We start from the raw sequence: 114884 nt of genomic DNA, 5'->3' as shown, positions 1-114884 counted from the left end.
ACTTGAATAAATCAAATCATTGCTGCTGACTGACTCCATTTGAGTGGAATTAGCCTGATATTTCACACACAGTCTGGATTTCCGGGAAAAGCAGAACAGAGGGTTTGAATGTTCTCCAGCAGTCTTCACATCATAAACAGAAATGATGAGCTGTCCAGCCGATGCTGGGGCCGGGACGCTGCAGGCAGCGGACATACCCACTGGCCCTGCAGCTTCTTCTTTATGACTCTGTTCATATTCTGCATTAGTCACAGTAAACATTTGAGATAATATTAAACAGTTACAAAAACATGACAACTGGGCCAAAAAGCTCCAGAGCAGCCACTAAATGGGCCTTTTGTAGAGTCTTACATGTTAATGATCAAGAATGAACCTTTATCTCAAATCTTTACACATAACTCTGGTTCCTTTAAGTTCAAATCCAGCAGAACAGGAAATAAACACGAACTTCACACTGAGTCATTAAAGTAATCCTGATTAGGTTATTGCTGCTGGTGATACATGGACAGACAGAAAATATGAGTTTGAAAACAATATAAAATGTGCATATTGTCAAATGCAGCTCCCCGTGGGGCCTGAATACAAACATAGTACAACATGCTTTGTTTCTCACAAATGCATGAAACTAAATTAAACAGAGAAGACCTGTCTGGTTTCAGGACTTGTGGATTTAGGCTTTCTTCAAGCACCACTGTGGACCCATGTGAACAGATGTAGAAATGTTGATCATTATTATTATTAAAGGTAAGGCTTGTGTTTTAAAGGTAAACCACAAGGTGAGTTCCAACAAAGCTGACACCACATCACAAACAGGAACCTACAGCTGGTGTGTGTCTCAAGAGAAGAGACTCTTTAAACCTGGTCACGTGTGGATGTGTCTCTTGTCCCTTATCATTTCTATGTCAACACCACACACTGGAACACACACACCCTTCAGGGATCAGACGCTGGCTGGGTTTTCTTAGCTGCCTCCTGTATCAGTAAACAGAAAGGCCGTGCAGCCACCGGAGGGTTCTGACCCGAACACAACAGCAGCAGTTCTGTCATTTCATGTCACGCAGCATGGACGGAGGGACGGACATCTGTAGAGCTCGTTGTTAGTGAGTGGTGGTTCAACCAACTCGACTAGGAACACACCCGTTGTCTGCACAGCTCCTATAGGATCCATTAGAGTCCCCTGAATGTCAGATGATGAAATAATAATCGCATTATCTCACATATGACGTCAGAGAAATTCACAACAATTGATAGTTTCCAAAACAGAGGCAGGATCATCCCACTGGTGATGTAACAGCTACATCAAAGTGACTGCAGTGATGCCTGAGACCTTCAACAGAGACAATAGCACACATGAGAAACGTTCATTGAATGATGGTGGTTTTAGTTTTAAAATGACACAAACCCAAAGTGTGAGCTTGTTCAAAACCCCAATCAGAGCTTTAAAAAATCCTTTAAAAACCAGTAAAATGTATAAATTTGACATAGAACGTGTGGAACCGTCAGAGCGGAGACTGAACTCTTCGGTCACTGCACCGAATCCATTCTCTCTCTGGAAAAATCAAATGTTCAACGTGCAGAGACTGGACGTCAGTGGGAACATGCAGCCAGCAGCTGTGAGGAGAACATGATTACAAAACACATGAGACTGGAGGTTACTTTGTCCTACAGCGTGCAAACAAACACGTTCTCCAACTTTTCAGTGTCTCAAGGGGAAATTTAACAGACAAAAGCAGGACTAAGGGAATTCACTCAGCCCAGGGTGAAAACCAAAGTGAGGCTCGTGCAGCATTGTGGTCTGCTCTGAATTCAGTTCAGCTCTTTGACGTTTTAACACTTAAGGTGGAAAAAGTCATTTCAGTAACCACTGAAACTTTAAGATTACATTGATGTTATTGGCTTAAAGGTGTGAATTAGTGTAAGCAGCATCTTTATATGACACAGGCTGATCTATAGACATTATATATGTGGATCATAGGGTTTGGAAACAGCTGTCGCATTGAAATGAAGAGTAGGACCATAAAGGAGCAACTGAAACTGAAATACTGCAGTGAAAGTACCTTAAAAGTACATGCAGATACGGGTTTTGAGTAATTGTAGAGTTAATTTTCTGCACGACGTTCCTCACATGCACACACCTCCACCATCCCACCATCCCCTCCTTCTCCCTGACACACGTCACACACGCCCACCAATCGCCTCCTGTGTTTGTCCTGCAGCTTTTATAAACCGGGTCAACTCCAGAACGCACCAGTTTGTCCCGTCGGTTAAGGTGCAGTGACCTGCTCATCACTCACTTCAACATTTCTAAACTAGTTTCATATTAAACTCCCTCTCCCAGTGCCTTTTAGACTGTCCCACCATGCGTCTCCGGTTAGTCCTGTGCGTAATGGTCCTGCTGGCCTCCTCTTCTTTGGTCACCGAGGCGCGGATAGCTAAACGATCCGCCATCGGTTGCCCGGAGAAGTGCGACAAGTCGCAGTGCGCCCCGATCCCTGCAGACTGTCTGGCCGGGGATGTGCTGGACCGCTGCGACTGCTGCCCGGTGTGCGCGTCCGGGGAAGGCGAGCAGTGCGGCGGCACCGGGGACCACGAGTGCGCCGAGGGCATGGAGTGTGTGGTGACTGACGGCGTGGAGGTGTCCACCACTGTCAAGCGGAGGGGCAAGACTGGCGTGTGCGCATGCACCAGCTCCGAGTCGGTGTGCGGCAGCGACGGCGTCTCGTACCGGAACATCTGCGAGCTAAAGCGCGTCAGCAACCGGGCGACCAAGCTACAGAATCCCCCGGTGATTTTCATCCAGAGAGGAGTCTGCGGTAAAGGTGAGCTGTGTGTGTGTGTGTGTGTGTGTGTGTGTGTGTGTGAGAACTGGGATGACCTCAGCATCAGTCAGTGCACAAAATAAACCTCCTCCCCATCTGTCAGTGTCATCCCACCTAAGAATGTGTAGACTCTGCCTGTTCCATTGAGGTAAATCACCTTCACCTTTACTTTAATGGTTTGCTCATCACAATCTCAGTGTATTAGTCGCAGCCAGGCTGTTGGAGTGAGAGTGGAATGGATTGGAAACAAGGTTTGCAGCTTTACTTCGTCTGGTCTGTGCATAGTGTTTGCAAACTATGTGCATTTATCACCATTTAACTGACTAAGTTCTTTGGCTGCACCAGAAACATGGAGGTGAGCTCAGACATGCTGCAGCTTCAAATCTGGCACTTTAACATGTTTCATCTCAAATTAAACTCATGCATCAATGTCCAGTATCTGACATTTAATATGTTATTTGGAGCCGTTTGCTTCCCTTCCTCATACTCTCTCTGTCTGACTGGCACCTTTCCATCTGCTGAGCAGTCAGATTTACATCACTGCACCAAACTCTCTCTCACACACACACACACACACACACACATTGAAATTAGGCCAGGATGTCCTGAGTGCCTGCCCTGTACTGTAAAAACAGTCTTCCTCTATGTGTGTGTGTGTGTGTGTGAGAGTGTGAGAGTGAGAGAGCGACTGAGTCAGAGAGTATTTTAATGAAAGTGTATTAACGAGAAAACACAAACACACATGTGGTGAAGCTGCAGCTGCAAACACACAGTTTGATTCTTAGAGTTCAGCAGGGTCAGTCTGTCGCCACCCTTCTCCATCCTGATTAGCATCTTCTTTCAGTCCTTTTCAGTCCTCTTTCTTCTCCTCCTACCTCTGTGCCTCCTCCATCTTTCCACTCCTCCTGCCTCTTTCCATCTTTTCTCTCTGCATCATTTGTTTCTCCTTCCCATGTGAAATCTCTCCATCTCTCCAAAACAGGCACGAGGAAGGAAGCAGTTTCCCCTCTGTTCTTATCTTTCCTTATTTTAAATGCCTCTTTCCATTTTTGGAATTGAGCTTCTTGTTTTTCTCTCCTTTCCCATGTTCTTGCCGTTCTCCTTCGCTCTTCTCCTTCTCCTTCCTCCCAACATTGTATTCCCATCTTTGCAAATGTTCTTTTTCTCCTCCTCCTCACCTCATTTTGCTCCCATGTGTTAATGAGAACCATGAAATAATGTCATTTTCCTCCATATTTCCTCTGCTCCTCTTGTCCTCCCTTGTCCTCCTGTCTCCTCCCTTCTATTTGTCCTTCCTCTCCTCCTTTCTATTTTTTCCACTTTCTCTGTGTCCTATTTATCTTTTTTCTGTCCTTCCCTCACCCCTAACTTTTTCTTCTCTGGTCTTTGTTCTTGGCCAAAAATAAGGTTTGTGCTTCACTTGTCTCAGTGAATGTGAACTTATTCTCTTGCACACACACACACACACACACACACACACACACACACACACACACACACACAGACATATGCTCCATGTTAAGTTTTCTGTAATGATTCATCTCTTGGAGCTAATTGGTCCGTTGTGTAACTTCCTAAACAGACACAGATCTAGGTCAAATACTTATTTAACCCAGAACCGAAGGAATGAAAATGTTTTTTTCCTTTCCTGCTTCCTGTGCAGACCTGCAAGCTGTTTGTCAGATTGACAGGCCTGGAGACTGCACAACAAAACATGGTTGCATGGTGACTCAACTCTTTCAGGAACCGGAGAAATTTTGCCCAGTTTGGATTCGTCTGGCTCTTAATGATTTTTTTGTGTGTTAAAAACAAACAAACCAATTAACTGCTGAGCCAAGTACGAAGTGTGGGAGGGATGAAACAGCCAACTATGTGCAGCCACAAGTTTCGTCACTGAACTTTTCCAAAGCCAAACTATCACATTTTGTATTGATTTGTGTTTCCCAATCATTCGTTGATTTTCTTCACTCCCAGAGTCAGAGCGAGCTTTTTTTACTTCAGTATATCCAGCGTGTCCTAAGACACCTGCAGTGAGTTTGAGGTGGGGATGTTTCTTCCTTGGCCTGACTGGCTCCTTTCAGCTCACTTCAAAGCTGCAGCAGCTGGCACATCACTAATCCTGCAGCCCAACACCCAGTGAGCTAAACACACACGCAGATATAAACGCTTCAGTGTCTTCCAGGGAGGATGAGGTGAACATTCCCAGCAAACAGCTGCTCAGTCTGCACTGCTGGAGGCTCATCATTAACAGTCCTCAGTTTGGAGCTGCAGAGTCATGTGAGCTGGACACGAGTCATGTGACTTGAAGTCCAGTCAGACTCAACTTGAGTCTTAATTTGCCAAAAAAGTTTTATCAGCTCTACTGCTGTGACTTTTCCAAGTGTTGTGAATCCGGGTGAGGAATGAGCTCAGGGCCTCGACTGCGATGAGATACGAAGGCAGCTGAATGGAACATGGAATCAGCGGAGATGAGGTACAATCCTGCAGATCTCTGACCTGAGGACATGCAGAGACGTGCCTACTGTCACTCTGCTCTCTGTGCCATGTAGAAAACATGAATCTTCCCCACCAGTGACTGAGTATGCTTGATAATTATGTTTACAGCCTTGTTTTTAATGTTAAAATTATGGGAAGAGGGTGAAGTGTTTTTGTTGTAGTTGAATACTGTTTTAGTCCAGGGTGAATCAGGCCTGGATGCTTTCAGTTAGTCAGTTTTCATCGTAAACAAATATGGCTTTGTCTCGTCCCATGTGCAGCCTTTACGTCACTCCACTTTGAGAAAATATGTTTTCGACACCAGCGTGCCCAGATGGGGAGGTGTCTCCTTACTGGTCCCAGCAGGTGGGAGTGAGAGGGGACGTCTTATGAGCAAGAAGAGAAATGAGAGGATCTTCAGTAGTGACAGATGTTCCAGCACCACTGGAGTGGAACCAAGAGGGGTTATGTAAAATGACAGGCTGCACATGAACTGTTTGAGTATTGTCAAAAGACATCCCAGCATCCATCCCTGCTACCTCTGTATCTGTTGAGGCTCGGAGTTAGGGAGGAAATACTGAAGAGGAACAGTGAAGATAAAGCAGCAGTGTGGGAGTGTGTCATTACACACACTATGCAGGCCCAAGCCTTCAAATGACACCAGGGAGCTGTAGTCCTAAAGCTGCCTGACTTATTTTTGAGAGTCCAGCTTTAAGCCTTAGGGTTTGGTGTTTGCAGCAGTTGTGAAGGTGAACGTCCTCACAAAGATAGTTGTATAAATGTGTGCTACAGTTTGCTGATGGTGTGTTCTCCCTTCAGGTCAGGAGAACCCTGACAGCCTTCGGTACAAGTACAACTTTATTGCTGATGTGGTGGAGAAGATCGCACCTGCTGTGGTTCATATTGATGTGTACCGCAAGTAAGAAAAACTACCGTCAACAACACAGATGATTCCTGATAATATCCTGAATTAGCCATCTGAATCATGTTTTACATCATTTCCAGTCTGACTACAGGTTAAGTCAGTCCCTAAATTGTCACAAGCACCTGCAGTTAAACTTGTTAAGTTACACCTGTAGTTTAGTGAAAGAGGAGAAAGCGTAGATTGAACGTGTGATTAGTTTTCAGTTGACATTAATGTGGCTGATGTGTCGTCTTTCTGCTCAGGACTTTGTTTACAAAGCGGGAGATTGGCATATCCAGTGGCTCTGGGTTTATGGTGTCAGAGGACGGACTCATCGTCACCAACGCTCATGTGGTGGCCAACAAGCACCGAGTGAAGGTACGAGACGCAGGCTGTTTTCTAATAAACTCTATTTTCTTACTGGTTCTTGTTATGTTTTGTTTAACTTTTTGCTTTTGTTTCTTGGTATGAAATGGTTGATGTTAATATGACACTGGAGGCTGGTGAATTTCAGATCAGGATTACATTGTGGTTTCCTGCAGGTGGAGCTGAAGAGTGGAGCCACGTTTGACGCCAAGATTCAAGACGTGGATGAGAAGGCTGATATCGCTCTGATAAAGATCGATGCACCGGTGAGCGGCATGGGGGGGGTAGTCTTTGTCTGCAGTCTTCTGTTTTTCTGTTTTTCTGTTTATTTGTTGTTCAGCTTTCCTCCACATCTCCTTAGATAACTTGTTTTTCTCTTTAACCTCTGTCTTTAATTACTTAATTCTAATTCCAGTTCAGTTCATCAATATTCCCTGAGCAGAAAGCCTGTTGTTAAATTTTGTCCAGTGGAATTTTTGAGGCAAGTCCAATAATGTCCTGACTGGTGAAAGTGGATCAGTGTGGAGCAGATCTGCAGACAGAGAGAAAGCTTTCATGTGGCGTCCTCTGGGTTTTCACCTTCTCACAGCACTTTGTTTTGGTCTGGGTATGACTGGATGATTGGGATCAGCTCAGGAAATGTGGTTTTCCACAGAATTTATGTAACGGAAAAAGCATTTTTAGAAAGAGGGTCAGTGCATCTTATTTTTGCACAGGCACTGGGCAGGCCTGTCCAAGCTGCAACAGTTAAAGGGGGAATACCACACATTGTCACAGAAAAAGCTAATTGGCAAAATGTGTATTCACATCTGTTCTGAGGAGTTTGAGACCTTGTGCCAGGGTGAAAAACAACTAAAACTAAGAACTAAAGCAGCTTGTTTGGGACTGAAAGTGGATTATTGAAGATGTTGGTCTATAAACGGGCAGAATTAGAGCAAACAATGAATTAATGGGAAGGAATTACAGCAGACAGGATGAATTATGCAACTCAAATTTGGATTCTGTTTTCACAAAAACACAACATTCAGGAAACTTTATCTTGTTTAAAATGTAATATTTCCATCCTCATAAACAAAATACGGTTTTATTAAAAATATCACGACTTATAAGAAATGCAGGATACAGAAGAGTCAGAAAGATATACAAGAAATACAGACCAGTTTTAAGAATGTAGAAGACTGAGCTGCGTCTTTGGCTCTGTCAGGAGGTCAATGACAAACAAAATCAAAATCAAAATCAGAGTGGAGCAGCTCCCAGTGCATTAGTCCATAATCTGGTTACCCAGTGCAGGCTCTAACTCAGACAGCTGTGTCACATTTAGCTGCACGTATGATGTTTGATGGACAGAACCAACACACTGATGCTGCAGGACGTGAGTTGTTGGTCAGGCATAGACGGTCATGGTTTTCCTCTGGGTGTCTGGGTGGGGCAGCAGGGTGTAGAAATCCCCGAAATGCTCAGCACTAGTGGTTTACATGCACACAAAAACCAAGAGGCAATTGTACTTACACGGAGATGACCTGCCCACACATCCATTCCAATACAAACACACTGTTATGGCATATTACTCAAGAGAAACAGAGAGAAGGCTTACAGTGAAGCTGAAGGGTCATGGTGGTGAAAAGCAAACATTAGAGCACCTAAAGTGTCTTTTTAACTCCAGTGCACAATATTGTTGCTGTTGCAGAACTGTGGCGACTGCCAAAGGTCAAAGTTGAACCATAAGTTCAGGTCAGTGTTAAACAGCATTCAGGTGTAAATGCAGCAGGAAGGTTTCTGCAGACAAAACAGACATGTAGCTGCACGCTCAGGTCTGATAAGTGTCTTCACAGAGCTTTATTAAAAGCAAAGCACAGACAGAGGTTTTGTTCAATAGTCTTCACTTTCATTTCTGGCTGTCTGCTCTGTTTTCCCTCTCACCACTAGGACCTCAACAGAGTTTATTGCCTAGGAAGAATGATTGTGGTCTCGATGTAACACAGACTAGCTCCTTGTGATTTTTAGATAAGTGTCTGCCAGACAGCGGACAGTGCTGTAAATATATATATCTCTGATCTGCCAATGTCCATTAGACAGCTGGCTGTGATTAGTGTCTGTTTAATTTTCATTGTTCATGCAGCTCTCACTGCTCTGCCTTTGGTTTCAACAAATAAGCCACAGTGCACTACCTGCCAGCAGCAGCACAGACACAGTCACAGACAAGCTGGTGAACATTATCGAGACCAAAACCAGAGCTAATAGAAGGCTGTTGCTGACAAATAGGCCAATTGGCACCTAAAAGATGATTATATATTAGTGTTGTTTTCAAAACTTGTTTCTGCCTCCCTCAAACTGTGAAAAAGGTGGTTATTGCATGTTTTACGTCTTTACACGCACCAGTGCTGTCAAGCTGTCTGACTCGATCTGTCCTGAGGACTGTGTGGTATTGACATCGCCCTCATTCTCCTGTTAGTGTGGTTTCATCTCTGAGGGTGGGGCAGTTTCATGTCCCATCATTACCGGCATAGCTCTGCACGCATCAGTACAAGTCTAATGAGGGAAGGTGATTAAAAACACCTGTGTTGGCCGAGGTGAGTCGGTGTTTAATGAAACAGCTCAGCTCAGAGGATTGGACTGCATCTTATTACTAATGACAGTGTGAACTAAAAGATATCACTGTGTGAAATGAGAAAACAGAATTGTATGTGATGTATTTTGATTAATGCAGCTCACTTAAATCAAATTCTTCAGTGGTTCTTCAGCCAGTCTGTGTCTGTTCAGTTCTTTCAGTCCCCAGTCAGTGTTGCTCCTGAGGCAGGCAGGCGTCCTCTGAGCATGTGCAGACAGGAGCTGTCAGGTGTTTTGAATCTCACTTCATCCAGTGAAGCCTTACAGCGATCTTCCACCTTAATCCAGCATTGATCATTTTCCATGACACGTGTCTGTGAGCAGTTTATGGAAACTCTGAGCTGATGTGCTCAGAGGATTTATCAGGGCAGGACAAAGCCAGAATCTGATCCATAAGTGCTGCTGTCGGTGGAATTCAGTCGTCATTCGTCAGATTAATACTCGTACCTTTCCTACTGTGACATGTCAGAGTCCTCTGTTAAAACAGGCCCATCACTACTCAGGTTTGACTGAATTATGTGGACTTTGGCTTTAGAGAGCTTGTTTGCTGAAACACCTGCTGGAAACCAGGTCAGAGTTAGCAGTGACGGCAAAGTTACAGGACAAAAACCAAAACAATGAGGTAAAAGACACTAAAACACTCAGTGGAGCTGAAGGTCCATCTGTTCATTCATTGTACAGGGATTGGAACGGAAGTAAATCTGCATGACTAGATGTATGTGAGGAGTTTTGTGTGACTGATTTTAGTTATTGGAGCCTGATCCATGTTTACTGTGCTTGTTTCATTACGTTAAGAAATGACAGAAGGAAAATGGAGCTGATGAGAAGGAAGGAAAGATAAGAAACAGGAGGGATGGACAAACCACAGCCTTGTTCTTTCTTGTAGTTGCTTTGTTGAGCTCTTGCGTTGGCGTCTCTGAAATTACCACTGAACACAGCCCCTCTTCTTTGTAATCTCACCGAGGACGCAGCGCTGTCATCCTGAAAACACAGAGCAGGAAACGTGGTCATTTTCCTGGTGGGTGGGGCTCAGCAGGCGGTGTGTCGAGAGGAGGCTTCAGATGGTTTGGGGTTCTGGTTGTGGCTCAGTTCAGGAGAACAGAGGAGCTTTATGTTGAGCTGATGGAGAGAAGCTCTGATTAGAACAGCTGAATGAATCCATTCAGAGCCACGGCTCACGCTGTTTGTCTGTATAGGTTTGATGGGGATTTACAGTAGGAAGGAACTAGTCCATGAGCATGAATGTGGTGGATTGACCTCATTAGAACAGCTTCCACTGGGATTCATTACATAAGAAATATATCAATGAATTAAGTTCAAAGTGTCAGAAAACCTTTTTATTACCATTGACCCATATAAGGAAACTGAATGAAAGATTATTGACTTTGTTTAAGATGCTTTGGTGAATACAGATATTTTAGTAAATGGTAATTCTTTATGTCTTATGGGTCTAAATTTGTTGGAAAGAAGATTGTAACTCATCACACATGGTTCAGTTTCCTTTAGTAAGTTTGCTGAAGACAAAAATGGGAAACTAAGCACAATGTTTACCTGTGTATAATAAATTTTATTAAGCAGTTTATGAACACCAGAATTTTCTAGTCACCTCCTGCAAAGGCCTAATTTGGGAATTTTAAACATAATTTCATTTCACTAGTTTGATTAGATTAGACTTAGCACAGTGAGGCTGCAGTGAAGGCACACTTTAATCTCAGACTTTAGCTTCTGCTTCAGGTTCCACATTTTATTTTAGTTTGTCATCTGCTGTGATTCATCCAGGCCTCAGGACACACACTCTGTGTATCTCACACACACACACACACACAGGCCAGGCTGCCGGTCATGTGCAGATGTGTTGAACATACCTGTGGTTTCAGATAATGCTCTTAGTGCATGTCAGTCAAACTCTGAAACACAGAGAGAGATTTTCAGTTTGAGTTTCTGGAAATGTCTTCAAGTCTCTCCAGCTGCACTGAGACATGAAACACATTCACATCTGTCAAATGTGTCTGCATGTTTTAATGTTGTCATCTCTTTCTCTGTCTCATTTATTTCATTCATTCCTCCTTGCTCTCCTTCTAAACTCTTCTTCTCCCAGGATGCATTTGTTTCTGCCTCTCTTGCTCTTCTAAGCTTCACCAGAAGTGGGTCAGAGTCTCCAGGGTTGTTACTTAACAGAGGAAATAGGCAACACATGTGTCATCATCAGCAGGGAAACAAGATGCACACACACACACACGTCTTGTCATGCCTGGTGGAAGGTGGTGTTGATGAAAGCTAAATCCTCACACCACAACTGCTTTATGTCTCAGTTTTTCTCTTCCACGCCACATCTGGGGCTGAAGTAGGTTAGTAGGACGACATGCAGTAGCCCAGCACACAGTTCACTGAGGGTCGGCCATTGTGCAAACACAGCAGTTCAGGGCTGCAGCCAAAACCAGAACGCCTTAAGATCATAGATGAAATGACAGAGCTGAATATGGCACATTGCATCCAGCTTTGGTGCTGCCAGACAAAATTCCCTCTGGAGCAAAAACTGTACCCCTTTTCCCGTTAAGCTACCACTATAAAAACAGAAGTCTGTAACTCTGGTGACCGGACTCGTGGAATTGCACACAGTGGCCTGAACATAGAGCAGTTGCTTTCACTGCTCTGTCTGTTAGCACAGAGTCCTTAAATGGTGTCGTGACATGCATTTTGAGACGTCTGCCAGTCAAACAGTGATGTGTATTTTCAGAGTGTACAAAAACCGGCATTTTTGTGTATGAAGGGAAGAGGAAGGACCCCATGAATGAGCCCTGTGGAACACCGGTGGGCAGTTTGGGACAGACACATGCTTTTCCATGTCACAGTTAGGAATGACTCCTCAGGTAGGATGTAAACAAAGAGAAAAAAGAGAGAAAAAAATGAATACGCTTAAAAAGAGTCAATGTAGGCCGACTGTGTCTGTGCCAAACTGCAGTGTGCTCACCTGTCACCTGTATTTATCTTGTGAAAACAGGGTAAACAAACAATAAAAAATTAAATTTCTAAATGTTTTAGCACATTTGGTCTGTGTTTACTGGTTTGGGTAAGATCGCCCTGGCAGAACAAACTTTGAAAACAGAAAGCGATAAAATTCAATCCCAGCGATACCTGAAGTACTCCTTACTTTAATTGGGTTGTTTAGTGGAACATAAACTTTGTATGTGGAGCAGTCATGCACACTTAGCTTTTATGTGACAGAACTGGAAACTTCAGAGATGGAAACAATAATATTTACAAGCAGGCTCATCAGAGAGACAGCCTGCAGCCACACACACACACACACACACACACACACACACACACACACACACACACACACACACACACACACACACACACACACACACACACACACACACAGTGCAAATAAAAGACCCAGACGTTCACAAATTCATCCACCGAGACTCGTTCTGGACTTTATTTTACTTCTGTTTCCATCCTTATGATTTGTTCAAATCACAGAATCATGTTGTCTTCCTTTATTTTGTTTGCATTTTACATGAGCTGGCGATAAAGGAGCAGGGGGGCAGCATTAAACTAACGTGACTGGGCGATATGAAGGCACAGAAATCACATAAGTACACCTGGGAATATTCAAAGTATTTTGGGGGGAATTTTATGTGTTTTCCTCTATGATTGACAGAAAACAAGAGAGAAGAGAGAGAATGATAATGAATGACAGCAACAGTCCTCAGCTGGATGCAGTTTCAGGGAGACAATGTCAGGTGTCGTTGTTGGCTCAATTTAAAAGAGGTGCAGTTAGAAATCCACAGCCCAGTGAGTCTGCCTGGCAGGTCATTCAGTCCTGACGGAAATTAGGCCTGCAGGACTGAAATGAGCTGTCATCTCTAAGGATTTACAATTTTGGGTTGTGGGTGAAGAGAAGCCTCGTCCAGACTGAGAGCTGACTCAGTTCTCCACAGGAAATCCACGTCTGTCTCCAGCAGCTGAGAGAATAACCTGCTATTTTTCTCTGTGTGTTTGATTGCGTCCAACAGTTCACGCCTTAAATCGTGCTGTAATCCTGTCTAAAACCCTCTGATGGGTTTATTTTATTTCTAGCTGAGATGAAACCTGCAGGTGTTTGGGCGTTAAAGGTCACAGCACTGTCTCAGCAGACCGGAGCTATAATGTGAATGTTTTTAATTTTGCAGCTGTAATAAAACACAGAGCTATATTAGCTTACCACTTCTCTCTTTCTGTCCTCTCCCTGTGTTTGGTGGAGCAGATGAAGCTGCCGGTGCTGCTGCTTGGCCAGTCGGCGGACCTGCGGCCCGGTGAGTTTGTGGTCGCCATCGGCAGCCCGTTCTCCCTGCAGAACACTGTCACCACTGGCATTGTCAGCACCACCCAGAGGGATGGGAAGGAGCTGGGCCTCCGCAACTCCGACATGGACTACATTCAAACCGACGCTATCATCAACGTGAGTGGAGACACAGAGACACACAGGGACCTGAGGTGGAGAGGTCAGGGTGAACACTGGGGGGAGAACAATCTGGGCTTTTATGAAGTCCAGCAATTTTCTGTCGAAATTCTGCAAAACTGAACATGACAACGCCCAAATTGTTCTTGATGCTCACTGTAATGATAACCATGTGTGTATATGACTCAGTATAAGTTGATATTTGATACAGTCTGAGGTTATTCAGTGTTGACCCCACTGTTCCCTGATCAGTTAAAGTCCTCTGCACTGATCTGGTGGTTGGCTGGATTTTGAAAAAGACAGAGAAGGAACCTAAATCTCAGTAATGGCTCTTTTTAGTATTTTCCAATATAGAAAATCATCTTTAATACACTAATGTTACGGTAGTTTGTTTGTTTGTTGAATTAAACTAATTGTGATGTTTAATTCAACGATATTTTTCTTTGCTTCAATTTTTACTTTTTTGGTTTCTCACAGTTCGGCAACTCAGGAGGACCACTAGTCAACCTGGTGAGTGAAGGAAACCTGCATATTTCATGTTGTTATAGAGTCAGACTTCTCTGCTACGTAAAATAAAATAATAAAACGATGTTTTAATATATTGTCACCTCTTGTTTGGGAGCTGTTTTGGGAGAAATATATATTCACCTCCATCTGTGACCAGGACCACATCCATATGTTGCAAAACAGAGATATACGTAATCTCATACAAACAAACACCAGGGCCCATAAATCCTTATTAGGAAAGGTAAATAGAGTTTAGGTAAGGCTTGGCCAACAGCCCACACCCACAGCTGACTCTGATTTAGAGGTTTGTTTTCAACCACATTTGGAGTCAGAAACACTGTTTAACAAACGTCTTGTGGAAATTGGACTGAGCTGAATGTGTGTGTGTGTGTGTCCTGCAGGATGGTGAGGTGATTGGCGTCAACACTCTGAAAGTCACAGCAGGAATCTCCTTCGCCATCCCCTCAGACAAGATTAGGCAGTTTCTGGCAGAGTCACATGACAGACAGACCAAAGGTTTGCAGCAGTTTCACTTGATTTCCTTCCATTATATCACAGAGATGATACCATGATTCCCCTTGGTCACTTTTAATCTGACAATAAGTGGTTTAGTAGGATAAAAACAGAAACACACATATGGAACATTTAAATTACCTGGAGAAAGTCTGATTTCATGTGTTTTTATATTTCTGATGTGTCAAATCAAACATTTTATTTTGTTCTCCAGATAAAACATCCTCAAAGAAGAAATACATTGGGATCAGAATGATGACCCTCACTTCGTTGTAAGTTCCTGATTTCACATAAGTCTTTGCTAAGCTCCCACATTCACACAAACACTGTGATAAAACACCAACCACATCCACGCATTGTTAATACACAGAGAAATTGGCATTCATCTCTGAGATCAGACTGTTCTGCTGTGTAACAATAAGTACCACCAGTCTCATTAAACTCCCCAGATCCCTGAAAATTCCCGTTACTCAATCTTGACATTCATACATAACAAGGGTGGTGATCATATCAGAAGCGTGACCTCAGCTTTAGACACCTGCTGCCAAATGACCAGTTGGAATAGGAATGTAAGTCAGCCCAGGCCGAGCCCACAGCCTACAGGTCAGAGTGGGAAACGCCCCAATGTAAAAACAGGATTATGAAAACACTAAATTTATAACCATGTTAGTGGATTCTAGCCCATCAGCTGCAGATACACTAAACTCGAAACTAATGTAATTATTGTGCTTATACTTTTGCTTAGGATTGTTTCAGTCCTGGCATATAATTAAATAAGATTAGAGGTTAGGGTTAGTTCATGTCTGAATTTGTTGTGTTTTTCTTCCTGTGTATATCTGTCAAACTCAATTCTCATGGCGACTAATGCAGGTGTCCTGTGGACCAATCAGCAGCCAGATGCTTAATCTAACTCAGATCTGTTGAAGTTTTAAATTTGCACTTTTACGGTGTCACAGTTAATTAAAGCAATGCCTTCCATGTTGGGTTTCTGAATGAGTCACACTGTATCATGTCCTCAAATTTAATCAGAGCCAGCCCGGTCTGCTCAAAACAGTAGAAAAGTTCATGCTTGACTGTTTTTCCTTTCCTGTCATTTTTTTTTAAAAACTTCTTCTTTCTTTCTTCGTTTGTAATGCCAGGGTGGCTGAGGAGCTGAAGGAGATGCGCTCTGACTTCCCAGATGTCACCTCTGGGGCGTACGTCATTGAGGTCATCAGCCGGACTCCAGCTGAGGCGTGAGTGTCCTTTCTGTAGCTTCTTATTCCCACATTATCTGGTGTTCACTGCCCAATATGTCAAACCAAGGAATGTTCATGAATGTTCCCAGTCATAGTTGAGCAGATTCTGCTTTGTGTTTGGCGTCGTTGCCATCAGCTGAGGAAGAGAAACCTCTAGGTTAAATGAAGAGAGACCACATTGGGTTCGCTTCAGCCACCTGAACACAGCCACTGATGTTCGTTGCATGTGTTATTCATTAACCTTCACGTCTTCACGTGACAGAGCTGGCCTGAAGGAGGGTGATGTCATCATCAACATCAATGGCGTACAAGTCACCTCAGGCAACCATGTCAGCGAATTCATAAAACGAGACGACAAACTGCGGACGGTGGTGAGGCGAGGCAACGAGGACGTGATCCTCACCATCATCCCCGAGGAGCTCAACCCTTGACCTCACACCTGACTGACAAACCAGTCAACCAATCCCGAGCTGGCTCTCAGTGTTTTTCAACCAATCATGAACTCTTTGAAAAACCAAGCAACCAATAGGGACGAGTGTGTCTGGGGCCACACCTACTGTGTCTAAGAGTTTTTAATTGTTAGTACTGCTACTACTCTCCCTTGCTATTCTCTCAGACACCTTCACAAGCCCAAGCTCATTACGCTGGGACTTGAAGCTTCAACCCTGTCATTGTACTTCACATATTAGTTTCAACTTTTCTTCTAATGTTTACTTTCCATCATCAGAGCCTTTTATATTCTACTAACACCGTCTGTCGCCACAAAGTGGGTTTCTGTAGTTTTGTTGTGTATGTTCTTGATGGAATATTTTTTTATTAGTATTTTTGACTGTGTGTTTTGTGATTGTTTTTCAAAAAAAGGGAATAAAATTATTTTTAAAAGTGTTGTCTTTATTAATGGTGTTGATCCTGTTTGAAGTGACAAAGGTTCCTCAGTCAGTCAATATTCTACACAAATGTTCCCTTAAAAATTAAGTCCATAAGTTAGAGGTTTCTAAATTCACCGTACAAACTCCAATTACACCAACACTGGAGATGTCAGAGAAGAACTGAACTCCAGCGTGACCCTGGCAGCCGAGCTCCGTTCACAAGGAAACAAGTCCAGAACAAACTCCATCATCTCTCAAACATCTTGTTCTCTGCTCCGTGGCTCCGGCGTGTCCTCCCTCTGTGCCATATACACTGGAACTCTGGGTCTGACCAGCATGACACAATCTGTTGGCCACAGTGTGTGATTGTGTGTGTGTGTGTGTCAAGGCCCAGTGGAGGGAAAGTGTTATGTAACACTTGACACACAGCGAGGTTATGGTGTGTTTTCTGTGCAGGTTCATGCAGGAGGTCAGCTGATGGAAGCCAGTATCATGGGCTTTCACACACACATCTGCTCTTGTACTTTAGTAATGTGTAAAGATGAACACTGAATTTGTTCCATAAAATCAATTTCTGTTTTACTTTGAGATTGTGTTTAAATCTTAACTTTTACACCAACATTGATGAAATGTTCTTGAAGTGGAGCTATAGATAAGAACAGCTGAGTGTGACTCCACATCGAGAACAGCTGCATCTACAGAGGAAGACTGTTACGATTGAGAGCGTGGGCTCGACTCTCTCTCTAATTAATAACTTGTGCTGTCAAATCACACATCATTCCCAGAGTTTTGATAATCAGTATCATCAGTTTCTCTGCAAACATGTTTACGAGAAGATAGAATCACTGGAATGGGAAAACAAACTGTCTTTGCAAATGTTTTATTGTGTTCAGGCACCATCTTGCAGCTTATTTTGCTTGGCCGTGCTAAGGAATTTTGTTCTCCAGCTGAAATGTGGAACTGGCTCAGGCATTGTGCACACACACCTGGAGGAACTAGGTTGAGGGACAGATATTAATTACAACTTCTCATCATTAAATAGCTCCTGGAATGCAGATGGAGGTGCATACCAGCAGAAGACGATGTGCAGGGAGTTTCCCCAGTGGAATGAGATGTGAATGGAACCACTGACCCAGTTTGTCCTGATTGACCGAGCAGATTTTCTCCCTGAATTCTCCACTGCTGACTAGTGCCCTCTTTATGCAGTGTTTGACCCACGTCAAGTCTGATAACTCAGTTTTAGCTTCAATCATCAACCATCTACTCTGTGTATTTTTATATTTTGGGAACTGGGTCTTCCTCCTCAGATGTCTCCTGTCCTGGACTACCTGCTGTGGTTCTTCACATTAAGACTGACCTTGATGGTTCGTTTCTGACCCATTTATGAGTCAGTGTTACTGGAAGTCCTGTCAGGAGGCATCAGCCATGTTGATTTTGGTTAAAGCTTGAGCAACACTTTCCTCCAGCTGGTATCGTGTTAAAAAAATCTATAAATCAGCCGTGTCAGTACAACGTACAAGTATTTTCTGAGTCATGTGTTTTGGTTAGTAAGTGCAGCGCTGCAGCCCAAAGATACCAAACACACAGCCAAAAGGTTCTGCTTCTTACTTACTGCTGACTCTGCTCTATGATTTTGGTTTTTTTTCTTCACAACCCCAGATCATGTACTGATCTGCCCCGTTTCCTCTGATGTGCCTCACTGTCCTACAGATTTCTGATCTGGGAAATTTTCTTCTTTGTCTGATTTAGAAGAACAACAGGATAAAGTAGAACATTTCTCTGTATAAATATATTTTATTTGCTATTTACATCAGTACAGTTATTAAAAACAGCCACATCACAGGTCAAACAGTTATTTTGAGAGTTTACATTGGTAGATAAGCTTCATGTTACGGATGTAAACTATTTCAAATATTACAGTGTCATGTTAAAATACATTTTAATCTGTCACACGTTCTATAAACACAGAGGTTAATGTCTGACCTTCCATCAGATCAGTGCTGTTACAGAACATGTTGTCAATAACTGTTATTCAGGATATAATGATGACTGGACAATCAGATGGATCACAAAACCAGAGGACACACTGGAGCTTTTTCATGCACATTGTGATGTCAGTGCTCTGCTGGTGTTGCATTTAAACCTTGATGTTTTTTCTTCATGATTCTCTGCCCCAGGGCTGTAGCAGCGCTGGTTATTTTCTGTTCAGGGTGATATGAAAACTGGTTTAGACTGAATTTTTTACCCATTCCTGGGGACTTTAGCTGGATATAAAAGATGAACAGAAACCGAAGGCTGGATAAGTCAGTGTTGGTTACAGTTTGTCATCTACTGAGACACTTGTGGTTTGACATTATTTTAGCTGATTATTGCAATTATTGTTCATGTTGTACGTATTTCCTATCCCAGCCTTTTTTCTATTGCTGTGTGTCTGTTAGTGTCTGCATCCTGCTGTGTCTCCTCTTTGACTCTAGGGTCAGGTCTGAGGAGGACCAGGGGCAGTAAGGCCTCCGGGTTACATTACGTTAGTCTTTTAGTGCATGGCTGGTGTTTGGGCGGTCTGCTCTGGCAGTCCGGAGGGTGCTGCTCCTACTGCTGAGCTGCTCATTGCTCCCTGGTTCAGGGCAGCCAGTGGGAGGGCACTCAGCAGGGCCTTCTCCAGTTTCTGCTCCAGAGCGTCCAGGCGCCGGTCCACATGCTCCTTCAACCTCTTCTCCATCTCCTCCAGACGGCGTTCCATGGCTGAGTCCAACTCCCTGCAGAACGGAGGGGACAACAACATAAACCCGACCCGAAGGACTATTCTAAACTTTCTTCCCTCCTTGGCAGAGGAGAGCAGAACAACAGACATCACAGCTGGTGCTGTCTAATGGCTACTTCAGTAAACACTGGCCACTTCCCATTGTGCCTATATAATAATGTTTAATCATGTTGTGGTTCCTTTTCGCACCAGCAGCTGTCACTTTTCCTCTTCACATATCACCACCTGTAAAAAAAGTGACCTGATCGAGCTGAACCACGCCCTCACCCTCTTCATGATTAATAGTAATAAATACTGACTGCTCAATCCAGCTGCTCACAGAGAGCCTTGTCCAGACAGGAACATCAGCTGCTGCTGCATTCTTCTACCAGGGCCTGTTAACACTAGTTACCACTCATGCTCAGTGTGATCAGACTAACTGTGTTTATCTGGCACTGAAACGAGAAGAAAAACATGGATTTCAGTGAGACTCATGAACATGAAGCCACATCAGCAACTTAAACACAAACACAGCCAATTAAACTAAGCCACCCACAGAGTCACTGCGGAGCATCACTTTCCCATAACCTCTTAATCCTGCTTCATTTATTGCACACAGTCACATTTCTTTGTGTGCGAACCTCAGACAGCTGACTCAGGGTTTGAGTCATCCTAACCATCTTGAGGGAAAATCCAAAACCAAGACACTTTACAAAATATCTCCTCTACATTTTCATTTGTGGTTTCTAAACAGATTCCAACAACATGACTTTTTTACCCGCAAGGATCTTCAACAATCTTCAAAGCACCTTCAGTTCTGTCTCAGGCCACTGCTCCAGAAAAAAACCCTGACTGCTGCTGAGTCTTGGCCACTGTGGTTGTTCTCCACCAGCGTTCACCTCTGAACCTTCCTGCCTGTCTGCTCAGCAACATTTATTTTATTCTGGAGTTAAAGGAGAAGTCCCAGGGTGTTATGAAACAGCAGTTAGTGATTTATCCTCAATGCCTGGTTCAGTTTTGTGAGTTGGTATATTTTTCTGTGAGTGTGATGCTGGTAAATGTCAGTTTGGTGAGAAATGCATTGTAGAAGTAAAGAACAGGCCAATTGCAGCACAAAAGCAGGAGGACATACAATTAAACAGAACACAGAATGAAAAAACTCATATCACTAGTATTAGCAGCTCCTCCACATACATTTGATCTGGGTTGAAAGGTCAAGTAAAGAAGGGAAACAAATGAAGTAATAAAAAGTACAACATTCGTTAACATTTAACTGGTGCTAACTGTTATTAGCATCTTTGAAAAAACCAAACACTTATGTTACACCATCTCCTTTAAAGACTAAAACTATATTTGAGTTTTGTGACGTCAGTTTTCTCAAAGCAGAGTGTGTTTCCCTTTTGTCTGGAATCTAATTCTGACCACTGAACTCTTGAAATAGCCTGTGGTAACTACAGTGTTGTGGTGAAGACGTACCGCTGAGCTGCCGTCCTCTCCTCGATGTGGAGTCACACTCAGCTGACGTCCTGGCTCAACCCACAGGTTGCTGCTGTGCTCTCACAAAGAGCCTCATTTAACTGAACTGCTGCTTTGTGGCACCACTTGATCAAAATATGTCATATTTAAAACTAATATCAGTTGTAATAATAAATGAGCTGTATCAGCCTCCTGCCTGCACTAACAATCCCCAGGTCCTTCCAGATAGTTGTGTCTGTCAACTGTTACGTGATGTGTGTCAACAGGCTGCGTCCACATCTGAGAATATGAGGCAGTGGGAAACGTTTGGGCGTCAGCTGAGGTTTAGCAGATCGCCACTTTCAGCAAACACTGTGACACCAGACAACCACAACGACTGTCCCAGGAATGAATGGGTCTTTGTTTCTGTGCGTGACTTTAGAACAATGATTGTATTGACAATGATGACAGTGATCAAAACTGCTTACACTTTCTCCCGTAGCCCTGTATGTAGGAAAACAAAATCTGTACACAGTAACTAAATGATTCCATGTCTATGGAACAAAATGTTTGTTTTAATCTCACATGGCATTTCTGATTGATTCCAGGTGATGCACTAGAGATGATGCACGCCAGCATTCTGCCATTTGTCCCAGGTTGTTTTCATTGGGAAAATTAAGTGGTGGAAAGAATAGGTTTACCTTTGGTTAGCTGAGTGTTTGTCTGCAGAAACTAGTAGAAGAAAGTAGTAATGACTTCCTGACACAAGGTGGAGCTACTGATTAGAGCAAAGGGGTCAGATGATAAATACATATAAAATCAGTCAGGACTCACTTAACTCCACTCACCATGTTCCATTTCTCATCATTGTCTCCTTCTCTGCTGCTGCTGCAGCGTCATCCAGCCTCAGCTGCGTCACCTGACCACAGATGCTCTGGAGCATGGGCAGCAGGTCAGGGGCGGAGCTTAACGCCTGTCTACCTTCCTGTCCTTTCAGGAAGTGTGACATCATCTCCGTCAGCTGAGGTGAGACTGTTTTAATCCACATTGCAAAGAATTAACTGCAACATTTATACATGTTAGAACCAAAAAAACTTCTTGGTCAGATTATTAAAGGTTTCAGTCAAACAATCTTCAGTGGGCAGGAATGAAGAACATGCTTCTCAAAATCCCTTTTGTCCCAGGTCTTTTAGAGTCATTTTCTTTTTTGATCCAGGTAATACAGTTTAATCTGAGTCTGTCTGGTTTTCAAATGAAAGTAAGAAGTAGGTCATGAGTGCCTCAGACAGGACCAAGCATATTTATTTAAACTATTTTAAACCCATGCATATTTCAAATTCCCACTTAAGAGAAATTCTCTAATTTCTTAATTTTAGACAAAGGCAAGTGTTTCAACCCTGAGGGGGAAGCCAGTTTTGATTCCTTCTTGACTTCATTGTTCACACCTGTTAGACCCTGAGGGAAATGATCCTCACCTGTGTTCTGCAGGTCTGGGGACGAGGAGCTAGAACCATCTGACACTCCGTTCTGAGGTGGTGGTACTACATCCGCAGGACTGACGGAGCCGACTGGAAGCTAAACAAAAAACAAGACAATCACTTTGGTACAAATGTGAGCTGCTTCCCTCTAAGGTAAATTATGGAGAAATCTGTTGGTGGTGTGTGAAAATGAATCTTAATGTCGTATAAAGAGCAACAGGACAATAACTAGATGTGGAGCTTTTGCAGTTGTACTCAGGATGGTTCAACTCTACACTCCGATAAACACCAAGTAGACTAATTTAAATTTCCACTTGCTAATCAGTTTGTTTGATGAGTTCTTTGACTTTACTCTTCAGTTATACTTTCTTAACATTTGTTAGAGTAAAGTATTAATGCCATTCAGTATCATCATCTCATATTGTTAACTGCTGTTAAAATGCAACTTCTCATTCATGTTTGATCACATGATCTTCTTTGGGGTGCAAGAAACAGCACAGATGACAGATACCCTGGAGTGTGGAGGCTGAGGCTGGGTGCTGACGCCTTCCCGAGCCAGGGCAGATAGAGCACCACTGCCCATCAAGAGAGGAAAGAAACTGCCCAGAGAGCTGGTCTGGTTCTGGAGAGAAACAAATACCGACACATGATGTTTTTTTCTGCTGCTACACTGAGGAAAGATGACAGATCCTGTCAACATTGTTTTCAACCAGCATTTTACTGGAACTTTCATGGATACACTGAAGATTCAATATCACCAGTGAAGTGAAGTGCAGGTTCATGAGATAAAATGTGCTCATCCTTCTGTAACCCCCTCCCCCCAATGATTGCGCCTTTACAACCACCTTCTGCTGGAAGTGGACCATGTCCATGAGGTTCTGGGCTCCTGCTGAGAGGCTCGTCCCCATCTCCTCAACCAGACACTGCACCTGCTCCATGTCGATGCCAGGTCCACGAGCCTGGCAGGGCTGCTGCGGCTGAAGACCCACAACAACTCGACACACCAAAACAGTGCTTCTACCACCGAGGGAGAGCAGCTAGAAGACAGGACCAGATGATTAAACTGTACTCAACACTAACTGGAAGCAAAACGCTGTCCATTAAAAGACATCTTAAAATATTTATAGATGTGGAAACTGAAACCGGACACTTTGGCTTATGATGATTGGACTGATCTTTGATGCTGAATGTGGCTCACCTTCACTTCACAGGCTGAGGATGGATGCTCCAGGATTAGCTGTTTCCTGTAGAAAGGTCCTCTGTCTTCACTGCGAGCAGAAAACAGATACAACGGGAGATACAACTTTAACAATCCTGGATGTTGTCAGAGGTTCATTTATTGAACCCAGTCTAAATTTAAATACAGTAACTGACTGGATTGACTTTTGTACCCTGATTACTTCTGCTCTAATATTTTTGTGATAATAAATCATAGATCCCTAACCTAACAGAGGTTTCAGCAAAAAACAAAAAACAAAACATAAAGTAATTTAATATATTAAGAAAGAATGCAGCTCCAGTGTGGAAAACTGTGTATACTGTTCTGGCTGGATGCTGTTGTCCCTCGTCCCCCGTACTGTTCCGCAGTATTCTCCTGTCTGGTCGTACACCTCTATGGTTCGAGCTTCGCTGATGACCAGCAAGCGACTGATGATGGCAGGGGAGCTGGGGCTGCACTGGAGCGTCAGGACACAAGGAGACCCTTCCTCCACCTGCTCCAGCAGTGCTGGGCTGTGAGGAACACATTAGTGTAGGATGGACCAGCCATTCAAAATGGAAAACTCATTCATAACTCATCTTTGACCCTTTTGTGGCAGAACACACATCGTTGTGTCCTCACAAGTAGTGACGTCTGTTTCCTCATGTCCAGCTAACTTGAACTCATTTAACATGCATGCACCAATCCACTTATTTCTGTGTTCACACTCATGACTCCCTGACTGCTTCCACATTCAGTTGCAGGATAAAAGGTACTTACTGATTTGCCTTGTCTTCCTCTAACTGGCTAAACTCCTCTCCATCAGTGTCTGCGTTACTGATGTGAACAGGAACCAGGACATGGGCCAGGTCATGTCCTTGAGCATGACAGACCCAAGCAGATCCAGTTTTCACTGCAATGTCCACCATGGTGCTGCTGAGACCACACTGACTGTAACCTGCGCATGGTAGGAAAAACAAACAGGCTGAATGTGGCAGCAGACACGTTAAAAGACAGAAGTTTATTTAGGAGAAGTATAACTCTCTGCAGTTAGCCTGTTTATACTAAGGAAGCTAAAGACCTAGCATTGCCTTATCTTTACAGTACATGGGAGAAATAACTGGACAGCTGTGTAGTGCTGGGACGCTTTGATTTTCAATTTAAGATGCTGAGTGTCTGTAGATGTAAGTTAAATCTTTACTACAGCGACAGTGACTAAATACCATGCTAGCATTGAGCCTTACTGTTTAACCGTCGATTATCTTGTTTTCCTCAAGTTTCTGATTTTTCGTCTTCGCATTTCTTCAGGCGTGTTTTTTTAAGCAGTTATAAATGATGACACCGTATAAAACGCTAAATTTATAACACGTTTAAGCTAACTACTGCTAAATCCAGCGCATCGGACTACAACCTGTCGCAGCTCATGACGGCATGTTATGGCGTGACGTCATTAAACAGCGACTCAGTTGATGGCGGCAATGCGCCGTTGCAATGAAGAAGAGATGAAGAAACAGGAGGCATAAACGCGAGAAAATGTTCCGAAACAGTATAAAAGATGTTAGGTACAAAGATATTGTTTTGATTTGAGAAATGATCGGATTTAGCAAGATCATTTAGCAGCATAAGTTTAATGTTATATTGATATTATGCGACACACTCCAGTCCAGAAGGTGGCGGTAATGCGCCTAAAACTGTAGAAGAAGAGTTTGTTGTTAGTAAAGTCCTTGATTGACAATTTAATTACAGTTAAAAACCAATAAACTCTCGTGACATAATCAATTAAAACGATATGTAGTGATGCTTGAAGGTATATTATGTGTTGTCAGTATTACGAATATTGACTAGCCTACCGTAGTTAACTCGTAAGTTAGCAGCTGTTTAGCTTGGCGGTTTGACTGTATCCGCTGGTCAAATGCTAATTGTTTGACAGTTAATTGTTTCGGAGCAGAGGATGGATTTCACTCAGTGCTACCCGGACACCGTGTCCAGTGTCGCCGCTGCAGCTCGGTCGGGCTGCAGGAGGCGGCTGAGGAGGCTGATAAAGAAGGGCCGCAGTGTGGACTGTCGGGACAACCGCGGCTGGAAAGCCCTGCACGAAGCCGCAGCAGCTGGAAATGAAGAGTGTTTACAGGAGATTCTGTCCGCTGTCGACGGTAAGAAAAGGGTTTTATACAGCTCAGGGTTGTACTTGTGTTTACTTCCTCTTGGTAAACGATGTATTATATGTAGTATGTAGTAAATGTAAATGTAGATGTAGTAAAACTCTGTATTGTATATCTGATGACATATCACTCATTTCACATTGTTCAGTTTCCAGGAGTTGCTGACATCAGTGTCTTAAAATGAATAATGGGTATTTTAGTTATCACTTAATATATTAGATGTTTTTCACTTTAGGTTATAAAATAGTGATAAGGCTTTGAGAATCTAATGTTTATTGTAATAACTGTTTTACCTTTTACCTACAATTTTCAGTGCATTTCAGGCACAAATGTGCAACATGCCTTTCAGGGAATCACAGTTTTTCTACTTTTCTTTCTGACTGCCAGCTGCAGGCTCCTCCCAGGGCAGTCGGGCCTATGTGAACTCTTTGACACATGAGGGTGAATCGGCCTGTTACCTGGCAGCACAACGTGGACACCTGTCAGTGGTCCAGCTACTCCTGAAAAGACATGCCAACATCAACCAGTTAACTAATGACTTGTCCTGTCCTCTGTATGCAGGTACTTGTGATCAGACTGTGGTTTGTCGTGTTACCTCTTTGTGCTCTTATCACTCTTGTACCAAACCTCTGACCAAAAGAATTTCATCTTCTGGAAAGTAAATTGAAATGTCCTTTGATTAATTGTGTCTGCAGAATTTATCAGGTCTGTTTTCCAACAGCTGTGGATGGCGGGCACAAAGATGTTGTGGAACTGCTGGTCAGTAAAGGTGCAGAGGTCAACAGAACACACACAGCATCCTGCTGGACCTGCCTTCATCAAGCTGTATATAAGGTAATGACAAAGCTCTCAAACACACACAACTCCCTGAGGTGTATGTAAACTAGAAATGAACTTACTTTTTTTGCTTCTAAAGGGTCACCATGAAATTGTGCGCATACTTGTTAATGTGTGCAACCTGGAGGCACGAGATGACCACAGGATCACACCTCTTTTTGTGGCTGCACAGTATGGACAACAGGAATGTCTAGAAATCCTTGTTAATGCAGGTAGAGAGCAGTTTCCCTTAATGTATTTTTGTGTGTGTGCATTTGCTCATGGCTTACCCATGTTTCTTATGTCCCATCTACTCTCTGTCTCTTCTTTTCCATTCTCTCTTGAACACTGATCAAGTACAGTAACACAAATAATGACTTGTTGGATTTGATTTTTACTTTAGGCGCTAATGTGAACACCCAGGCAGCTGATCTGGCCACACCACTGCTGATTGCCTCCCAGGAGGGACACTTGGCATGTGTGGATTTCCTGTTGGACCATGGGGCAGATCCTAACAAAGCCTGCAGTCATGACTGGCCTCAGCTTCCAATTCATGCTGCTGCTGAATTTGGCCACATCAGGTAATGACTCATCGCCTTGATTAAACTGTAATTTTTTTTTAAACTAACCAGTTCAGGTTTTAGTGTAAAAATATCAGTGTTGAGTAAAAGAAGCAAATTGTTATTTTCCCGATTAAGAAATGTTTGGAATTTTTGCATATTAAATGGGTGAAGTCAGTTATTACAACTGAAATAGTCTCAGCTCTGGTCGTCACACCCTGATTCCAGCTATACAGCTATGCAATTGTATACATATTTTAAACTTAACCCTTTCTAATTCCGTCAACCCAGTATCCTCAGGAGGCTAATAGCTGTTACGGATCGTGTGTGTGACCAGTACTATGGTATGGTGAGCCCACTGTACACAGCCGTCCACAGAAATGAGTCTATTGAGTTGCTCTTAAGCGAAGGTTATAGCCCCGATGCCCAGGACTGCACACACATCCTGGGCTATTGCTCACCACTCTCCTATGCCTTATCTTGTACAAGCAAAAATCCATACAGGTTTGTAATAAAGCTGAACACCTCATATACAGATTATACACAAGAAAGCAAATGGATTTTCCCCTGATTTGGATTAAATCTGTTTCAGTGAATCGGTGAGGTTGCTGATTGCTGCAGGAGCAAGTTTGAGTGAGACAGACTGGATTTGTGTCTTCCTAAGTGGTGAAAAAGACCTGCTGCAACTAATACTTGAGCACAGATGGATTGCTCCACCTGAGACTTTGGCCATGAACTCTTCTGTACCAAACCGCCATGGAAAAACTGTGTTAAAGCTGCAGGAACTAAGAGGGCTGCTTTGCGTGATACTAAACCAAGTACATTTTGCAGCCTACTGGCTTCCTCTGCTTATGAAGGCAGGATTGGAGCCGTCTTTACTGCTGCAGCCCCACATGTAAGCTGTCCATTGACTTCACTCTTCCCACACCTGTTCACACTTCTTTGGTCAGTTATCAGCAGGTTGTACTTGATCATTTTCTCTATGTCCTCCATGCTTTCTAGGTTGGAACATGCAGATGGTGCAGTGTTAAATTACCTGCTAGAGTTTGTAAACTGGTCGACTTTGTCTGTCCCTTTAAAACGCATCTTGGATCAAAGACGGGTGGAAAAGACTTGGAAACCATGTTTACCTTTTGGTACAGTGACAAAATATACACTTCAGATTTGCTTCTACTGAAGTATCTTATTTTGAATGAGGACATTTGTTATTGTCTTTTTCTTTTCTCCCCCACTCCCTCTAGATTCCATTCCCTCTCTTTCTCACATATGCCGGCTTCAAGTTAGGTCAGTGTTGGGACCAGATCTACTGATGAGGACCAGTGTAGTCCAGCAGCTCCCAGTACCGTCCCCAATGCATGGCTTTCTTAAGTTCAGTGACATCCCAGAACCTTCCTATACAGAATCACCACAACTTTTACATGGAGGAGCAAGAAATGGCAATACACAACACATACATGTTCTCTAACCCTGTTTTCATGCTGAGTTTGGAGATGATCATATGGCTACAATTCTAAGCATCAAAAATACCTAAAATGTTTGAAAAGTACTGTTTAGTATATTATGTATCGCCTTGTTTCAGCTCTTTCTGGAAGTTTTGTTTGCAGAGATCATTATTCGACCCAAGAATGCACATTTTTATGACTGCACCATTTTATGGAAAATTTGATTTTTTTGGGGGGGCAGAGATGCTGCTGTGTTTTCTTCCCATAAAAATCAGACTACGCAAGTTGGCCAGGAAAGGTGACCTTATAATACTGCACCTATTACTTTTCCAACATTTTACTTGTTTGCGTATTGTAAATATACCAGTTCTGTTTGTATTCACATTATAACGTCGTTTTTTAATCAATAAAAGTGAATTATAAGTAAAGTCTTTTTTAAAACAAGTGTTTGTTCCGTTTAAATATTTACACACTCGAGTTTGCTGAGCCAGTACGTCATTCACCGATTGGCGCAGACAGTCGTCAATCATCCCTATCTGGGATCTGATTGGTCAGCGTTTTATTATCTGGCCATTGCGTTTGACAGCAGGAAGTCACGTAAAAAAAAAAACAAGGAGCTCCTTTCTGGAGGTTGAGCTGACATAAAATTTAACGTAAGGCTGTTAAAGCACAAGTTGGGGAAAGAAATGCCTTAATGTATTTTATACGTGAGTATATTAAATGTTTGGTTTTCTCACTACATATGTGTTTTGCGACTGTGTTGCTGTGGCTTGCTAGCTTGGTTGTTAGGCGCACACTGCTGTTAGCTCTGAACGGACAAACATGCAAAGTCTGTCGGTAAATTATTTTTTTAAATTTTGGCCTCAGCCTCCCATTTATTGTTAAAAACACATTTTCTTATTCCCAGTCTGCAACTGAACAACGCGACGTTTGCAAAGCGAGCACGCCGATAGCGACCCGCCACCTGCTAACGTTTGCAGGCTAACGTCAAAGAGCTATCGATAACGGTGATTAGACAGGTGACAGGTTTCTTCTGGTCATTTCTAGTTAAAAGCTACTAGAAGGACAGGGACAGGGCAGCTGTGACCACTGAGACTGAGAGGAGCAGCTACATGAGGTACTTTCAACCAGGGGCGATTCTAGGATCAGACTTTTAGGGGGGTCTCAGGGACCCCCAAAGGACAGTGTGCATTTATGCTGGGCCTTATGCTCATGGGTCCATCTGTCTCTATCAGTGTCCTTCTCTGTGCTGATAACCAAATAGCAAGTTTAACATCCAAGCACAGAATCTATGATTTAATGAGTGGTGTAAATTGATCCATTGATTTTCTGCTGATCGTCCTTTAAATTTGTTGTCAGATCTTTGAAGCTCTTACTGTACATGCTTGATAACGTCCACTTGGCAATTTGTTCCTTTTTCCCTGGCGTTTGTTCAACTTGCAGCTGAGGCCAGCATTAGGGAGACGACTTCTGGTCCATACGTAATCCGGATGAGGCATGCTGGAAGTATGCAGCCCATGTATAGAAGAGATGCTGGTGTCTGGCACCAAACAAGAAGTCTTCTCTACAAGAACCTGCTCATCAAATGGAGGACTAAGCAGCAAAGTCTTCAGGTGCTTAGTGCTCAGCAGATCGATATGAATTTGTTCAGGGTGTAAGTTTGTTCCGCTGTGTTCGGTTTCATTTCGTCTGTTTTGTTTCTGGGTTAGACAGTTTTCTCTTTATCCCACAGCTTGTCATGCGGAAAAAGTCAGTCGCTGGATAATTAAGCAATGATGTACTTTGTGCGAGTTAAGTGTAGGAGGAAGGCAGCTTGAATGGCACATATTAAACACCAACTTACATTTGATGGCTTTTACCTATCATCCTTTTCAATTTCTATGATTGCATTTTTAATGTATCTGTGTATCAACCTTCCTTTTGAGGGATAGTACTGATTTGATGCACATGATTTCCTGCAGTTCCTTTAACAGGAGTTAGGAAAGTCCAGGGTTTTCTTTTAATTACTTATCCTCATATAATAGAAACCTTTCATAGAGTGTGGAAAACACAGGCTCAGCTTTGTGGTTTCTTAGGGAACCCTAGTTCTCTCCAAGGTTGAATGTGGAAAACCATTTGCGATTTCTCATCAGCTCTTCCTGTTTCATGCTTGTGTACAGGAACTGATCCTACCTCTGCTCCTGCTGGGTCTCTTGATACTCATCAGTACCCTGAATCCTCATGTTTATTATGGAGACATTAGCACTATGGAGCTGGAGCGGGATGAACACTTCTTTAAGGGCCTGGGCTACACACCGATCACTAATATCACCAACCATATCATGGAAGAAGTGGCCCAGGAGATGCGTAAGTGCCTGAAAACCATCTCGTGCCTTAAAGTCACACCAACAGTACATTGCATTCCTGTGATGTTCTTGACTGTTGAGTTGTATCAGGAGGCAGCAAAGGTTTAAGGCACCTTTATTCTCCTCTTTGGGTTTTCAGACATGCAGGATCGTCTGGAGATGTTTACCAGTGAGGAGGACCTGGAGAACGCCAGCCTGTACGAGCCATCCAGCTATGTTGGTGTGGTGTTCATGGACAGCTCTGCCATGTCGTACAGACTACGCTTCCCGTACAACCAGCTGCCGCTCCCCAGCGATTACACAGAGTCCATTGGTAAAATCATGACACTTGTTTTACTGTATTTTTTTGTTTTTCTGTCTAAATGTAATCTATGTTTAAAATTTCTTTTGGAAGGTTTTAAAATCTCTCTTCATATTTTAACACAACAAAATATGGAAAACTCAATTTTGCCAAATAAACTGAAATAAATGCACTTAAATGCAAGCATGATCAGTGCTTGTCACCTATATCTAATACAGAGTTTATGTTGTTTATTCTCCTCCAGCCAACTGTTTTACCAGCTCAGCGAACTGCAGAGCAGCTAATTACTGGTACTCTGGTTTCATCCGCCTCCAGTCTCTGATCGACGCCGCCATCATCCAGGTGAGGCACGCAAGAAATGAGCACTGTGCTCTGTACAATTTACCCAGGGGAATGAAGATGCACAGTGTGTTGTCACACAACAGATAATATCTCTGGTGGATGATGGGCATTCTTCACATTTTTAATATTTTCTAGACTAAATAATTATGAGTAAAAAAAAAAAGAAGTTCAGTCCATTGAGCATTATCATTAGTTGCGGTTGTGGAGCTGGTGATCTTTGGTTTTTGTACAGATGCAGACAAAGCGGTCAGTGTGGAGTGAGATGGACCTGAAGGTGGTAATGATGGGTCAGCCTGGTTCTGTGGAGGTGCAGAAGTTTCCCCATGCCCTCATCTCCATCTACCTGGTCCTGGCCTTCACACCTTTTGTCACTTTCCTCATTGTCAATGTGGCAGCTGAGAAGGAGCACCGCCTCAAAGACACCATGACCATGATGGGCCTCTATGACACAGCCTTCTGGTAAAGAAGACCAGGGGGTCAAACTCTGTAGTTTCAGTCATTTGGAAATGTTTTATTTTATGGTAATAATTTGTTAGAACCTGCGTCTGTGTTCATTGGATCGTGTACCTGCTTCATTTATTATGTTGTACCACAGGTTGTCTTGGGGTCTCCTGTACGCTGCTCTGGTGACCACGATGTCCATCCTGATGGCCATTATTGCTACCTACACGGCTCTCTTCCCTAACAGTGACTTCTTTGTCATCTTCGCCCTCATCTTCCTCTATGGAATATCATCTGTGAGTGGAATTTTGTTTATAGAGGCAAAATCAATCTACACAGATTTGTTTCTTTATTAAAATGTCACATCACCCAAATTACAAACATTTGTCTTCTTGTTTACCTCGATCTTAGTAGAGTTTAATTAATAGAGTATGATTTGTGGTGCTCACAGCTTGGAAAGTTGTGTTTGAAAATGTCAGCATCACTATGTCATAACAGAAACAATGTTCCTGGACAATTTACAGACTGTTTTGCTTTTCCCTCTTAACAGCTTGTTGTTGAAGAAATAATTCCTGGTGACTGTGTGTTTTTACAGGTGTAAAGTAGCAAACAGCAGGATGACTGAGTCCATTGTTTTGTTAAATCTGTGCTAATAAAATCTCAGTAAAATGACAATTTATTCTTTTTTTTTTTTTAATGGAAATGGAAAGCAAAAAATCTCTGTTGCTAGTAATTGTGCAGCTCTGCATGCATGATGTTTTCTAAAGGTCTTGGGATTTCTTCCCAGTCTTTAAACAGTGTTTAAAAAAAGAAAAGAAAAAATATATATGTAAACGTATTACTCTCTTCTTGGTTCTTCTCTCTCTCTCGCTCGCTCTCTTCCACAGATCTTTTTCTCGTTCATGCTGACTCCGTTATTTAAGAAACCCAAGTTTGCCAGTACAGTGGGCTCCATGCTGACGGTGGTGTTTGGCTGCCTGTCGCTGTTCACTGTGCTGATGAAAGATTTCCCACAGCCGCTGGTCTGGCTCCTCTGCCTGTTGTCCCCCAGTGCCTTCTCAATTGGGATTGCACAGGTAACATGCTGTTCTTAAACGCATCATGTAAAGAATAACCCAGTGGGAACCATGCACTTGTCAGTGTGATTCACTGTGTGCAGAATGATAATGGTGGCAATAGGGAATTGAGCTTTGTGCATGTGTGTGTAAATACACATTAGGTGGTTTACCTGGAGGCCCAGGGAGATGGTGCTGTGTTTTCTTCCTTGGCCAATGGCCCCCATCCTCTTTATGTGCCCCTTATCATGCTGGTTCTGGACTGCATCCTCTACCTTCTGTTGGCTGTCTACTTGGACCAGGTACTGCCTGGTAAGTACACATACACAGGATACCTCCTTATAATTTATAGTTAATTAACTCTACATTAATACTGTTGGCCTGGATCAGTTTTGAAGCAGCAGCCAAGGTTCCCCCTGAGATCTCTTTAGGTTAATTAAGATGATTTGTACTGAATGTTCCATTTTGTCTGATATGCAGGTGAGTTTGGAATGAGGAGGTCCTTGTTGTACTTTCTAAAGCCGTCCTACTGGTCCAAACGCAGAAAGCGTTACGTTGAAGTGAGTTCAATGTACGACACGGAGGCGAATGGTGCTCTGGGTGGAGACGAGTCTGTGGAACCTGTTTCACCTGAGTTCAGAGGGAAAGAAGCCATTCGGTAAAAGCTGAACTTGTTTTTCTATTGCATGTTTGCAGTGTGTCACAATAAGTAGAACCTTCAGGGTTTTCTTCATTTTAATGTATAATATCTGTATCTGTTCTGATAATGAAGCACGAGGAAAGAAGTTTCCAGTCAATTTATGTGCAAGAATGAATTAAAAATGCTCCTTGTGTTGTTGGTTTAGTGCTGAACACATTGTTCCACTGGCTGAGGAGAACCTGTGCCACCAGTTCACTCTGACACTGCTTCTGTTTACACTTCTCTGCTTCTGGTTTTATTTTTTCTTCATTGCTGACTGCTGTCTCTGGCAGGATCAACAACATCTGCAAAGTGTACAAAGAGAAGGACAATGTGGTGGAGGCTCTGAGAGGTGGGTCCTGAAAATAATCGATCTTGTGATGTGCTCAGGTTCACTGGATTTTTTTTTTAATTAAGCAGAAAATGGTTTTGGAACATCCATGCAGAACAAATTATTGTTCTGGCCCATGTGTATTTTCTTACTTTAATCTGGCATCCTCTACCCAGGTTTGACATTCGACATCTACGAGGGCCAGATCACAGCTCTGCTGGGACACAGCGGGGCAGGAAAGTCCACTCTGATGAACATCCTTTGTGGGATCTGCCCACCCACTAATGGCTTGGCCACCATTTACGGCTGTCCTGTCGCAGAGATCGCAGATGGCTCAGAAATGAAGCAGCTGGTGGGAATCTGCCCCCAGTTCAACATCATCTTTGATGTGCTCACTGTGGAGGAGCACCTGAGGATATTTGCTGCCATTAAAGGGATCCCAGCGGCAGATGTTGACAGAGAGGTAATGTGGTGACAGGCAGTAAACAGCAAAAATAGTTTTGCATTCACCTTCCGTTCATAAGAAAATGGCCGATATGTCTGACATCTTGGGAAATAATCTCCTCCCTATTCTTACTTCAGAGGTACAGTGTGAGATGGACTGTAATGTGACAAGCTGTTTGTCTGTCCCTGATAGGTTACCAAAGTACTGAAGGACCTGGACCTGGAGAAGATCATGACTGCTCAGGCCAAGAATCTGAGTGGAGGCCAGAAGAGGAAGCTTTCTGTGGGCATCGCTATTCTAGGAGATCCCAAGGTACCAATAGCTTAAAATGGACAGATGCTTTTAGGATTACTGGTATGCTTTTATTAGCACGTGTGTTTGAATCCTGGCCCGAAGAATCAACAGTTTGGGCCCATTGTGAGCAGTTTGCATCATGGTTGTCTGTGTCAGATCCTGCTCTTGGACGAGCCCACGGCAGGTATGGACCCCTGCTCCAGACACCAGGTTTGGTCGCTACTGAAGAGCCGCAGAGCCGGCAGGGTCACCGTCCTCAGCACTCACTACATGGATGAGGCCGACATTCTTGCTGGTATGAACTATATCTGTTGCTCAGTAAACACAGACTGATGGGCACCACGCTCATTAGGCAGGTGGCATCCCAGTTTGGAAGATGAGAGGGTCTAATTTAACCTGCCAAAATTGAAAAATATAACAAATAATTTTGTGCGTTAGACACAACTGATAATTTTGATGTTTGTAATAAATTCTGCTATTAGCAGGTCAGTGACTTGAAGGTGTTAGTTTTTGCTTTAGTGCCAACTTTGCTGCATTTTGTATCTGGTAAAGAACTTGTTAGATTTGGTGTTTTTCATGCCAGCATCTGAAGAAACCTTCGTTTGAGCTTTGACTACATGTAGTACTTTAAAGTGTCATGAAATTGTTTCTCACCCACCATATTTCTGAGTCACACAGTCTGCACTTGATCTGCTGTGATGGTTAAACACAGATGTTATTTTCTGTTTTTTTCCTTCAGATCGCAAAGCTGTGATTTCACAAGGACATCTGAAATGTGTTGGCTCTTCCCTGTATCTCAAGATCAAGTGTGGTGTTGGATATCATCTCAGGCAAGAACAGTCTGCTTCCCTGATGCAGTTTATTGTTGCAGCTTTTCAATAAGGAACAGAGCAGTGATGTATTAAACTGTAGTGGCCTGATTTTTATTTTTTATTTTTTTTAAGATCCACTTTTATTATTTTTATTGATGATTTCTAATGTCTGCATGTTACAAGCTGTGTGTTAATTAGATCTTTTCTTCACATAGTTTTAGATTGTCTTTTGCTCCCTTGCAGAATGTCTATCAGTGAGGGATGTGACGCTGATAAAATCACAGCACTGGTCAAGCAGCACGTTTCCAAAGCGAAGTTGTCTCGACAGCACGAAGCAGAGTTGACGTTCACTTTGCCTTTTGAGAGCATGGACACATTTGCAGGTGAGATCACAATAGACAGATGAATAAAAATAGCAGTAGCTGTGCCCAGAGTAAATCATTTCCAGCCTTCTTACTGTCGCACTTCCAGGCAAATGCTGAAATAATTACTGCAGCTCATTTGTGACTCAGTGTTGACTGTAAGAGCAGTGAACCAGCAGCAGGTAGTGATTAATTTGTCTTTTATAGGCTTGTTCTTGGAGCTCGACTCTCAGACCGATCTGGGAATTATCAATTACGGGGTTTCCATGACAACTCTGGAGGATGTTTTTCTTCGTTTGGAGGCGGAGGCTGAAGTGGACCAAGCTGGTGAGCGCAATCCCAAAACAGTGAGGAGTGTTTTTATTTCCGAGTGACCTCTGATTGAGTCCGTCTCTGTGTGCTCCCTGCAGACTACAGTGTGTTCAATCAGGAGCAGGCAGAGGATGAAGGTGACGGCACCTCTCTGGACGACACAGACCAAAGGCTGCTGACGTTCTCAGACAACAAGGCGGACGTCGTGTCGGGTCACGCTCTGTGGCGGCAGCAGTTCAGCACTGTGGCCTGGCTGCACATGCTCAACATGTTCAGGGAGAGGAAGGCCTTTGTTTACACGTGAGAAATGATTTGAAAACACACAACAAGCCTTGAATTTACACACAGTGACCTGATATTAACATATATGGAGCCAGTTGATCCAATATCTAAAGGTCCATATTCTTCTGTGTTATTGCAAACAATCGGCACTTGTGTGTTTCTGTGAGGCTTCATCTCGTCTTTCTTCCTCTTGCAGCTTGGCCTTGTTCCTGGTGTTTGTTGCTGCAGTGCTCGTTCTGTCTCTGGCCACAGGAAACATCCAGATTCACTCTCCAGACCGTCAGTTTTTGCCCATTTACCTCCTCAAAAAGAACCAGGCACCTCAGAGGTACACCACCAGCCTCCTGGTTCAGAACTCCTCAGGTGAGTTCACTGGAGATGTAGCCCTCAGGTTTACTTATAACACGTCCTCTCTAAAGAGCTTTCTGTCAGACAGCACTTCCTGCTGTAAATATTGTTATGAAGTACTGGTTCCTGTACTGTTCAATGTCCCTTAATGCTGAACTCCTGCACGTTTTTTCACCAACAGGCTCTGATATTTCTGACTTCATCCACAACCTGGAGTCTCAGGATATCAAAGTGGAAATGATGAAACACAGCGACTACATGGCCGCAGCTCCTCACAGTGCCGCCCTCAACGTCACAGGATCCAACAAGGTCATTGAAATGTTGAATTTATCTTTTCCTACCGGACATTTGATGAGATTTTAGACAAAGTGTTAGATGCAAGCACGCTTCTCCTACAGCACCTCCACCTACGGCTGGTAGTATTTCAGATAAAGGGCTCTTTGTCTGAGAGTCCTCTCACGGAGAGCTTTGAATGTAGATGGCGTGGAGTTCACTTCCTAACGTGTCGCTCATTAACCCTTCATTCTCTGTTAACAGGGTTTCAGGTACAGCGTTGCATTCAACAGCACCACGGTCCACTCCCTGCCTATGGCGGTCAATATACTGAGCAACGCTCTTCTGCGGGGTCTGAATGGTACTGGACAGATCCGAACCTGGACCAAACCGTTTGATTATGTGAGTGTTTAGGAATCAGATGTGGCTAATTTCATCTGCTCTGTTGCCCTGTGTTATTGAAAGATATTAAACTTTTATCGTGACGTCTTCCAGCAAATCCCAGATGCTACTTCCTACGCACTGGTCTACATAGAGGCCATCATACTGGGAATGCTGGCAGCTGGAATGCCTGCATATTTTGCAATGGATCACACTCGAGATCGAGAGGTAACGGCTTTCTCCCAGTAATTCTGATTATTTCTATTGTGTCCAACAGGTGACGATGTATTGAAGTGAAGGATTCACTTTAGGCACAAAGATTTATCTTAATCTTTAATTAACTGTTTTTCTGCTCTTCAGATCAAGTGTCGCTCTACACTGCGTATCTCTGGCTTGGTACCATCAGCGTACTGGTGTGGCCAGGCAGCAGTGGACATCCCCTTCTATTACCTCATCCTGTCCTCCATGACCATTATCCTCTTCTCCTTCCACACTGGAAACCTGCTGACCTCCAGCAACCTCACCGCTGTGGTTCGTACCACTGCTTTTTATGCAGCGTGGCTCTCGCACATCCACTACACCAGATTATTATATGCACTCCTCCTGTCCCGGTGTCTGCAAAAAGGGTCTCAATCAATATTATTACTCTTGTTTCATGTTTCTCCACCGCCTTAGGTTCTGTGTACTGTCGGCTTCGCTCCAGCCATGATCCTCTTCACCTACGTGGCTTCTTTTGGCTTTGCCCGAGTCCAGAGCAACAGGGATTTCTTCTCTGTCATCTCCATGATGGTGAGAGTTGATGCCTTTTGTACACATTTTGAAATACAGGTAGAAATGTTTGGCTGTGATCACACATCTGTATTGTAAAAGTGTTACTGCAACCAACTGATTTATGCCTCAGGTGTGTGTGGTGTCAGCCTCACTGGTTCAGTTGTCATTTGTGAACGACAACCCTGCCCTGACCCGAAACCTGCACAACGCCTTGTGTTTCTTCAACCCTGTGTACCCTCTGATGGGCTGCCTCAACTGCATCACCAAGGTAGGTCAGCCAGGACAAGCAGCTGTTTCAGGCAGACAGACAGACACAGTGTTGGCAGCGAGCTGGGAAAACATCAAACATGCAGCAGCAAGTCACCTGACTGATGTCTTCCTGTCCCACCCACAGGCGACCTTCCTGCCGTCTCTTTATGAGGAGAACTTCTTGTGGAAGAACCTGCTCATTGCGGTTGTAGCTGTATGTATCTCGTTAAACAGAACACTGATACACACAGAACATGGTGTCTGACAGAAGTGTGTGTTTAGCCACGATAACTGTGTGTGTCTGTTTCTGTGTTCAGCCCTATCTGCAGTGCATCCTGCTGCTCTTCCTGCTCCGTTGGCTGGAGCTCCATTACGGAGGGAGGACCATGAAAAATGATCAGTTCTGCAGGTGAGGATCAAATTTCAGCTCACAGCTCAGATAACAAAAAGCCTCAGTACACACTGTGTATTTTACATGTCGAGGTTTGTTTCTTTATATTTCAGATGAGCTGGGCACATTTCTGACATTAATGTTATAAATGCTGGAAGGTTGTTTTGTAGTTCCAGACATTTTACATGAACCATGTTGGTGTTTTTGTGTGAACCATCGCAGGATCTCGTCCAAGTCAAAGCCCAAAGTGGAGAGAAACCCAGAGGAAGTGCTGAACGAGGATGAGGATGTTCAGATGGAGAAGGCCAGGGTGAAGGAGGCTCTCACCTGCCAGTCCTGTGACGAGGTCTGGGATCTTTGACTGAAAACCTAAAGTTATGCTGGAGAACTTGACTGAATACCTGCTCATTTTGGTCCTTCCTGCCATGTCCTGTTCTTTTAGAAACCTGTGGTGGTCGTGAATAACCTTAAGAAACAGTACAAAGGCCGAAGGGAAGGTTTTTCCCTGAACAAGAGAAGGAAATTAGCCACAAACAACGTCTCTTTCTGTGTTCGCAAAGGTACGTGCAGTCTCGGAATATACATCTGTAGACTGCATGTCTGCAAAATCAGGGTCTGTGTGAAGGAAACTTGTGATGAAGTTTCAGCAGCACAAATATCCCAACTTCCCTGCTGTTTCCTCAGGTGAGGTTCTGGGACTGCTGGGCCCCAACGGAGCAGGAAAGAGCACCATCATGCACATGTTGTCAGGTGACACTGACCCCACAGCAGGACAGGTACAGATTAGACTGAGGCTGCTCTTCTTGCGTTTTATTAAGAATTTGACAATAATATCCATGTTTTGTGTTGCCCAGGTGCTGATGGGGGACTACAGTACAGAGTATCATCCAGTGGACAGTCCTCTGGAACATGTGGGCTACTGTCCACAGGTGAACCCTCTGTGGCCCAGGATAACTCTGCAGGAACATCTGGAGGTCTACGCTGCCATCAAGGGTCTGAGAGGACAGGACGTGCCAGGGATCATCAAACGGTACGTCTCATCCAGACAAACCATCGTCTAACAGCTTTTTCTGATGTGGTCGATCTTTGCAACACTAATGTGGTACAGGTGACATCCTGTAACTGCTTTTCTGATGACTGAGGTAGAAAATGCCTTATTATGACTCTTATTATGGTTTTATTACGAAAATGAATGAGGTAAGATCCATATGAAGGTTCCTGACAGTCGGTTCTTTTGTCAGCGTGGTGAATGCTCTGGAGCTGAAGGATCATCTGAACAAACAGGCCAAGAGTCTTTCAGCAGGTCTCAAGAGGAAGGTGAGAAAATCATCATCATCATGTTTAAATACAGTATTTAGAGAAAACCTGTCGTATTAAATGTTCTTCTCTCATGTAGTTGTGTGAGTGCTGTCATGGTGTAAATGTTTTAAGTCTTACTCTCAGTCGCTTGTGTTTGTTTCAGTTGTGCTTTGCCTTGAGCATGATCGGGAACCCTCAGATCGTTTTACTGGATGAGCCGTCGTCCGGCATGGACCCCAAGTCCAAACAGCGCATGTGGTGAGAGACTCGACGTGGACAATGTTGTGTTTTAATGAGCTGGACACGTGTCCTCAAGCTTGTGTTTAGTTTGTCAGTGGACTGGGTTCAGCTCTGTCGAGGCCTCTGACCTCTCGCTCTGCTCTGTGTAGGAGAGCCATACGTGCTGCGTTCAAGAACCACCAGCGAGGAGCCATCCTCACCACGCACTACATGGAGGAGGCCGAGGCCGTGTGCGACCGCGTGGCCATCATGGTCTCGGGCCAGCTGAGGTTCGTGCTCACATCAGGACACAGCTCAGCAGCACTAATGACGCCTTTTTCAGATTTCAGCATCAGTGGATTCTTGTGCTCTGTCTCCAACAGATGCATCGGCTCCATCCAACACCTGAAAGGGAAGTACGGTCGAGGTTACAGTTTGGAGGTGAAGCTCAGAGAGGAGCTCACGGGGCTGCAGCAGGTGGCGCTGCTGCACAAAGAGATCCTCCGAATCTTCCCTCACGCCGTCCGGCAGGAGAGGTGAGAGCCCAGCAAATGTATGAGTTAATGACATAATTTACAACCACACACACACACACACACACACACACACACACACACACACTGCTGCCTGTGCGTGATGCTGGTGTTTTCTTTCCAGCTTTGCTACTCTGATGGTTTACAAGATCCCCATGGAGGATGTGACATCACTGGCCAAGTCTTTCTCCCAGTTAGAACAGGGTGAGTCACTGGTGTTGTCTCTCTCACACACACACACACACACACACACACACACACACACACACACACACGTGCATTGATTCATCCAGTGTAACTTCTCTCTTTAATCTCTTTGTCTTCAGCCAAACAAACCTACAACTTTGAAGAGTACAACTTCTCCCAGTCGACCTTGGAGCAGGTACAGACAGAAGCCACATGATCTTATTCCTCAAACCATCAGTGATTTGAATTCTGATCATCAATAAATTCTTCAGAAACAAAACTGCTAAACCTCCGTGTGTTGGACAGACAAAGTGGTCCGTGGTTAATGAGTCTGTTTGGCCTCGGATTAACAGCGATGGGTGTGTGTTCAACGACTAACAGGAAAATGAATCTGCAGCAGAAGTTAGATTGAAAATAATAGATCTAGAGTCCACAGAAGCTGCATCTCAGCGTGTCCATATGAGCACAGGTCTCGTGCGCGTTATTCACTTCTGCCTCCCTTCGTCCTCCAGGTGTTTATGGAGTTTGCCAAGGAGCAGGAGGGCGAGGAGGATGAGGTGGGCTCCCTCAGCACAACGTTCCAGTGGCAGCGGCTCCGGCAGGACGGCTCGGCTGCCGCCAACCACACGGACAGCATCGTGCACCAGCTCTGAAGTCCCGGTGACAGGGAGCAGGTGGTGATTGACCTGGACTGTCCGTTCCCGACCTGCCAGGCTTCAGCGCCTCAGGGCTCACGCCAGCACTCGCTCGCTCCACGCAAACCAACACCCCCCCACCCTGAACCGACTGGGACAGACCTGGGTGGGGGCTCGCACACACTGGGAATGGCCGCGCGTGTGTTCGGGCTCGGGGCTGTCACGGCTCCTGTATCTGGGTCTGAGGTGTGCATGTTGTGTAACCCTCGTCCACTGGTGCTCTGTTTTCTGAATCGCACTGACCGAGGGGCCTGCAGTCTTTGTCGACACGCTGATGCGACACCTACTTCTCTTTCTAACGGTGTTTTTTATCCTCACAGGGAGTCAGTACATGGAAACATATATACGATATATAATATTTATGCTTTGTAACTGTCGCTCCTCTTTGGAGACGTAACAGTCGGTGTGTTTGTCTCTTCAACTGTTTCTGTCTGTTGTGTTTGTGAAACTATTTTTAAGCACTACGACGACTGGGATCCATCCGGTCGTACCAAAGCAGCACATCCCTGAACCCACACACTACCACCCTCACGCCGACAGAGGAGGGTTTTTTGTTTTTCAGCGTCAGAGGTTTGTGCATTAATGAGTCTGTTCTTGACGAGGGGCAGTGGAATAAACACTGGAGAAGTGACGCTGCACAGTCTTCACTGACCCCCTCCCCCCCCAGCGTAACAAACAGTCCCTTCTCCTCATTTTACACCAGCATGCACCCCTGTGTCCACTTCCCTGTGTTCTCCAGGCCTGTGTGTTTTCTGTGTTGGACTGTGGCAGACAGATGTTGGCATGAGGGTTTTGGAGAGATGGTCTTTGGCCTCCTCTCCACAGGTTCAGCCATGGTTTGGGAATGTAGTGTAGAATATGCACACCAGTACATGTAGCACGCCGCCCTCGTCATTAGCCAGGGTCGCTAACCTCAGACACACAGAGGTGAAGCTGGAGGCTCACATCCAGATGTTGGGCTTGTCGGCCTGTTGCTCGTCTCTGGACCAGGTGTCTGGTGACAAATGTTGAATGTAGGTTTGGACGGTTGTGACTGAGCTCCTGTCGTCACTGTTGCACTTTGGTGCCACTTTCAACCACGTAGCTGTTCTGTTGACCCGGTCGTGTGTGTGTGTGTGTGTGTGTGTGTGTGTGTGTGTGTTTCTGCATGATCTCCAGTTTGTATAAGCTGGTGTGTTGGTGCAAACCGACAAATTGTAATTTTTTTTCTCTGCGTTCAGGTGAGAGGACGACGAGGTTAAAGGGAGTTTTTGACGCCTTCTTCTTGTTGTTGATGTTTATTTTATTAATGATCATAAGTCCATTATTTACCTGCCCCAGTGCAGCAACAACACAAACTCTGGCTCACAGCTCAACAACTCAGCATCACAGGGTTTTTTGCAGGTGTTTGTTTTCTTCACCTCAGTAAAGCGAACAGTCTTTGGAGAATCACTGTCAGATCAGGTTTGGAGCAGAAGCTGAAAGTTTACATCAAACATAAACACTGTTAGGTTTTTGTACATATTCCAGAAATGTGTTTGAGTAAAGTCATTTTAACTTTAGCTCCGTCACGTCTCCACTCGTAGCACAGACCTTTGTTGTTCTTATGTAACGTATCTGGGAAAACCCAGTCATGTGTTTATTCAGTAGCTTCTGTTTATCCGTTATAGATTTTAGCTGTTTTTATCGATCCTGTCTGATTGACTGAAAACAGACTGTGTCACACACTGAGAACGTCAGAGGGGAAAGTGTCATGATCCGTCCAAACACTGCCAAGGGTGTTCTGCCCTTTTTGAATGTGAAAACTTTATTTAAACCCTGTCAACATTTATTTTTGTGCACATGTAGCCACGTTCCCTCAAACAGGACGAAGTGAAACTGGTTCTTCGTTAAGTTGGACGTGTGTGGGGTGGATGGGTGGGTCTGTGGGCTGTCACATATACTGTATGCATCTTTTATATTTGTTTTCCCAAGTGCAATGTAGAACATGTTTACACAATTCTTTTTTCTGTCAGTCTTCTCTCCCTCACCCCCGATTCCATAACAAAAAGCATCAGATTTTTGTGCTGCGTCACGTTCGGTTGCAAATATTTCATAAACCAAACCAAACTGATCCTTGACTGTAGAAAATGAAGCTTATGGGTGATCAGCAGTGAAAAGTGGAGCAGTTTCATTTTGTTTTCCTGGTGATGGTAAATTTGCACTATATCTGGGAAATTTTATAACCTTTCTTTATATTATGCAATCTTGGTATGAGTGCACTGATTTTATTTTTTAAGGACTGTGGTTTAGTTGTGTGCTGTATTTTCCTCCTGTATCCTCTCGTGTCTGGATGGACATTAATAAACTCTGGTCTCTACACGACCTTTTCATGAATAAATGTTAATCAAATCAAAATGTTTTGTCTTTATTTGATGGACTGACCTGAAATCCAGGTAACGAATAAAGAATAAATATAAACATATTTATATTCTCAGTTTAAAATAAAATATAATTTCTTTTTTACTGCCCTTCATGTTTTGTGTGTAATTCTTTGTCAGAAAATTGAACTTGATATAAAATCACTTCCATCTAGTGGACAGAGCAGGGAACTGCACGTAAAATAAATAACTATATTGACTTTGTAACTAAGATTAGTGCCAACTACCAACCCGAGGCTGCGCATGTGCTGAAATGATCATTTAGTTTGTTGGAACAATGAATAAAGAATCGACTGTGTTTCTATTTACACTCAGTTCAAGAAACGGAGGTAGGTCAAAGTGATATTTCTGTGCTAAACATGTTTAAATGCTCATATTTAACAAGAAAATGTCGCTTTTTGCTGCTGCTCATGTTTTGTCTGTTCGTGATTCTCTTTTTCTGTCTGTTACAAACTTGTTCATCAACTGGACATTGACTCACTGCCCTCTGGTGGACACAGCAGGAACTGCACGGACAGATTAATAAAGGCGGCGTCGATGCAGCAACGACAGTAACTTTTCCGGTCTTTTCAAAATAAAAGAACTGCAAGGAAAGAAATTAGCAAAACTAGCGTCAATGCAGCAAATGCAGTAACCTTTCCGGTCTTTTCAAAATAAAGTAGTTAAAGACACCAGCGTATACTGCCGTCTGGTGGACACAAGGAGGAACTGCAAGGAAAGAAATTAGCAAAATTAGTATTAAAGCAGCTACGACAGCACAGTAACACTTTGGTAAAATCAGTTAGTTAAAAACCTCGAAGTCTTAACTTTCGTTTTTGACATTTTAGCCAAACGTTTCTTGGAGTTACCATAGTTACAGGTGTTGTGACAGATTCTGCAGCCGATTCCTTCACGTTGACATTAAAATCCTGGTGTTTATTGTGAGAAACTGCATCGTTGGTGACACTGATCCAGGTGCAGTGTTTTAGTGAACATGTTGGTGCTGACAGCGAAGTGAACGTGATATTTCTGTGCTAAACATGTTTAAATGCTCATATTTAACAAGAAAATGTCGCTTTTTGCTGCTGCTCATGTTTTGTCTGTCCGTGATTCTCTTTTTCTGTCTGTTACAAACTTGTTCATCAACTGGACATTGACTCACTGCCCTCTGGTGGACACAGTAGGAACTGCAAGGACAGATTAATAAAGGTGGCGTCGATGCAGCAACAATAGCACAGTAACTTTTCCGGTCTTTTCAAAATAAAATAGTTAAGGACACTGTATACACTGCCCTCTGGTGGACACAGTAGGAACTGCAAGAAAATAAGTTGATAAAGGCGGCGTCAATGCAGCAAGGACAGCACAGTAACTTTTCCGGTACTTTCAAAATAAAGTAGTTAAAGACAGTGTACACTGCCGCCTGGTGACACAGTGTGGAACTGCAAGGAAATAAATTAGCAAAATTAGCTCCTGCTGACGGAATATATGAATTACTTTGGATAGCGACATAAACCATGAAACAGTTTAAAATACTTTAAGGCTCCTGATAGCACAATAATTGATTAATATAGAATTGAGAGATGATAACGTTTGCTTTTATAAAAACACACAGGGCATTTTAATTCACCTAATTAGTTTAACATAGCATCAACAATCATTTTATCGTAGCTTTGTCATCACTGTAACTTGAAATAAATCACATTCAACACATTCGTAACGTATCGTGAGGCAGAGTCTTATGTAATGTTCGTTCGTGTTGCTTAGTTTTTGGTATTTTAACATTTAAAAGCAGCACAAAAATCTGGTGTTTTATTTTTCATTTGTTTTTCATTATTTCCGTTTCGCTGCATTATTTTTGCGTTTGCGCTCACCGGAAGTGCATGCTTGTCTGTTTGCGTTGAAGCTAACTTGACAAGGTTGTGTGCGGTATATTTTTTGTTTCATTCTGATGTTTGTTGCGGGTATTTTGATAAACTAATGTCACGTCTTAATAAAATGTATCTTTCATTACTCATTTTAACCAACTCTGTGACTTTTCTGAAATATAATGAAACATAGTTCCTCCTTCCGGCCGTGGGTGTGGATAGATGACTACACAAATAATGGAGGACAATCTGTGACGGGCCGCTGTAAAAGTTAGAGAAATAGTTTAATATCCCCTCATCGTTTTTCCCCGGTGGCACCGTGGAGGCTGGGATGCTGTGTGAAAATGGGAAATCTGTTTGGAAAAAAGAAACAGACCCGAGTGACGGAACAAGACAAGGCGATTTTGGTGAGTGTCCCAGCTAGCTTCCATTAGCTAACGTTGGTCCTGTTACTGAGCGAACTCCGTTGGGAAATGTGCTGATTTAAGAATCTACCTCTTAGTAATTGGACATAAACCCTCATGTGAATCGTAACAGCAACAGTTTTCAATCGTTAGAAACTTTTCTTCAATTCGGCAGGAATTTAGTCGAAAATATCAATTTGAAGATGTTGATGTTATTTATTAACCCCACATGATCTTTAAAAACTGCGATTCAGAAAAGTTGAGATGAATTTAAAAGTTCACTGCTTTGCAGAAGTGTTGCTCAGCTTCTTGTGTGCCGATTTTATCCATGAGGCCAAACGTGAGTCTGGACTTGGTATTGTAGGATAATGTCTAATGTTTTATGGGATGTGGATGTTTGATAGTAAAAAACAGATTTTAAACGCTGCAGTTTGGCCGAGCAGCTGTAGCTAACACACTTGGTTTCCAGCAGCTGGTTTGTGCATGTACCGTTTACACTCATGTCTGTTTTAATCTGCAGCAACTGAAACAGCAAAGAGATAAACTGCGGCAGTATCAGAAGAAGGTCAACCTGCAGCTGGAGAAGGAGAGATTTTTAGCCAAACAGCTGCTGAAAGATGGCAAAAAAGAGTGAGTGTCACAGTGTGAGGAAGCTTCACTATGAAACAGATGTTATTAGAGATGCTAAATTATTTCATCTGACCTGTCCTGTCATTTCGACACATTCATCTTCTCAGCTGTTTCACATTAGTCGCTGTTGTTTAGGGAAACATCATCAAATTGATGAAACTTTGTCGTATCTCAGTTTTAAAGTCGCTGAACTGCTCATTGTTGTGATTCTGACATTGTTCTGGACGTCTGGACCAAAACAGGAAAGCGCTCATCCTGCTGAAAAAGAAGCGATACCAGGACCAGCTTCTGGACAAGACGGAGAACCAGATCAGCAACCTGGAGCGGATGGTGAGTGACGACTGATGCACGATGTGAAGCTGCAGCACTAGAGTGGAACTAAAAGCTGCTCCGTCTCCTGTTTCTTTCAGGTTCAAGACCTGGAGTTTGCCCAGATCGAGAAGAAAGTCATCGATGGGTTGAAAGTTGGAAATGAATGTCTGAAAAAGATGCATGAGGTAGGTGATGGGAGGTGTTTTCAGAACAGAACCAGATCTTCCAGCTATATCACTGGTTGTCGACTGATTCTGGTCCCCTGGTTTTCTCACACTAGGTGATGTCTATTGAAGAGGTGGAACGGATTATGGACGAAACCCAGGACGCAATTGAGTACCAGAGGGTAAGTCCCAGCGCTGACGATAGACACATAGGAAATTGTCATGAGTTCCCCGTCCTCATCAGATGAGCAGATGTTGCCCAGTAACGTTCAGGCTGCAGGTTTTAGTGTTTGTAGTGTTTGAGCTCCGCCCACAGAAAGCTGAGAGCTCTTTGTGTTTCTGCAGCAAATCGACGAGATGCTCGCCGGCTCCTTGACACAAGAAGATGAAGACGCCGTTCTGGCTGAGCTGGAGGCCATAACTCAGGTTCGTCAGTGCACGATTACACCTGCACTGTCCAGGTGTCACGCTGCACTACAGGATATATGATGGATATATACGTGTGTGTATCTGAGAGTGAAGCTAATGTGATAATCTCGTTGGTGTTGACTGATCGTTGTTAAACTCTCAGGGAGACGTCGAGCTTCCTGAGGTTCCTGCCGACGAGCTGCCACATGTCCCAGAGGAGAAACCAGGTTTGTTCTCTTGCTCTTTATGTCAGTTGCCTCTGACCTCTGACCCCAGCACCCTCTTTGTGTCCAGTCCTGATCCTTATTCCAATGAGCAATGTCATGGTAGATGCTGTTGTAGCCTGTGAACCTCTAACCTGTTAAAAATATGATCTAGCTGAGCATGTTCACGTTCATGGTTCACACCATAGAGTTTCCTTGTGTATTTATTAAATAGTTTTGTGTTTTTGATGTTCATCTCATGAAGCTTGGCGTCAGTGTGGAGTTTGAGCAGATAAGTAATTAGAGGAAGTGAAAGCAGCATCAGAAAGTTTGTGACTGAAGTGTGTAACAGTTGACTGACCACAGCAGCTGTCGATCGCTGGTTCACTGTCATCTGTTTCTTTCAGAGAGAGAACGTCCCAGGAAGAAAGCAGAGAGCGAGCTGCTCGCCGTGTAGGAACCGGACCGAGCTCAGCCGACCTGCAGCCTGTGACGTCCTACATGAACCTGCAGCCACACAGACGTTTTGCTGGAGAACTGGCAGCAGCCGCTCTCATATCATCCAGCTGCAGTTTGTCCTGTGGGCTGCAGACGGTGGGACTGGTTCTTTGCAGAGGTGGTGGGAAATGCTGATTTCAACCATGAAGGAGTGTGAGATCAGAAAACTGTGCCTCACCTTTGTTTGTAACCTGTTTTGCTGACACTCAATGCACATGCACCTCCAGGACACTCTTTCCCCTTCAGTGTAATGCATCAGCATCTTACTGTCTGTAAAGGCCCAGTTCATTCAGATTAGTGAGACTGATTAACTGACATTCATCTGCTCTGATCTGTTTTGTTGGCCAGAGATTTTATTTGTGAAAATGACATTAAAATGAAAAACTCAGCAGCAGCATCTTTTCCAGAAAACAGGGCTCAGGTTTCCCAGGATCATCCAGGCAGAGCTGTGAAGACCTGAGACCTGGACTAAACAAACAAACTCCAAACTCTGCTCTGTCTCAACCAAAAGGGAGAATTTTATATTCTGCTGTTTTTGGCCCCGTCTTTGCATTTATTTGTCTGAGTAATGTTAGTTCTCATCTACGAAGATGGATGATGTTCCCAAAAGCCTCTTTATCTCCATTTTAATAATTAAAATCAGTCGATAGATTTGAAAAAGCCTGCTCTGAGTTTTAACCTCAGACAGAAGCAAATACATGTGATTTCAGCTGCAGCATAAAACCAAGTCTCTGACTCAGTGTTTGGATTGAAGAATGAAATGTTCTTGTTATTTGGGTGAACTGAGCCTTTAAGGCAGGAGGATCACTTGTGCTCAGCACAGCCTTTATCTCGTCCCAGTAGCTGCAGGCCGTGTGTTTCCAACACCCCAGAACCTCTGGATAAACCTGTTCCACAGTGTTCCTCAGTGTGCCCAGTTCTCCCCCCGTGGATCCGCTCGGTGTCAGTGCAGCGCGACCTGATTTCATTATCTCACTGTGCATGTTCTGCTCAGGTTTGCTTGTACAGATTTGCATTGATGGCCTGCATTCATAAGCTTGTGTATCGTTTAAGATCTGTCTAATCTGTAAATCAGATAATCTCACACTGATGACTAACACTATCAGGCTGCAGACGTCACTTCATCTGCTCAAACCTGATGCCCCCCCCCCCCCCAGGTCTTATTTTTACTATTAAAGTGTGTTTTTTTACAGTCACAGCCTCTGCTGTCTCACTGCTGTTATTCTGCGATTGAACACTAGGTGGCAGCAGAGAAACACGTCATCCTGTTACAGCAGGTGCACCTGTCCGCACAGTTTGGGTCTGGACTTGGTTCTAATGAACTGGGACTCAGACTGGGAACCAGACTCGATCACCACACTAATGCCTGGTTTCTGTTGCATGTAGCATGTTGGTGCAGCAGGTTTCACATCAGAAAAGCAGCAGCTGTTTTCAGCAGCACTTCAGGGTTTTTTTTTTTTATTTCTCTGCTGGTTTAACTGGGACCTAAGAGTAGACTTGTCCAACTGTTCCCACTGGACCAAAGTACCACCCAGACCTTTGCAAAGTGAAAGGGACAGTGTGTTCCTGTCTATAGCCTTGAAGTGTGTTCACTGAACGACTCTCGTGTGTTGACGTTCTTTTTGTGAGCCAGAAATATCCTGGATTGTCTCTGTCAAGTGGCTGAAATGCACTTCGCAGCTCTGTCCTCTTTTTGAATGGACTGGCATCGTTCCTCAGCCCGGCGGTGCTGTGTGGGAGTGGGCGACGCACAGAGGAGCCTGAGCGCCGCACCGATGAATCACAGGCGTGGATCTGAGGCGGAGAGAAAAAGCCAGAGAGGACGACGGTGAGTGGGACGGACATGAAGGGGAGTTCAAATGCTGCTCAATGGATGTTTAACGTACGGAGGAGTGTGTGGGGGCTTTGCCTACCTCACTGCACCTCCACTGTGGACCCAATATACAGTCTCAGTCTCTAGGGGCAGGTGTCATTTTTAAAGAGTTACAGCTCAGGTGTGGTGATACGTTCAGGTGTCAGGGGTGATGAAGCAGCTCCAATGTAAAGTGAATCAAACAATCAAATGATGTGAAACCGGATCAGGCTCCAGCAGATCACTGTGATCCTGGTTAGGAATAAGCGGGTATAGATGATGGATGGATGGATGGAAACACTCAGTTCATGTGACTGCAGGTGTAACTGGTGCAGTGAACAAATGTACAGCCAGTTATTCACAGAATGTCCCTTTATTCCAGATGAAGCTCAGGTTTGTGACTGAAATCTGACTCGAAGTGTCAAGTCTGCAACTACACAAACTGGAAATGTGTCAGAACATGAGTTTATTCTCAGTCCAATTAAATGCTGAGGTTTCAGTTAGTTGGGTTGGTCTCAGGTCAGGCCCCAGGTCCTTGTCCAAGTCAGGTTACAAGTCTCTCAGGTGCAGATGACAGGTGTTTACTGGAGCCTGACTGAAGACGTCTCCCAGCAGACTCATGTTTACAGGTGTGTGTCCAGGTAAGTTGAAGTTTAGTCTGTAGTAAAAACAAGATGTCTCAGGTCTTTTCAAGTCTCAAATCATTGAAGGAGGAAAGTCCAAGTCAGTTCAAAAATCTTCACACACAAATTTCATCCAGGAAGTTGAAAGTGTTTCAGTCCAGACCAGTGGACAAAACCTGAATGTGTTTGTTTTTAGATAAGTGACTTCAGGTCAGACTGGAGTTTACTCATAGTTAACTATCAGTCCCTTAATTCGCTGACATGTAGTTTTGCTTTGAGCTGGAGCTGCAGTTGACAAACATATTGAACGTCTGTGTTCGTTTGTCTGCAGTTTGGCCTCCTCACCATCAGCTTTAATCACATGTGACAGAGCAAAGTCAGTTTGTTCCCCTTTATTATCCACAGCCCTGAAATATCTCATCTGTTTTAGCTCACTGAGAAAAGGTGGGACTGTCCTCTCTCTCTCTCACTGCTATTTTCTTCTGCTTTGTCTGTTCTTCATCAATCCTCACTGAAAGGCCTTTGCATCGTGATGTGCTGGGATGTGTGGGATTCCCAACCCACCACACTTTGAAACCCAAGACAGAGCAGCTCCAGCCCACTCAGATACAGATCAGGGTAAACAAACACAGCAATCTGTCATCTCCACCTTCCTCCCTGTGGCATCGTCCAGACCCCCCCAGCTGCGCTCTGTTCGGTTAAAGCCGTGGATGCGAGCAGCCTGGCGTTTTCTGAGCTGCAGGAGATGGAGGAAAAGTGCAGACTGCAGACTTTCTGTGTGGAGATGCTGAGGCAGGTCTTCTCAATGGTTGTAGCAGAGGCGGCGTGGGCAGCGTGTGACACAGCGGAGGAGGCGTGGCTTGTTTAAATGCTATGCGGCGTTCACGGACTCCGCGCAGCTTCCCATGATGCGCGTTTCAGACTTTGCAAAGCTTTTAATAGGAACTAGTTGATTGATCGTGTTGATTTAATAACGGTGGTTCCATTAGAGGCAGATAGGAAAAGACTATGAGGCCTGATTGACACTTTTTATGAAATTATCAGGAGAAATATCGAATCATTTGTTTTACTCAGAAAGTCCAAACCACTTGATGCTGGTTCGTCAAGTAGTTTGGACTTTTATTATTGAAACAGTAGCAGAGACTGAATATCTTCGGACTACATGAGGCGTTTTGTTATAGGTATAGTACTCAGATCTGTACTGCAGTAGCAGTACAAATACCACAATGTAAAAGTCCTACATTCAAGTTGTTACTTCGGTATAAGTCCAAAAGTACCAGCATCCAAATGTACTTGAAGCATCCAAAGTAAAAGTACTCATTGTGCAGAATGGCCCATTTCACATGAATGGATCTGATATTATTGGATTCTAATTATTGATGATTATTGTGTTGATCACTTTAATGTTGGAGCTGATGTTAACTACCTTATATACTTCTAATTTGAAGTACTTTATATACCGCTGGGTAGCTGACGTTAACTACCTTATATACTTCTAATTTGAAGTACTTTATATACCGCTGGGTAGCTGACGTTAACTACCTTATATACTTCTAATTTGAAGTACTTTCCATACTGCTGGGTATCTTGGGAATTTCCCCCCAGGGATCAATAATGTTTGATGATCAGTCTGTATTTTGTTGGATCCATCTGATCCTGTAAAGGAACTAAAGTTATCAGATAAATGTAGAGCAGGAAAAAGTCCAAGGTTTGACTCTGACATGTAGTGAAGTCCGAGGATGAAGTAGCACACACATGGAAATACTTAAACAAATACACCAGAACTGTACTAGGTACAGTACTGGATGTAGTGTACTCATTTTATTTATTATTTTCCAATAAAAGTCAGGTTCAGATAAATCAAATCAACATTTTATCTGGCTGTTAATCTGCAGCTCAGCAGTAATCACGTCCTTTCCCAGCGTCCTTGAAGGCAGCAGCGTCCCCGTTGAAGTGCGTCCGCCTCTGCGCTCCAACCGAGAGGCACCGACTGACTGACGGGCTGCGTGGGGAGCCGGTGTGGGCGCAGCGGAGGACTTTCCTATAAAAGCAGGGATCCCAGGGCCAGACGAGCTCGTCTCTCTCAGACACCGGCACACAGGAGCACGATTCCCCGAGAACTGCTGGTCTTGGTTCTCCCGTCACAGTTGGGAAATCACCTAAGCCTCATTCAGAGAAAATCCTGGTCTATGGTTCTGACTGACGCTCCAACAAGGATGTCCCGGACCGACGAGGTGCACCGTATAACGGAGAATGTGTACAAGGTAAGACGGAGTGTTTGCTGGTTTGTAACCGCGCGTCCTGCTGCTGTGGAGGGACACCTGCTGCACCGCTGGACGGCTGATTAGAGGACGGGGATAGATAGTGGAGAACTTTGACTCAGCGGACCTGACTGCTGTCTGAGCCCGGCTCGCCTCTTTGTGCCCATTCAGTTATCTTATAAGGTCATTTGATCATAGACATGATTCCAGTCACCAGGAAAAACGGAAAAACGCATGTTCACGTTTTTTCCTTCAAAGGATCCCGAACAACCTGGACTGGCCTGAAGCTGTTGGCGTGTCTGAGTCGCAGGGACAGGTGTTAGTGCACTAAGGCAGGTGGTTATTTTCACCGTGAAACATGTTTCCGAAGCCACGCACAGGTGATCAGAGCCAAAGGTAATGTCTCCAAATCGCCTTTTCAGTTCGACTCAAAATAAAATTCAGAAATGGAGAAGTCGCGCGTTTAATCTGTTCAGTGGTCCGGTCCAGGACCCCATGTGGCCCTGCTTACATCGCTTTATTTGCCATAATGGTGCGTGCCAGTCATGTCAATTTTCCTGCTGCGACCGAACCTCAGTTTTCCTCAGAGTCGGGTCATTTCAGCGCCAGGCTGGGAACCCTGCTGGGGAGGAGCTGAACTAGACCTCACCTGCCTCAGGGAAAGTAGATCATTCATTCATTAGTCCTCACTGGACCCAGCGCTCTCCATATGTGGTGCTTACTGTGCGGATTTGTGTGCTGAGCTGTGTCTGTGTTATGGGTGGACTGGTACTGGGTGACGGGTTGAATGTAAGAACAGTCACAGTCTCATCCAGTAACTCGGTTTCCTCTGAGGGGAAAATGAAGCTGAACACCAGCAGCTCAGTGGAAATCAGACCAGCCTGCACTTGTAGAGGCAGCAGTGCTGGTGGGGGGCCCAGACATGGTGGGGACCCAGACATGGTGGGGCTGTGCTCAGGGCAGCTCTGCAGGTCAGAAGGTTTTTCTTCATGTGAGGAAACTTGTCATTGCTTCTTCCTCATACAGGATGTCATGATGTGTGCTCACTGAGCTGAAGTTGTGTTTGTGCAGCTCTAGTCAGTGGGAGTTCCTGGTTCCTTGTGTGGTACAGGCCACCATGATAATTTAGCCATTTCAGGCTGCTGACCTGAGGCTTCACAAAACACACACAAAGAAAATAGCCTTTTATTTTGAAAGGGCTCTAATGGTGGTATCAGTTGCACGTAAAGGGCAGGCGCTCTGTGTTGGCAGGTTTCTGTGGGTTGTATTGGTGAGAGGGCTGATGTGTCAGGGAGCTGGTTCTGTGATGATACAGACACAGTTCTTTGTGAGGACTAGTGTGATGGGTTGATCAGTAATCAGGAACAATATAAGGAATATGAAGATGGGATCAGCCTTTTGTTTTTAGTCTTTCCTGGCAGCTTTCATACCAAATGAATTCATGAATAAAAAACATGACCATCAGTTGCAGCTTCAGATGAGATGGAATAGGGTGGACTATGAAAATAGCATCATGCAGAAATGCAGGTTTCCACCTGTTCTCAGCAGCTGCACCAGGATGGACTGATGGGGGGCAGAGCACGGCTGCCAATCTGACCTGCTGCTGGTGTGGCAGCTGGTGCTGCAGTGGTGGAGCCCGGAGTGGTTCTGGGTTGATCCAATGATCCGGCGCTAAGCTCTATGGGGGGCTGTGTTTCGAGAAGCTAACAGGTCTTCATTAATTCATTAAAGGCACGGCAGATGAAGAGGCCTGGAGGTGCCAGCTCCCTTTAGATAACACTCAAGTCTGATTTTCACTGAGACCACAAATGTCAGCGATGAAATCAGGCAGCATGATGATGGGGATCAGGAACATCAGCTCCAGAAACACGTTGCAGTGAAGTGGTCAGGGTGTGTGCTGCTGCCAGCAGATGTTTTTTAATGGACTGAAGTATAAATGTTGAACTGAGGGGTCCCAGATTAAAGTGTGAATATGTCACTGGTCGTCATTTGAGTTAAAAAGTTGAAACCTGAGATTTTAGGTATTTAGTAATAATAAACAGACACAGCTGCTGTGAACAGACTGTTAGAGTGTGGTCGGGTTATTCCCTTGTGTTTTTACTGTAAACATACATCGGCCCGGTCCTGAATGAACAGTCATTTATTTTCTGCTCCATATGCTGTTTGTTTTCTCCCTTTGTTAGACGATTGGCTGCCAGAGCAGAATAACTCCATCTCGACAATGGAAGCCCTAAGCCTTAACCTCCTGCTCTGCTGCTGAGACGAGATGCTGAATGTAATTTTTGGATGACTCACACTGGCGGATGCGAGTGTGTGTGTGTGTGTGTGTGTGTGTGTGGGCAGTGTCTCACGACTGTATGTGTGTGCAGCCTGTTTGTCAGACCCATACTGTACCGTAGAGCGGCTGGTGCTGTATCTGGCTCTGTAATAATATGCAGCTTCACATTAGGGAATGCAGATAACGCAGGGAAACCTCTGGGTCATGAGGATTGAAGTGTTCAGGGGAACGTCCCTCTGGATTGGCTTTGATGGAATTTTAGGTCTGTGTTCATTAGCAGCTGACAATGTGGACAAACTACGTTACCTCAAGTTGTGGCATTTACTGAACAAACCCCATCTGTGTGTTTGTGTTTGTTCAGCAGTGTGTCTAGCCAGCGTTGTAATCCCTCCTTTTGTTGGCCGAAGCTGGTGTGTTGGGCGAGGCCGCTCAGGTTGATGTTTTGGTGGCAGGAGTGGATTCAGGAGTGGAGGTGACTGTTTTTAGAATCTGTCTTTTTGCCGTGTGTGTGTCTGTGCACACACATTCAGCCATTTTGCTGCTTATCCTCGCCCAAGGTTTTTTTTCCATCACATGCACCTGAGGGCAGCAGGTGTGGTTAACATGATCAAATCATCTTCAAGGGTGTAGGTTTATGTTGTGATATCAGGATAAACTCTGTTGTTTCAATGGGAAAAAAAAAACAGATGTTTGTTTTTGGTGTCGCTGGTTCAAAATGAAGTTTGGCAGATTATTCATGAATCAGGATTTTCTGGTTCCAGCTGCTCAGGTGTGAGCGTCTGATGATTTTCTCACTTTTCTGTTGAGTATTTTTTGGTTCTGAACTGCTGGAAGGTGTTACTCAGGGTTTTCATTGTTTTCTGACACTGGTAAAAAAAAAAAAAAAATCAGCAGATTAGCGGTAACAATAATTAACTGCAGCTCTCCAGAAAATGAGTGCAGTCGTTTCCTCATTGTCTGGGTGAAAAGCCTGATCTGGCTGGTGTCACATTTCTTAACATATGTGGTGATGCTCTTAAGTTGTAAATGAAGAAGTGGAGCAGACGGTGTTGGAGTGTAGCTTTTAACTTGAGTGTCTCCTTCAGGCTGAGCTTGTTCTCTGGGTCTGATTCACTTCACGACAGAAACCATGGAAATCACTCAGCCTTATTGTTGTGTAATTCATTATTGACAGAAGCTGTCGATTTAGGCATCTGTCAGTCACTTCTTAAGGTGACAGGAGTGCTGCATGAGTTTGTCTTCACTGTCATCAGGCAGCATCCTCAAGTGATTGGAGCCATAAAGCCCTCAGTAAATATTGTCATATTTTCAAGTCCAACCTCGAGGCGATGGTAGTGCTCAGAAATTCCTCCTTGGAGAGAGAGCACATAGTTTTGGCTCCAAGCTATTTGTTCTCCAGGGAGGAGTTTTTGTCCAATGTGTGGGGGTTTGTGAGTAATGCTACCGAACACTTTATCCCCACAGTCACACGAGCACAATCTGTTCAGTGTTTTCTGTCTAGAGCCTTTTCTTTTCTTAGACCAGTGAACAAAAACACAATTTCAGTCAACAGTAGTAGTTTTGCAGCGGTTTTTTTCAGTTGTGCTGCCACAGAAATGTTTACACCCCAACTGCAGTGAGTCATATGATTTTTATTGGATTGGGATCTAGCCTGCTGTCTTAGTTTCTGCCAGTTTATTGTATGTTCTCCAGCTCACATGCAGCCAGCTGTTGGAGGCAGAGCACTGCAGGTGAGAGGCTGAACATCTGTTGGGGAAAAGATAAATTGCAGCAGTAGATGGACTGAAGAAAAAAGGGGGCTCTTGCAGAAAGCTTCCTCTGCATGCTTCTCTTCTTCCACTTTCTTCTTTCACACTGAAAAGATGCTCTGGGGTCATGTGCAGCCTCAGAACCGATCAGGCAGATTGAGCTGCTACGTTCACATCTGAGGTTGTTTGGGATGAACCCGAGCTTCTAGCCTCTGTGCTCATGTGCAAAGCAACATCCTGAATCCAAATGCTCTTCTAAGGCAGGATTTCTCCAGTGTGATGGTCTCAAACCTCAGATTAGTGACATTGGTTTCACCTCCATTGTCTCTGTTTGGCGACGCATCAACAGCTTTTATGCTTCTGTCCCTGCAGAATACTCTGCCCCCTCCAGCTCCAGGCTTTGTTCAAGCTTTGTGCCTTGTTACTGATCTTTGGGCAGCAGCAGTGTTTGCAAGCGTCACTGTGACGCTGTCTGACTGTTGTGGGGTGTATGGGTATGTTATGTAAGCAGTGAACAGTGCAGGCAGGTACAAGGGGAACCAGTCACGCAATTTAATCTGCACTGAGCAAGCATTACTTCTGATTTGAAGGGAATGATTACCAGCTCTCTTAGCTGGACGTAGCTGTTACTGATCCGTGCAAGGCTTAGTTAGAGTTCGAAGACAACTTTAGAAAGAAATGAGCTCGGACAAGCTGACAGTGGGTCACAGCTGCAGGAAGCAGCAGTGCAACACATTCTACAAGCAGAGTCAGTGAAGAAAGTGGAACATTTAGCAGCTAATGAGCCATATACTTTTCTCAGGAGTTGGTAGAAACCAAGTCAAAGCAATGTGGAGGGTGAATATTGGATTTCATTCATCAGATGGACATACACAACTCCAGTATGATAATATTACATTAGGCTGTTGTTTGCTAACAAGGTAGCCATAACAGCACAAGACAGTCGTGTCTGTAAACAGGACCTGATGCTGTTTGTGAGGCTTAAGGCATGTACAGCTATAACTCTCTTTAAGGCCAGTTAATACGCCTTTTAGGTCATCTCGTCTCTACTGTAGTCAGGGAATGCCTACATTTCCCAGCAACCCCCAGAGAATGTGTTTGTATGTATATAAGCAAGCACTGTAGGTATTCAACAGGTTCAGTTATGTAACTGGCAGTGTGATATGGTTGCATTCTTTTTTTTTTTTTGTTGTGTTGTGATGCTCTGGAGCACAATTCATTGGCGTCCTGTTTTTAATGTTTAAATATTTGTCTTTAAGCACAACTAGCCCCTAAAATCATCACCCAGAAGGGTGAAGGCATCAGACCAGCACATGAGTGAGTGTCTGGAGCTATTCTTCGTTATTTAGAATCCCCCCACTGCTCTGTTATATTTCAGCTTTCATGGCTGTCATACAACATAACTGCTGGCAGCTGCTGTGTGTGTGCAGCACGTCGGCAGCCTTTAACACATCAGTAGGTTATCTAACTTACGCTGGAGGGAGATCGGGGAGGAGAGGTGGAGGCTGTCAGAAAGCAGGAGGTTGGCAGAGGATGAAAGGGAAGTTACTGGGTCGGATCTCTGAAGAGAGACAGAGAATAGGACAAAATAAATGGAAGCACAATGAGGAGACAAGCCTGTGGATCAGCTGCTCTTCCCTCACTCTAATTAGGTTGAAATTAATGGAGAAAAGGCCTGAGAGGCAAGAAAAAGCAGGAATCTTCTGCTGCACTACTTGTATTTGTGTGTCAGTGTGTGTGTGTGTTTAATTGAAGGCTGAGCTCCCGAGTGACCTTTAATCTGGAATCTAAGGTCAGAAGGTGAAAAGGGGAACCGACACGGTGTGCTCAGGGCTTTAAAGATGAAACACGCCATTATCTCGCTGCTGCACTCAGCTTCATCCTTTTAATACCACAACCAACACACACTCCTGCATGATACACAGCAGGTCCTGGCATCATGTCTGCACAGGAAATGTTGCCAAAAATGTCTGGCTGTCGAAGCCTGACCACTCCAGTGATATTTTCAGTCTTCACTTTGCACATGTGAACATACAGTGTGTGTATATGTGAGCATGTGTTGATTCATGTGTGTGTGTGTGTGTGTGTGTGTGTGTGTGTGTGTAAAATGAGAAGCGAGTCGTGTCGACCAATGCGGATGCTTCAGTCTGAGGCGATGACGATGATCATTTGGCTCCCATGGCGGCGATGGAGACTCCCTCCTCTGTCTCACCTCGCCCACCACCCCATCAGCTTTCCTGTGGTATGAGCCGAACGTGAGGTGAATAACGATGGGTTGCCCTGTCATGGGGGAAATACCAGCATTTCCATATGTGGCGCTGGAAGTGCCCCTTCCCTCCTGTCCCCTCCTCCAGCTGCATCTGTAGAATGGTGGGGCTGACTCTGCCTCTGCACGCAGATAAGAGCTCATCTGAAAGGGAAATTGGCTGAGTTCACACACAGTCATACACTCACACACACAGCACTGAATTTCTGCAGGCGTTGAAGCAGTGCTGCTTTAGCGTGGTGATTGTCACACTGACTGAGCAGAAGCAAATAATGGCCACTTCCTGAGAGACAGAATGATGAGGGACAGCAGCAACACCCTAATGGATGTAACGTATGTACATCAGCTTATCACAGCCACTTACAAGCTATAATGCAGTGGGATCTCTGGCGTTTTCCGTACCCTTCTCAACATGAAAACAAAATTCAAATACAGCTTATATCACAAGCTTAAGACATTTTTAAAGAGATCCCTAGATCTTTGCCAGCAGCTAGTCACTTGTTTCATGGCCCTTGGCCTAATGCTCCACCAGCTTTAATTAAAGTCTGTTACTTATTTTTTAGGAGTTGCTGTTCTCTTAATATTGTGATGAATAAACAAGACAAAATAATTAACCTTGTTGCAATAAGGTTGTAAGTAGTTTTTTAGCCAGAGGCCTAGCCCTCCTTCCTCCTACACACCTATAATATATTAAATATTGAATGTACATTGGTAAAAGGCCATGTTATAGTTTCCACTGTTTGATGATCTCACCTCTGGAGAAGATGTGCAAGAAGGTGTGAGGTTCACCAGAGGGGTTTGCAGGATTTATTTCAATTACAAGTGACCAGAGACCCAGGAGGCTCACAGGAAATTTCTGTAATTTCTAACAATAAATTAGACGATTGTTTAAATAACCTTTCCCTGAAATGACTTAGCTCTCAGCTGCTAAAAGCACAACGGATGTTTTCTGGGTGGTGCATGTGCTGTTTGACTGAAAACATCACACGTTGATGTCGGATTGCTTCTGCACCGTCAGTGTGTGTGTGAGTGACGAGTGTTCAAACAGCTGACATGGTGAAAAACAGGCGTGTGGTGGCAGATTATGAAGAGGGGACGACATACGTTCTCACACACATACACACAGTCGACTTGGTGACGAGAGGTCACCTTGATGTGCGAGTGCAAACTCACGCTGCACAAGTCTTACCTGTTTCCAGGGCGACCACCTGGAGTAAACGACCTTTGCTGTGTCGGTTTTTTGTGTATGTTGTGTGTGTGTGTGTGTGTGTGTGTGTGTGTATAATCTGGTTAACCTTCATAACGAGAGTTCATACTTGCAAACAGCAGCCAAACAGAGAGCAAACCTTACTTATCAACACCGAAACTGTTGACTCTTTGTTTATATGTGAGTGACTTCATGTGACATGACGTCACCTCCCTGGTTCCAACATCAGATCCTGGTGAAAAGGAGAAGTGACATGAAATGCAGTGAAATGCAGTGAAATGCATCGAGGTACTTCTGGAACCAGCATTTTGTGACATATAATCTGGAAAAACTCAGCTCATAACCACATTCCTGAATTTCTCTTTGTGCATGAATTAAGTTTATCTCATCTCATTTTATTATTATCTAATATTTTGGAATTTCCCCACAGTGGAACAAACAAATTCATCTTATCTCCTAGTTAGTCACAGTTTTAACTGATGTCTACGAGACCTTTGACTTACAAATCACCAAACCAGTTCTTCTTGGTACCTGACATTAAAAATGCTGTATGCATTGATTTGCATGATGATTAATGGTGTCCCAACCAGCTGATCAATACTCTATTTTACCAGTATACTGTAATACTGATAACAGAAATATGGATCAATTGCCTGAGGTCGGTTGTTTTCACGTAGGTATTTTTACATTATCTCCACCTGGTCCGTCCCTGCCCCTCCCTCCTCGCTGGGGTTGCCAGGTCCCTTCTTACTGGTTAATCTGTTTGGCAGCGAGTGGCACAGCACGGTCTAATGGTGCCACATGGCTGCTTGGGCTTTACAGTAATTTACGCCCCAACATGATATGAACCTGCTGCTGTTTATGAAGGCTCTGACTCAGCCCACATACACTTGTGTCCTGCCGCCAGCTGTCGAGGACAAACACACACACACACACACATATAGAGACATACTGCACCGTCATGGCACAGCCAGCTAGGTCACAGTGTTCTTAATGCTGCTTGTTTTCTGAGCTTTATTCTCTCTGTTTACCTGTGAGTGAGCTTACCTGTGGGTGATACCGTAGTTGAACGTATTCATGTGAAGCGAATCATGTTTTCCCCTCTACATATTGTACTTTTTTTGTTAGTTATAGATATAATTTTAATTCACAGATTCAACTTTTACGTTTAAATTAATTTTGTTCCTGCAGTTTTTCTTTTCTCTTTTCTTTCCTTAGAGAGTTTTAACTGCAGTTTAACAAATTGGGCAGTGTTGTTTGTCACAGTGAGCACCTTAACTTTGGATACTTATACATCTTAGCATGTCAGAAACACTATAGAAATTAGTTTAAACCGTGTATGTAACCCCTCCTTTGTTAATAGCTTGTATAACCTCTGGCTCTGCTCCACATCTGTCATGGGACACTGTGTCCATTCGCTCTGAAGGATCTATTAACCTTGGTGCTGCTACCACTCCTCACATTATCTGTCTGTTACGGCCCCAGTGGCACTAAATCTAAAAACAGCATTGGCTTTCTTTTAGAAAACTGGGAGATATTTGATCTTTCATGACCAAGCAGAAACTGTGCCGACGCTCTGAAACAGAAGATGAGAAGGTGCGACAGTCCACAGGATTGTTTTCTTAGGATAAACATATTTTCAGGCCGTGATCACAGACAGCTTTTCATTTTCAAACGGCACGTTCTTCTGGAAAAACAGCTCTGACTCTGACACTGGAGCCTGTGGTTTGCTCTCAGTACCAGAGCAGTATTTGATGTTGGTTCCTTTTAACCAGGATTTCCTCTCTGTTATTAAGCAGTTTTATTTGCCTGTCTGTAACTGAAGCTCAACCAAAGGCTGGCAGATCATAAAATGATAAACAAGCGCTTTATCATGGTAATGCATGACTTCATCTAGTTACCTTTTCTGTAAAATGACGCACTTTTCCCTCAGTTAGTTGCACTTAGCTCATCTAATTTTTTGTAGTAACTTTTCTATTTTCCCTGTAGGACCTTTGATATCACTTTGTGGTGGATTTGAAAGTATTTAGCTCCACTGTGGCTTTTTGGCTGCTCCTGCCAGAGTCAGGACATTAAAAAATGCTGCATCAGTGACAGTGAAGTTGCATAATGGATTGATTAAAAACAGTGTTTCATCATCTGCGGATGGAATCAGCCTGAGATGAGTAAAAGGAAGTCTCTGAGTATATTTATCGCTGTTTGTATCTAGATGACAGTTTCAACAAAGTAGTTGGTATTCGGCTATTTGGCTTCCTGATAACATTCTTTACTGTTTGTCAGAGATGAAGCCTGCTCATGAAAGCTGCAACGTGATAAGACAATCCCCGTATTGTTCTCGAGCTTTGGCTCTTAATTGGTGAAGGTGATTAGTGAGTCAATTAAAACACGTGACAGAAGCGCACGGGCAAAGTGAGACAAAGCAGCATTTGCTCGGTAATCCTTCTCATTTCCCATGAACCAGTCAAATATGGTCTTTCATTCAGTGGAATGCTAATCGGCCTCAGCTGGACTGATTGTGTTGATTAAACCAGGTCCGGCCAAGCTAGTGATCCTATTAAATTATCCTGCTTAAGTCCATAGTCATGAGGGAAAAACAGAATTTAAAATTAGCATGTGCAGGGCAGCACTGATGGTGACTGACAGGTGCTGATCAGAGGAGGCCCTGCTCCTGGTCACAGCTGTAACCAGGCAGTTAGACCAGACCAGTCCAGTACTGACCAAATGTTGAATTAAACTCCGATGTTTTTAAATGTATTTATTCAAGCTGAAAACAGTCAAAAACAAATCATTTATTACGTCATATATTTCCCTTTTTGCTTGCTGCTCTACTTGCCGATGGTATAAATCTGTGGAAGTAATGTAATAGTTGCACTGACTGCGATACATGAGGCTGGACCTGTCTGACAGTGGTTATATAACACAGCTCATCATTCATTCACTTCCTGATTGGCATGAGAACACACACCTTGTTACAAAGATCTTCCCCAGTCTTCTGTTTATTTAGCCCTGAGAACCGGGCTGCTCTCCATCTTCTATTTTTATTCTTTTGTAGCTCGTCTATTTCTTCTTGCCAAACGGGGAAACAGCCACCGCAATGATTACTGCTGCTGGAGCGTGTCCACTCACTTGGTTTATTCTGCAACCGACACCCTGCGTAACATAAAATACACCCAAAGTTGGGAGAGAGGGGCGAGAGGGAGTCGGGGTATAAATAGGTTTGTCCCCAGAAAAGCACAGAGCAGAGACTCTTTTCCTGCTTGGTAATTACAACATCACTGTGGCACAGTGTCTGAAAATCCTCCCCAGAATCCCCAGCAGGATGGTTTTAATCAGAAATACCAGTCAGGAATTTCCTTAAATCCACTTCAGCCTGACATAGGTGAAAATCTGTCCATCTCCTTGAAGCTGTTCCATCTCCCTGTTCACTGGGCAGTCGGCCCATTTCTCTTGCACCCCTGTGCCGTCCTGTCCTACTTTCTGCTTCCTTTTTTGAAGTCATGGTGAAGTTTGTGCACCAAGGTGACTGTTGTGCATTAGCAGGCATTCCTCACAGTGAAAAGACAGTTGTCCTCCACTCCAGGTGCCTTATGCTCATTCTCCAGTCTCTCGATTCCTTTTGTGTTTTCCTCTTGTATTCCCATTGACCTTGCCCCTTCTAGATGCTTGGTGTCACAGGGAGTACTTCCAGGTTACTGAACTGCTGAGCTAGTGAGCAGCTCAGCTTGGATGGTGCTGGCTCCAGTCCATCACAAAAGCTGCCTAAGCTTCTCCTTTGTCTCTGTAATGTGCTGTTTACTCCCCCTGGCATTTTTGTTGCAGGATTGCACATCATTTCGATAGAGATTTTACTGACAACGAGCTATTGATGTATTGAACGCTGGTGGAGCCGTGCCTGGATTATTAAAAAGATGCTTCTTAATCAGTGCAATGTTGAGTACCTTATAGTTTCTATGTGTCTGAGCCTCCTCTGTCCTCCAACTCTGCCTCGCTCCCTTCACCTTCTCTCTGCTGCCATCACTGTCTGTCTAACAATCCTGCCCTTTCAAAGTTCGAAAAGAAAGCCAGAGAAAATTGCATGTCTTTAAATTGCTGGGTTCTGCTGAAGACGCAGCAGAAATGAAAAGGAAGCTTGGAGGAGGAGGCTGGGTCACTGCACACACAGACAGACAGACAGAAAACTGTTTCTTGTTCTGTTCCTTCACTTGTGAACGAAGGCTCAGGACTTTGTTTGTAGTTTGTTCTGGATGTGGACACGCTCCACTGCCTGTGTGCTGGCTCACACTGGACCATCAGCGATGCACACTGGAGATTTCACTTTATGTGTTGCTTTAAATGCGTGTGCATGTCGAGGAGATTGGTCTGTTACAGAAACATTACTCATCAGTAATTGTAGGTACCCATGCAGATATTTTATGGTTTTATTTTATAAAATTTGAGATATTGGAGTTAGAGGACTAGAAACCTCCAGAGATAAGAGAGAAACTATGTTGTATTTGCAGCTTGGTTGAACTGACCCTTTTAGAAAAGGCAATTAGCAGGAGCAGTGTGCCAGAGTCTGGGAAGTGTTAGGGAGGTGAAGGGAAGCAGGGATGGGTCCAGGTCTGCTGCTGAGTGGAGGGAGTCTGCAGCCAAAACCAGGTTTTATTTTGATGGAGACAGTAGGGGAGGTGAGAGGAAATAGTGACCTGCTACCTAAACACACACACACTCAATTACACCACAGCATTTACACACAAGGACATGTCCTCCTTTTCTCTTTCTCGTTCTTTTCCCCTCTGTTTCATCCCCCTGTCCTCGCTGTGAGTCTGAAATGAGTCCCGGCTGCTCCTCCTGGCTGCCTCGGCTGACTCTGCTGTGTATGGCTGTGCCCTATTAAACTGTGGTGCTCTGTCATCAGAGCTCATATCAGGGTTTGTATCTGGATCTTTCCTGCTTCTTGACTAACTAAACGTGCTGTTTTCTTTTCCTCCTTTCCAGTCCATCATGGAGCAGTTTAATCCCTGCTTGAGGAACTTCATAGCCATGGGAAAAAGCTACGAGAAGGCGCTGACCAGTGAGTACACAAGCCATTTCTAGTTTTCCTTTTTCATTTCTGCTGTCTGTCCCGTAGTCCAGGCAGAGGGCCAACTGACCCGACACTTGGAGCTGCTTTTATATTTTCTCAGATTAATCTCGGGGAGACATGAGCTGTTGTGACAGCTCAGATATTCACTGGTTTCTAGTATCTGATGTCTACATCAAAGTCCCCCTCAAAATCCTCATCCCTGACATCCTGGCTTTAAACTTGTGACAGCAGTAATGTCTCCATCAGTGGAATATTCTCTGTTTCAAATGTTAAAGATTTTGTTTGAGGCGACATTCTGTGGTTTGATGTCCATGTCCTCACGTTGTCCCGCCAGCATCAGTTCATCAGCTGTAAACTGTCCACGTTACTGTTTGTCCTGTCATTGCTTTCTGTGGCTTCACAGGCGTGTTTGCATGGTCGTGTGTGTGAGAGAGAGAAAAAGTGAGCTTGAGGTGTATATGCAGCAGTTGCTCAAGGTTAAAGACAAAAGTGTTGGAAATGTCTTGAGGGGGGGACTAAGTAGAGCATAAGCCAATGGGAAGTGGAACAGGAGGAGTTGTGAGAATACCAGCACTCCCAGTGGGGCAGAAGAAAGGAGAACAGATGGAGCCGGTATCCAGGACAAACCAGGGTAAAGAAATAAAAACAGGAAGAGAGAAAATGAAAAAGGATCGAGAGAAAAATAGAGAATCAGAAACTCAAGGACTTTAAGATGAGTTCTAGGAGGGGAAATGCAGGGAGGACAGAGCAGCCCACAGAACCCAGACAGGAGGCCTCACTCCAGTCTGATAGATAAGGCTAAAAATAGCCCTGCGACTCCCTGAGTGGGGATTACACTTCATCAATGCCAGGCAGAGGCACAGAGGCTGGATTTAGAGTAGAGCAGCGCAGCACAGGGTCGGGCACCCAGCGAGCATCTATTGCCACTGGAAAAATGCCAGTGACTTTTTATTTTTATTTATTTTTAGGGCAGGTGGCACGTTTGCGTCCTCAGGACTGTGAAGATCACTGTGTTGCAGGAAGAAGCTGATTTGGCCTGTTTTGTTTGATTGGCTCTAAAAGCATGTGGGATTTTGTTGGAGTGGATGTGTGGACAGTGGTTTGGGATGTGACGCTCAGCCCAGACACTACACCTTTATTAAAATCCTTACTCTGACGGTCAGTGCAGCTCTGTGGCAGACAGGGGCCATCAACCTGCAGACCCCTGCAAGTCTGAAGAACATGAGCGAGGCTCCACGTGTGAATGAGAGCAGAGACTGGGATTGTAGTTTGACGTCAGACCACATCTAGTCCAGGTTAAAACTGGAGAACATGAGCCTCAAAGAGAAATATACAGTTTCCAATTAGTTTAAACTATTCTATTCATATAAAACACAGAGAATCAATGAACAAAATATAAAACTGAGAAATGCAGCAGACCCTCGCTATTTTAAAGAAGAAAACATCATTAATCAGTGTTGTTTTCTAGAATTATTGATATGTTTAAGAATTTATTACACTGACGGCACTTACACAGAATATAGACACTGTCAGAACAGCAGTTAAACATAATATAAAGATTGAATAACAGACTTTATGGCCAATGTCCAGTTTTAACTGCAGATGTTTTCTGACCTGCCAAAGCTGCAGCATCACATCTGTGTTTCCTGTGATCTGAGGGAGCGTTGGACTGATGTTGTGGAAGACCTGATTTAAAGAAGATGTAATGCACAGACTTCTTTCTTGCTTGTGTTTCATTTGCACCGACACCTTCTGCTCAGTATCCTCCTAACATCACTGATCTAATCCTCTACAAGCAGACCTTCCTCCTCTGTTCTTCCTTTCTTCTTCTACTCTTCGACCTCTCTTTCATTTTTCAGCTGACAGATGAGCAAAACATCTCCTCCAGCTAATCCTGCCTGGCCTGGCCCCTGCTCTCCTTTTGGCTGGGATTTTTCTGGACATCGATTAAATTGGCCATGCTCACCCAGCCATGTTAGCCTCACCCCCATCCCCCTGGTTCTTTCACATCCCCATGTCCCACCTGGGCTTTAACTCATCCCAGGCTTGTCTCTGTCATAGCTCACCAAGGTTGGTTGCACTGCTGTGTAAAGATTTACCAGTTCATGGTTTTGATAAAGAACTGAAGTTATTTCAGAAGTCATCTCAAAACTCCCTTATTAAAGAAATGAAATAGTGTTGTATGTTTACAGACCATCTGGCCAGAGCCATCTTCATTTTCAGAGCAATAACCTGCATAGCAGTGGGCTTCTCTCTCTGTCTCTGTGGGCTTCTCTCAGCCGTCTCACAAAAATAACTAGACGTGAACTTAAACTCAGAACAGACTGTCATTGCTTTCCATGTGGAGGTTCCAGTACTGTGTCCTTTTCCTCTCTCCTGGGACTCTCTGCATGTGCTCGGCAGTTCAAACACCCATCAGCATGATGGCCCTGTAATAAACTCAGCCCTCATTCATATGTATCTCCAGACTGGACACATGTCCACTGTCATCATGGCTGTCAGTCCCAGTGTATCTACCTCCCTGACCTGCTTTAATTCACCATGGCTGCTGCTTGAGGGCATCTTGTCTCTGTTCTTAAGGCCTGAGTCTCTGTTTTGTCTCAGCCAGTGTCCTTGGCGTGTGCGACGGGGCATTCAGAGAGTAATGCTGATATACAGCATCTGAATTGCAGAGTGCTTCACATCACTGCTGTGGAAGGCTTCTTGTCAGAGTTGCTCCCATGGTCCAGTTGAGGGTTTTAAAGATGTACTTCATCAATATTTTGCCAACCCTAGAATTGGATGTAAAATGGAACCAGCTGCCAAAGCCCAGATCTTGTTATCTGTTAGGGACAGTTAGACACATACATGGCTAAATACCATCATGGACAAGTAAAACTGTCTTTCTGTTATTTGGATAAACTCTTTAAATGGTTTATTCCAAAGTAGTTTGTGCTGAAGACAGGTTTTCACCTCTTTAACTCACAATGCTTGAGGTTGGTCTGTAGCTTTCTCTCTGTTCCTTGTAGTTGCTTCCATAGAGCTTTATTCTCTTCCTGCCTGGTCTCCATTTCCGCCTGTCGCTCTTTATTTCCCATGCCCAGCCTTGCCTCTCTGGGGGGCGCTGTAGGGGAGGGTTGCAGAGCTGAAGAAGACATCATTTCAACTCTGCACCCTTGATCTGATGCCCAATGCTTCCATGTTTCCAGGTGTCACATATGCTGCAAAGGGCTACTTCGACGCTCTGGTGCGGATGGGCGAGATGGCCAGCGAAAGTCAAGGCTCTAAGGATCTTGGTGAGTCCTGGTAGTGGCTGTAGTGCCCCTGGTGGGGTGGAGGGGGGTTGCACAAGCAGTTGGTGAATGGGATGATACTTGTAGAGCAGAAGCACCTGATGACCAGCCTGAAACCGGACACACACACACACACACACACATAGCCACACAGCCTCTCTCCTCAGTGTTTAAAGACTATGTGAATCTTAAACAGAAAATTACTCTGCTTTTTACTGCACTTTGCAACTTATTTGATGCATCATCTCTAATTGGTAAATGATGAAGGATAATGTCAAATGTCAGTGTCAGAATGTCAAACACATTATGATTTGGGAAGATTGAACCCTGCATGCCCGTTTGGTTAATCTCTTGTTTTCCTCACACTCAGAGAAGATAAAGGCTCTTCAGTTGTTTTTTATCTTGCACTGCTGTGAGCAAGTAATGAATTCACATAGCAACGTGAATTTGCTTTCTATTCATAATAAGACGAGTTTATTTATACTGAAAATGAAAAATATTCTCATTTGAATGCTGCTTTCGGCAGGATGTGGGGAACAATTGTACAGCTTGCTCAGGTCTCACAGTGTGTTGTCTGGTTTTGGTTGGGTTAGCTCTGGTTCTTCTCATTATAGACTCATGTTTGGGGTTAATTTGCCCAGGTGAGAGTGTCTAGGTGCACAGGACACAGGTGGGAACTTTAGACTGAAGTAAGTAAGACTGGTTGTACAGTGTGCAAAGTTGGCTCATAGTTGTAGACAGTCACATGTTGAGGAGTATGAGGAGTTGGTGTTAGCCCTGGATCAGTCCTTTACCCTGATGTGACTTGAGATAGAACATGAGGAAAGAGGGAGAAAGGAGGGTAAAACTGGGATATTGGAGGCCAGTGAGGACTTTATAAAACCTTCATTTATTATTCAGGGGGAGACCTTTCTTGGTTCTCCCTTGCACATCATGGAGCGTCATCATTTCATGAATCCTCTCTGCATGTCTTTGAGTAAATGCTCAGTTACGCGAAGCCTGTGTGCCCATTTTGAATTGTGAAAAGCTCATTACTGTCCCTGCATTCACCTTCCAAATCCACAATTCGTTACCACTTTAAGAGCATGAATGTTCAAGGCACATCAGTTTGCCTCCTTCCTGCAACTGTAATGAATGTACCAGCCTATGATTCATCTTAAACTCTGAATTATTAACAACTATCCCAGATTTTCAGTAAATCTTCGTACATCAGGCTCCTTTTTAAGTAAATATCATTTCAAATGCAGCAGATTTTACAACTCCTAAAGTAAAGCTGGTGTGCACTTTCCCTGACATGATATCCCATCATACATCTGTGCATCCCCATTTCCATCAGCTTGTTTGCTTTGCTGTTATGCATCTGTCTGCCTGCTGCCTTCTGTAGTTTGTTGTCTGCATGTATGTTGAAGTTGGCTGTTCTGTGTTCCTTTCTGATTTCTTGTTCTGGCAGCCTAACCATGACTCAGCAGGCCTTTAATGCAGCAGAACCTCCCTCCAGCTCCAGTCAAAGGACAGACTAGGCTGAGCAGAATGGATTGATGCTGTCTGCACATATCAACAGGGCTCATAGCAGCTGTGGCCTGTGCAGACTGAAGACTTATTACTTTGTGGAGCCTTTAGCATATATCATTTCTCGTGTTGAGCATCATAGTTTCAGTCAATCTTCTGAAAAATTGCAAATGACCTTGGAAAATACAAACTTGTGAAGTGGCGTACATGAAAACATTTCCATGATATTCGTAGACGACAGCAGCTCTCTCAGATGAAGAAACTGCTTTTGAGTTAGGGTCATGGGATAGGGCCTGTCCTAAAGTGACTCACGTGCTGACGTCTGAAGCTGGTTTTTGCAGGGACACATTAGGCAGATTCATTAGAAAGTAATCATCCTCCCAGAGCCTTTACTGTGTAATACTGAGAAGTGGTGATGGTTTGTAAAAATCAGGATTCCTGTCTTGTGTTTTAGCGTTGGGGACCTCAGAGGAAACACTGAGTGCTGTTGTTGTGACAGAAAGTGGAAAAATTGTAAAGCCTACTAGCTTACTAATTAGCAGATAACGAGGACTGTGCATTTGGTTGCGCGCGTGTGTGTGTGTGTGTGTGTGACCAGAGACCACTGATAGGGGAATGTGTGCATTTGTCAGGGAGAATCGTTCACCCAGGGCTTTACGTCGTACTTCATAATTGATGAGGATTGAAGGCAGATTTGTAAAATCGGCCTGTTTGTGGTTGTTCATTTAATTGGGTTTTGTTGAGGGGAAAATGTCTGGGTGAGATGGAGCTGAAGTAACAGGGCTGGACTTTAAACTGCTTGAACTCTCTGAGTGAATTCTGGCAGAAAGTCTCTGCTACTGCAAACTGTGCTCGTTAAAACAATGTCATTAATGAGAGAATTAAGATGAACGGCAGCTAAAGGCATTAGCACATGCACAGAGGACATGGAGCTGCACGTGACAGAGCCAACTGAGGGCTGAAGCTGATAGAGAAAGTGAAGATCATCATGTGTGGTGGAGAGAAACTGGACTGCTGATAAATTAACTTCCACATTATTTTCTCCAATTATATCCAGACTACATGGATGTTCTCACTTCTGTTTTCTTTGAAGGAAAGTTAACACATGGGCAGAAGAAACACAAGCAATGAGTCCCAGTGTAATTGATTTAGCAGGAAAGTTTAATATATTATAGATGACTAAAGGAGTTACTGTATGTATAATTAATTCTGAAGCTCGAGGGGCATTTTGTGCAAAATTAATTGTGGCCCATGTAGTAATTTGGACTGAAATAGATTGATGCTCCTCCATGTGACTGAGTTTGGAGCTTGTACCTGCAGCGTAATTGAACATAGTGAAAGTAGCTGTGGAAAAACACTGGGTGTCAGTTTCAGAATGAAACACAGAAAACATGTACACGAACCCGCTGCAGTCTTCTTCAGATTCTGATTGTTATTGGCTTATCTGGGCCTTGTTGTGTTTGAGTATAACCAGGAATGGGTAGAAGGAAAAAGACATGGAAAGCAAATGAGTTTAGGTCCTGATGGAAATATTGAGGATGTGTTTGTTGTTCTTATGCAACATTTGATTAAAAGGCACAACAACCATTTATTGTCCTTATTCTGCTGCTTTACATATTTCAGTTTATTAGCTTTACTACTGTATTAGCTCTGGGTGATTATGAGGCATTATGACCATGACAGGGGACATTAAAGACACTACATTTATGAGCTCCTGTCTGTTGTATGGATAGCTGATGTGTGAATAGAAGCTTTAGAGGCTCCTCACCCATGAAACGATTTTCAGAAATTAAATAAGCAGGTTTCCCAACTAATTCCCTCTGAGCTGCTTCACCATTCAGTTTCAGTTCATCCATTGTTCCTGATGTTTGAACCCCAGTTATCAGTAATCCAGTTACCTGAATGAGGTGAACTGCAGAGGAGGTTATTGCACAGAGATGTTTTGGAAAGGCTTCTTGTTTGCGTGACTACAGTTTGTAATTTTCGCTGGAACACTTTGGCAGTTCAGTGTGTAACTTTAGAAACAGCAGCACAGGCAGTGGAACACTTTAATGGTAGATTTAAGCAGCCTACAAACACGCACAGATACACACATACAGATACACACTGTGCACTCACAAACCCTCACACGACAGCTCAGATTGTGTAACTAACACAAAAACACTACATGTTTTTATCCAATTTTGTAGCCCAGAATAAACCGACTCACATTTTCTCCAGGGGACACTCAGTTTTGGAGTGTTTTTGTTTATAACTTAGCACAGCTGATGCCACACAGGCCTGAGAGCTTGGCACAGGAAGAGGAAATGATGTCTCACTGCGTTTTATTCACTTACTCTAAATTTACATGATGCTGCTGTCAGAGTTTGAACAACTGCTCTGTGGCATGATGCCCTGTGCAGAGAAACGAGATACTCCAGGACTGCAGAGTGAAGTGTCATCCCACTCATCCTCTCCTCTTTCACTACTGCTGTCTCTGTGTCTGCGAACGCCCCCACGTTAATGTGGGAGCTCAGGCAGTCCTGGGAGAACACGCCGACTCTGCACATATTTCTAAAAATAGATGAAACGAACGCCTCGATCGGAGGAGGAGGAGAGATGAAGTAGGATGCTCGATGTGCAGCCCAAAAATGGCCCGTCGGTGATGTCAGTGTGGCTGAAAACTACAACGTCTTTCTTCCGTATACTAAATATGGACATGCTGGTGAGGGGAAAAAAAAAATAAAAAAAATAGGAAGCTCCTGCAGTTCCGGTTCCCCTCTCTGACCATATAAGGGCCACACCATTCAAATGCAAATTTTTGGGAAGAGGTTGTACTCGCTCACTTCTGTGCTCAGGCACACCAACCTGCAGAAAGAGAAGCATCAGCTGTGGCTTTACAAAATCTGTGGATATAACAGATCCCATATCAGCTGCAGCGTGAAACCAGAATAAACCTCCACTGCTGAATGGAGCTTTGTAGTGATGTGAGTCTAGACACCGATGGCAGCGTCTGCTCCTTGTGCATTTCTATTACCAGATCGAGACATGCAGCATATTATACATTGTTCCTTAAGCTCATCTCATTACCCCTGAAGATTAAGAGGTCAGTTTAACCTCTTCTTAACCAGATTTTATGTCCACATACCCAAACTGCAAGGTGACACTGATCTTTCTGGTCTTTCTAGATATTTAATGCTAAGAGCTGAACAAAGTATATCCACATATTTTAGACTTTTTTTTTATTCAAGTTTAATCTTTCTTCCATCCCTCTTCTCCCTCAGATTCTCATCTCTCTCTCGTATATTCTCACTGCCAAGGGCTAAACATGACATCCGTCTCATTAAAACAATTTAAGGTTAATTCAGATGCCCAAATTTAAGGTCCGGGAACCAATTACCCTTTGGTTAATTAATTCTGAGCTGATTTAGGAGAGTGTGTCGCCCTTCAAGGCATATTCCTCCGCTTCATCAGACAGATTGTAAAGAGATAGTAGCTTCCTCCAAACGAAACAAGGCTCAGATATCAAAGAGTCGACTACGCAGCAGCAGGAGAGCATGTAATTCTGGTCAAAAAGACAAAATTTCCTTCCCGTGGTTCAGTATTCATCAGTGGATTTTTACTCTATAATTTTCTCCTCATTTGTCTCTCAAATAATTATACTTCATCTGGGAGTGGTTTGAATTGCCACTCGGGCTGCACAGCTGTATGGCAGCAGCAGCAGCAGCAACATGAACACTCGCCTCTGGAAGCAGAAGTAAAGAAAGCAGACAATAAAAGCTGTAACGACGACTCAGCACCCTGTTTGATTCCTGAGTCATGAAGCAAATTCTTCCTCAATATTTGCTGTAATTGTCTCAGACTTTCTCTCGATTGAAGACCCACACTGCTCATTCTGAGGAAAGACCTCAACGCGACCCTCATTTCAGATGGTGTTCACGCTACGTTGAGGGGAAACTACAGCGAGACACGCTCTCAAAGCCACGTCCCTTTTCCCTCCTGACCTGTCATCTCATAATGGAAATGTTTCCACTCTCCCACCGCATTATCGCAGGGGGATGGTTTGTGCTCATGTCCAACCTTATATTGACTGTGAGTCATCTCTTGAGTTCACCAACGAGCGTTTACCCAAACATATGGACATTGGGGTAGACTCTGGGATCACTGGGCTAACTGGAGGAGCACTGGGGAAAATTAGAGAGGCAGTTTGGCCATCACCAGGGACCCAGGTGCTATAGGACCACCTGGGCCAGTTTGGGCAAAGATTAGGGGTAGTTGGGTAGACAGAAAAAGAAAACCAGACCAGAAGGGTGCTGGGTGCTATAGAGGTGGGAGCATCAATAATACGGATGAGTTGGGCCAATGAAGAGCCCCTGTAATATCACATTATGGTATAATTGATGCTTTTCTGCCTGTCATGTATTTTAACATCCAACTAAGTTCAACTTACTGCCAGTCTCAGGTTGGAGATGGAGCTATCCTTCGTCTGTCTGCGTGTCATCAGACCAGCTCCACTCTACCAACCGAGCCTTCACCTACTGTTTTTTTCTTTTTCTTTACAAAGTCCTTGTCCTTGAGTCGCTCCAGGGATGATGCAGAGAAACTGGAAGAAATGAGAGACACATAATGAAGAGAGAAACAGAAGAAAGAGGAAGGCGAGACTTGGAGCATGGTGTTCCCGGCTCATTAGCAGCCCTCAGTCTGGTCCAATCAAACCTTTCTGCCAAGAGAGCACACGGGCCTGAGCACCAGCACTTTGATCACCTCCACCCCTCATTCCTGTCTACAAGCTGCACCACCTGTCTGCTGCTTTTCTTGTTTCTCTCTCGAGTGTCACATCCATCAGGATGCTTTGCCAACAAAAAGCTGCATGTCTCTATGGGTGCCAGTTAAGATACAAAAAGAGATCAGGGAGGTATTCTGTAGTGTTTGAGTTGGCCAATCAATGTAATGTTGTGTTCGTTTGGCTTCAATAATTACACTATTACCGTATAACATGTCCTTGAGGTATCACAGTGTCCTTGATGTTAGGAATTAGCTAAATGGTGACTTAATGATGCTGATAATGATGCAAAGCACCGACTCTGACCTGAGGTGCTGACAAACATCCAGACTGCACATGCACAGACATACAATGACGTTCCCCTGCTGGTCTTGTTGTTGTGATGATGCAGCAGAACCAGAATGTGAAGCTGTTTTTAGAATATCGTAGTGCTTTTCATCACCTTGTTGGCTTGGAAGTAATAGCCTGATGCTGTCAGTGGATCCTCACACACTTTACTCGTCTGTCATGTCTTTGAATGCAATTCAGGTTTTTCTGGAGAGTATTTTCCATTTGTAAGTGTGTGCAGACTTTATCACAGCCTGGTTCAGCTCTTGTCTGCCTTTTGTGACTCCACAGAAACAAACCACAGCAGAGATAGAGCAGGTGATGGATCACTTAAAAAATCAGTCTAAAAACATTTTCCATTTGCCCATTTGTCATTGTGCGGATCCAACTGACCAAGTATATCGAACAGCTGGGTTCCACATGTTTGTCAAAATGCAAAAAACTATCAGGTTTTACCTCGTACTTTCCTCTCATGCCTCATGCAGCTTGTCTGCTGTCTCACGTAATCAGTCTTTATTGTGCGCCCCATCAGCCACCTGGTAATGACTACGTATAGCTGGTCATTCCTATAATTGTGTGTAGCCTGATTGGTTTTTTTAAAAAAGGATTAATTTTCGTTTGAGCGCTCTTTAGAAGAAAAGATATCAAACAGAGGTTACATTCCTGCAGATGTTTGATAAATTGGGTTTATAAATGCAACAAAAACGGTCCCTGTCAAATCCAGCAGATGCTTAAAGTGTAAATACAGAGATGTGATCATATCTGCCTCTGTGGAAATGTTCTCTGCAGTGTCTATATGCAGGCAGATGCAACCGGTGTTTAGTGACATTAGAAGCCCAGAAATGCACAACAACAGTTTCTGTCATGCATCTTTGTGGAAGGCAGGTCTCTAATGCACTGCAGCCTTTTGGGGATTAAAGCTACTTGTGTTTGCTTCAGGCTCCTGTAATAGTCCCTGCAGAGATGCACACTACATAAAGGACCTTCCTCCGTATGGCCATAAACTGGATCTCTCCTTCTTTCTTGCCCTTTGCTGACCCCAGGGGGCAAACAGAGAATAGTCAGGGTATTAAACCCAGATATGAATGTTGCCCTTGGATCAACCATATTGAATAAATAGGCTTTAGTCTTTATTCTCTCTTCCTCTAGTCAGCATTGCTCAGCACACAAAGGTTGTATACTCTTACACTGAAATATACTGTTTTGATAAGTGAGCGGTTGAAATCATATGGGGTGTTTAATGAACCGCTGGGGTTCAGGCTGTTTTTAGAATGAACTTTACCCCAGTTTGGCTTCTAATCCATAATTCTTAAACTGCTTGTTTACTGTCACCTCACATGCACAGTAAACCCCTGAGTCTCAGACTTAACAATGGATCTTGTGAGAATTAGACAAACAACATTGGCTTAAATGGGGTTCAGTATTTTCCTACTTTGCCTGATGAAATGGCCACATGCTCAGTTAAAATCCTGTTTTTTTTTCAGACGGTACTGTGAAATAGCAGGAACTCTGAGTACAGACTCTTGAAAGCTGAGGCCTGAATGTTTTACTCTCCATTTATAAGAACATTTCAAATCCAGAAGCAGCATTTGTGCTTTTTTTAACTGCTGTGCACACTGGATGCAGACAACAATGTGCTCTTGTCACCCCTAAGCCTCAGGTGTTGGGATCTGCTCTGATTAGCAGTAAGCAGCTTATTTCTAGCAGGTGGAAGTCCAATATTTCACAATTCACAGTGGAGAGGCTTTTGGATAGTTTGGGTGCAGTGAAACAATAGTGTTGGGGAATCTGGGATCTTCCAGGTGATGAAAACCTGCAGGACAAAGTCATTTGCTCAGGATGTACTGATACAGACCTGCAGTGCGAGACCTGCTGACATTTTACAGCAGCTCTTCCTGTAGTGGTTAGAATTTAAAGTGTGTTTGTGTCCACGTGAAGTGAAGTGATATAGGTTTGGTTTCAGAAGTAGGCAAATAAAAAGCATATTATTCTGTTCTCATGTATATTTTACTCTTGTTTCAACGTGGCAACACAATAATCTGACAAAAATGATAAAACCTAATTTCAATTTAATTAATGCATCAACTACTTGTAGTTAATTACATTTAGTTTCATTAATTCATCAGAGTTTTGTATGAAATTTGCATCTTTAATTAAAAAAAGATCATCATGTCCTTTTGTGCTTTATGTTTTATTCTTTTTCTTTAGCTGCTATTATCCATAAAGTTACAATTAGAGCTTCAGACACAGTGACACACAGAAGTGGCTGTTTTTGTAGCTCAAAGATCAGACCCTCCTGCGTCTGGAGTGTCTAAGCTCCACCAATCACAGTTTAAAATGAAGAAATAAACCTAAAGGGCAGATCTTTGAAACAGCCCCACCACCATGATCTCAGTAAAACCATATGAAATCCATCGCCTGAACGTGTTTTGGAGAAATGCAGTTTTCTGCTCCCCCTCCGGCTGAGAAAAACATCTGTGTGAGAGGCAGAGCTGCCTCGGTCACCACAGCCTGTCGATGGCCCGTGGCTGTTTATTAATGGATGGGATGGAGTGCGTGTTGGGCGCCCTCCAAGAATTTAAGGAGAGTTTGAAAGTACAAGGCGGTGCATTTATCTGCTCTGCTGCTCCTCATGCCCTGTCCTGCGGTAGTCGAGCACTGCTACGGTGTTATAGCTGTCAATGCGTTTTCATAAGCAGATGGGTTGGTGGTGTCGTGTTGGTCTCTGGTCAAGACCGTCTTGTGTTTCTGTCCTTGTGCAAACCCCTTCCCAGTTTACCTCCACAATTATCTGTGTTTCCGGGGAAAGTGTAAGGGCGGTCAGGATGATCTCACTCACCACATAAAGGAGGTGTTTAAGTTTGTACCCGAAGCAAAGACACCCACCTACCGCTCTGACCTTTTCTAAATCCCTTCTGCTCCAGCTGAGTCTCTTCTGGATGACCGCAGCACTTCCATTAAAGCCATTAATCCTGTTGAGACAGCCCACTCTCACACTGTCCGGTGTCCACCATCACCCACCCACAGCCTCGCTCAGCGCTCCTTCACGTCACAGCTGCAGGAACCTGATGAATGCTGTTCATGTATATTATTGTTTAGGAGGAATTGGCTTTCAGTGCTTCGTGGTGGTGTTTTTGTTTGTTAGAACTGTAGGCATTAACCTACCACAGATTTACTGTAGATGCATTGCTATATATGTTGGTAAATCTGCAGTAAGACATTATGGTACATGTACAATATGTTTTTATTAACCATTATTTTATATCTTTATTTATTTATTATTTACAGACTAGTCAGCTGCAGCTCTCTAACGTTTATGGCTCAACCATTCTTTGACACAGATATTTTATAGTGTAGAAATAAACAGTGCTCTGGTGTCACAGCGACACTGGTGTTTCGTTCAGGCTCTGCTCAGCACATATCTCTGTCACCAAACATGTTTGTTAAAGCAAACACAAGCGCAGAACGTTATTTGATGTGGGTATTATATTAATGGACCTCAGCATGAAAAGCCTGGTGTCTCTTTGGGCTCCTGTAGGTTCAGTTAGCCCAGTTTAAGGTCTGATGAACTGCCCGTCTAAGTGTCTTTTTGTGTGGAAAACTGTCATGTGTCTCATTTTTCTTGGGGTAGTTTGATCTGTCACTGTCTCTCCAGGTCTCTCTCCTTCTGTTCTTTGCTCAAACTAGATCTTTTTGTTCCTTTTTTTACAATGCATTGCATATTCAGAAGAGGCAGCATGTAGGTATCTTAAAACAACACGCACCTCCCTGGTTGCATGATTCATCTTTTACTTTCTACTTATCTTTTGTGCTTTTCTTTGGATTTTTTTTTTTTTAGCTTTTGACTGATGTATGGGTTCTGCTTTATTGTGTTTTCTCCTGTTCTGTTGTAGTTCCACACATGTTTCAATGCAATGATAAAGCACCTGATTTATAAAGATTTTATTCATCATGCTGTCCCTGTGTGTTTATTAGCAGCAGTGTTGTAAGCTCTTGGTAACATGGAACCCGTCATGCAGTAGTTTTGATTTCAGTATTTACAATATTTAGTGGATTTCTTGAATAACTCTTTGGTTTTTCATTCATTCTGTCTGCGCTGCATATTTCTGTGGTGTTCTTTTGATTTGTCACCGTTTTGAGTTTCGTTGGCTTCGTCAGTGTCATGACAGATGTTTCATCTTGTCCACTGCCTCCTCTTCCTCCTCCTCCCTCGGTCACACACACCTGTCTGTCGTCTGTTCTGTGTGGCTGCATGGTCTTTTTTGCACGATGTATGTAGCACTTGCAGACAGTGGAAAGTTTAATATCACTCTTTTCTCTCTCCCTCTTTTTGTTTATTGTCTTTCTTTTCTGTGTCCTGTCTCTGCAGGGGAGGTGCTCTTTCAGATGGCCGAAGTACACAGACAGATCCAGATCCAGCTTGAAGAGATGGTGAGCATGTGGTGGTGGAGCTGTTGCTAAAATCAGCAAAAACAGATTGTAGCTCCATTTCTTCTGAGTCCTCACATCACAATATATTTTATTATTTAATACTCAGCAGGATATTCTCTTTGTGTTTGAGTAGCTTCTAGTTTATTTTCAGTTTCTGAAGGCAGCAGCTTCACTAAATAATAGTGTGTTTACTGATCTTCTGATATGTAAATTACAGCCTTTATAGACTTTCATTCAGCAATCAACAATCTTTATTTGAGTCTCAGTAAATTGGCCAATTGTGGCAACATTAGCATGAAGGTAAAGGGCAGGCGAGTTCTAATTGTTTGCAAAGTATGTTTTAAAATTGAAATGGTTTTAAATGATACCTCCTTTTTTCCATTTTGAATAATGAGTGTCAGCAATTCAAGGCAATGATGAAGCACAATTTACAGATGCTTCTCTCTGAGAACTGAGATGTCTTTTGTATACCACAGTCCAGATCTTGCTCTTCACTCCAAAGAGTTGTCTGTATTTCTAAGCAGTGAACTCTGTGTTCCCTTCAGTCTGAATTTCAAGAAGTTCCAGCAGTTTAGGTCACCAAGTGCAGCTGGGAAGAGCTTTGTGTTTTTTCAAATCATTTAAAATACTTTATCTGTGTTAATATGTACTTTATAAATAAACTTTGTTTCCTTGGTGATATTTCACCACTGGTTCAGTGCTGCCCTCTCCACCTACACACACACACACTGAGGCACACAATGTGTGCTATGCACAAAGACAGCAAATTGACTTTGGCATGAACTTCACATGCCAGACATCACCCACGTCCTATTAAGTCCCACCACAACCTCACATTCCTGTTTGAAAACATTCCCCCATGGTGAAGGAATCCAAACCACTGCAGCAGGTTACATGTACAACTCAAGGTCTAGTTTAGTTTGGGGTTGTTGCTTTGTCTCTGAGCTGTTTCTGTTTTCGTGTGTTTTTTGCAGTTGAAGTCTTTCCACAATGAGCTGCTCACAGAGCTGGAGAAGAAGGTCGAGCTGGATGCACGTTACCTGAATGTGAGATTTATTCACTGATGTGCAGTTTTATGGAGACAAATTCTCTCCCTCAGTCACAGCGAGAATCCAGCTCATTCTCATTTAAATCTACTGAGCTTTTTAACCTTTTTTTAACTTGGTGTTTTAGTTTAATGACACATTTATTGTGTGGTTCAGTTTCACCACTTTCATCAAGCTCTAAAAAAGCCTCTTTAAACTTTCTAACCAGCATTACGCAGCAGGCAGACCAAAATACAGCTAATGGAAGAGTGGACCGACAGTCATTTGCCAACATATTATGTGATAAGCTCTTAATAGTCAGTATAAGGGCAGGGTGTCTGTTTGTTGTGGAGTTTTTCTGCCCCCTTGTGGCAAAACAACAAAACAAAAAAATGAATGCAGCTTTAAAGAAAAAGAAACTGTAGTTTTAACAGCTTCAAATCTCTCAAATACTGCAACTTTATTTCTGCCTCAGAGACAAATAAATATCTTATATAAAAACTAAAGATGCTGGCATGCCAATGGGGTGGAATTTTAATAATCTGAAAAATGTTTTCTGTCTGCTTCTGTTATCATTACCCAGCAGCTATTTTTCCATAACCAACTTACTGAACCAAACTGATTTCAATTGAGTTTTTTAAGGCCTGCCTCATTTTTCACATTATTTCAGTAAAGAAGTAAAAAAAACAAGTTATGAGTTGACTTTAGGGTAACAAACCTAATAACTAGAGACAGACATGACATTGTGCTCAGATTCATTGTGTAACAGGATACTTGATCTAATGTGCTTTTTCCCCTGCTCCACATTAGTCAGGCCTCTAAAGGTCTGGGGAATAGAGTATGAACCATGTTGTTGTAAAATCTTCGGTCTGAGGCAAAAAGCACACTCCCTTCTTAATTTCTGATCGGCTTTCATCCAAACCACTGCAGCAAGTTACATAAATTACTTCCCACTCAGCCCTGTGAATGACTCACTGTCAAATTAAGGGTTTTGCAAAAACATTTTAATATTCTTCATTATTGTAGACAGGGAATGGACCATCATGTTTGCAGTGCAACGGACTTTTGATGATTACAGCCAGAAATGATTATGCATTCAAATGTAAATGAGCTATAGTGGGATGGTTTGGCTTTCTGTTATTGATTGTTTAATGGATGCCAGTCATAACCGAGTCCTTCAACCAGCTCCAGTTAAAGATTAAACAGCTGGTCGCCCCATTACCAGGAGTACACACAACGTAGAATAATGTTCGACTTTTACAATGAAAGCAATTCAGGAACAAAGAGAACACAAATATCAGTAAGATAAAAGTCAATATGATCTACTCAGTCTTTGTGATTCCAAATAGTCCAGTTCTCTCCGGTCATTTAAGTTTCCATCCAGTCCAACAACTAATCCAGACCTTTGGTTTTTTGTGGTTGTCACATACACACTCATGTAGCAGACACTGTATGTAGTGTTGTCCACAGTACAAATAAGAACATAGTCACTGTTCATAACAAATGAAACTCTTTGAAGAACCAACCTGTCTGGGGAGCAGCTGCCTCTCCTGCATTGTCAGCTGGGATACGTTCCAGACCCCTTACATCATACTGGTATAGCTGGTCCAGAACTTTGTGAGGCAGGCTATCAAATTTCAGGATTTGATTTTGGAGAACTCTACCAATCTTGGGTGGTGTGGGCACTGCACAGATTTTAGGATTATACTAAATATCAGTCTGTAAGGGAACTACTTCAAAAACATTTCGGTGAAAAAAAGAAATAGGTGAAAGGAAGAGGAGAAATAATGAGTGCATCATAATCCTACAGCACCATCAGAGGCCAGAGACCATAAAGACAGAGGCCAGCCACTTGTCAGGACGGTTTGAAATGTATGTCATCTGTGGATCGTGACGTATGCGAGCGCTGCCGTGCCCCTGCTGACTTTGTACTGCCCCCCTCAGGCTGCGCTGAAGAAGTACCAGATGGAGCACAAGAGCAAAGGGGAGAGTTTGGAGAAGTGCCAGGCAGAGCTGAAGAAACTGCGTAGAAAGAGCCAGGGCAGCAAACACCCCTCCAAGTATGGAGACAAGGAGATGCAGGTCAGTCTGGTTGTGTGACTGTAGTGTGTTTGTGAAAGTAAATATGTTCAATCTGCAAGTGTCAGAAGGAAAGGAAACATGGAAAGGAAACATCTTGCCTGGGTAAAGGATCCTTCTGGGCAGCTGGACAACCTCTGTCTAAAAGTCCAAACACAAACTAAACATGACAACATGGCCACTGTGAAGACAGTACGTTTCATTTGGCTTCAGCCCAGCGTGTGGTGCAGACAACCTGCCCTGAGAAACATTATTTATGTTTCACTTCACCTTAGTTTCAGTCAGAGTTGGAGTCATCGACACAGACTCCCTGAGCCCATGTGGACTCCTCTCTATGTGCCACATGCTGTAAAACTCACAGAGCTGACTTTGTGATGCCTGATGGGAAAATTAGATATTATGACAAAGAAACAACTAAAACCTGTTTTGATGGAAACAGAGATAAATATTCTGCAGTGAAAGAGCTCAGTGAAAACACATCGTGAGAAAATATTAGTGTGTATTAACACTTAACCATTTGATCTGAGTTTCAGCTCAGCCACAGCTCCCCTGTACTCCTGCGCTCTGTGTTGTGTAATGTTGCTTTGGGATGTGTGGGGCAGGTGAATTTCTCTCCTGGTCAGAAAACTGCTTGAGTGGAGGCGTGAGGAGACAGCGCGAGTCTGTGCCCCTGTCTGTAGGTGTTGGTGGTGACACATGGTGGGTGGGGCCTCTTACACAACCTGCGCAGGACATGTGTCTGTGATCTGTGTCTGTCCAATCAGCTGCTCCTCACAGTGAGAGGCTGAGAGCAGCCAAGAGACAAACAAAGGGTGACGAAGAGTTTGGTGGTTATTATAGTTTATGTTGTTATGGGTTGAGTGTATATTGATCCTCGGATGATTTGTGTTCCTTTAATATGATTTTGTCACAGCTCAGGACTGACAAAGCAAAAAATCAGTTTTGGTCAGAGTCTAAGATGCAGCAGGCTGAAGTCTGAAATGATCAGTTTGTGATATTTCTGCCTTCTCATGACTTTAAGGCAGCAAATTGGAAAATGAACCTCACGGTGGAGAGAGGGGGCTGTGTCTGCACGGTGCTGCAGACAGCTAGAAACCTACTGACTTCACAGCTCCACTGTGGTTTTGTACAGTATATCCATCCATCCATCTTCTTCCAGCCAGGTCGCGGGGGCAGTAGCCTAAGCAGCGGGACACTGAGGCATACCCAGGCCAGCCGAGAGACATAGTCTTTCCAGAGTGTCCTGGGTTATGGGGTCCAGGGCCCTTTGCTAAGGGCCATCCGGTCTCTGTACAAATGGAGCTTGGTTTGCATTGCCGGCAGTAAGTCAGACCTGTTCCCAGTGCATGTTGGACCCCGGCAGGGCTGCTCTCTGTCACCGGTTCTGTTCATTATTTTTATGGACAGAATTTCTAGGTGCAGCCAGGGGCCGGAGGGAGTCCAGTTCAGGGACCACAGGATTTCATGACTGCTTTTTGCAGATGATGTTGTCCTGTACAGTAAAGTCTGTTTAAAAACAACATAATCCACTAAACCAAAGTGAATTATTTTATCACTGCAGCTGTTGTCGGTCAAAGGGATGATGGCTGTCTCTGGTTAAAAACCACTTCGGTTGGGAATCAATTCGAAGATGAAGCAGACGTAGCTAAACCGATTCATCATGGCAGTGCAGAGAAAACATGGAGTCAGAGGTTAGGGGCTAATTGTGCTGAGGCCCACAGGGCTCTGCAGGAGCAGCATGGGTGGTAATTATTGTGTAATTGTTAGTGTTGCTGCGATGGATGGCTGCTGGAGCGTGAAAAGGGCGCCAGGGCTGGTCGTTACAAAAATCAATACAGAGAGCTGCTGTATGAGGAACCCTCAGCTCCAAGTCCTGCAGTTCCTCTGAGCTTTAACGGTCTGTCAGCTGTGAAGAATCTGGTTTCTGCTGCGAGTCCAGGACTTTCCCCTGCACCTGAACTATATGTCTACAATCTTGGTCATTTGGATTTCAGATGTATGTGTGTACATGTGTGTCTTTATTTCTTATTTTCTCAAGGTCTTTTCGCTAATTAGCAGCATTTCTCAGTCTTGTTTACAACTTACAGTGAAATCTGGTAGAAAGTTCAGCCACAGGTCAAGAAGCACCACATTCATATTTTAGTTATTCAGAGTGGTTTTTTTAAACATATGAAAGAGCAACTTTTTCACTTTTTTCTCACTAACTCTATTAATGACCTAATTTTGATGCAGGGAGTGACTTGCATTAAAGCCATGTACAGAATCAGAGGTGGTTCCTCAGGTAATGGTGGCATGTTTCAATCCAGGTGAGAACTGGTGCAGTCTGTGTGCTGTGTTCAGTCAGGCATTGGGCCAAAGTGTCATAATATTAAATGACTCTGTACTTTGGGTGAAATGTAGAGGATTGTGCAGCTCTGATAAAGGTGTGTAGTCTGAGTACTGTCTAGTCTGCACCTGTGTGTGTGTGTGTGTGTGTGTGTGTGTGTGTGTGTGTGTGTGTGCGCGTGCGAACTTATGGCGCCCAGTATGCATGTGCAAATTTTCAAAGTTTGCCCTTGTGTGTTTGTGTTGGATCACTTGCTTTGACATAATGAGGCTGTGTAGTCCACAAAATACCGTCTTCTCCTCATCCCTGCTCTGTCCAACTTTTAATTAAGTGAAGCTGCAGCTCACTACGGCCTTTTGGAGCAGCAAGAAAATAACACTATAGATTAAAGCAATCGCTGTTCACCCCTCGTGCTCATGATTGATGTTAATATTAAAACTATAGGCAATGGAAAGTCACCCATGTACAACAGAGGCCCACAGGGGTCGTAAAGCACTGAGCTGCTGTCTGATAAATCACCTGGTGCGTCTGTTCCTGAAGCCTGATTGGTCTAACAGGATCGTTGGATGAGTAGCTGATGGTAATGTTAAAGAAACTGCTTGTCCTCCTGCACTGCCCTATGTCAGATATACATTATATATTGTCACAAATGTAAAAATCCAGCTACTTTTCTCTCTTTAGTAAACCAAAACAAACAAAATATTGAATCATATTAAGATCAGAATGATTATCCTGAGCTGTGAAGACTTCCTGTATGACTTAGAGAGAGACACAGGTTTGACAGCTGTTGTGCCTCTGTATAGTTTTTTTGTTTTCTTGTCAGATCTCAGATTAGTTGGCAGGAGGAAATTCAGCAGAGACACACAGATAAACTCCAGGGTAAACCACACATCTGCAAACTGCACTCATAAGCACGCAGCCTGAATGCTCTGGCAGCGTTTCCTCCCCCGTCACGTTGCCTGTCGACAGCTCCCTCATGGTCGCCCTGACCTCAGCACGCAGGGCTGGGTCTGATAAACAAGGTCACAACAAGTGTGTTTACGTAGGCCACCTGAAAGCTTCTCCACCTCCACTGTCTGTGTGATTCATGAGTGGCCTTCATCTTCCTCTCCTGCTGCCACTTTGTCTTGTCACCCTTTCATATTTCTCTGTGGGTGATCAGTGCATGATAAGCCACTGTGCGCCCACACCAAGGACCTTGTTCCGTTCCTAGAAAGCACCACTTTCCTGCTAAATGACCATATTCAGGCTGATTCCTTTTAGCTTCACTTCCAGTTGTCCTTTTATTTTCATGTTCCTGTCTGGAATGAAAAGGGTCAAAACATTTGAGGATGAAAGACAAGAGCTTTAAAAGATTTAAGATGTGAATATGGCTCCTCCATGTGGCACAGCAGTTCATCCGCAGGAACAAAGAGACGGATCAACTGAAAACAAAAGGTTTAGTCACATTTCTCCAGAAACATGTGAAGGATTTCTAAGTTAGCTGGTTAAATACAGGTGTAAAGGACAGTATTGATGAGTTATGGCTCCTCAGTTAATGACACATCACAGTTTTCATTTCTTTAACAGTTTAAATACCCTGCATCTTGTTTTCATTTCCCCAGACTGAACCACTTTAACACGCTACATTAATGCATTCAGTCATTATTTGGAAATCAGCACAAGTCACGACTCTGCTCCACCTTGTGCTCAGTGCGAATGAGGCTCTATCATTTTGTTTCACCTCTTCTCCCTGTAATCAGCCTGCACAGAAGGGCCAGCGGATCAGACTAATTGCTGGGTGCCTGCGATATTGTCTGGTCTTCCCTGTCAATCTGAGGCTATTAAGCTCATTAAAGAGATGCGACTTACATTTACAGAGACAGTCCATCACATCTCACTCTGCCTGAAGAGGCTGTGCATGCAGTAACGTGATAGACGAACTCAAAGGATGTAACACAGACACAAAAATACATTCTTCAGTTTTCCATGCACCAACATGAAACTGCTTTTTATCTTTGTTTTTATCTTATTGTACATGGATTTTCTGGAACATCTTGTGGAAAAAGAAGTGAGTATATAAATGAACAGAAATCAATGATTATCAGGCACTAAGCTCCAGAAACACAACAATATTTTATTATTATTGGATATTATTGTCAGCCCAAAGTGAGTTTAGTTGGATTCAAACACAGACAGAGTATTTTATTATCTTTTTATTAAAATCTAAACAGATGAGTTATATGGTTTCACTGATTAACTCCTGATGTTCCTCCTCTTTTATCTGGATAAAAACACACACTAGGCATCTCTAATGATTAGAGTGTATTTTGATACAGAAATGAGTGTTTTCCTGAAAGAAGTGGAACCAGTAGATTATTACAGCCCAATGAATAATCTCATTAATGCCACGACACATTGAGCATCAAACCCCGACTGTGTTAATGTTCTCTACAGGTTAGATTACATAAGATCACAATTAAAAACAGGGGTATTTTTATATCTACAGCTATATGTGATTTTATTAAAGTGTCTTAGACTGTGCCGCATCGTGTTCACATTATAACCAGCACCCTGTTGGTAAACTAGTCATTTATGCTAAATCTTTTTCTTTATCCAGTCATGTGTGGTCTATGTTCAATGATCCATTATTTCAGTTTTTATTTGGAACAGTTGTTGTGTTTGTGACATAAATGGCAGATTTTTAATGCAGCATCTATATTTTATGTTGAACAGTAAATATGTTTGTAGAGGCAGAAATATTTTAATAATGGATACATGGGCCTAATTACCTAATTAGCACGTCTGGTGCTGCTTAATGTGTGAGGGTGATTATAGCACCATTAGGTAACTTAAGGCCTTCATTTGAAGCCATGTCTGCCTTGTTTTTCACATCTAGCCTTAAGCCTCCAGCAGGACTGGTGTTAGTTCGACCAGCTAGTCCCGTATGACGGTGCGTAGGCTGCTGACTTTCTCTGCAAACAACACAGCCGCCATCATTAACACCTCGTGCTGCAGCTCAGCGCTGTCTGGCACTTGGAGAAAAGGCAGTTTCACATTAGTTGAATCTTCAGTTACGTAAGTGAACCTGAGGCTAAAGTTAAAGCTGGGTTCATTTCTTTCTGCCTTTGTGTGATGAAGCTGATGCTTGACGTGGATGAGTGGCTCCACTTGTTGATGGAGAGGGGACATCCTGTACCTGCGCTGTGAGAGGACTGAGTCACTGAGGACGTGGAGGGTGAATGGCTTTGAAAGCCACATACAGCTGAAGAGTGAACTTTAGTTCAGCTAATCTCAGGAAATACACAGCCCCGTTCGCTATTATCAACATTAGCAGACATATATGATCAGACAGGCTGAGTGGTTTGACTTCTTCTTCTTTAATTCACAGGTTTCTGGTCTGATGTGCTGTGACATTTTCCAAATGCACTGTCATTTTGATTTTTAAGACATGAAAGCACGATTTCTCTGCCGTTACGTCACGGTGAAGCATCTACGGCACAGTCCCTTCACATTTTCTGCTGATGTTGAAGCTTTGATTCACCCAAGTTCCTCAATGCAGTTTTGTTTGTTGTGCTCAGAGGTCGCAGGATTATCTGGAATAATCACAGTTTCTAGGGGGAGATGTTACTGTTGAATGTTTTAAATGTCAGTCACAAGCTAAACTTGATCCTCCTCTGCTGAGAGGACAGTGCTCTGACGTCTTCTTGACTCATTAATGATCAGGGTAGATGTTTAACCTGAAGAACACTCTGTTGTGGTTTTTCATGCCGTGCTGTTTCTCCTTTCCCCAGTATGTGGAGGCCATCAGTAACAAGCAGAGCGAGCTGGACAACTACATCGCTGAGGGCTACAAGAACGCTCTGTCCGAGGAGAGGAGGAGGTACTGCTTCCTGGTGGACCGCCAGTGTGCCGTGGCCAAGAACAGCACTGCGTACCACGGCAAGGTGAGACCACAGACCTTTCAATGCTCATCTGCTAGAATCTAGTGCTCATAGTTCGATATAGATATACAGAATATTGTTACCATATTTAGTTCAGCTTGAATCTGGTTAGTTACACATCTTCACCTGCAAATCATGAAACTATTGCTTCATAGGTGAGATCCTTAAAAATCATCTTGAGTTTTATTTAAACTCTGAGAATTATGGAGCGATAACATACAGTATCTATTAAAGATGATAAAATCTGCCAAAACCTCATTGGCCCCTGGGAAGAAAAAGAACCAGACATATAACCCACAGAGCAGGATCTTCTGCTGATAGAGAGCCTGTACAGATTGTGCATCAGTACATTTACAAATGTAGGTCATTTATTGTCACACGTTCCTTCATTACATGAGCAGACGTGTCGAGTGTGACCTTCTGCGTTTGTTCATCCGTTTCATTCACAAAATGACCCCGAGCACTGAGCCGTGGTGTCGGTGCAGCCGGTCTGGAGTTTGGTTTCATCCATCAAATTGAAAAGAAAAGCCGTCACTCCCACCGCTCACTCGCTCACACCAGGGGAATGTGAAGTGAGAGAGGATGGAGGGTGAGTGGGTGAGGAGGAGGGTGAAGGGGGGAGGCGGTGGGAGAGAGAGTGACCTACTTCGGTAAGAACACTTGGTTCAGACTCAGTGTGGGGGTGTGAACGTGTCTGAATGAGTGATTGATAGACAGAGGGAGGAAGCAAAGAACACAAAGTGCGGATGTGATGATACACCAACAGCAGAAAAGACCAGATTCAACTCAGTTATGATTCTTATAAAGAGCTTTGTCAGTCGATGAGCTGGTCAATTGAACAGAATCGGAAACAAAATAAATAAATTTCAATAAATAGTTTCAAATAAACTATCAAATATTCTCTGGTCCCAGTTCGTCAGTTCGTGTTTGATGTTTTTGTCACATATGAGAATAAGCTGAACGTGTTCAAGGTTTAGGTTGTTTGTCGAATGAATCAGAATGCATCTCCATGCTGTTCACATTTACTAGGTCAAACAATTAACAGGATGATTAAGAATGAAGATCAGTGGTTGCAGCACCAGTCTTGAATAAAAGGAGATGGCAACACAACACGAAGCCAAAACATGTGTCAGTAAATATTTACTGGGCTGGTATTTGGTTAAATACCCAAATGTACCCAAATCTGGTGATCTTGGAAATAACTTGCATCCTTCCTTACGATCTGCAAGATCATTAATTAGCACGATGTAATACTGTAGTTTGTGCCACAGGACCAGGAAAACTGTCTGAACTCACTGGGATAATTTACAAATGGGCAAATGTTCCAGAAACTCTCTCTCTCTCTCTCTCTCTCTCTCTCTCTCTGTGAGTGGTTCTCCTGTGCTGTGTTTGTTGAGCAGAAAAGCAAGAAGAAAGAAAACAGAGCTACTGTCTGTTTATTGATTTATCATCGCCCTGCTAAAGGCTCCAAACACCTACACTCCAGCTTAGCTTTTGAAAGGGCTGAGGTCGGCGTGACTCATCCTCCACCAGCAAGCAAGAAACACTTCTTCACTTATTCATGGTGATATCCCGTTGATCCCTGTCCCATTAATGCAGATAGAACGGGAGCGCTTTGAACTATGAACTATGGGAATTATCTGGATCTTATTTGTCTGCAGCCTCTTGATAATTGATGGCAACAAAAACAAGCATTGTGTAACTGCGAGTCATCAGCCGCCAGAACCGTAATGAGTCGACTGCCGAATGAGGCAGTTTCAGACAGAAGTTAGTATGAATTAGTTTGGGTTGTGCTTTGATATTAGTGAATGTGTTAATTTATTTCACTGTCCCACCCACACACTGACACCTGACGCTCCAGCCCACGTACACTCAGCAGGGCAGACGACCACGGAGCTGCACATCCCCCGCTCCGGCCTGGTGGAGGTAAAACCGATACAGCCGATTCCCCTCAGTACTTTTCCATTGATGCATTCAGGACTCGTTTCTTCACAGATGATGAATGCAAATGAGAAGCAGCTTTATGTAACTGCCCTGCTGTATAATGAAGGGAGGGAGCGTAACTCAGCCGCTGGAGCAGCAGCTGGGAGCTTTTCAGACGACTGCATTTCTTAACAGGAATCATATCTTTGACTTTTTCCTACCTCTCATCCCATTTCTCTTCTCATGTGGCCTGGATCTACTGTATGTTCCAGTGCTTGTTTCTTCTCAGCATCTACTACTATACTACTGCTTATAGCATCTTAAGAGGTTAAATACAGTATATTTTCAGCTGTGTTTGTTGTTTACTTGCTGGCAGGACAACCCCTCTCTTACTTCTTTCCTCCAGGGAAAGGAGCTTTTATCCCAGAAGATCCCAATGTGGCAGCAGGCCTGTGCCGAGCCCAACAAACTGCCAGATCGTGCCATGTTTCTGGCTCAGCAGATGAGCGGTGCAGCGGGCACCATGGTTCCTGGTGTTCATCATCCAGGCATGCCCATCTCAGAGCCCATCCCTGGTGCTAAAGCCCTGCCAGTGCCTCCAGAACTGGCAGCCCTCAGGGCCAGTGGGGTTATGGGACAGCAGGTTGGTTCCTTTGCTGCCCTAAATCATCCTTAGACCTTAGACCGTAGCATTTTACAGCAGCAGGGACTTTACAGCAGTTGTAGTGAATGGTGCATGTGTTGTGTTTGTGGAGTTTATGTTGCATAATTTCTTATTTGAACCTTCACCAAACCTGAGTCTAACTCAAACTCTAGACCTTAGTCTTAAACCCAAAGTGAGACCAACACCTGTAACACCCCCCAGGTGTAAAACTCACACATAGACACACAAACTCAGGTAAGTGCTCCCTAATGAGACCTTTTAACAAGGACCTGAGGGATGCTGCCCCCAGATGTGACTGATGCATCATGGGAGCCCTGAGCCAGCCTAATTAGCTCACTGCTGGTTACTGAAAGACAAACTTGAAGATTTACATCAAAGACCGAGTTTGGCCTGAGCGTCTAATTAAAGTTTGGTGCAGATTCAGTGGCATTTTATTTTCCCAGATTAAACACACTTTGAAATTCTTTGCAGTCTTTAGACCAACATCCTCAGATGGAGTCTGAATTTCCACATTGTTCATTAATGATCTACAGGATGTTATAGAACAGCTTTGGGTGAATTTGTGTTTTAATTGCCTGTAAATGTCATCGACCTCGCAGAGGCTGATGGGAGGTGTGGAAGGAGGGATGCCGGTGATGAACGGCACCACTGGCGCCCACGGAGTAGAAGACTACCAGCAGTGGATGGAGAGCAAGGTGGCCCAGGGCAAAGTCTCACCACAGACCCAGCGGCACGGAGGGGAGGTCTATTCCAACACCCTGCCTGTCCGCAAAGCTGCCCCAGCCAAGAGCAAGACCACGCTGAGTAAGAGCTCACACCCAAATGACAATAATTAATATGAAAGTAGAGGAAGTATTATCTGTTGTTTCAGTTTTAGAACACAAAGTAAGAAAAGCTGTGGAGGAAAGTGGAACATCAGGCAGATAAAGAACCTGGTGTTTTTCCAAAACAAATGTGGCGTTTAATGAACAACATATAAACTTTGTTAATGTAGCTTCAAAATGTTTTTTTATCAGAGTAAATGTGCTGCATTAGATCTTTATTAACGGAATTTTTTGAAAGGTATCGTTGCATCTCAGTGATAAAACCAATGGAAGCGCTAATGGAATTCATCTGCCTGGATGTCACACACTAATAAGAAATAGGCCAAAGCAGGTGGGAATAGAAGACGTGATATTAAAAATGAGAAAAGAGGCTCTGAGTAAAAATAGATGTAGGATGGAAACAGTTTTTACAAAATTTAAAGTTTCAAAAGGGAGCAGTTGTGCTAGTTAGTATATGCCTGTAGACTGAGGAGATTGTTTTAAGTAAGTGTTTGCCAACAGTGTTTCCCCCTCTGATTGTTGGTTCCAGCGGAGGCCCGTACGCTGCCCCGCTCCAGCTCCATGGCTGCAGGGCTGGAGAGAAACGGGAGGACTCGTGTCCAGGCTGTTTTCTCTCACGCAGCCGGTGACAACAGCACCCTGCTCAGCTTCTCTGAGGGTGACGTGATAACCCTGCTGGTCCCTGAGGCCCGCGATGGGTGGCACTATGGAGAGAACGAGAAGACAAGGATGTGGGTGCAACTTATTTACTCAAAGAAATGTGGAATTTTGTTTGTCTTCTTTTTCTAACTCAAAATAGCTTAAAACCCTTAAATGTTTGTGACTCTCCTCTACAGTTCAACAACTCTCCAATCTATTTCATGCATAAAACTTTTCAAGGAGCCCAAAAATGTTCTGAAGTGGTTAATTTGTGTTGCGTTACCTCTTCCAGGCGCGGCTGGTTTCCTTTCTCCTACACCAGACTGATCTCTGACACTGAGAGTGACTCCATGAGGCAACTGCGAGTGCACAAGTAAGGTTTTAGGTGTTCTAAAATAAACCCTCACCTGTGTTCTGTACTCTAGCAGGGCCCTGATGGCGTCCCTGCAGATCTTCCCTGTAAACACCTACAAACTAACGTTCTTGTTCCTTGCTGAGGGGAGATTACCATGGGGGGGCAACATATTTAGTTTCTTCATTCTCTGCACAACTGTGTGTTTTCAGCCTCCACCATGGGAAGAGCAGCAGCACAGGCAACCTTCTGGAGAGAGAAGACGTGGCTCTCCCCGTCCCCGATTATGCCGTCCAGTCTCGTATGGCGGCACAGAGCGCCGCCGCTACGCTGCATGGCAGACAACAACGCCCCTACAGCATGGTGGTGCCAGGCTTCTCACAGGTGGGGGCCTTGAAAAACAAGCACACACACACACACACACACACACACACACACACACAGGCATCTACCCACACGAGTCCACACACGAGTTCACACATGACACATGAGCCATCGCACGAAACCTGGCAGAGATCTGTGTCTGTCTGTCTGGAAAAGTTTGAAGATGGCTCGTCCTCTGTGCTGCCGAACAGAGATGCAGTCCAGGAATAGCTTTATTTTGACAGGCTGTCTCTTCCTTTACTGCTACTCCAAGTTCTCCTGTGCCACAGCTCTCAGAGAACACCCTGCTGCATTAGCTTATGTAAACGCAGAGATCCGTTCTACTTCACTTCACACGTTCCTGTTTACGGAGGGTTGAGTGTAAGCTGGAGAAGAAGCGGCTGGCTGCCTCTGTCTCTGAAGGCCACAGCTGATAAGAAAAAGGGTTCGCCCAGCTGGCTGAGAGAGAAGGGATGAGGAATGGGGGGTTAATGTTTCAGAAGCAGACTTATGCAAGAGTGAACCCTTCCCTGTCGTCCCAGCTTCCCTCCTACGCCTCACCTGGAACATTACATGTGGGCGATGTTTAATTGCTCAGCAGTCACGTAACAACTTAAACTGTTCTTTCCGCCTCACAGCATTTAGGGATGGACTTATTTCCGCTGGCATTTAAGGAGAACTGGGTTTTGTTTGTCAGACTTCTTAGGTGGCTTAAATTTGATTGATGGATTAAAAACAAACCTAGTAGTGAGTATATTTCAGTTCACAGTCAGCAGTAATGTAAAAGCTGTTTTAACAAACACATTTAAATCAAACTAATACTTACCAGGAAACCCAGACTTTCAAAAAGAGGAGACACAGCTTCGGTCAGATGAAAATCATATGATGGTTTATATGTGTCTTTCATTTGCAGTCACACAGTTGGTGCAGTGTCTGTTCTGCCATGTTTCTTTGCTGCCCTCTGGTGGCGGCTGTGCTCATTGTAATTCCCCCGCTGACAGACTGGCACTGAATCTCTATTATTATTTCTGTCTTTACAGCAGGGAGTTGAAGAGTATGAGCCTCGTTTCCCCACAAGGTAAGAACCACATCATTTATCACAGTTAGCATTTATATTTTGTGCTGGTACCAATCAGGTTCCAGTCAGTTCTACTTCAGTCAGTGTAAGCAGAAATTAATAAAAGCAGTTCAGATATGCTTCCACTTTAGTCTAATGTAGCTGGGAGTGTGTGGGTGGGAAGCGGGTGAGGGATTGTGTAATTCTGACTGGGTGCTAACTTCCTGATGGAACAGTGAATTGACTGAAGCTAAACAGAACTGACCTGGAACCATGTTGAAACAGCTGAAGAGGGAGAGTTGAGGGACTAAGATGTTTTATGGTGTAAGACCAGACCCACAAACACACAACCAGCAGGACACAGTATGTTTTAGTTTTGTGTTGCTTTATGTTTTCTTTTATGTTTGTTTTCTGTTCTGTTTGTGATTCAGTCTATGGTTTGATAACATCATATCTTATACATGACTAGTTTCCTTAAGAGGCCCATCTGATCCTGTACAGGGCCACTGGTTCTGATTGTTTTTGGTTATTTAGGTTTTTGTGTTAAGCTTGAGTTTTCTTTTTGTTTGTCAACATCAAAACACTTGTGCTTTGACCCCACACACCCCCCATGCACCCTGCAGCTCCAGCAGTGCTTATACCTCCTAACTGCACCCACCTTATTCCTAATAAGTGCACCCTGCTTTAACTCCATCTCATTCAGAGTTAAGTGGATTCAACCCCCCCCCCCCCCACAGCCACTGAAGGCTCAGCTCAGGTCTTAGTGTGTTTAGAGGTGGTTTCTGCTCTCCATGTGTCCTGCTTGTGTTTCCTGCTGTTTCTCCTGAGCCAGCCCACCTGGAAGCCTCTCCCTCTCTCTGTCCACAGTTCCACAGAGGGCAAATTGATTTCGACAGTGTGAGGACAGACAGACAAACAGGCACAGACTCAGCCAGATGATGCAATAGGACAGGCACCTCGCCGCCCCTGTATCCATCCTTTCACCCATCCTCACCCCCTGTATTCTCCCTGAGCCAATCAGTGCAGCGAAGAGGCCTGGGGTCTGTGTCTTTTCCCTTTTCTGATCTCCCCTCTTCCTCCCCCTGTCCTGCCTTGTGCTATCTAACTGGCCGGTAGCCACGCCGGGTCACTGGTGAACCCTTGGTGTTTAGCCACACCAAGCCAAACCAGAACCAAACGGACTGTGAATGTTCAAAATCAATGTGATGGACATTTTCTCTGAGGAAAACGTATCTTTTGCTTGTCTTTCATGCATGTACATTTATTTTCCATATTGTGGGGATTATATTTCCCCTCTGAAGGAACCTGATTTTCACAAATGTCAGTGTTCTCCATCACAATGACAATGTAAAGGATGTAAGTCCGGGTGTAAAGGTAAAGTTGTTGATCCCAAAGAGGATTTTCATAATGTAAAAACTTTCCGTATTTAACAATAATGTTACTCTTTCATGCTGTGAGGTTTTGTATTCCTCTGAGATAAGAGGCCATGTATCACGAGTAGTGAACAGCTAATATAAATGTTTTAATATATGGAGCAAAGGAAATGTGAAGGGAATGTTTACTGTACATAAATGTGCCATACAGAAGTGCTCGTCATGCAGTGTCTATGATCGGTTCATAAGAAAACACACCTTATAAAAGTACTAGTCAATATTTCTGACTTTCTGTGAACAAACTTACTGTAACGTTTTCAGTATCAGCCTTCGAACTTGTTCTCCAACATCTTTATGGAGGGCCACTGTGCTCAGAGACACAAACCCTGGTGCTTGGGGTCCTTGGACTGTTTATTGTGGTGTGTGAATATTGTGCCAAGGCTGAATGGGGTGAACCAACCCTCGTCCCGGTGACGTTTGGTTTAATGCTGAAACTTTTCGTTCATCAGAAAGTTGTGATCACTGGTTCCATGTTTAAGCAGTTTACCAGGCAAACATTTGCTTTACTTTGTTTTATATCATTGTAAAACAACACTTTGGTGTTTGGGTCGTGTCTACCAGACCGACCTGGACGTTTCATGGTTGCAGTGCTAGTTAGGACGTTCATGCATGAAAGAAAAGACAACTGGTACCTGTGATTGACTCAGTGCACATGATGTTTTCTACATTCGAACATGCTGCAGTGCCTCTAACTGTGGGCAAGGTCAGACTTCAAGTTATCCTCAGTAACAGATTTACTGATGAACATCTGGATCCAGAGGATCAAGTGAGGCTTCAGCAGTGCTGTGCTAAGGGAACAAACATGACACATCTGTCTGGTGTACAGATTTCAGGCGCAGTGTGTTTGCAGCCTTAAAGGGGAGAGGAGTTACTTGATGTTGAAACCTCATTCAGCCTTCTTGTACTGTCGTCCTCACAATTAAAGGCATGATTTTAAAAGCTCAGTAAGTAAAGCGCATCATGTTTTGGAGATAAAAGAACTGTCTGATTCTCTCTGTGCTCAATAAAGAAGCTGGTCTGTTGTCTGTATGTCGGCCAGTCAGTGCCTGTCTTCACTAACCTCTGTCCCCCTGTCGACATCTCTCGTCCACTAACTCGCCACCCTGGAACTGGTCTTTCACATATTGTCAGCCTCTAAATCTTATCTATTTTAAAAAGCTCATCCAAGGACTGTCTTTACCAAAGAGAGGTGGAAAATTGAAATTGTGCAGCTTTTCCACACCTCCTACTCTGCAAAAATGCCTCTTTACAAAACACTGAATATGTTTAGTGTCTTAACAATTGTACTTGAAATTAGTGAAAAAAAGGTTTTCACTCCTTTTTTAAGGGAAATCATGAGACCTAAATGTTGACGTGATTCAGGATGGACATTTTTGCATTGTAGCTCTTGCTGCATATGTCTGTTTGCTCTCTTCTTCCTCTCCTCCTCGTTTGTCTCTGACCTAACACTCGTCTTCCCCTCAGCTTTGCCAACTCCCTTTTTCCATCTCTGTTTTGATGAATTTAGAGACAAAAGTCGAGTGCAAACGACTGGAAGCTGCCAGTGTTTCTTCTTTCTCCACTAAATTAAGGCCAAGGTATGACTGCCATCGCTGCAGAGATAGCACACCCATCAACTGTGGCCAAATAATCCACATCCACTGATGTGCTTTTGTTTTGAAAAAACTAGTATTGTAATATTGTACAGAGAATTATGGGTATGCATGCACTGGGAGGGCGCTAAAAAGTGTAAAACTGTATGGTGAGTTTCTACAACTAAAGTATTAAATAAATTGATTCAGTTGGAAATGTTTGTTGCTGTTGCTTTTATATTTACCCAGAAGACTTTTGCATCTCTAGAGAGTTTGGTGAAGTTTTCAGTCTTATTTTTTAAATTGCATGTAGCCGTCAGTGACCAGATGTGTTTCCTTCGTCTTTTTTAGCTTCTAAAAATAATTTGTACTTTAGAATCATCTGCAGCAGCAGAACCTTTGACCTTCAGCTCAAACAGCATTAGAGCTCTAGTGTTCTATGATCTGTGATGTGTAAATGCTTTAATCAGACCTCTGTGAAAGAGTTCAGCACATCCTAAAAGGGGGCAGCTAAAAACTGGTGATCACCCTCTTGCTTGAACACTTTAACCGTCACTTCCCATGTTGACATTCTCAGGACTGTGATGGTTCCCATTATAACCTCCCGCTGGCCTTGCTGCATGTGTAGTACAGTGTGTGTGTGTGTGTGTGTGTGTGTGTGTGTGTTCAGTGCACAGTAGCATTTACTCTGCATCCACCCGTCCTGACCAACAATGCCACCCCCCCCACTGACCTGCTGCTCCTGCTGCTTGCTCAGGTACCTTTTTTTTTTTTTTTTTTTCCAACTCAACTCACTGTCTGTCTGTGTCTCCCAGTCACAGCACATTTGTTCTGTCCTTACTGCCTGTTTTTACTTCACTGTGCTGTGGTTTATATGTTCCTGCCTGCCTGGTTCTGGTTCCCTCTGTCCTGGTGTCAATATATTTGGGTCATAATTTACACGTTGTTGTAATGCACAGTGAGTTTGTAGATCACGTATCTGTTTCTGTTTTATGAACACTTTCATATCTGTATAGTTATTACAAGTATTTTTAAAAGAAATACCACTGAGCTGACTGGAAGCCTCAGCACTACATCTGGTATGTTATGCGTCACTGTTTTGTGGTGAAGGACACATGCAGATGTTTTACTTGAGTATAAAAACTAAAAGCACAATGAAAAAAATACTGTGAATAATTTGATTTGAGCTGTAAACCAAAAAATATTAAAAAGTGAATGAATCTGAATGTTTTCAATTATAATTTCTGTGTAATTCTGAAGGTGTTTCCTCAGTTTGCTGTCCAGGCAGAATAGCTGCAGGCTGAGAAGCTGTTCATTAGGAGTTGACTTTTGTCACTTTGAGGTAACTCAGGTAGTGGAGTCACATCATTTTCATCAGGGAGGAGTCGAGGGAACGTTCAGACAGAGTTTTAATGGAGGCTCCCAGTCGTCTCAGTCACGGTCTCATGTGTTTGCACCTCAAATGTTAAATACAGCTGACAGCTTGTGACTATGCACACTTTAATGTAACGTGTCACTTGGTATGTGAGAAGCTCCTGAATGTTGACGCACAGGGAATGTCTCTGCCTTCCAGCACAGGGCCTGATTACGCCCGATTTTGAGCGACCAAAACTCATCGTAAGTGAAGTCCTGCGTCTTCGTGCATCCACTTCCTCTTTCAGTTCTTCATTGTCACTAAATAAAAAAACATCATCTCATTGGCTTTGGGTGTCGTGGAGTGACTTCTGGGTTATTTTCATCACTTTTTTTGTTATTTGTTCTGTTTTTTTGTTTGTGATGTGATTGCCCTCTGACCTCATCAGCTGACTTTGGAGCATGACACTTTCCAGGGACTGTTTCACATTTCAGCATCATGCTCTCCTTTGTCATTTGTTCTGCCTGACTCAATGGACGGCTGCTTTTCTTTCCACTGTCTGCTGCTGTTTTTTGAAAAATTATTCTGGTGCATTTTTTGACTGTATTTTTCTCGCCCCCCACCCCAGCAATGATCCACCCACTGAGCCGACCGTGGGGGCCCCAGCCAAACCACCTCTGTCTGATGATGAGGATGAAGTTGAGGATGTCCAGCCTGATGAAGCTCACTATGACTCCCTGGAGAAGTCCTTGATTCCCCCAGGGGACTACTGAGCTTGTCCTCATTTTAAACCCCTTCAGCCATAGTCTTATCACAGTGCTACTAAAAGATAATAATTAATTATGACCAGCACCAAATAGCACCACAACAATTCACATTTGCAGTAATCTTGGTATGAGCTGACAGATTATGTGATGTAAATAAAAGCTAGAACTGATCTTTCAGCACAGAAAACACGTGGAGCCAGAAGAATCAGACTTTGCTGATCAATAACAATAGATCTTCACCTGCCTGGCTCACTTTGATTCTTGGCTCATTTTCACTGCCTGTCACGTCACATCACTGCCTGAAGTCGGATGATTGGCTCTTCATGTAGACTCACAGATTCTGTGACCAGTCTGAGAAGTCGCCTTAAAAAAGTTCCTGTGCATTGAAATGCAGCTTGCCGCCCCCCCCCCGCCTGGTCAGTGAAAGGGCTTTAACGTTGTAAGCTATAGGCCTACATCACCTTTCAGCCTCACCTATTAATACTGCCTTCTTAAAGGGCAAGCACACAGTGTGGTCATCAGAAACCTGCACTGGTGCTGCGTCAGACGTGCTGCAAGAAAATAGTCCAGTCTGTTATTTGTGTGAACCATAATAATCAAAGGTACGACGGCAACAGGCGTCATGTGGGAAACTGGACTAGCTGGAAAAATCAACAGTAAAATTGTACTGATAGGATCAGAACTGATAAGCACACTACTCATAGTACTGTAACTTCAGCTAAGTGTATTCTCACAGGAAATCCTATATTGTGTAATGTTAATATTAAGCAGAGCTGCAGGTATTTGTAACCTACAGTACAGTAAGAACCACACTGTCCCTCAGGTTCCACTGATTCCTATGTGATTAACTTTGTTCTTAGTCAACACGCAGTTTGTAAAATCTTCCTAAAGCATCATTTTTGGTCGAGCGCTGCTCAATAACAGAATCAGCAGGAGAACAGCTCTGACTGTCAGTTACACTGATACAGGGTGTTTTTTTAGTCAGACTGAGCTGATCTGTTCCTTCATGTTGTTAAAATTTACTGTACAATTAGAAAAGATAATCTACTGGTATTCAAACTGATCACACTGAGGACTGCAATAATACAAATCTGATGACTGAGAGTCCGAACTGTAATTATATGATATCACGGCAAACTTGTTCTTGTTTTTTGTGGTTAATTAAAATCTGAGAATAAAGAATCAAGTGTTTACCACCGTGTGCTGTGGCCCGTGTGTCTTACTGCAGTGCTGGGATCAGATCATGTACATTTTCTCTCTGTGACGATGGTCGTGTGGCAGGAATTCATGCTGTGCTCTCTAAAAGACTCGAGAGACCAGACCACATCAGGAAGCAGGTGCCACGGCCCGAAGTTCCAGCCGACACCTGCTCCTCATTTATTGTTCTGCTCCAGGCAGTCAAAGCCACAGAACACACTGTAAAAGATGAGTTTTTGTTGGGATGTGCTGCGGTTCTTCACAGGAGACGGGTTGTGTAGTTTTTAACAGCAATGACTGACTGAAGGTCTGTGATGGACGGAGCAGACGCCGACTCAAAGACACTGCAGATCAGGGAATATATGTGTATGTCAAATGTCTTATCGATGCTAAACTAAGTGACCCATTAATCAGAAATAGCAGATTGCATTTGTTTAATGTGTGATGGGAGGAACAGGAGACACTTTTAGTGGGATCACACATTAAAAATGGATGAATATTCACACAAACCAGAGCAGAGAAATAACAAACACTTACATCAGTCTTCATGTCAGTACAGAAACATCCAGGAGGGTCATTCATTTTAAATTCAAATTATCTTCATTGGCACCTCTTACAAAACTCCCTGTGTGTTTGCTGTCGTGCTACCAGCTGTTCTAAAATCCCTAATTACATTTCTGTGTTTGTGCTTTTGTCCATTTTGCAAACTGCACTGATGAGAGTCCCCCACTACATCTTGCTCCACAGCAGGAACAGGAGCAGGTTAAGGTCTGGTCTGCAGGGCCTGTCCAGCTTCCTCTTCCTCTTCTTTCCCGCTCTCACGCTTTCAGGTGCGCCGATAAATCATGTGACCGCTACTTCTTGGGTTTCTTCTCCATCTTCATGATGTCTGAGAACTCTGTGAAGTGTGAAGGGAGTCGGATGCAGCCAGATGTCAGTGTCATGTCATATGGGGGTTGGTGAGGCTGTTTGTTGGAATTAATTTGGCATTTTCACACTCTGTGATAACAGGTGTGTGCTATAAATCCTCCTTAGCGACACACACACATTATACAGATTATACAGCACAATTTGTTTTCATAGCTTTAAAAAAACTCTTACTCAGACTGTGCAGACATGACTTTCCATGTTAATTCACTGTATGATACAAGCCCAGGGTCGCCTCTTATTTCAATAGTTAGCAGCTGCTGACCCTTAGTGGTGACTAGAGGTTAGTGCAGCAGTGTAAAACTTTAGACAAAGACCTCACCTCTGTAGTCGATGCGTCCGTCTCCATCGGTGTCCAAAGCCTGGATCATGGCCTCTGCCTCCTCGTCAGAGAGCGGTGCTGACGGCGTTGCAGTCAGTATAGTGGACAAAATGTACCTGTGAGAATATTCAGTATTTGAAATGTATTATATATAGACTGTAGTTAAATATGTAATGAGGCTGTATGTATTCCTACTACATTATAACAAGGAGTCCTACAGTGTTTCTTATTGTGAAATGAAAATATCAAACTGTTAATGGGCTGATTTACTAATAAGTCATGTGTGTATCTTCTGTTCTTCCTCTGAGCCTCAGAGCTCAGTTATTGTCCTAAAACCCATCAGTGTGACGCTGCTGCACTGGGTGACATGTTCCTTCATCGGCATCAACACTGTAGTTTATTCTGACTCAGTCCTGCTGCCACTCATACTCACTAAACGTGACCAAATGTGGATTCATCTGCCACTGAAAAGAGTCCCCAGTGAATGCACTTTGAGGAACGTTTGTTTAAAGCTGCAGTGTTTTCATAAACTGCTGAAAATAAAAACTCTGTCTTCAGTCCTCGGTAAAGCCAGAAAGATGGATTTTTATTGGATCTGCTAACATTAAGAAGAATAGAGGCAAACAAAAGTCTTATCTTCAAATAAATGTTTAGGATCGTACTTGATCTCGTTCCACTCCACGTAGCCGCTGCCATCTTTGTCGAGCATCATGAAGGCCTTCTTGATGGCCTCCTCTCTTTGCTCTGAGGTCTTGAACTGCTCCATGTACTCCAGAAACCTGCTGTAGTTGAAGTTTCCTGCAGATAGTCACAAAGGATGAGCTCAGACAGTGAAATCATCTTTGTGACTCACAGGTGAGCTCAGTCATCTCCTCAGTCATCACATCGGCCTCACACACACACACACACACACACACACACACACACACACACACACAGGGTCACCCTGTGCTCTCATCTCCTGTGGTGGGCGGTCGATGTCCTGCTCGGTGAGTGAAGCGCCCGTGGCCCCTGCCCCCTTCTTCACCTGTGGCTGAAATTTGCCCTCCATGTTCTACAGGTGTGTCCTGAGCTCAGGGAATCAGGAGCAAAATAAACAGGTGAGAAATTATAATAATATGATTTTACATTTCAAACAGGAGATAAAAGAAACATTCAGCTTTTTGGGATATGAGCCGATTTGCTTTCCAACAGAGAGCTAGCTAGAGGTTTGATACCTGTGTGTTAAATAGGTTGAATATGCGTCAGCAGTGGGTTAAAACTGTCTGTACTGACATTTCACTGGGACACACTCCTGGTTCCAGTGGTGTCATCCAAAATGCTGAACTGTTCCTTTAATTTTTATTGGTTTCCTTCTCTCTTTGCTTCCCTAATTCTTCTCTGCAGTGCTTCTCTCCTTCCATCTCCATTTCCTTCTTTTGTTTGTAGGCTCAGAAATATCAGTGTTGCAGTTTGACCTGAGCAGAGCAGCTGAGTCCTCCTTTCTCCGCTGTCCAAAACACTGGGTGGGTATTTTTGATGCAGGGTCCCTGCTCACTTCACCCTCCGATGGCTGCGCGCTGGCAGCGTTTTCCTTGTCATATGAGTGAATCTACAACAAGCGGCTGAGCTGTTGGCAGCATCAGAGGCCTGTTAATCATCACTGCCATTACTCCAAATCAATACCTGGTTAAGTGATTACTCATAGCTGGGTTACTCATGCCGGCTCGTGGATCGTCTGGGTCCATGTCTTAATAATGTCTGAGAGCCCAGTGTGAGAGTTTAACAGACGTGGGGTATTTTTATAGCATGTGCATGTCGGGTGGGTATTGAATTAGGATTAGAAACAGCCGGTGAAGCTGCTTAACAAAAAGAGCATTGCTGTGCTTCTCGTCTCATCGTTTCAGTTCTCCTCTTTCACTCACCCTCTTCACACTATCATTTGCACTTCAAGAACTCTCTCATCAAGATGAGTATGTGCTTTTGCTCAAATATGTGCATTTTAAAGGCACACCATAGCTCAAACAAACCATCCTGCTCTCGGTTTACACGTTTGTAAGGAAGAAAAACAAGAAATTGAAGCACAGCTTGTTTACAACTATGACAAATTAACACAAAAAGAAAATGAGTCAAACATGAGTCAAAGCAGCCCAGGACATATTGGAAATCATTACCAGTTATTGACTCAACAGACCAACCACCACTTCTATCCCATTTACCATTTTCCTCTTGTTCAGTGCTACTTACCAGATTCAAGGTTTCCTGGTAGAGCTGACCCCCCAGCCCTTGCTGTCTCTTATATATGGGATGGATGAGTCCTCCAGTGGCCCTGCACCTGTCTTCCTCTCCCAGACGGAGCCGTTCTCCATTAAACCCTTGGCTCCCACTACTGCAGACAGGGCGTGTCGCTCCAGATGTACTGGGACAAGACCCCACATTAGGCCTGTTAATGGGGGTGAAGTGGAGGACAGGCACCGTTTGATGGGGTCGCACTCGAGGTCAGTCTCAAAAAACAGATTATCAGAGTTTATCAGTGGTGTTTCTGCAGTTCTGTACAAGTTTTTCCCGAAGGCTGCAAATAAGTGGCAACAATGCAGGAATTGTACATTTCACTAACATCTTAACATCCAATAGTGTGCATCATTTTCAGCTCCTCTAAACAACCATTGTTATTTAAGGCACGTAAGAAGTTCTTCTGCAAGAGACTCAGCCGTTAAATAACCATAACATTTCTGTATATTTATGTCTTCATCTTTCTTTATACTATATATGAAATGATAATTGCCTTTCTAGCTGTGGAGCAGCTCTAGGGAGGGAAGGTTTTTTAGGTTTGTTGGCCAGTCCACCCTCCTTTTGGTCAATAACATTTTGGCAGCTGTCTGATAGTATTTAATAAAATATCATCACTTAAGTGTCTTTTTTTCTGTTCTCTATTTTACATGACTCCTTTAACCCACTCAGCCCGACGCTGCTTCTCAGTCTTTTTTTATTTGTATAAACAGAGACTCCATGGATGTATCGTTATTTTCAGGATGTTAGGTCACTCGTAAACGTAATAATTTGACACGTGGGTCAGATTGTACATGTACTGCCATGCAGAGCACTTGCAGTACCCTGTTCCTGCAGCCTGGCATCACAGACAGTTATTAAATCTAACCCTTTACATCTGTAGCTTCCCTTTAATGCTCAGTTTGGTAGGTGTGAAATGGCTTTTTACAATTTCTGTGCAAATGTGCTCCTTGGAGACACTGTTCATAGAACAAGTGTTTCTGGCCTGGTGAAGCCAGTCACACAGTGTGAACAGGAGAAATGAATTACAGAATCATAATTATAGAATTTCTACTTGAAAACCTGACGTTTATCTTAGTCCTCCCTCCAGACTAGATTTGGCAGATGTTCATGAAAATTAGTTTGTTCACTGCCTGAAACAAGAACCTTCCCTCTGCAAACACACTCAGGTGAAATGGTTTTGTCTGATTTACCTGACTGAGGCGGGGCTTATGCACTTTGTTTGTTCATGCTTTGTTTACCCAGAGGAACGAAACGTACTGACTCCACAGGTTTTGTTTAGGGAAGTTACTGAACCTTAAAAGCTCATCAAATAAAACACAAGGTGCCAGAGTTCATGTGCATGTGATCAAGTGAACTGTGTTTGTGTCAGGACAGTTTATTGAGTGATGATTTGTTGGGTTACACCTTCAGGTCGACTGACCATTGATCTGCAGGTTCAATATTCTCTTTTGTATCACCTGCCCTGCCCTTTACTGAGGACAGAGAATTGAAAACCTTTTAAAACCTTTTTACAAAATGAAGAGAGAGAGAAATTAATTCCATTAAGATCCTCGAACGTGTGGCTGAAGGAGCCAACAAGCCTCAGGGCGTATAATGAAATTGACTCATTGAGGCTTTACATTGGACAGGCATACATTACTGTGGTGGAGTCTAATGATGTGTGAGCACACAAAGATGCATCCTGTTGCAATGTGTGTATCACTATGATGCTGTGTGTGAAAATATGTTGAATCATGTATACATGTATAGTTGCTGCAGCAATGAGCTTCAGCAGTGCACTACTCTGTTAATATGTCTGCAGGTTATTGGTTTAATCTATTATTTATCTCAAAACAGTGAGTTAAATTTCTCTAAATATTAGTTCACAGAAATCACTCTCACCTGTTTCATCCATCACAGTGAACTCAGCTTATTTAAATACTGTGTTTGTGCAGCTGCAAAACATAAAATGACACTTTATTTTCTTATTTCCTTTTGACACAGGATGATGGGGCGGGACCAAAGGCAGCATAAACCAATGGCAAGTCAGATAAAGACAGCATGGGAGGGTGGCACCTGACACCTTTGTGATGCTTGATTGGTTGAAGATGAGGTCGCCAATAAAGAGTCACCTTTTCGAACTTTCAGGAAGTGGTGGATTTGGATTTTATAGACATGGATGGAAACCAGTGGCTGCGTGGAAGGTGAGACAAAATACAAAGACGCAGTGTGTTGAGAAATGGTTTTCATTTATCAAACATTCATTTTAAAAAGAAAATAACCGGTGGTCTAAGATGTTTGTTTCCAGACTGCTAATCCTCCTTTGGTTCATTTTTACAGACAGTCTGATGACAAAACTATTTCACCCTTCGTTGGATGGACACACGGCTGCAAGCAGGGCTCTGAGTTTAGAAACAAGCAAAATGAGTTTTTCAAATACAATTCGACAAATTAACAACCTGCTGTTTCCAGAAGCAGCGAAACGAGGCTGTTGTTATCAGGCTCATTTTAAGCAGCTGGGTGTTTGTCTGTTTCCCTGCAGTCACAGAACAGCCTCCAGTTCTCCTCCACAGATTTTTACTGTCTGCCTGTGACTTAACAGCTTTGTTTTCCCATGGACATGAAGGTACAGTCACTTTACACGCAAACATTTCATATGTCCTGATCATTTGCTGATATGGGAGGGAGATTCCTAAATAAACATATGTTTTCAGCATCTGTATTTGCAACCAAACCAGCAAATGCTAAAATGTACATCAGTTTATGGTTTGATTCCAGAGACCAACATTAATGTGAATATTGAAAATGTATTGAAGGGATGAAGTGACACAAAGGCAAAGACTAAAGGCCGTAGATCCTTTGAAAGTGTAACTCAAACTTCAGGAAACATCAGGAACCATCGAACGCAGCCTTGTCATCAAATTGACCACAAAGCGGGTTTAAACTTTTCCAGCACGGTTCTGACAGATGTTCATAAAGTCAAAGAATCATGAATCAGTCAACAGAATAAAAGCCCATTTCTAAATGAAGAAAACACTGGAGTCATAAGCTCGGTGAGGTGGATTCAGGCTGAAGCTGGCGGTTTCTTTACAAGTCCCACAGTGAAACCAGAGATGTGCAGCTGCCCCAGTGCAGAGAGACTGGGCCTCCATAGGGAGCTGTTAAAGCTGGGCCTGAAGCCTGCTCTGGGGTCCTGCCATCCTCCTCCATCACCCCCCGAGGACCGCCCTGAGCTTTGGGGTGAGGATGGAGATGGACGGGATGTTTATATTCCAGTGTAATTCCATTTCTGCTGTCTTCACAACAGAACGCAGAGAACATTCAGCATGAGCTGACCTGCACGAGGCTCGTCTGCAGCTGAACAGGTGCAATTAGCTGATTGGAATCTAAAAGCGCTGCCACGACGTCTAGTTACTCTAATGGCAGTCACATTTGATGGAAGATATGAAGTCAGTGGAAAGCACAGTCTGCTGGCGTTTCACCCCAGAAATCCATCTTCTCCTCTCCTTGCTGTTTCCAGGGAAACAGCAGACATGCAACACCGTCTATCAGAGTATGACGTGATGAGAAACAAGAGGAGGAGGAGGAGGTGGAGGAGGAGTGAAAAGCTTTAGGATGAATATTCCTGTCAGAGAAATCAATGTCCAAAAATAGGAACCTGTGTGTACAATCTACAGTCTGTCCTCTTCTTAGTCACCAAACTGTGGTTCCATCACATGGCAAACTGGTCTGAGATCAGAGGCACAGACAGGACGACATATTCTCTTTGCATTCACTGCCTCTACAGGAGGACGAGAGAAAATCAGATTCAGCTGTGCACCATCAAGTTTTAGATGTGACTTAATGTGAAGGTTATGCTCCTCTATTCATCTTTAATGACCGGAAAGGACCAGATATCTGCTCTGCTGCTGACGCTGTCTGCTGTCGGCAGATGGTAACACCTCCACATGGACTTAAATAAAGTTGAATAAATATGAATGAATATGAATGTCATCAAAGAAATGTCTTGGATTAGACTAATCTTTGTGTCGTCCCCTGATTAACTGGCAACCTGTCTGGACCATCCAGACCCTTATGAACAATAAGAATAGTTGTTAATAATGATGAAACCATGTCTTTTAAAACGAGACTGAGTCTCTTTCTTCTTTTCTGGTGATTTGTAGAAACCTCAGCCTGCAGTCTGACAGCTGGATGTGAGTGACCTCAGCCAGGACCAGATCTGAGGGCTGGACATGAACCTGGATCACACTCTGGAGCAGCTGTGCTGAGGGACAAGGGGGAGGTAAGGAGATGTGTGTTAACACAAACAGCCAAACAGAAAAGAATTGAAACCAAACAAATAGTTTAACAGACACAAGAACATCCGAGCATCAGTTGTGATGTTTTGTTGGTTATTCAGGGCCAAGTCTCTGAGGTCAGTAAGTGGATCTTCAGCCAAGACCTCATCTTTGGTTCAGGTCTGTTTGCAACCATCTCAAAACATCAGCAGATGTTGAGAAGAGCAGAAAATCCTTTAGTGACCTACAGTGTAAAGAGATGCACACACAAAACCTGAGCATGTCAGCAGACCAAAGGAAACATCTGCAGCACAACAACAAAATGCCTCCTGCTGTAATTGAAGAACACAACTGTGATCAGGCCATTTTCTTTAATGGGACGAACACATGAACTATGCTGCTGACAGGATTTTGACTTTGGTGGAATCGTTTTACATTCAGATGTTGCTGCTTCTGCTTCTTGTGGCCTCCTCCAACACTGGATGTCAGTGAACATTTAGACAGACTCTTGTTGTTTCAAATGTCTTTGGGTTTTCTCATGATTTATCAGCCCAAACTGCTGCTTCCTTGCATTATCATTGAAGACATCACTCTACATGTTATTGGCAGCCACTTTAAGAGAAGCTGCCAGCTTGTTCACATGGAGAACCTAAAATCATAGAGACTGTATCTGTTATTAATATTTGATACATTGCATAACTACACATCCATGCAACAAAGACCAGTTTGCACAATAAGAATAATAGAGAATCTGACAAAAGCCTGGATTTGTGCTTAGACAGATCTCTTTCTCCTTTTTGGCAGCTCAGCCATTTCTTTGGCTCTGCGTGGGAGAGGAATTACAATCATAGTAAGATGCACAAGGAAAAGTTGACTCGCTCTGCTGCCAGAAATCCAGTCTGCTGGGGGGAGAGAGGGAGCCAGGGGAGGAACGGGACTGGGAGAGGATGAACGTTGTCGGTTGGGGGAGGGGGTTTCATCCAACAAGTACGATCAGTGGGATTAGAGAGGGGATAGTCCGGTGAGTCAAGCCCTGCCGTGTGCCTTTCCCCGGTGTTACATCACAGCCCGTCCACGGGAGATTTTTTAGGTCTGCTCTTATCTAACCGAGGGCGCAGAGACCGCTGCGCGCTCTGCCTCCAGGACGCGCACACACCGTCTGATTCATGACAGGAAGATTTGCTGTGCAGGTGAAGCTGCAGCAGAAATAGATTCTTACTCCACTGTTTCCCACCCCCCAAGACCTGAGCTGTATATTTCAGTCAGCTGGACATGCTCATACCCTCCTAGACCCCCCCCCCCAGCACGCTGAGCGCAAAACGCTCCATAAATTCTATTTAGGCGCATTAGCGATCAAGATGGCGCTCTCGATGTCAGCACGTCGGACAGCTCCGAGCGGCTCCGACGGAAAAATGAAAGTTTGATTCGTCTTGACTTATTGGCAAAGGTGTCACGTGTCTGATCCCGGTCGACGAGAGCTTTGGGATGATGCGAGTCTGTCCAGGTGTCGGGTGAAGCTGTGCGCTATTCGCTGCAGCCAGAAGGGGGAATTAAAATCTGGATCAACCTGATATCGGTATAACGGGACTCCTCCTGTTCAGGAGGAACATAAAACGATAAGAACCGGCCTCGGTCTGCGGAGACTTTAAACCGGAGGAGGAGTGCATGTCGGTCAGCATCTGTCTTAATCGCACCGGTGCGAGGAGCCATGGAGGGGCGCGTTGTGAATCCAGAGGCCCGTTCGGAAAGGAGAAATGAAGCCGTGGTCAAGAAATAGTGTTTTGTCTAGTTTTTCTCCTCCCAGTCTTTCAGTTTTTCTTTCGCTTCAGCGGCGCCTGTTATGAAGATGCTGGTGCTCCTGGTGTCGATGGCTTCAGTCGTTTTCAGCCCGGGCTCTGCCCTCAGCTCCCACTTCAGCTCAGGTGAGCCGCCTGCTCCTCTGAATGCTGCTCTGATTCACCTGTCTCAGTCCATAGACACTGTAGGTCACAGACAAACGTGTGTCCACCCTGATGCTATAAGAAGCCTACACCTGACTGCACCATACAGACATCATGCCCCCACCTGCAGTGTCGGTGCTGTGTGTGTGTGTGTGTGTGTGTGTGTGGATGTTCACAGATGTTCACAGCTGTCATGTTTGTGCGGTCAGCTGACTGTGGAGCAGAGGCAGGTTTCCAATTAGCGCTGCAAAAGAGGAGGATTATGGGAGATGGTGAACGGGGGGGGTGGCGGACTGCCTCATTGTTTCTAACATCATGGTTGAAATGATCAGTTTTTACTATGCAGCATAAGCAGCTACTGACCTGTCATCCAGGTGGTTTCTATGGCAACCACAAGGTGCAGCAGTCTCCATCGTTCCCGTCCAGTTTCCATTGGAGGATAAAAATGGATTATTTTCCTACAGTGTGGGAGCGGAGACACTGGCGTGTTTTTAAGTCCATGCTCTGCTCAGTGTACCGTAAACCATGTGCACAATGGTTGTCTTCCACTTGACATCCTCCAAACAGGGTCTAAGTGGGTCTCTACTGCCTTTCTTACAACGGCCACCTTGGTTTCATAATGCCCTCCTGCCCTTTTCAAAGCACATTAACTGAATTGCGTAAGTCCTCGCTCTTTTCAGTCTCTGCAGCAGGTTTGGGCCAGATGACCAAATGAGGACAAAACAAATCTTTTTTTTTTTTCCTCCTGTGTCTCTTCTGTTGCTGCAGAGATTCTGAGGAAGCAGAGTTTTGATGTCAAGCCACATATTTAACTAAACATCATCATCAGGTCAACCAGTTTTTGTATTTTCAGAAGGCACAGATCCAATTATGATTCACATTCAGTGTAAACTGGAGTGGGTGTGTAGGTGTGACGTTGTCTTTGTGTGACAGAAATAAGCACACGCTGTGTTTTGAAATACAGCTATTTGATTAAAGCCATGACTGGGATAGAAAAATAAATTCAGTTATTCGTGGCTGCTGCTCCTGCAGACTTTGCACTCACTGCCTCCACTGGACTGATTCAGGGAACGTGGGTTCCACACACTCTGTGTTTTAAGCAGCATCAGGCTCCTGTAGCTTCACAAATATACAAACAGAAATATTTAGATAGTTTGACTGTTTGGCTGCAGAGATTATTGATCCACTGACAGGGCAGTGAAACTTCTTTAAGGCAGTGATCCTGTGGGTTCCCAGGGGTTTGATTTACTTTAATGCTGATTTCTTTCTATTATTTCTCTGTGGTAATAATGTTGAGAGTTGTTTTAATAATATCAGTCGTTTTTCAAAGCAGGAGTGTTTGATGATTCCTGGTTTCAGCTGATAGTAAGCAGAATATTTTAATATCTTGATGTTGTGATCAGTGTTTTCACACAAAGGCAAAGTGACTTTTGGCTGATTTGATGTTTTGGACGAGTCTGTCCAGTGGCTGTTCTGTCGTCAGTGTGTTGACAGAAGCATCAGCTGCACCGTTATGTTGTTTTCTTTGACTCTGATCTGTTGGATCACTGTGTTGATAGTTTCACTGCTGAGACGGAGGCAGAGGAGTCAGCTGAAGGACCAGAGAAATAGCAAAGTGAAGTGAAAAATATTTACAGGCCAGAAGCTGAGAAGGCTGGGACTCTGTAACTTGGATTTTCCCCCTGTGCCAAACCAGGATGACCGCTGTGTCGCTGGGGGGGGGGGTGAAGAAATGACATCACTAGAGGTGGGGCTTGGTATCATCACTCCCTCCTCTTGGTGAGGGAGTGATTTTCCTGGCAGTGCTGGCTGATGTCCCAGGTCTCAGGTTATCCATTTCACATTTCTCAGTGTGCTCCTGGCTTTGCATGCACCGGCACCCTCCAACTGTGTGGACAAAACAGACGGGGCAGCAGGACGTGCTGAGTCTGAAAGCCCAGTGGACCCTCTTCTCTTCCGGCTGTCTCTAAACCAGAGGACTGCAGGACACAGGCAGGGGGCTGGAGGAGCAGGTACACCCAGGTGAGGGGGTTTGGAGAGAGTAGATGAACACAGCTGAGGGTGAGGAGAGAGGTTTGTATGTCGTCGTCCTTCATACAGAGAAAAATCTGAGTTTCAGTTAGAGCACAAAGACAGGATTTGTTAGAGATTCAGAGAAAATAACTTAAGAGGATGCATCTCTTGTGATTAACATGCAGTAGATGGTGATGTCTTGATTGGAGGGGAAGCTGTGGAATAAGTGATGTGCTCCTGGCAGGTGGAAGGAACAAAACTATGGCTATAAATTGAATTTGTGCCATTTACAGCAACTGAACAGCCTCTAAAAGCATTTGCGTCTGATCTATGCCTCAAAACCTGGTTTTTTGGAACGACTCCCTAACAACGCACTGATGTGAAAAGATGAAAAGGCTGTGGTGGTCTTCAGGTGTGGATATGTGCTGGCATGAGTTGTTTATGCTTCATTTTCTGCAGTGTTTTTTTGATTCTGCAGAAATGGTTGTTCAAAACATGATCATTCCTGCATTGAAAGACCCAGAGTGTGAGGCTGCAGATGTGCCTCTGATTGCTAATAGCATCTGCGCTCTGATAGAGCTGCTTTCTGTGCTTGTTTGTCTGTAAGGGTTCTGGAAGATAATCACCTTTTGATTGCATGAAAAAATATTTTGTTAAAAGACAGACTCCTACTCTGTTCCCACCTCTGTTCAAATTAACTTCTGTTGTGAATAAGGTGGAGCCTTGTCAATCTCCGGTCAGTGGAAAAGGACATAAACATTCTCAGGTTACAGCAGAAGATCTCACGCACACACGCACACGCACACACACACACACACACACACACACACACACACACACACACACACACACACACACACACACGCACACACGCACACACACGCACACACGCGCACACACGCGCACACACTTTCATAATTCAATGACCAGAGGCAAAACAAAGACTCTATCAGCTAATTCACTGCCACTCTCATTGTGTAAACTACTGTAGCTTTTATTGACGATCACCTTTAAACCTGATCAGGAATCAATGTTTCTCATGTTACAGTTTTACAGTCCAGGATGCATCAGTCCATTAAGAGACATATATTACATCTTATCAGTCAGTTCAAGGCTGCAACTCATGATTTATTTTATCATTATATAATAAAGAAGCAAATGTGACATTTTCATATTGTTTATTTTGATTATTAAAAATTACAATGATATAAAACAGGAGCAGAAAAGCTTCAGTCTAGTAGTTTTACTTG

General features: G+C 43.7%; 7 protein-coding genes across 20 annotated transcripts; 5 read left to right on the top strand and 2 right to left on the bottom strand.

Moving 5' to 3' along the window:
• The first annotated feature begins 2359 nt into the window (after positions 1–2359).
• On the top strand, positions 2360–16762 carry htra1b (HtrA serine peptidase 1b). The gene is made up of 10 exons (XM_026316189.1): positions 2360–2819; positions 6114–6213; positions 6462–6576; positions 6741–6830; positions 13427–13621; positions 14099–14131; positions 14530–14644; positions 14856–14913; positions 15781–15876; positions 16142–16762. Exons 1-10 carry the CDS (start codon positions 2360–2362, stop codon positions 16308–16310), a joined length of 1431 nt encoding a protein of 476 aa, XP_026171974.1. The 3' UTR covers positions 16311–16762.
• A 1756-nt stretch (positions 16763–18518) lies between these two features.
• c19h10orf88 (chromosome 19 C10orf88 homolog) lies at positions 18519–25050 on the bottom strand. Of its 4 annotated transcripts, XR_003296191.2 has the most exons (10): positions 24864–25050; positions 24400–24577; positions 23961–24152; positions 23620–23689; positions 23267–23458; positions 22933–23043; positions 22419–22518; positions 20267–21975; positions 19809–19943; positions 19367–19504 (listed from the first exon to the last, which is right to left on the bottom strand). XR_003296191.2 is itself a non-coding variant. In XM_026315782.2 (9 exons), the coding sequence occupies exons 2-9, from the start codon at positions 24546–24548 to the stop codon at positions 19282–19284; spliced, it is 1221 nt and encodes a 406-aa protein (XP_026171567.1). In that variant the 5' UTR covers positions 24549–24577; positions 24864–25048; the 3' UTR covers positions 18519–19281. The 4 variants fall into 4 exon arrangements, 1 of the variants encoding a protein (XP_026171567.1); XM_026315782.2 differs by lacking the exon at positions 19809–19943 and having other exon boundaries at positions 18519–19504; positions 21792–21975; positions 24864–25048; XR_003296190.2 differs by having other exon boundaries at positions 19809–21975.
• Positions 24462–28984, top strand: asb3 (ankyrin repeat and SOCS box containing 3). 4 transcript variants are annotated; one of them, XM_026315778.1, is made up of 10 exons: positions 24462–24586; positions 25568–25772; positions 26169–26342; positions 26503–26615; positions 26698–26830; positions 27001–27178; positions 27449–27661; positions 27750–28052; positions 28160–28293; positions 28399–28984. In XM_026315778.1, exons 1-10 carry the CDS (start codon positions 24584–24586, stop codon positions 28620–28622), a joined length of 1680 nt encoding a protein of 559 aa, XP_026171563.1. In that variant the 5' UTR covers positions 24462–24583; the 3' UTR covers positions 28623–28984. The 4 variants fall into 4 exon arrangements, with proteins under 4 accessions (XP_026171563.1, XP_026171562.1, XP_026171565.1 ...); XM_026315777.2 differs by having other exon boundaries at positions 24517–24586; positions 25550–25772; positions 26175–26342; XM_026315780.1 differs by lacking the exon at positions 24462–24586 and adding an exon at positions 25068–25181 and having other exon boundaries at positions 25550–25772.
• A 202-nt stretch (positions 28985–29186) lies between these two features.
• abca5 (ATP-binding cassette, sub-family A (ABC1), member 5) lies at positions 29187–44314 on the top strand. Of its 3 annotated transcripts, none has more exons than XM_026315765.1 (38): positions 29187–29306; positions 30043–30212; positions 30759–30945; positions 31084–31257; positions 31490–31587; positions 31820–32046; positions 32183–32324; positions 32916–33104; positions 33248–33395; positions 33564–33741; positions 34056–34114; positions 34270–34556; positions 34731–34850; positions 34989–35127; positions 35572–35662; positions 35888–36027; positions 36214–36333; positions 36417–36618; positions 36797–36963; positions 37130–37257; positions 37486–37623; positions 37717–37830; positions 37963–38133; positions 38278–38391; positions 38504–38641; positions 38768–38836; positions 38940–39031; positions 39236–39359; positions 39456–39573; positions 39698–39789; positions 39868–40043; positions 40255–40330; positions 40476–40570; positions 40702–40821; positions 40915–41067; positions 41189–41268; positions 41391–41446; positions 41763–44314. In XM_026315765.1, the coding sequence occupies exons 1-38, from the start codon at positions 29294–29296 to the stop codon at positions 41901–41903; spliced, it is 5046 nt and encodes a 1681-aa protein (XP_026171550.1). In that variant the 5' UTR covers positions 29187–29293; the 3' UTR covers positions 41904–44314. The 3 variants fall into 3 exon arrangements, with proteins under 3 accessions (XP_026171550.1, XP_026171551.1, XP_026171552.1); XM_026315766.1 differs by having other exon boundaries at positions 29198–29252; positions 41763–41903; XM_026315767.1 differs by lacking the exon at positions 29187–29306 and having other exon boundaries at positions 30133–30253.
• Positions 44315–46231: 1917 nt separating this feature from the next.
• On the top strand, positions 46232–49957 carry chmp6b (charged multivesicular body protein 6b). The gene is made up of 8 exons (XM_026314735.2): positions 46232–46595; positions 47113–47222; positions 47465–47552; positions 47633–47719; positions 47815–47880; positions 48044–48124; positions 48270–48333; positions 48717–49957. The coding sequence occupies exons 1-8, from the start codon at positions 46533–46535 to the stop codon at positions 48764–48766; spliced, it is 609 nt and encodes a 202-aa protein (XP_026170520.1). The 5' UTR covers positions 46232–46532; the 3' UTR covers positions 48767–49957.
• A 3296-nt stretch (positions 49958–53253) lies between these two features.
• Positions 53254–101835, top strand: baiap2b (BAR/IMD domain containing adaptor protein 2b). Of its 6 annotated transcripts, none has more exons than XM_026316434.1 (15): positions 53254–53546; positions 66020–66095; positions 69296–69382; positions 80347–80408; positions 81383–81454; positions 83378–83515; positions 89612–89764; positions 92091–92327; positions 92948–93152; positions 93702–93903; positions 94104–94184; positions 94376–94547; positions 95567–95604; positions 100166–100204; positions 100570–100701. In XM_026316434.1, the coding sequence occupies exons 1-14, from the start codon at positions 53472–53474 to the stop codon at positions 100170–100172; spliced, it is 1605 nt and encodes a 534-aa protein (XP_026172219.1). In that variant the 5' UTR covers positions 53254–53471; the 3' UTR covers positions 100173–100204; positions 100570–100701. The 6 variants fall into 6 exon arrangements, with proteins under 6 accessions (XP_026172219.1, XP_026172218.1, XP_026172213.1 ...); XM_026316433.1 differs by having other exon boundaries at positions 100161–100204; XM_026316428.1 differs by lacking the exon at positions 100166–100204 and having other exon boundaries at positions 100570–101835.
• An 865-nt stretch (positions 101836–102700) lies between these two features.
• LOC113135955 (parvalbumin-like EF-hand-containing protein) lies at positions 102701–105396 on the bottom strand. Its single transcript, XM_026316344.1, has 5 exons — positions 105381–105396; positions 104100–104221; positions 103817–103952; positions 103155–103270; positions 102701–102803 (listed from the first exon to the last, which is right to left on the bottom strand). The coding sequence occupies exons 2-5, from the start codon at positions 104203–104205 to the stop codon at positions 102760–102762; spliced, it is 402 nt and encodes a 133-aa protein (XP_026172129.1). The 5' UTR covers positions 104206–104221; positions 105381–105396; the 3' UTR covers positions 102701–102759.
• Between the last annotated feature and the right edge of the window lie 9488 nt (positions 105397–114884).

This window comes from Mastacembelus armatus, chromosome 19, assembly GCF_900324485.2.
Source record: "Mastacembelus armatus chromosome 19, fMasArm1.2, whole genome shotgun sequence".
NCBI classification, from domain to species: domain Eukaryota; kingdom Metazoa; phylum Chordata; class Actinopteri; order Synbranchiformes; family Mastacembelidae; genus Mastacembelus; species Mastacembelus armatus.
This window is presented reverse-complemented; position numbering and strand designations above follow the sequence as displayed.

Excerpts from the sequence above, each read along its gene's own strand:
- htra1b (XM_026316189.1), top strand. The coding sequence starts at position 2,360 with ATGCGTCTCCGGTTAGTCCTGTGCGTAATGGTCCTGCTGGCCTCCTCT. Across the intron at positions 6,577-6,740 it reads CCAACAAGCACCGAGTGAAG|GTGGAGCTGAAGAGTGGAGC; the intron begins GTACGAGACGCA and ends GGTTTCCTGCAG. Across the intron at positions 15,877-16,141 it reads AGCCGGACTCCAGCTGAGGC|AGCTGGCCTGAAGGAGGGTG; the intron begins GTGAGTGTCCTT and ends TTCACGTGACAG.
- c19h10orf88 (XM_026315782.2), bottom strand. The coding sequence starts at position 24,548 with ATGGTGGACATTGCAGTGAAAACTGGATCTGCTTGGGTCTGTCATGCT. Across the intron at positions 24,153-24,399 it reads GAGGAAGACAAGGCAAATCA|CCCAGCACTGCTGGAGCAGG; the intron begins GTAAGTACCTTT and ends TGTTCCTCACAG. Across the intron at positions 23,690-23,960 it reads AACAGCATCCAGCCAGAACA|TGAAGACAGAGGACCTTTCT; the intron begins GTATACACAGTT and ends TTCTGCTCGCAG.
- asb3 (XM_026315777.2), top strand. Across the intron at positions 26,343-26,502 it reads GTCCTGTCCTCTGTATGCAG|CTGTGGATGGCGGGCACAAA; the intron begins GTACTTGTGATC and ends GTTTTCCAACAG. Across the intron at positions 27,662-27,749 it reads ACAAGCAAAAATCCATACAG|TGAATCGGTGAGGTTGCTGA; the intron begins GTTTGTAATAAA and ends AATCTGTTTCAG.
- abca5 (XM_026315765.1), top strand. Across the intron at positions 34,851-34,988 it reads CTATTCTAGGAGATCCCAAG|ATCCTGCTCTTGGACGAGCC; the intron begins GTACCAATAGCT and ends TGTCTGTGTCAG. Across the intron at positions 35,128-35,571 it reads TGAGGCCGACATTCTTGCTG|ATCGCAAAGCTGTGATTTCA; the intron begins GTATGAACTATA and ends TTTTTCCTTCAG.
- chmp6b (XM_026314735.2), top strand. The coding sequence starts at position 46,533 with ATGGGAAATCTGTTTGGAAAAAAGAAACAGACCCGAGTGACGGAACAA. Across the intron at positions 47,223-47,464 it reads CTGAAAGATGGCAAAAAAGA|GAAAGCGCTCATCCTGCTGA; the intron begins GTGAGTGTCACA and ends GGACCAAAACAG. Across the intron at positions 47,553-47,632 it reads TCAGCAACCTGGAGCGGATG|GTTCAAGACCTGGAGTTTGC; the intron begins GTGAGTGACGAC and ends TGTTTCTTTCAG.
- baiap2b (XM_026316428.1), top strand. The coding sequence starts at position 53,472 with ATGGTTCTGACTGACGCTCCAACAAGGATGTCCCGGACCGACGAGGTG. Across the intron at positions 66,096-69,295 it reads CTACGAGAAGGCGCTGACCA|GTGTCACATATGCTGCAAAG; the intron begins GTGAGTACACAA and ends CCATGTTTCCAG. Across the intron at positions 94,185-94,375 it reads AGGCAACTGCGAGTGCACAA|CCTCCACCATGGGAAGAGCA; the intron begins GTAAGGTTTTAG and ends GTGTGTTTTCAG.
- LOC113135955 (XM_026316344.1), bottom strand. The coding sequence starts at position 104,205 with ATGGAGGGCAAATTTCAGCCACAGGTGAAGAAGGGGGCAGGGGCCACG. Across the intron at positions 103,953-104,099 it reads ACAGGAGATGAGAGCACAGG|GAAACTTCAACTACAGCAGG; the intron begins GTGACCCTGTGT and ends GACTATCTGCAG. Across the intron at positions 102,804-103,154 it reads CGGACGCATCGACTACAGAG|AGTTCTCAGACATCATGAAG; the intron begins GTGAGGTCTTTG and ends CACACTTCACAG.